Genomic DNA, 141,988 nt, shown 5'->3' on the forward strand with positions numbered 1-141,988 from the left:
CGGTGACCCCGAAACTGTCACAATTAGGAGGAACCTTCCTGCTCCTCTTACAAATCCTTCCCGTGATAGAGATGAAGAATGAGGGTCAAAGGATTTCTCAAGGTCACTGCGCTCCGTCGAGCAGACTGTTCTAGAGGCGCAGCTGGTGCGAGGCTCCTGACTGTTACTCTGTGGAGGTAACGACCTGGCCACTGAGCCTTCTACATCCCCGCCAGGAGCCTGAGAAGGAAGGGGAGCTGGAAGGGACTGTGTTCAAAGGGACAGGAGTCTGGGGGGCCCCGATACTCGAGGCATTTAATTCCCCAGCACATCCCACGGGTGGCGCCTTTCAGATCTATTACTCAGGAGGAAAGGAGTCTCGCAGAAAAGGGGCCTGGATCCTGCCCGTGGTGAATTCTTCCCTCTGCAGTTCACCCGGGAGGGCCTGGAACTGGACGGTGCTTCGGCTGGGAGAAGTGAGAATCCTCTGGCCGACTCCCAAGGCCGTCCCCTTTGTCACAGGAAGAACTCGTCCCCGAAGCACTACTGCAGTCGTTTCATTTAATGATTCACAAATTAAAATGACAGAGTTTTATGTACGCATATCCCTTCTCGAGTGAAATATTCCAGCTCAGGAAGGGCGTTTGTTAATGTCATAGGACTATCAGCTCAATGGTCCCTTTCCCTCACCGTCGCCGCTGACATTCTAAGAGGCAGGTGGTTTGTTACCCGCTGCTTTTCCTCGGCAGTAAGCCCAGCGTTTCTCAGCAGTAAAGCAAGGGGCGCCATTCAGTGGGACAGGGAAGCATGAACCCTGAGCCGAGATTTCAGCGGTTGTCTGTTACATGCACCTTTCTGGCTACTTCTCGGGGTGTGTTGGAGGGGGTCATCGTGAGGATGTGACCCTGGGGTGACCTGTGAGCTGGCCCTGGGCGATAGGGGGCTCCCTGCCCCTCCCGTCCTTGGCGCACACACTCTGCCTGCCGTTCCCACAGCGGGAGCTGTTTCCCGGGACGCGCCCGTGAGAGAGGAACTGGTGTTGAGACCCTCTGGGCGGTGGATGTGGCTGAGCCCCGGTAAGGCCGCTACATACATTTGGAAGATTCTGGAGGGCGGGTGCAGAGATCTACTCATCTTGCGACAGCCCAAGACTGGCCTCGGAGCTCCCTCACGTCCTAACCCTGCCGCCCGCCCATGTGGAGGGCCCTGCCTCTGTCTTTGATTTCCCCCTGCGTCTGCGTCTGGGGCCAGTTTCAGATTTCACCCAGGAAACTCCCGAGTTTGTGAACCAACCGAGTGGAAGCCACATGTGCAAACCCTGGGACCATGGCCTGCCTCCTTGTAGATTGGAGAAGTTCTATTTGCTACCCGTGCCTCAGTGTCCTCACCTGGGGAAAATCGGACGATAATAGCTCCCATCTTCTGGCGCAGTCCTGTGACGTGTGGGTGTGGTTTTGGGGTGATTATCTAGTGGTTTGGGAATGTGTGTCTCCACTTATATTACAGAATCGGCTACTCAGTGCTGTGTATACAGATAAACTCAGATCCAGTGGCATCAACGTGAATTTTTGGGCCCATCACTGGCTGCGGGGGGTTGGGCAGGTCCCACCATGAAGGCAACTTGGAGAGAAAGAAAGTAGAACCGATGAACACAACACCCCGCGCTCCTTTCCTATTTCTCCGACTCATCCCAACGTTCAAGAAACAACATTAGCTCCCACCTGTGGAGCCCTCACTCTGCATGAGACACAGTCCTGGGTTCTAATCCCTTTACATCCACGTCAGCTCTAATTCATGTCAACTTCACCACCAACCTATGGGATGTGGTTGATCATCAGCCCTGACACTGTACAGGCGGGACCCTGAGATACAGTTCAGTCACGGGGTTCCGAGGACGCAGAGAGGAGCAAGCCAGGCCTCAAGGCCAGGCACGCTGCCGGGGCTGCCTCCTATGGGCAGGAAGTGACGTCCTCTCTCGGGCACCTGGCTCCTCCCAGTTGTCCTAAAACAAAGGGGCCTCCCAGGGTCCGAGGGGAGGCTCTTTTTCCCTGTCCCCCTGGAGCTAAGCATTTCCTGACAGTTGCTCCTTGTTGCCACAGGATGTTACCATTGAAACCGGCCTTCTACAGGACGCAAGAAAACGCTGGGCCTCTCTGCCCACCCTGAGCAGAACCCCCTGCGGCCCAGAGCTAGACTCAGCCAGAAGGACCCCAGGCTTAGCTGTATTGCTCAGTGCTCAGCTCTTTAAAAGGGGGTGTCACCTTCCAGCCACCCCAGAACACTGTCCCAGCTGCTCACCTCTGAGCATGAAGGTAAGATGACGCCTGTTTATATAGACACCGCGATGGCTCTTGGCTCCTCTTGTGGGACCCCCGTGGTAGATGACTTTGCAAAAGCTATTTCCGCAGTGGAACTGGCAGAGGTGGCGTTTCATTGGATGAGTGGGGAGGAGGAGACAGGGACCAGGAAGCCTCGGATGACGGGTTTCTAACACGTGTGGTCCCTGGATGGCGCGTCATTTTCTGGGAAGACATGACCCTGGAGGGTTCTGTCTGTCTGCAGAGGCCGGGCCTTTACCTCCCGGACCCCCCACAACCCCCTTGGGGTTCAGAGCCGCACCCTGTGAGGCTGAGAATGTGCCAGTTCTGAGCAGGGCACTACGTGGAGCCTGTGCCCCAGGAGGGCATGGAGCGAGGTCATCTCTGGGCCTAGGGGACATCACTCCAGCTGTGTGACTGATGGGGGTCGTGTTGGCCACCATAGGGGGTGACTTGCCATGGGGAGGACCCTTGGGCCTTGACACAGAATCACGCCCCCACGGCTCCCTAGTGCTGCATGGGTGCTCCTGGACCCCGAGGCATAGCTCCTGTCTCTGTCCCTCTTTCTTGTCTCGTCACCCCCAGTCCCTGAGCAGCAGGGTCTGAAGAGGAAGACTTCCCAGTAATAAGTCATAATACTCTGTTGCCACATAGGCTTGGGCAGGGCTGGGCGGAGGAGGTCTTGGGAATGCTCCGGGGATGGCACGGGTTGCATGTGTCATGTGAGGTTCTCTCCAGGTTCATTAAGATTCTAGACACAGCTCAGCTGGCATGGCTCAGTGGTTGAGTGTCAACTTATGAACCAGGAGGTCATGATTCGATTCCTGATCAGGGCACAAGCCCAGGCTGGGGGCTGGATCCCCAGTAGAGGGCATGCAGGAGGCAGCTGATCAGTGATTCTCTCTCATCCTTTCCCTCTCCCTCCCCCTCCTCCTCCCACTCCCCCCTCTCCTTTCCTCTCTGAAATCAATAAAAATATATTTAAAAAAAGATTCTAGACACAGATGGCAGAACATTGTCCATATGTATGTGTATAATTTATTTTTGGTTCAAAAATAAAAGTTTCCTAAGAGTGGACATTGAAAGTCTCACTCCCACCCATTGAAAGTCTCACTTGCCCATCCAGCTCCGCGCGCCAACCCATCTGCGTGGCTAATCCCCACTTTGCAGGTGCCTCTCGCAGCCTGCCCGGCATATATTTATGCCGACGCGAGCAAATCCAAACGCACAGCTGCCTCCCGCCTTCGTTCATGAGAGTCGCCTTCTTGTAAATACTGTTCTGCACTTTGCTTTTCCACTGAACAATATATTCTGGAGGCCTCTGATCCGGGCCATTGAAACACATCCCAATACAAGGGAGCCCTGTGCATCCGGCACCTCTCTGTCCTGCCAGGGGCCAGCAAATGCAGAGGACGATGCTGGGCATTTGCACAGACTCTCAAAAATACGGTCGCAAGGAAATGCACTGGTGACAGCAAAATCGACGCCATGTGATTTTGATCACAGTTTAAGGACAAAAATTGTGGAAGAAAGGCGTCCGTCCATTTTCTCGCTGGAGAAATACGTATTCGTTTACTTGCTATTCCCCAAGCATTTGCTGAGCACGTGTGTGGTCCAAGGCTTGGCTGGGTGCTGCAGGGAGGGGAGGCCCGACAGACAGGGACTGCAGCACCCCTTCTTCCCCGCCAATGACGCCAGGTCTCATAGCCTCCATACCCAGCCTGCCCCCTTGCCTGTCCCTGCCTCCCCTTCCAGGCGTCTTCCCTGATTCCCTGCCTCCCCCTCCCCAGGTAGATCAGCGGCTGGTCAGGCTGATTGCGATTGCTTGCTTACAGCCTGCGTCTCTTCCTGGGCTGTGAGTTAGTGCAGCCCCGTCTACTGGACGGAGCTCTGGTCCCCGGTCCCCTCTCCCAGGCTGTTTTCTCATCTAGCTGTCCTAACAGTGATGGCGAGAACAGAACTCTCCACCTGCAATGCCTGGGGAAGATGCTCAGTAGATGTTTGCTGCTTCAACCCCCGCCCCCATTCTCCTCTCCACTCTGGACCCCAAAGCCCAGATGAAGTCGGTTACCAGCAAATGATGGGTTCCTTGCTTGGTGGAAGAGGCGCAGCTGCCTGTATTGGAGGCAGAGATTGCTCATGGCTTTCCCCCTTACTCAGGCATCAACTGGGTTTAACACCCTCTTCAAAGTGTAACACCCTCCCCAGCCACGTGATGTGTGTGTGGGTTCATTTCCCTTCCCCCAGGGGTCTGGGCAGGACCTTTGACATTCGGCATCCCAGGCTTCCAGTTCACAAGGGCAACGCCAGGCTCTGCGGAGACTGAGCATGCTCCAGGCCAGGAGGCCTACAAGGCTGGGGGGCTTGGGTCTGGCCGCGGCGCCCCGCACAGGCCAGGCAGGCGAGCGGGCGGGGCCAGGCTGGGAGGGGGCCACGCCTCCGGCACCGGCGCAGCGCAGGCGGCGCGGGCTGCGGGGAGCGCGCACAGAGCGGGCGGGCGGGCGGCGCGCTCTCCGGGCTGCGAGGGCGCGCTGTGCGCCTCTGTGCCGGGTCTGGCGCGTCCCGGCGGGGGAAGGAGAGCAGCAAGGGCGCCGAGGTGAGCCGAGCCCGCAGGCGGGCGCCCGCGCAGCCACCGGTCGCTTTTCCGTGTCGGCAGCGAATCCCCTTCCTTCGCTGCGTCAGCTGCGCGGCTTGCTTCAGGGCCGGTTGGCCGGGGCTGCCCGGAGGCCGCGGCCGGGCAGCTGTTGCGCCAAGGGGGACAGCTGCGGAGTTCCATAACCATAGCAACCGCATCAGCACCGCGGCGGCCGCGAGGAGGGCAGCATCATCTCCTCTTGCTCCTCCAGGTAGCCCTGCTGCCCGCGGGGACCAGGGTCGGAGACCAGCTCACAGGTGCCGGACTCGCAGGTCCGCCCACCGCTGCTGCAAGTGTTGGCGCTGGAGAAGGTGACAGAGGAGCTAGGGACCTCGGAGTGGTGCCCAGAGGCGGCGGCAGAGGGGAGCCCTGCGGTGGAGACAGGTAGGAGAGAGCACTCGCGGTCCAAGGCAGCAACTCTCTGTCTGTGGCTGTGACGTTTCTGGAAGCCTGGTTGCTAGTTGGATGGTTTCTCTTACTTAGGGATTCCGCCTGGAAATGTGGTTTCTCTCCGTCTACCTCCCCCAGCCTCCCTGTCCTCTCGTCTCGGGCACATCTGGGCAGGTCTGGAGAGAGCAGAGGGGGACAGCCAATGGGGAGATGTGGGGTGAATGGGGGGGCCCCTCCAAAGTCCCGGATGGAGGCTGAGGGAGGGAGCACATCTGGACCCCGAGCAGCAGGTCCCCTGAGCCCCTGAAGCTGGGGCAGGTTGGGGCGAAGACCCCGTTGGGGTGAAGGGGCAGTGGTAGCCGTTCCCTGTAATCCAGGAGGACCCCGAGGCCAGTCTGGCTGTGGCTGGGCTGGGGACAGGGTGTGTGTGTGTGGTGTCACTGCAGCTCAGCTGTGACATGCACAGGGACCAGTGCACCCCAGCCCTTGGTCTGGGAAGTCAGCTTCAAAGCCAGCAACTGGAGGGGATATGTAGGTGAGGGAAGTGGTAACTGTGGCGGTTTGGGGGCCCAGGTGTGTCCCTGAGTTTATCCTGTTACTGCCTTTGGCCACTGGGGCTGGGTGGGAATAGAAAGATTATAAACTAGCAGTCAAGACGCCCCCTCCCTTTCTCCTCGCCTCTTTTCTAGCCATCCCGCACCCCCATTATTGCCAGCAACACACACAACAGAGGATATAGGGACACCCCTTCTCTCCTCGGCCACCCCCGGGGCTCCAGCCATTGGCAGACTCTCCCATGTTCAAATGCTGCAGGATCTGCCTCAGCTCTGTATGAACCAGGGAGGCACCTCCCACCAGGCTTCATGCTCTGAGTGTTAACAGATGTGTCAGTGGAGAGGCACTGGACTGCCCACCGCAGCGATGGGCTGTTAGCTTCATCCGCAGGCCAGATGCAGGGGCAGAGGTCGGGCCAGTGGGGGCCAGGGCCCCGGACGCCTGCGGGGAGGGAGATCAGGTCAGGTGAAGCAGCTGGGTCTAGAGCAGCGGTTCTCGACCTTCCTAATGCCGCGACCCTTTAATACAGTTCCTCATGTTGTGGTGACCCCCAATTTCATTGTTACAAATTGAACATAATTAAAGCATAGTGATTAATCACAAAACAATATGTAATTATATATGTGTTTTCCAATGGTCTTAGGCAACCCTTGTGAAAGGGTCGTTCGACCCCCAAAGGGGCCGTGACCCACAGGTTGAGAACCGCTGGTCTAGAGGCTATTGCTTATGTGTAAGTGGGCCTCTGGGCAGTTTCCGGGATGGGCAGTCATTGATTCTTCTAAGGCCCGCTCTTTATACTCCGGCCTCCGGGGGCAGTGATAAGTCCCAGGTAAGAGGCCCTGCTCATGAATTGGCCTTTTAATTTATGCTGTAGTTCTGTTGCCTGAGGGGATGGGGTGTGGCCTGCATGTCACAAGTCATGGGACTTGTTTGTAATGAGGATGATATGCCTGTGTCCCAGGCAGATGGTGAGGTGGAGAGAAAGGATGGGTTTGAGTTCTGACCTCATCCTGTACCTGCCGTGTGACCTTGATTGTCCCCACCTGAGACTCCTCCTCATCTGGAGAATGGGGACACTAACCCTCCCTGCAGCTGACCTGCTCTGGTGACAGTTGAGTGGGATGGTGGAGAGGACGCATGGGGACGGGCTTCTGAGAACCTCACGTGCCACGAAGTTAAAAGCAGTTACCGTTCTTTTAAAAAGGAACCCCTTTCCTCCACCAGCAAATCATCAAACAGACGTCAGCTCTGAGAAGGGAGTAAGATGATGGTCGGTGACTCACAGTGGAGACACTGTGTTCTGGTCCGAGACACACTCGGGGAATAGGAAGAGGCCTTTATCGGGGGACACGGCATGTCATCTCCTTGCTCACAAGTGGTGAAGGTCAAGGGCTTTGGCCTCAAAGGCAGGACTCTTTGTCTCTTTGGGAACATTGGGGTCTGCTCAGCACAGGGCTCGGCTAAGCACTTAATAGTGTCAACAGATCTGCACACGGTGGGGGGTTCACTTCCATGTGGGTTAGGTGGGTGCGTTGGACACACAGGGGCTCCTTGTGGGCAAGGTTCCCTTTCATTCACCTGTGCTCTGTCATGCCTGGCACTTACCAGCTGTTTGCCCGCTGTGACAGAGTGCCCACAGCTGGACACAATGGCCAAGAGGACCACAGTTCTTGGAGGAGCCGGGACTTGATTACAGTGTGTCCTGCTCCTTGAGACCCCCACTCTTGCTCATGCTGATCTCTGTCCAGAATGACTGACTCTCCCTTCCGTCTTTCCTTCAGGACCCAATTCAATGCCTCGTGCTCCAGGAAGCCTTCCTGGCTCTCCCCTCTCTCCCATAGCTCTTTGGACCCTCTCCGGGTCGGCCTGTGCTGTCATGCGTGCACACATGCCTGTCCCTGCTCTCGAGTTCATGCTTCCTAAGCCCATGATCTCCTATGGTCATGGCCCAGCAGCTGGTGCAGCGGCGGCCATGGTGATGGCTGCTGAACGAGTGAGCGAGCCTCACCGGCCACATGACCCCCTGCTGCGGGGGCGGCTGGCACAAAGGAGGTCCCAGCGCTGTCCCCATCCCGCGTGTCCGCAGGCCGGGAGGGCGCTCGCTGGGCTGGCTACAGGACTAGGGCCGGCCCCCTGACGCGGAGGGAAGGAAAACAAATGCCTCGTTTGCCTTGAAATGCTCATTGTTTGTCAGGTGGGCACTTTCGGGTAACTGCGGTGTGGAATGGCCTTCACCGAAAACATCTGATGGAAGATTTTAAACTTAAAATGTATTTCCCTCCCTTTCACTCCTTGACCTCAGCTCCAGTCCAGTGGAAAGGCACGTGGGTTGGATTGAGAAAACCTAGATTTGAATCCTGGCTCTGAGGGGACTCGGACTTAGGACACTGACTTCATTGTGCCTCAGTTTCCTCACTTGGGAACTGTGGGTGCTTCTGCCCATCTCACAGAGGGCGAGGGCGTGGAGTGGCCAAAGAGCTGTGCAGTCTTGGCAGTTTCACAAACTGCAAAATACTCCCGCCAAAGCATCATTTATTTTCCTTATTATTTTTTTGTCCTGAAAAAATGAGCCAAATCTCTGTCTAATGAACACAGCCTCGGCAGATGGGCGGGAATCCCGGCTCCCGCACCTGCAAGCTCCCAGTGACCTTTAGCACTCATCCCCCCCGCCCCCACCCCGCCACTGGCCTTATCTGATGCCACAGTAATGACCTTTCGGGGGGTGGGGGGGCCTTGGGAGATGCACGTGAGGACAAGAGCCATGACCGGCACTTCCTGCATGAAGTGATAGAAATTTCCAGAACTTTTTGAAATGGCCCAAATGCATTTTCTACTTTTGTTATCTACCTGTCAGAGAGGGGATGGGCCGGGGGGGGGGGGGGGGAGAGAAAGAGAGAGAGAGAGAGATCTGAGAAGATAGCGATAGAGCCCATGGCCCACAGCCCCTTCCCCTGCGAGGGGCCCAGGGCATGGAGTAAGCTGAAGGTTCAGGTTCAGAACCACGTCCTCACTCCAGCTCTGAAACCAACCGCTGGCAGGTCTGTTGCCCTGGTCTCCTCACCTCTCTGGGCCCCATTTCTTCTTCTCTAACTGCCCTGGCTGATGACCCCGCTGGCTCTTTTTCCCGTGTCCACACTGACCACAGGGCCTGTGCCACTGCCTGTCCAGAAGTGAAAACAGAAGGCACACACTGTCTGGCCTGCGCATACCTTAAAGACTTCTCGCTTCCTTCCTGCACCCTCGGCCTGGAGGGGTTGTCCCGCTGCTTCCCTGGCCCCCTCCCGCCCCTCGTTCAGTCCTTTCTCTTCAGAGGCCTCTGTGGACCACATGCTCCAGACTCCCTCCCTCCCTCCCCCTTCCTTCCTGCTCCCTCCCTCCCTCCCTCCCTCCCCCTTCCTTCCTGCTCCCTCCCTCCCTCCCTCCCCCTTCCTTCCTGCTCCCTCCCTCCCTCCCTCCCCCTTCCTTCCTGCTCCCTCCCTCCCTCCCCCTTCCTTCCTGCTCCCTCCCTCCCTCCCCCTTCCTTCCTGCTCCCTCCCTCCCTCCCCCTTCCTTCCTGCTCCCTCCCTCCCTCCCTCCCCCCTTCCTTCCTGTTCCCTCCATCCCTCCCTCCCTTCCCTCTCTTTTTTCTTTTTTGCTCTTATTCTTCTTATTCTTCCTCCTCCTCCCCTCCCCCTTCCTCCTCCCCTCCTCCCCTCTTCCTTCTCTTCAGTCTCTTCCTTCCCCCCCACACCCTCCTCCTCCTCCTCCTCCTCCTCAGCCTTCCTCACTCTTAGTGGTTCCACTGCCAGGACAGAAGTGCCTGTGACTCTGTTGTGACCACCTGCAGGTCTGTGGGTTCCTCCTGGGGGACGTGGCCTGTTTGTAGCTGCAGGGCATTTAGCACAGCTCCCCGCGCGCATTCGGGAGCAGCGAGCAGTGCTTCTGATGCTCATGGAGAACTGGGGTGGGAAAGCTTCCATCGTGGGATCCCCGGCTTCAGTTCAAACCACAGCCACAGCCCGTGCGAGCACCTCGGAGCTCCGGTCAGAGGGAGGGTCCAGGTCAGGGAGTCAGGCGGCCTTGGCCACAGCCACCTTCTCCCCGGAACTGCCCGTCCTGCCTCCTCAGCCACCCCTGACAAGTGCCTTTCAGTTAAACGAAGAGATACTTCCCTGCCAGGACTTCCTCCGGCTGGGCTGGCGGTGTTCAGCGCCCCGCTTGCTCTGGGTGCAGATGGTGTGGGTCATGGCTGGGCAACATCTCTGCTGGAGCCAGTAGCGCCACAGGTAGTGCAGGGCCAGGCTCTGCTGAACGCAGGGAGAAGAGCAGCGCCTGTGGGGCGGTTCGTAACCTTAATTGTTTCAAGGATCGCTTTGTGCATCTAAGGAAATCTGGAGTCATTCTTTTCAGAATAAAGCAAAACAACCAGATGTGTCATTGGGAACATGTCCTCTGGTGGCCCCCCTAAGGGTGCCTGTCCCCTGGGAGGGGGGAGCCTGCAGCCAGTGTCCGCTCCCCACCCCCCACCCCCCCGCGCTGATTCTCTGGGGAAGCTCGAGACAGCGGGTTACACACCAGGCGCCTCTCTCGGAGAAATGGAAGAACTCTTGTCTAGACTGAGACACCCTTTACAGTGAGGCGGGCGTGGGTTCAAATCCCAGCTCCCCCTGCAGCCAACAATTTGTCTCTTTTTGGGGGGATGCTCCAGCTTGAAACCTGAGAGTCTTGCATCCAGGGAACTCCCGCCCCTGGACACCCCAGCGTGGCTCAATGGTTGAGCTTCGACCTATGAACCAGGAGGTCATGGTTCTATTCCCAGTCAGGGCACACGCCTGGTTGTGGGCTCGATCCCCGGTGTGGAGCGTGCAGGAGGCAGCCCATCAATGATTCCTTCTCATCATTGATGTTTCTCTTGCATGCGCTCTCCCTTCCTCTCTGAAATCAATAAAAAAATATTTTTAAAAGCTTTCAGGAGAACAGAGCAAAGTGGTTATCAGCCAACACAGCGGCGAGTGACAGGCACCCAGCCTAGCACAGGGGACCCGTGTCCACTGCATTGCAGTTGGCATTCCCATTGGAGCCCCCACGCCTTCCCGTGAGTGTTTCAGCCGGTGTCCCTCCATAAAAGTTACATCGTGCAGCACCTGACTCCTTAGTGAGGGGCGCCGACCTCTCTTCGCTTAGGCTGTCAAATTTAAAAATGATAACAGCCAACACAACAATAGCTGTCTGGCGTGAATGAATCAAAATTACACCTATCTTATTTTTTGTCGCATCAGCAAAAAAATAGTATTTTTTTGGTGTGCCGCAGAATTTTAGTAACCAGTTTTTGTGTGCCATGAGATGAAAAAGGTTGAAAATCACTGCTTTTAGATAAATTCCCCCACAGCCACTTCCTTGGGGCTCCTGCCATACAGACATACCTTCCTCTGAATGTCTGTGCCCAAGGGACTCAGTAGAACATGCTATCACCCCCCTTTGTCAACCTGGGAACCCATGCAGTGCTACCGCAGGCCCCATCTCGATTTGGCCACACCTGCTGTCTCTAGAAGCGTCCTTGGTCAGGTTGCAGTGGGTGCCAGCCACACTGGTTCCGGCCAGCCTGGCCAGTCACCGAGGCACACACTGTCCTGGCCACTGACCATCGGCCCCTGGTTCTTGGTCTTCCTCCCCGGCCCAAGCCCTGCCATCGCCTTGAGGCCTTCGAGGTTAGCCCTGTGGCACCTGGGCTGACCCTTCTCTCGGGCAGCTTTCCTCTACTCCACTCAGCTGAATGTATGTTCCCATCATGAGTGATGTATGTTCACTCGTACATCACGCTTGTGTATGTAATCCGTTGAACACAGCCTCCTCGCCTGGCTCATTGCTATACCTTCTATGGTTGTCATTCTTTGCTTTCATGGAAGCCTCTGGCCAATGGTCTTTCCTCTTCCTCTCAGTTCATCAGCTCCTGACTCCCCCTCTGCGACATTCTTCCCCAAAGCTAGGCGTCGCCCATTTCTCTCCAGGAAATTGGATGTTGCTCTACCTGTATTGACCTTCATTTCTTTAACTCTGAAACATGGTAACAGGCAACCCATTAAGAAGTTTGAACAAAAATTCAATGAAAAAAAATAAAATTTCAAGAGTCCATTGTAGTACTTGGCCCCAAATAGGTGATTAATCAGTGCTGCTTTTTTTTTTTTTTTAAGAAAATTTTATTGATTTTGAGGGAGAGAGAGAAACATTGATGTGAGAGTGGAACCTTGATCAGCTGCCTCCTGCACACCCCTACCAGGCATGGAGCCAGCAACCAGGGCATGTGCGCTGACTGGGAATTGAACCAGCAACCTTGTGGTGCAGGGGATGATGCCCAACCCACTGGGACACACCAGCCAGGGCGAGTGTTTATTCTGATTAAAGACTAACCTGCAGACTTCAGTATCAACTAAGAGGATGGTGAGGTTGACATTCCACTGTGGACCCCGAGGTACTTGGAGGTGACTCTTCCTCAAAGGGAACCTCTGTGGGGTGGAACAAGGGGTTTTCCTAGGTTTCATAGGTCGGACGTTGGGGTTGTGAGTGGAGGAACTTGGAGATCTCCATGCCCTGGGAGTCTCGGGGCAGCAGGCCTGCGGCACTCAGCAGTAAGTCACGGTCACTAGTGACAGTGAGTCACCAAGGGAAGGCGAAATGACAGTTGGAAAGGCTGCTGAAATAAGGCAGGGAGTAAACTCCTGCAATAAGTCCCATCAGGAGTCACTGCAATTAAATGTGGAAGTATTTGCTGTTCTGAGGATTTGGTATACGTTTTCTGAGAAGCTGATTTCTGGGTACATCACCACAGCTGAGCTCTGACTGCAGAGTGGGGGACGGGCCTGGGGTGTGGTGAAACTGTGTTGGTTTTACATCAGCATATAAAATGCACTGGAGAATAAATTGCCTTTTTTTAGTCTGTTTAAAGGAAATATTTAAAGATCAGATTATCCTTGGAATCTTGTGCCCAGGCTAGAATAGCAAGCTCTGGATTTAATGTGCCAGCCGTTCTGCAGAATAAAATGAATAGTAATATAATTGTTTCTGAATAATAGGATGAGATTTCCTTGTGCGTTGTTTCCCCTCTTCTTTTCAAAAGCTGGTGGATACTGGAAACAACAACAAAAAAGGTCAGAAATCCTCTTTCAGTGATAGCTTGGGGTTGAAATCTGTGGTGTAGCGCAGGTGAGGGGGGAAGCTCGAAGCACCTACTACGTGCTAGTGACTAGTCAGTACTTTCCCTGGAGCTAAATTTATTCATTTTCCGTGCAGAGTTCTTGCTAGCCCTCTTTAATGCTGAGGGGACAGAGGCACAGGGAGGGGAGATGATTGGCTTACAGTCCCACAGCCAGCAAGAGTGAAAGCCTTGTCCTTGCTGGTTTGGCTCAGTGGCTAGAGCGTCAGCCTGTGGACTGAAGGGCCCAGATTCTATTCCGGTCAAGGGCACATGCCCAGATTGTGGTTAAAGACTAACCAGTTGGCGGGGGTGGGGGGGGGGAGTGGGGGTGGGTGGGGGGGGGCGGGCGTGCAGGAGGCAGCCGATCAATGCTTCTCTCTCATCATTGGTGTTTCTATCTCTAGCTCCCTCTCCCTTCCTCTCTGAAATCAGTAAAAATATATTTTTTTAAAAAAGAGTGGAAGCCTGAACCTGACCCCAAATTGGTGTGATCCCCACGTGTCTTCCTTCTCAGCCGCCGCCCTATAGATGCCCCTTGTGAAGGGCATTTAAACCTCATCTATTGCTCAAAAAAACAGAAACACCCATATTCAAAACCATTCCATCAAAGCATGTGGCTTTTCACCACTCAGTTATGTGGATCTGGGGAATGAGCCGGCAACCCAGGCATGTGCCCTGACCGGGAATTGGACTGTGACCTCTTGGTTCATAGGCCGACGCTCCACCATGGAGCCACGCTGGCCTTTGTGGAATGTGCAGAACACGTCTCTCCCAAGGCTGTGGCGATGCCATCGCCGGGGCTGGGTCCTGGCTGCCCACGCTCATTCTGTCCATAGCTTTATGCACGTTGAATTGACATAGTGTTCTCTCTCTCTCTCTCTCTCTTTCTCTCTCTCATCTCCTCCCCCCCACCCCCCAGATATTGGTAGGTAATAAAAGGAATAACACAAAACTAACTACCAGTTGGTCAAGGACAGTCTCCCTGTGTTTGCTTTCACTGCTGTTTGTTGATTGCGCTGACCTCCGGCTGTGTGCTCCCATAGCTGCCTTCAGTACCCAGAGTCTTTAGGAAACTGCTTTAAAAGACATCAGGCTGAATCTGGCTCAAGCCACGGCTTTGATTCTTTGGAGTATTGTTCCCATTTTGGGAAGCGTTTAGAAAGGAAATGGTCCTAGGGTTTGGAATGCTCTGGTACATATGTTTCCATGTGGAATAGGGGATCTGTAGGGGCAAGAGCAGGGGCTTCACCCTAGGGGGGTGTAAGGCGTCCCGAGGATTCTGTGTGTCACCCTTTAGGCACCATGGATCCTTAAATGAGCTTTAAGCATGTAAATAAAACAGTGTTAGAGGAATGGAAATCTCCCATCACCAGGACTGCAAAAAGAGCCTCACCTGCAGACTGCCTTGGAGTGTTGACACATACCAGGTTCTGTGCGTCCTGTAGGGATGTTGTTGGAACAGAAATTCTGTTATGAAAATGTTCACTCACCCAGAAGAGTTGGGAAAAAAGGCATGACACATACCTACAATTCCTACACCTAGATTCAGCCGCCGTTAGCATTTTGGAACATTTGCCTTCTCTGCATATGAATGCATATTTTCCTAAATCGCTGGAAAATGCATTGCAGAGTTCAGACAATCCATTCCAAATGTTTCATCACACTCCGCCAGGAGAAGGTAGTCTTCAGTGTGACTCTAGTGAGGAAAATGAAAATATATTCCATAGCACCTCTGCTCTTTGTCAGAAATAAGTTAGTCTATTTGTGTGAGTTTATTTCTGGGTTTTAGGTTTTATTCCATTGATCCATTTGTCTGTTTTCCCCCCACCAATACCACACTCTCTTTAGCTTTATAGTAACTATTGAGTTCTCCAACTCTGTTTTTCTATAATACCATGTGGGCTAGTCTGTATTTTTTGCCTAGCCATGTAAACATTAGGATCCGCTTGTAAATATCCATAAAATAACTTGATAGGATTTTGATTGGGATTGAATCTGTAGATCAAGTTGGGAAGAATTGATATCTTGACAATGTTGAGTCTTTCTATCCATGAACATGGAATATCTCTCCATGTAGTTAGTTCTTTGATTTCTTTCATCGCAGTTTTGTGCTTTTTTGTATAAAGATCTTGCATACATTTTGTTAGATTGGTGCCTCTGTGTTTCATTTCTTGAGTGCTGTTGTTTTATGGAAAATGAACAAATGGCCTGGTAGAGAGGAATGGGGATGTTTGATATTCAGTTGCTGGATGAAAGTCTAAATTTGAAATGAGCAAAGTGTTTTAAGGGTAACAGAATAAAAGTTGAGGTCCCTTAGGATACACAGATGTGAGCTAGAAATAGCCTGCCTGGCTGTTTTGGGTAAAGAGTAAAGACTTACATAGCCTGGCTATTGAAAAAGAAGAATTGCACACACACAGAGACCACACACACACACACCAGCTGCTTCCCCCCCCCCCCATAGTTTGCCCCTGAAATTTACAGAGCTGTGGGACATGTCCTAGCCCAGGCCCTCAAATTCCCCTTCCCAATCCTCCACCCACAATACTGACTATTTGAGAATATAGGTCCGTTGGCGGATAAAAATTCCCACATGCTGGAGTTTTCTGGTTGATTTCTCATAATGCCACTTCCCTTGGTGCTCTGCCCCCTGTATTTCAGAAACTCAAAACGTCCGGTCTAAGGCAGTAGTGTCCCATGGAACTTTCCATGGTGAGCATGTCCTGTATCCATTGTCCAATGCGGTCACCATTGACACAGGTGGTTGCTGAGCCCTTGAAAGGTGGCTGGTGCAATGAAGGAAGCGAGCTCCCCTTTTCTTTAAGAACTTACACGTGAGGAGCCACATGTGCTTCATGGCTCTGCTGTTGGCCCAGATCTAAGGCTCAAATCAATCAGCTTTAGTGTTTTAGGAGAACGCCTGGGGATGTTTACCTGTGTTGTGCAGCTTTAAAGGTCTGGGCTCTCCGGGCTGCAGGCGAACACGAGGGTTCCCTGGATGCGCCCTCGGACACGGCAGCATCTATCTAACGCCCCGCCAGCCACGTTTGCAGGGTCGTGTGCAGGCGAACAGCATGGCCCGTGGAGGCTTCTGATAAATGTGACTGTTGGGGGAGGCGAGGATGACAGAACTTGGATGGCCGAGGACTGATCCTGGACTGCTCCTGAGCGAGGAGATGGATCCTGGAAAACCACCAGGAGAAACACTTTGTCACCACATTTCGTCTGGCGTCCGCCTCTCCTCCCCACTTTATCACACCTCCTGAACAACACCTCTCACTCCAGTGAGAATAGACGGCGTCTCGCCGGGGGACACATGGCCTGCTCCTGAGTCATCAGAGCCAGGGTATGTGACTGTGCCACACCGTCTCTCTAAGGGAAGAAACACACTTAGCTAAGCGATGGGTGCAGGGCCATGTTCTCCCGTCCCCTGAGCTAGCCACAAACTAACAGAACACCCAGCCCTCCGTCCAGGTGCCGAGGAGCTTTCAACCCAGAAAGATTTCCTTCTTCTTTTTTCAGTCCTTACTCAGGGATACCTTTGTACTGATTTGAGAGGGGGAGAGAGAGGAATAGAGAAAGAGAGAGAGAGAGAGAGAGAGACATCGATGTGAGAGAGAAGCATCAATTGGTTGCCTCTCGTTTGCACCCTGAACAGGGATCAAAGCCACAAGCTGGGTATGTGCCCTGACCAGGAATCGAACCTGCAACCCTTTGGAGCACGGGATGATGCTCCAACCAGCTTAGCCACTGGCCAGGTCGCAAAGATTTTTTATAAGCCCGTCTTGGCATAGATACATTCATCAGGGTTACCTCCCAAGATGAAAGACAAGGTCACTGTTGTTTTAGATTTTTAATTCAGCTGCTGAGCCGTTCCTTTCTCCAGCAAACATCGGTGGGCAGAGCATATCATCCAGTGGGCGTTCTGGGGGCTCCGTCCCCTCTGTGCGCCCCACCTGAACCCGACACTCCCGCCCACAGGGTCACTCTGCCTTTCCTGTGCGATATTCCTACTCACAGGTCTTTTCTAACTGCACTTCAGGCTCGCCCCACATTCAGCCCGAACCTGACCTATTTCTCTCTCCTGACCGAGATTCTGACCCGCTCTCTCTAACTGGGTCACAGTGCAGCTGTCTCGCTCCCGGGACCTGTGTTGGTGTGTTGGTTTCAGTGCCAGAGGAGAGGTGTGGAGAGCAGGGGCCAGTCTTCCCCTTGACTCGCAGGGCTTTGCTCCTGGGGGTCCGGGAGCAAGGGCTGTGCAGGGGCCAGCGGCCAGGCCCGGCTCCTGGGGGAGAGCGGAGAGCCTGGGGGTTTGCAGAGCTGGGCCCTCGGCTCTGCGTGCGGCTGTGTTAAGGGGAGAGCGCGGGCGGAGGTACAGGGCTCCACAGAGTGAATGAAGATTTCCCGCGCTGGTGGGCAGAGGGGACCCATGAGGGGGAGAGAGTTGTTCAGAGAGGCAGCTCGGCAGAGCGGACGAGCAAGGTATCTGTGGACGTGGGCGGCCCCGAGTTGCCCTGGCAGCCTGTCCCTCACCTTGTCATCTTCTGGCAGCCATTGCCCCGTGGAGCCCCCTTACTTCACCTGTGGATTGGGGTAGGCTTGACCCCTCCGGGAAGGTGAAGTTCACAGGAGATGTGTGTCTGAAGGAGCCCAGAACACCCACCAGGAAGGGGGCTGAAGGGGAAGCCCCACGGATATTTGTGGCATCGGATTCTGACAGAGACACCCAGTGCATGCCCCTCTCTCCCCCACCCCACATCACTCCCCACATCTGCCTGATGCGGGTGAGCTGCTGGGTTTGCGGATCCTTCTCCTCCCCTCCTCCTCTCTTCCCCTTCTCCTCTCCCCCCCTCCTCCCAGTGCACAACCTGACAGCGTCTCCCACCGCAGCCTCTAATTGTCTTAATTGCATAATTGCCCTCGAGCCTGGGATTCCAGCTTGTTGCTGCTTCTCATTAATTGTTCTTTAGTTTAAACAGTGAGAACAGCCATCATTTCCCCGGCTTCTGAATGTAGCCTGCTCTGGCTGGAATGTTATGCTCTGGCCAGGTAATTCCACGGCCAGGGCACAGGGAGAGGCGGCCTCTGTCCCTTTAAGGGCCTCGGTCCAGGCCCACAGCGGGTGCGATGCAGTCAGGGCACTTCATGGAAGTTACAGCGCCTCGGGTGCCTTTTCTCTGACACTTGTTTTTCTAGAGTCTGGGCAGCAGGCCCGCTGCGTCCCGCCTGAGGACAGGACGGGTGGCCAGGATGGCAGAGCACCCTGAGTCCTCCGCTCGGGTTTTTTCCATCTCCTGCCGCACTGCAGCTTCGGGAGCCCCCCACCCCTGAATTCCAAGGCCAAGTCTCATGGATCGGGGTGTCCCCCCAAAATGTATACACACACTTTAAATGATGGTAGAGTCAGTGTTTATTCACATACAGTTCATTTTTCAAAATTTAAAGGAATCTAGAGAAATGAATCATTTTTTCGGTTGGCGCCTGTTTTCAAACTGATGCCTGTTCTGGGCCAGGCACTGCTGATAGCGCGAAGCAGTGGACCCACAAACATCAAGAGTCATTTCGAGCTGTATCTGTGCACCCCCGATTCATCGACTGTTGCTGGTTTTGTACCGTAAATTTTATCTTTTATGCATCTCCATAAAAAAGTCTAGTGGATAAATTTTCATTGTCCAAAGCTTAGTCTGGCTTCACCCATTATTTCAAGTCAGTCAGACCTGAAAAGGAGTGAGAATTGAGTGAGTGAGCTGTTAGAGGGTGTGCATTTTGGTTGGACACCCTGTGTCCTAAAAAGATGTATGCCACTGTGAGTGACTATAAAGGCCGTGTGTGTGCTTCCACTGCGTTTTTAAACTTCCAGCAGCATTTTAGGATGAATTTCCTCTGTTCAAAGCTTCGTCTGGCTGATTGAGCTATCTGCTGTGAAAGTGTGTGTACATGTTTTGGGGACACCCTGTATTTAGGGGACACTGGAAGCACCTGGTCTGTGGGTGTCCCTGAGGCCAGAGAGCTCAGAGGTGCCCCTGGACTTCTTGCTCCGAAGGGCCCAGGGCTTCTCCGGTCTTGGCCTTGCATGCCCGACGGACAGGCCTTGAGAAGTCCTTCTCTGGAGTCTGGATCTGAGAGGGGGGCTCTTTAACGAGACCCACCCTGGGAACTGGACATGGCAGACGGGAGATGGCCCCCCACCTCAGGAGAAGGCAGGTTAAACTCCCAGCTCTAGTGCTTTCCCAACTCTCCCTGCAGAGATGTGCTCAGCAGGAAACGGCATCCTGCAGTTGGCGTGGCTCTAGCAGAACCCCGGGGCCTGGTCCCCACCTCGCCAAGCCTTGCAAGAACTTGGATGTCGCTTTCTCTGCCAAACAGGGAAGCCTTCTGCAAAGCTGCACAGCCTCAGAGAAACGCCAAGAGCCACAGAGCAATATGTGTTGTCCCCAAACCAACTTTGGTCCATGCGAAAGGGGAGATCCGTGGAAAGGAAAAGAAAATCATTGAATTATTGCGTGTACATTGTTTCTTTGTTTCTGGAAGTGTCTATGTTGGATGGGGCTATTATTATTATTATTAGATTTTGTATCTTCCGAGCCAGCCTTGGCTAACTGGCTCAGCTGGCCGTGACCCCGACTTGGGTTCTGAGAGGAGACCAGGCGCTCGGTGCTGGTGTGTAGCGTTGGGACAGGGTGACGGCCCAGGAGGCACGCTGCGCCGGGGGGTGGTGACCAGCCGCAGTCTCCCCGCCGGTGGTGGAACACAGCGGGGAGCAGGTCGTCCTTGCTGAGTGTGAGCTGGCTTTGAGCAGAGCCAGGGACCGTGGGGTTGTGACCACGGCTCACAGAGGGTCAGGCTGGGCGCGGTGGGCCCGCAGGGGCCGAGGCTTTCGCTGTCTGGGTGTTACCTTTTGTTAAGCAGAGTCATCCACTCATTCCGTGGGGCTCTTGCGAGGGTTCCAGGAGACATGTGTAACGGACCTCGCAAGGGTCCTCAGTCTGCAGAAATGGGGTACTTGTTAACATGCCGTTTGCATGCCTTGACATGCACTCAGAAACCAAGCGCGAGTCCCATCTGTGCCTGATGTTCCTGGCGATTTCCTGTGTGTATACTCTGCCTTTACCATGTCACGCTGCTGCTCCGTTCCCTGCATTAGTGCTCCCTGCGGAGCGTCAGAGCAGCTCTTCATTGCATGTCAGAGCGTCCCCTCACTGAGCAGAGAGCCACCCTTCCTGGAATCTGGGTGCACTTCCCTTGTCTGTCCCCTTACAACAACAACAACAAATCATTCCAGAAGCTTCCTAGAATATTTGCCCTTAATCTCCTTGGCGATTTTCACTAGAGGGAATGCTGGGAGGTGACTATCTGTCTTTTTCTCCAGCCTTTATGGTCAGAGGCAAGTGTGGGAGGAGGAGACTGGGAACGAGGAGTCCTCGGGTCGCAGCCAGTGCACCTGCCAAACTTGGGTTGACACCGTGTCGGTGTGAACTCCTTCCACGGCTTTTACCGGGACCCTCTCTCCTCTTCTCCCCACCCTTCCAGGGTGTGTGTGTGTCATGCTCTAGGCTCCTGTTTTGGAAGGAAGATGCCCGCTCCCGGGACTGTGGGCACCTGGGCAGCGCAGTATGGCACTGGCTTGCATCTCATGGCTCAGAGCCCAGCAGCCATGGAATCGCCCAGGCCTGGCTCCCCCACTCACTCTCTCTGCCTCTGAGCTAACCCTGATCCGTGCCTCAGGGCCCCCGCCTGCAGGACTGAGGGGAGGCCTCCGCCCCCCGCGCAGGTGGCTGTGAGGACAGGGTGATGCAGAGTGGCCTGCGCTTGGCTCAGTGTGGCTCCCACAGCCAGCGCCTCCGCTGCAGGGGAGGCGGAGAAAAAACAGTCATAGGGAGAGATGCTCGCAGGAGCCCAGCTCAGATCCGAGCTGCTTCTGCATGAATCAAACCAGGTCCTCTCCGCAGGGGAGGCGGGAGGGGCCCTATTACTACATGCACCTCTCAGCGGCGGGTCCAGAGGAACTCCCTCGGGGTCTGGGTCCAGCCGGGCTGGTGGCACCCGGGTCTGCGTGTTCAAGCGACTCTCGGAGACGTGCAGAGGGAGCCTGGTGTTTCTCCAGTTCCCTTTCCCTGTGCAGTGTACGTCCCGGGCGAAAGCTTCCTGTTAGTCCTTTCATTTTTCTTTTCACATCTTCATTGTGTTGTGTTCTCCCCGAAGCTTCCCGAGATGATTTCCCTGACCCTTCGTTCCCTTCATCTTTCCACGGCAGAGAGGCGAGAAGGCAGGATCAGGGACGGGAGCGGCTCAGGTCTCCCCCATCCCGTCTCCCTTCATCTGAGGCGGCGGATCGAGGGCGAGCGTGACGCCCGGGCCTTGGCTTTCGCTCTGACAGCATGGGATCCTTTTCATCTTCTCTCTGAAGCGGGAACCTGGGCTTCTGAGGGTTTCGGGGGAAGATGGGAAGCGCCTTTTGGTGTCTATTCTAGTGAAGATGAAGGCTGGGCACACGGATGATCTTGTTTTCCTCGCGAATGCCCGATCTTCCCCAGGAGCCGGTGGGTGGGCTCAGGAGACGCAGAGAAACCCACTCCGACCTTGAGGACGGGCTGCCCACGTGGGAGCTAGAGAATGCCTTCTCCCTGGGCTGGCGCTGGGGTTCAGTGACAGCCGCCAACCAGACAGCGAACCCCTCGTCCTCCCGGGTGCCTTTCTCCAGACTCCTTGGACCCACGTCAGAAACGCACTTGGTTTTGGCACAGTGTAAGCCTGCAGCTCTGATGCAGAGGCTCAGGGCCAGGACCTGGCTTTCGGGATCGCGATTTGCACTCGGTTCCTTTTGATGGCGTGAGTGTGGGCACAATCAGAGCATTTCAGCTACGTGCCCGGCGATACCCATGAGGGTCCACAGTACAAATCTGGAGATTTTCATGGTTTTGTGGCTTTGGGTGGATTTTGTAGCTCAAACCAAAACATAAGGGAGACCCACTGAATCCCGGCTTTCATTCAGATCCCTTTTATGTGTGAGATGACATGATGGTTAACTCATTGATTCATTCTTTCAGCATGTGTTTACTGAGCACCTACTATGCGCCTGCATAATGTTTGGTCCTCACACACTCTTCTGAGTAGATCATTCATTTTCTTCATGTTCTAGAGATAGACATGGAGGCTCGGAGATGTCACTCTCAAGGCCACACAGCCTGTCACGTTGTGGAGTCGGCAGATGGATGGGCGTTTCTCACTCTGGAGTCTACCCATAGTGCCCCCTTCTTGGCCTCCCCAGCCCGATGCAGCCCACACCAGTTATTCCCATCATGAATTATGGATTCAGCTGGATACTCAGAGACTATATCTGCAGCAGCGACACCCCCTTAATTATTTCCTGTCTCTTTCCATTCTTTCGTTCATCAATCCAGCCATTCACCCACCCATCCACCCACCCACCCACCCACCCACCTCCACATCCATTCACAAAGAGAACCATGCCAGGCAGGGAGAAGCAGAGTCCAAAGTTAGAAGTAGTTGATCTATTGGACTTGCATGCTTTTGTCTTCTTCAGTTCCTCATCTGTGAAATGGGAATTATTACAGCAACAGTGATAGCCTCCTGGTTAGGCTCTTGTGACGGTTAAATGAGGTGATACGTTTAAAGCTGTTAGGCCGTGCAAAGCTCTGGCCCTTGGCGATGATCATGATATCGTTACTATGTATTATTATTATAATTCACATGTGTGGCTGGAACTTAGGAAGAGAGGTCATCAGGCCAAGAACATGGAATTTATAGACAGGAGACCTGGTTAGTTTTGGACGTGGGTGACAGTTGTGCGGAATGCGGGTCAAATGTAGCTTTCATTTCTCTAGTCCTGGTCAGAGATTGTGCTGAGCCAACAAGGCAGAAACCGAATCGCTTCTCAGGGACACATTTAACCTCCAAAGCCCTGGGGAGGGGCCGTGTAGTAACAGCATCGTGCTTGTCGGATAGAAGCAATCTTACTTCTGCATTAAAATAGGTCTCCTGGGACTTCCTTCTCCCGAAGGTCACACAGTCGCTCCTCGCTCCCTCACTCCCCCCCCCCCGCCCCCGCCCTGAGCGGATGGCACAGATGGTTCAATGAAGCTGAGCCTCAGTTCGTTCTCTCAGACATCAGCACTCAGTGCTCATTTGGTTTCTTAGGGTCACAGGGAGATCATTCCTTTACTCGGCTCGTTCATAGAATGCCTACCACCTGCCAAGCCCTGGGCTGCGGGCCGCGAGGCAAAGCTGAACAGCAGTGGGCAGAGTCCTTGTCCTCGTGAAATCGAAGCCTTGTGAGGAACACGGGATGTGCATGGGAACTGTGGCAGGGAGCCTGGCACATAGTAGGTCCCCAGGAGTGCGCCATTCCCCTCTCCACTGCTTGCCAGTTCAGCGGTGCTGTCTGTCTGTAAGCCACGCCAGCATTTGCCAGAGCCTTCTCCATGACCCTCCACTAAATCTGTGGCTGTGCAGGGTTTTGTTGGGTGGGTTGGTTGGTTGGTTACATGTTGAGCAAAAGAGGAAGGAAGGGGCCAAGGTCCCCCTCATACTTGTGGCTCTGTGCTGTTGCTCGGCAATGTTGAGGCAGTAGACTTCTCTCGTTTCCATGTTTGTCGCTGTTCCAGTGATTGTCGCCGATTCTCTCCCCAAACAGAGGGTTTCAGCTCCACTGCCCTGTCCCCGAGTCCCGGTGGAGTAAACATGTAATGAATCACTTTGGTGGCAGTTTTGAAAATAAACATGCCTTGGGGTGACTAATTCGCCGCTTTATCTGTGTGCGTCCAGCCTCCCAGGTGCGATGGAGAAGTTCAGAAGGTCACTTCTTTTGGTTTGGTTTTAATTTCCTCATCTTGATCCTTGTAGTAAGAGGTGCTGACACTTGAGTGCTCCCCCCCCCCCCCCTGCAGCACTGAATTCACACACAAACTCACATTTCCTAGCTCCTTGGAGAACTGTTTTTTGGAACCAGTATGAGTAAAAAAATTTATAAAGATTATTTGAGTCAGAGAGACTAAATCCCAGATGCTTTCTCAGGCACCAGCTCTGGAGCAGCTGCTTCCAGGCCCATGACTCGGGGTTGACCAGATGTCTGTCACTCAGAGGCGACGAGAGGCGCAGCTCTTACTGCCTGGTGAATGGTAGACCATGAGCCGTATTCCCACCTCACACAGCTCCACACACACTGCTGTCTGCAGGGAGGGCCTGATGGGGTCGTTCTGTTTCCCTAAATGCAAGACTCAGGCAGCATCCGACTCCCACGGGAAGCTCCTCTCCGGTGGTAACCCACCCTCAGGTTAAACCATGAGATGACACAGGCATGTCCTCCTGGAACCATCGCCTGGCCCTCTCGGACTGGTCAGTGGCAGTGCATTAACATCGATCCGTTTCCAAAACTCCATTGCCGTCCTTCCCTTACCGAATCCCAGAGCCCACGACAGCGATCAGCCCGTCCCCCGGGAGCGGGGACTCCGCTGCACGGCGAGGCCTTGGACACAAGACGGTTTGCTGGGGATTCATTACTCAGGGGAGCTGGAGAATTGAAGAGCTATTACTTTTTACGTTCTGCTGTCGGCGGAGTGCCGGGCATAATGTCCTGGCTACCCTCCAGAATCACTTCATTTCGATTGTTTCTCTCCCCTCATTTTATTTTGTTCTGTCTTTGATGGCAGAGGTTAGGGGAAGATAACATAGTGGATAAATATATTGATTCTCTATCTGAAAAGTAGAATCTGAGTCCCAGCTACACACAGTCACTTGGCATTTCAAAACCTGTTGAAAGGGGATGGCCAATAGCATCTCCATGAGAATGTGGAATGCACCTGCACATAATAGGTGCTCAATAAATAGGTGTTATGAAAATGAAATATTAAACATAGAAACACACGTGCACATGCACACAGTGTCGTACGAAGAGAGGTCCCAGGACAGTGTCCGGCATGCAGCAGAGGGTGCGTGCGTTCCTAGTTTCAGGAGAGGCCCTGCCGTCCGATGGCTGGTGTGCATTGTGGCCACGCCGTTCCTCGGGAGGCGTGTAGCTGGAGCACACGATGCGCACCCAGCAGAGGAGTTAGGGTTAAATTAGAGAGAGTAGCTGCGAAGCACCTAGGAGAGTCTCGGCACAGAGAGAGCCTGAACCAAAGCAAGTCCTTCCCCTTTTGTTAAAATACAGCGCCCCATGCCCAGGGTCGGGGATCTCTTGATGACGTCCAGTCAGAGGGAAGCCCCATGCGCTCCCTTTGCCAATACGATGTCCCCTTCTAACGTCGTATGGCTTTTCCTTTAGGGCTGAAGGTGAGCCTGGTGCATGGGGCCATACCGCGCGGTGGGACTGGAGTGGGATTCGGGATTGGGAAAGCCTCGCGAGGCTCGCCCCCGGTGGCACCATCCGTGACTGGCTACTTACCCCTCCAGCCTCCTTTATTGTCCTCTGTGCTGTGGGCTTCCCGCATGCAGACCACACGGGGCCACTGTGACATGACAGTGGACCATCCATGGGACGGGGCTGTGTAACCTGGAAGAATAGCATCTGTGCTGGCCCTCAACAGCGATTTCCATGGATACGCACTCTGGACACGCTGCCTGGTAGAGCTCCCCGTGGACAGATGAAAGCCTTCCAAGGCGCATGACATCATCTCATTTCCATGAAAGCTAATTGAGGTCTGTGTTTTGTAAGGCTAATGGTCGGGGAGAGGCGGCCCGAGTCAAGCGAATATGAAGCCACTTGTTTTCTCAGGTACCAATGACTGAACAGAAGTCCCCTCTGTTGCTGGTGACCTGTTTGCACGGTGACCTCTCCCGCCCACCCACGAAGTCTTTGTGGCTGGGACGGGGGAAGAATCTCACTGCATTGGAAGAGATGAGATGCTCATGAGTCAGATGCCGCTCTCAGGAAGCTTGGTGTTAGTCATCGCCATTTCATCAAGAGCCGGACCAGGATGTGCTTTGGGCCGCTGTGTGCCAGGCACTGGGGAGGCACAGGCTCAAGGGAAAGAAGGTGGCCCCCTGGTTAGTGGGGGCGTGGGGAGAAGATCTGAAACAAAATTGTCAATGTTACTAGAGTACCCACAATTCCACATAAAGTATATATGGGGTGAGGAAGGGGTGGCGGGGGGGAGGTGAGGGAAGAGAGAGAGAGAGAGAAATACAATTTTGAACTATGTTTGTGTGTGTTGCCAGTATACATCTCTGATACCTAGATTAGCTTTGGGGTGAAAAGATGAGGACAGGATGCATGAAATAAGGTTTAAGACCCAAATAAAATAGTTTCAATGGTCAATTACTTAATGTAAACTAATTATCTCTCACAAAGCAAGGATAATCTATGGTGAATGTGTAACAGAAGGTCCAAAAAAGCTGGTAACTTGTTTAGGTCGATTTTTGAACCATGCCTGGAATCCAGTATGTAATTACCTATTGAGTTAGTTAATGAATTAATTAGTGGTTATATTGCATTCTCAGTCTCTTATAGCTGGTCTATTAAATATTTTGTCTACAGAAAAATGTGAACTTTCCCAAAACTACTGTCTTTATGAGATAAAAACTTTCCAACCCTATGTGAATCTTCATTTAATTTCCATTTGAAATCCAAGGGATATGCAAGATTTATAGCTAATTTTCAGTCATTACAAGCATATTTTTCATTATGTCGTCGAGCCTAGTTATAACTTGGGCTAATCACAATAGCTGGATATCTGGATCATCCGTTATCTTTTCTTTTAAGAATGGGTCATGTTTTCATATTTCCTCTCACTTTGAACAGTTTTCGACTCTGTCTTAATTATTGTGAATGTTGTGTTGTAGAGACTCTGGATTCTATAACATTCTTCTAATGAGTGTGTTTTGTTGTTACTTGTTGGTTTGCTGTCGTGGACAATTAACTTGATTGAATTCAAACAGCAACCTCTGCCCTTTGGGCAGCACTTCGAATGTGAGTTCAGTTATTTTATCCTAAGTCCAGCTCTTGGGGTCTGCCTGCCCCACCCACTCGTGGTTGGGGCTCAGCCAGAGGTTTGGACAGAAGGCGGATGTGGAATGGGTGGCTTCCCTCTCAGCTTCTTTCCTCTCTTGGTTTCTCCCTCACTTTGCAGAGGTTGAAGTGGCCCTGAATTCTGTCCTCTTGTCTTTTGGGCCCAAAATACTCTAGTCTTATATGGGCAGGTTTCCCTGTCCTAATGCTAAAGCCGTAGAAACAGGGGCCAGGGGTGCAACTTAAACTAGAGTTAAGAGGAATCAGCATTTAGCTGGTACTTGAAAGCACCCAAAATGCTTCTTCCTTTTACTATATTTCCAACCATTGTCCACAGTTTTGCCAGGGAAGCAGAGTTCCAAGACTCCCGGGGAATCCGCAGGATCCTGGCCCCGAGTAGACGCCACGGCGCTTCTGTCTCTGAGATGAGAGGTGTGGGATTGGAGGAGCTCATGACTTGAGAGCCCTTGAGTAATACCCCTAAAAGGCTGTGATAAATAGAACTGCGCTTCTGAATTGCCTCTTATTCTTAGGATGTCAAAGTGCTTTACAAGCATGAATTGCTCGAAGCCTTTGGGTTAATGAATGTGAGCAGATTTCCCAGGAAGAGAAGGTGCCTATTTCTGTACTTTCGGTGCTTTTCACAGGTGAGCGCACGGAGCCACCAATAAGCTCTTTACCTGTTAGCCGACTCTGGCATGGGCACAGCACCTGCCTTGCCGGACTGTGACCGGCTCGCTGTGACCGGCTCTTCAGTCAGAACGAGCACATCAGTGACTCAGGGATCCTGGGGTTCATGTGGGTGGGGGTGTTAGCATGTCCATGTATCGGAGGAAGGCCAGATGTGTGCCTGGCACGTGCTCTGTGGTGATGACGTGTTTCCTCCCAGCGCCTCCATCAGCAGGCCCCCCTCCGCTCTGTGCTGCTGGGAGGTGGGTCTGACCTCCATCTGACAGCTCAGGACACTGAGGCTCCAAGCGGCTAAGCGACTTGCCTTGGGTCTCCCGGCTAGGAAGTAGCCGAGCTGGGATGGTAACTCCTTCATCTGACCCCGATGCCTCTCTTCTTCTCCGCCAATGTCATTACCCAACATGACTGCGTTCCCCCCATTCCTGAATTCCTGAGGAATGTAGCACCTTCATCAGCGGTAGAGCTCATCACAGACCCGCTGCCTTGCAGTAGGAGCTCAGTGTTGGCGGTTAGTGGACATGAAGGTAGACTGTTGGGAGTCAGAATGTGGGGGCCCTGCCAAACAAGCCCTGCGCGTGGACTTCACCCTGCCTCCCGTCCCGTCCCGTCTGCCGGCGGTAATCTTCAGCACGCAACGGCCCAGGGGGCAAGGGGAAGGGTCCCCCATCCTCCCCGCACACCCCTTGGGCAGACGCTGTGGCAAACAGCAAAAAAATGGTCGGTCACACGTTACTGTCCCCAAATCCCTCTGAGGTGGTTGTCCTCTTCCTTCTACAGAACCGGAAATCGGCACTTAGGAGCATTAAAAGATGTCCCCCAGGTGGCACAGCCCTTAAAAACGTCACCGGCGTGTTTAACTCCACGTCAGGTCCCTGCGCTCTCACACGGGTTAGAAAGCCACGTCGAGTGGGACCGAAGCCAGCCCTGTCTGGACGGAGCAGCCCTGAGTGGACACGCTGCGCAAGGCTTTCCTGTGCCAGGTGGACACATGGCTGCTGAGCTGGCGGTGGAGGCTATTGTGCCTCTCCATCCGGGTCGTGTCAGCAGAATACAGGGTGCCCTTCCCCCTGCGCCACCCTGGCCTCTGCAGGCCTGGCGGGTACGGACGGCCTTGCCCGGAGACAAGCCCGGAGGTGCCCCTTGCGGTTCTGACTTCCATGTTGATCCTAGTTTTTCATGAAGCCGAGATCCCCTCCTGGGTCTCAGCCTTTGATTTCCCACGGTTGGTGTGAAGGGGACACAGACCACACTGCCGTGTGCATTTCACTGAAGGCCACTCTCCCGGCACGGGGTCCCCGGCGAGGCAGCAGACACGTTGATCCCCGCTGTCCCCCTCAAATGCATGCGCCCCCACACACGATTCTGTGGGTGGGCCGCATCTCCGGTGGCATTGCCGTCACCCCTCACATCCCAGGAACAAGGCGCATCACGGAGGAGACAGTGTGGGCTTGTCCTCCTGAGAAATGGCGGGAGGGGGGACCACACCCGAGTGATTTTTCCACCAGGTCAGGTGCGTTGGCCTCCCCGGATACTGTCCAGGGACCCTGTCTTCTTGTGAACCCAAGCTCCACCCATCACCAAGGGCACTGCTCGTGCTGTTTGCCCTCCCCAGGCCCAGTCGTCACCTCTAAGACAAGCTTTAAGCTCAGTGCTCCCTCTCCATCACACTGGGCGAAGGCGAAGGGCCCCAGCCCATCTCTTTGACAACATGGTTATTACAAAGTGGGACTCTGGCAGCCCCACCCCCTTGTACGGCGGGGCACGTGGGTGGTCTCGGATGGTGTCCTCCAAGGGTCAGGAAATGCAGGGCGTTAGCAGCGACTAGCCCTGGCCACCACGCAATGTGTACGGGTGCCTGGAAGTATGTGAGCACTCCAGCCCCCTCCTCCCCGCCCCCGCCCCTTCAGCCAGATGGCTGGAGCCGCTGCCTGGAATTGCAAGGGGGAATCAGATTGGAGATCCCCCCCCCCCCCACCAATCTTCAAGCAAAAGGCTCACTGTGACTTCATAAGGTCACCTTGAGAGCGGACCATGAGGCAATGTGTGATCTTCATCCACCTGTTTCGATGCCCCTGTGTGGGTTTATGCAGAAACGTTTGCCGTGGCCTTAATTCTCATGGAGAGACCAAGGCCTGGTGAGATAGGGCAGCTGAAGATCCCCGAAACCTCCCAGACGCTCCACATAAGCTGCTGCTGCTGCTGTTGCATTGATACACAGTGTTTGATATTGTGATGTCATTATTGCATTTTAATAAGGGATGCAGCCATGTTATCACTGTTTGGATACAGTAGTGATACTGCAGAGCTAAGCAGCACTCCTACGCGAGGATAACACTCTAAGCATCCCACGGGGTGGTCCTCCACCCTAGGAACCAGACTCAGGCCCTAACGGTTTGACTCAGTGAATAGAGCATTGGCCTGTGGACTGAAGGGTCCCAGGTTCGATTCTGGTCTAGGGCACATGCCCGGGTTGCCGGGTGTGTAGGAGGCAGCGATCAATGATTCTCTCTCATTGTTGATATTTCTCTCTCTCTCTCCCTTCCTCTCTGAAATCAATAAAATATATATATTTAAAAAAAGAACCAGGCTTAGGTGGTAATTATATACAGTGAACAGGTTCAGAGATGATGGGCTTCCCAGCTGCTAGTGCAGTGTCCTAAGAGGATAATAGCTGTGTGCTTCTGGGCCAGTGAATGGCGTCTATAAGCTTCCGGTTGCTTATCTATCAAATGGGAATGATTGCAGCGACCTTGACCAGGGAAAGGGTAGAGCAGATCATGGACAGGGCAGATGCTCAATAGGTGTCACCTTTAAAAATGTTTTATTTTTAGCTTTTCTGGTTATTCTCGCGCCCAAAGAAAAGGCAGGCTCAGAACTGAATAAGTCCAAGCGCTTGAGAAACCACATTAGATTCCTATTTAGGCAGCAATTTATTTCTTTTCTTGGGGGAAGAAAAATTATACACTTGCTTCTAAAATATGAGGAGGGTGGTTATGATTCACGCACACATGATTCAGAGAGGAAGTGGGAGCTAGCACACAGCTCAGCTAAGCTCACCTAATAATACTCCGTCCTTGGAACTGACGCCGGTCAGAGCAAAGACCCCCGAGGGCAGGCCGGGGCCCCAGCAGGAGAGGCGGCTGTCCCCTGCAGCCCCCCTGGCCAGGGCGGGTGCCTCCCAGCCGTCCACAGCTCTGCCTTCCCTCCACCCACTTGGTTTCCAAGTTTGATTGATTTCTGGAAGTGGTGCCTGGAGCCAGGCTTCCTCTCTGCCAGGGGTTCTTGCAGCAGCTCCTAATGGTGTCCCAGCCCATAACATCTCCCCTCTCCAGCACGCCTGTTCTCCGTCCTTACGGAAGAGGCTTCTTCAGGTCACCCACGCGTGCAGCTGAGAAGAAAGGCCATAGACTTGGGCAGTTGACGTTTTTCACCACGAGACCCTCAGCCACCTGGCCTTGCTGAGCTGGCTTTGACTTACGTTTCTTTTATGAGGACTAAGTGCTGTGCACCAGCTAACACAGGTCCTGGAGCACAGTAGGTCATCCGTACGTGTTGTTTGCTCTCCAGTGGCTCTCCGTTGCTGGAAGAATCAGACCTCAGTGCATTATCACGTTCTGGGCCTTCCACATCTGTCCTCCTTGCACATCTGTCCGCCGCCTTCGACCATCTGTGCACAGCCCGCTGCCTCCCCGCCTCCTGCCTCAGTGTCTGTCTGACTTTGAACGTTGCCCTCAGAGTTCCTAACACTGGTGCTTGGATGGATACTGTTCCATGGTCTTTCCATCCCACGTCCCTTTTGATTGGGTACCTGGACGTTGCAAGAAAATCAAGGTCTTCTGGGATCCTGTCACCCCCATGAAATCGAAGCAACTGATGCCATAGCCTAGACTACTGTATCTGATTTGAGGGACATCCATCGGAAACTGTGAGTGCTCACACTGTTGGATCCTCTCACGGTGGCTGCGGATCTGAGCCAGGTGTGGTCGCTGACCTTAAGGGGTTCACACCCTAATGGGAGATGAGGATCCACACCTCAGTCTATGCCACGGAGAACGAGAGAGGTACCCAGACTGGGTGGGGAAGGGTGGAATAAGGAGGAGAGCACACCTGGCTTGGAGGTCATGGTCAAAGACCTCAAGAAAGAAGTGATAGGAGAGACTGTCGCTGGAGAATAGGTGCCCCTTTGGCGGGGACACCTGGAGCCACCTGCCAGCCCCACCTGCAAGCTCCCCGGCTGGGTATAGAGACGCCCACTGAGTTCTGCTTGAAGTCCTGACCCCCTGAATTGGGAGCAACAAGATCCTCATTGCTTTCCTCCTGGGGTCTCAGGGTGGAATGTCATGCATCACTGTTTCGTTATCACTTCTGAGGCTCATGCTGAATGGGACCCCCCCCCCCCCGCCGTGTTCTGAGCCTTAGACCTGGTGGTGTGTGCCGAGTGACTCACAGCAGGGCACTGCCAGGGGGTTGCCATCGGCATAACCCTTCCTCCAGAAACGCTGCCGTGGCTGGAATGGGACGCTTTTCGGTGCAGTGGGCGCAAGGTTTCAGTGATAGAAGGTGAGCGCGTGCTGGAGGGTGCCGGGAACATCGTGCCTGCAGGCAGCAGTACTGAGCTGTGCCGGAAACACTGGGTCAGAGGAGGCTTCCCGTGCTCACTGTTCTCACCACAAAGAAGAAGGAAAGTACGCAATACGTCCACGAAGTACCAGGAGGAAAGCAAAGCGTGGGCACAGAGGGAGCATCGACCTCTGAACCAGGAGGTCACGGTTCGATTCCCGGTCAGGGCACAGGCCCGGGTGGCGGGCTCCATCCCCAGTGGGGCGTGCAGGAGGCAGCCGTCCATGATTCTCTCTCATCACTGATGTTCCTGTCTCTCCTTCTCCCTTCCTCTCTGGCATCAATAAGGACATTTAAGAAAAGGATGTGCACAGACGCCAAACCAGAGCAGCCCCGTGTGCCGTGTGCGGAGCTGGCAGCCAGTGTCCAGCCGGGCAGCCAGTGGAGGGGCTGGCGAGGGAGAGGGAGCCCTGGTGGGCCTGCTGCGGAGGCGGCCCTCAGGAGCAGCGGGACGAGAGTCAGCCCGGTGGCAGCTCAGTGGCTCCTGCTGTCACGCACGCCTGGACGCTGGAGAGTCATCGGCTTCCCGGGGTCGTGTCCTCTTCATTACCTCTTTGCACTAATTAGAGGCTCTGTCCTTCTGTCCCGGCACTTAAGTCCCCGAGGATCGAGCATCTGCAAAGGCTGCTCTGGCTCCCCCTCGGGGCCTGCGGGGAGAGGCGAGAGGGCTGCTGTGGCCTGAGACCTGGTCCCGTCCTGGCTGTGCTGCCCCGGCAGTGTCCTGGGTGACCCCTCGCCCTTTAGGGTGTTTGTTCCCTAACTGGACTGAGGGAGCTGGCCTGGCAGGCTCCGACCAGGGGCTCTCTACGACTGTGTCCTTTGTCGCCGTCACCGCAGGCGGCTACAGGAGGGCCTGTGGGGCATGAGGAAGGGCCTGGCCGAAGCGCATCCTGGGGCCCTTTGCTCTGAGCCGGGTGTCCTGCGAGGCCCTTTGCTCATGGCCACAGAGCTCCCCAACGCAGCTCCAGGTCCATAAGAAATGTGGGTGTTTCTCTGCAGTCGAACCCCTTCAACGGGACACCTGCCTCCTCGGGGGAAGGTGAGCTAAGGTCGGATCACTGGCCACAGCGTCTGGCCCAGGACAGGTCCTCTGCGCCTGTCACTCACCAGGATTGTTTGAGGACGGGGTTGTGACACAGTGGAGGGTCGTCCTGAGAGGAGGATGGGAGAACAGAGGCTGCCAGTCCCTTCATCCCTGGGCTCGCGTGTCCAGTGCCAGCACAGAACCGGACATGAATGAGAGATCTTCCCTGTCCTCCCCCCCTTCCCTCCCTCCCTCTGACACACACACACACAGACACACACACAGACATACACACACACACACACACACACACACACACACACCAGGCCCAGACACTAGAAGGCACTCAGTAACCATGTGTAACGCGCTACCTGGTGCGTGAGCAGCGTGGGTGTCCGTGGTGCCCGCGCTTACCCAGCTCGAGCGGCCTGAGTTCCCGGAATGGGGAGGCTTCCTGTGAGGACCCAGAAGTGATGGGCGAGTTTGCTCTCATAGCTTCACGTCCAAGTGTATCCCCCGGAGCTGAGGTTTCCTGCTCTTAGTCCATTTGTCACCAGGCTCTCGAGGAAGGAGATGCCCGGTCCTTATCTCTTTAGTAAGATGCTGCCTTCGATGGAGCGGCTGGCGTCCTTGCCCGTCCCAGGCCCCGCTGCTGCGTCAGCCGGGGTGAAAGCGCGTTTCTCTCTCTTTGCTGAAGGCTGGGAAATGGATGTGCACACGCCCCCGGGGCCACTGTTTGGCTGAGAGCCCGGGCTGCTAAACAGATGGGCTCCTTTCAAGCCCGCGGCTGTCACTGACGGGGAAGAAGGCAGTGAGTGCCATGTGCCTCCTGTGGGCTCGCTCATGATTTTCAAGGTTCTGCCGCGGCGGGCTCCCCTCAGGTGGGCCTTGCTGAGGAGGCAGCCGAGGCTCAGAGGGTTGCCATCAGGGCGGGCAGAAGCGTTCCCTCCTAGACACGTGGAGGAGGAATCGTCACGTCAAAGGCTCTGAGAAGTTGTGCGGTCCTGGCAGCTGCGGATCCCAGTTCCCCCCATGTTCTGGTGCACATGGAAACTTTTGACATGACACCAGCTAATACTCATATAAACGCGTGTCCAGGCTCGTCATGTCATATAGTGCTCCATCCTGTGAGTCAGGAGGACTCTTCTTTTGGGCCCCAGACATTTTGTGAGTTTTTGGAATGTCCACGTGGCTCGCAGAGCACACTGCGCCGTGCAGTCCCATTGGAGGTGTGGGCATGCTCGGTGGTTTAGTTTCTGAGACCGTTAACCGCAGATAGTCTGCCCGTGTTTCCCCTTCATCAGAGACGGTTCCTCATACACCCCAGGTCCGGAGCCCGGCCCCGGGGGCAGGGCGTGTGAGGGTCCGGGATTGGGAGTTGTCTGAAGGTAGGGAGGTTCCCGCCCCGAAGTGCGGAGTGAGCCCTGGGAAGCCCAAGGGAACAACAGGGACACACGGCCTTGGGAGGTAGTGAGCTCCCTGCCTGGGACGGGGCTCCGCCAGGCTGAGCAACAACGTGCTGAGGAGGTGAAGGGGATTCCTCTGGTAGCTTCTTCCACGTCGGGGGTTCTGCCGGAGAGTAGGCGGCTGACCTAGTTTGCCTGACTCATCTCTCCTTTTCCTCCTCCTCCCCTCCCTCCTCCTCCTCTCATTCTCCCTTCCTCCCACTCCCATCCGAAGGCAGTGGGTAGAGGGTGAGCCTGGGATAAAGTACGGGAAACACTGGGCCCTTAGCCTATGGCAGTGGTCGGCAAACTGTGGCTCGTGAGCCACATGTGGCTCTTTGGCCCCTTCAGTGTGGCTCTTCCACAAAATACCGACTTCTGTGCATGGAGTTTCAATCGCACTGTACGTGCGCACCCGCACGTGGTATTTTGTGGAAGAGCCACACTGAAGGGGCCAAAGAGCCGCAGGTGGCTGGCGAGCTGCGGTTTGCTGACCACTGGACTATGGGAATGACTGGGCTTCTGGTCTACCACCCAGTCCCGGTCCCTGGAACTGCCTCCACTCCCCCGATATTCCAGAACGGAGAGTGGGTGGCCTGCCAATCCACGCAGGGTCCAGGTGCGTGTCACTGATTTGCCTTATGTCGGCAGCATTATTCCCCAAATCAGGCTGTCGGGTCTGCAGGCAAATGCACAGAGCCCTCCCTCTGGGGTCCCTGAACAGGCTGATTTCTATGAACACTATGGCTCCCCTTGCCTCACACCGTGAACCGCTGTTCCAGGTCACCCGAGGCCTGGAGGGGCGGGAAGGAGGTAGTAGGATGTGACATGTAAGGTGAGCAGATTTAATGTGAAATCATCCAGAGAAGGACTGCTATTTTTAGCAGCATCCTTCTGGCTAGAAGTGAACCCGCATACCCTTGAAAACCCAGTCGGGGCCTCCTCCCTCCTCGGGGCCTTTCCTCTGTGCAGACCCGAGGAGACCCCAGCTTGGGAGGGGGAGGGCCACGCCTTGACCCTTCTGGGCCCGGCAGGTGCTGCCCCGTGGCATCTTCCCATGTTGCAGCAGCTCCCTTCCCATCACGCAGTCCTGGAGAGCCAGCTGCAGAACCTGGTCTCCCTCTGGGTCTGAGTCTGGGAGCCGAGGGAGGGGCGCAGCCGGGTTCATGTGCAGGAGAGCCCCCTCCCGGCCAAGGCTATGGAGGCGCTGGAGGCCGGGGTGCACCTCCTTAGGCTGTGAGCACAGATGCAGGGCCCAGAGGGGCAGGAGGCCTTCCTGCCAGGCACATAGGGGCTGCCATGGGCAGGGGTGGCAGTGCCAGGCTCTCTGAGGCCGGAAGACCCCGGCGGGTGGGGTCTTCAGAGCAGAAGATTCCAGGGATGTGAGCTCCAGGCTACTCCTGGAGGTGCCCTGTATGAGGTGCAGACTTGATGTGTAGAGTTTAAACCAGGGGTGGGGAACGTCTGGCTCTCGGGCCGAATAAGGCCAGCGAAACCATTTGGTCTGGCCCTGCCAAGGCATTAGGGGTGAGGTAGTGAAATGTTTGACCCAATACTGCAGGCTAATGTTTAAGCCGCTAGTTTTGTATGGCCTGTGAATGGTGTTATAAATATCCACATGGCCCTGGGCAGGAAGAGTGTCCCCTCCCCTGGTAAACCAAGAATGGAGCCCCAGGAGGGGCGGGGCGGGCGGCCTGGAAGTCAGAGCGAAGACAATCAAACCGCACAGCCCATGTGTGACATCCTTTGCGTTGCTTTCGCTGGCAGTTGTCTGTGAGGAGCAGCATTAACGCCTGCGTGGTGCCGGAGACTGCATGGTTTTGATTGAGGAGAAGCTCACATACCGTCACATTTGAATGGCGTGATTGTGACATTTAGCACATTCGCCATGTTGTGCCACCACCACCTCTGCCTAGTGCCAACATTTCGTCTCTCCGAAGGACGCCCCGGGCTGTTAGCTGTCACTCACAGGGACCTCTCCCCACGGGCCCTGGAAGCCACAAGTGCCTGTCTTATTTTTTTTTTAAAAAAGTATATATATTACTAATTTCAGAGAGGAAGGGAGAGGGAGAGACAGAAACATCCATGATGAGAGAGAATCATGGATCGGCTGCCTCCTGCACGTCCCACACTGGGGTCAAGCCCGCAACCCGGACATGTGCCCTGACCAGGAATCGGACCGTGACCTCCTGGTTCAGAGGTCGATGCTCAACCACTGAGCCACACCAGCCGGGCCCACAGGCGCTTATCTGTAGGGACTCACCTGGTCTGGATATTTCATAAGAATGGACTCCCACCCACAACGCATGTCCTTTGTGTCTGGCTACTTCCGTGTAGCATCATGTTTTCCAGATTCATCTGTGTTGCGGGATGGATTTTGCACGCGGACCTTCTGGCCAGAGTTCTGGGAAACGTGTCATCAGTCACAGAGCCAGGCCGTGGGGGGTCACGGCTGCCTGTGGAATCTGAGTGCACGCACTGCGCATTCAGCTCCCGGGCAGCTCAGGGCGGGCTGGGGAGGTGGCTCACTCACCACCGTGCTCTGCAACAAGCGGACTGCGCGCCGGCTCGGGCACAGGTTAGCTAGGGCCTGGGACCCGGGACCCGTTAGCCAAGGAACCTCTGTTTCGCATGTTTAGTTTGTTTGCCTGGAGCCCCTACTTATGCCACTGAAGGAGCCATATGGGACCCAGGGATGAGAGAGGGGCTGCCTGGGGATGGAGCGAGGGGCGAGGCAGCACCCTTGTTTCAGGCGAGGGGGCCATGCTCTGCTAGTGCGTCTGCCCCTGCGGCTGGAAGCTGAGTCTCGGGGAGTAAGTTCCCTCTTCACAGGAGATACTGTTCCTGCGCACAGCACAGCACAGCACAGCACAGGGTGGCCCTAAAATGCAGGCCTGGGACTGCGTGAGTGTCTAGAGCAATGATGGCGAACCTATGACAACTCATTTTTTTGGTTGATTTTTCTTTGTTAAATGGCATTTAAATATATAAAATAAATATCAAAAATATAATCTTTTGTTTTACTATGGTTGCAAATATCAAAAAATTTCTGTATGTGACACAGCACCAGAGTTAAGTTAGGGTTTTTCAAAATGCTGACACGCTGAGTTCTAAAGGTTCGCCATCAGTGGTTTAGAGAGCTCTCCCGCCTGGAGAGTCACACCAAGTGCCCGCACGTGAAGGGCTCTGAGAAGTCCTGCAGGAGTGAGAAATGACATTTATTTAAATGAGATGGTTACATTCCAAACCTTATTTGAATGCGTGACATTCAGTATGAGAGGTGTTTCTCATCTATCATCTATCTATATACTCTGTCTATTCATCTATCTGTTTAACTATCATCTCTCCATCCATCTACCTACCATCTGTTTATCCATTTATCTATTCACATTTCTAACTATCATTTATCTATCAATCAATCATTTATTGCGTGATTCCCAAACTCACATGCCAAGAGGTTCTCTGGGGGAGAGACACCTGTTAAAGAACCTGTTCACCCAGCCGGCATGGCTCAGTGGTGGAGCGGCAACCTCTGAACCAGGAGATCATAGGCAGGAGGCAGTCATTCAATGATTCTCTCTCATCATTGATATTTCTATCTCTTTCCCTCTCCCTTCCTCTCTGAAATCATTAAAAAATATATTTATTTAAAAAAAGGACCTGTTCAGCATGCAATCTGGGAGGCCATTTCCGATTCCCTCCCAGGGGACTGGAGGGGGAAAAAGAGGGGAGAGACGCTGGTGGGGGGGTAGGGGGGTGGACCAGCACTCGGCACCTGTTCCCTGCTTGTGCCAGGACTGTGTTGAGCTCATCGCACCCCCACCTACGAGGCCCATTGTACCTGGAAGCTGGGAAGGTGTTAAGGGGCTTGCCCAAGGTCACAGGGCGGAAGGTGGCAGGATTCACACACACGTCTGTCCAAAGCAGGGTCCTGGCCCCAGATGGCTCAGAAAACTCACATGTGAGTGGACAACAGGGCCGCTTGGCTCTGGGACTTCACGGAGAAGGTGAGGGAGGTGGACAGGCTTACTGGGAGTGTTGGTGGCAGCCTTGAGTTTCACAAGGCCTGGGCACAGGCAGCAAACACAGGATGTATTCAGTGCCTGCTTTAAAATGCAGCCCCTCCCTGCTCCCCTCCAACTGTTGGCTTCATTCACACTCTAGTGTGAATTACTCTAATTAGCTAATGTCTTCACACATAGCAAAGTGCTGCTTAGGCTTCTGGCCTAGACAACTCCCTGAAGCAGGCCTGGAGGTACAAGTTGGGAGGAGAAGCTAGCGTTGGGTGGGAGGGCCTCCTGGGCCAGGGCCAGAGGAGGAGAGAACAGTTTGCAGAGACAGTTGCAAAGACAGGAAAGGCAAACATTTATTTAAATGAGATGGTTACATTCCAAACCTTATTTGAATGCGTGACATTCAGTATGAGAGGCGTTTCTCATCTATCATCTATCTGTATACTCTGTCTATCCATCTATCATCTATCTGTTTAACTATCATCTCTCTCTCTCTATCATCCATCTACCTACCATCTGTCTATCCATTTATCATCTATTCACATTTCTATCTATCATCTATCAATCATTTATCCATCCATCCATCCATCATCTCTTTATCTATCTATCTATCTATCTATCTTTCTATTCATCTATCATCTACCTGTCTATCTATCCATCCTTTGTTGTCCTTGACCACAGAGTACAGGGCCTGAGCCTCCTGGGTGTGAATGCTGGGAGTTGGGGGCTGGGAGGCTAGAGGGAGGGACAGAGAAACAGACCCTGTGAGGCCTGGCCCAGCTCAGGTGGGGCCCCTCAGAAAGCCTGGTTGTGCTCTCCACTCCCCCCTCCCCCTGCCAGCCCCCTGCTGTCTGCGCAGCTGTCTGTGACCTGTCCCCACTCCCATTCCAGAGTGTCACTCAGCACTGTGCCTGCTTCTATGTGCCCGGCTGGTGTTTACCTGGTGCTTGCACTTCCCAGTGCTCGGCCTGCGAGGGTGTGGGCCTGCGGGGCGGTCTCCATCGCCCGCTCCCACTCACAGGTGGGGAGCACGTGGGCCACCTCGTGGTCCTGTGACAGGCCTCCTGCCGAGTCCCCTGTGGTCCTTACCGTCCTCTAACAATTATGTGTTGTCGTGTTTCCCTTTCTCCAACTCCTGTCTTGCTCATTCATGTCTCCCCGATTCATTCATGTCTCCCTACTGCCCAGTGTGGCTGCTGACACGGTCCGGCCTCCAGTTAATATTAATATTTGCTGAGTGACCGCAGCCAGTGGTCTCATTATGCTCACGGAGCTCTCTGGGCAGCCTTTGCTGAGACAGTCGTAGAGGGAAGAGTGTTTTTAAAAATTGAAAAGCATGAACTCATGATTAATTCATGCCCCCAACTAGGTTGTTCATTGTCATTTCACAAAGATTAAGATTTGAAGGTTTCTTCTTCAGGTTTGCTGTATGTTACACTTGCAGGGACCACTGATCCTTCGCCCTGCCAGGCCCTGCGTGGTCCTGTCCCTCCGGGGCCCTCCTGTAACTGGACGATCAATGGGTCCGGCTGCCTGTCACTACTTGAGCCAACGAAGCAGAGACAGGGTTGAATCATACATGAGCGTTTATTCCAGTCCTGCCGGCAACGTGGGAGCAGCAGGTCATCCGCAGAAATCTGCTCCCCACCCCCATAAGCCAGCTGCTTATGTTGCGTACAAGGATGAAGATTACCTGGGAAGTAGGCAAAGGGCGTGCCAAATGGGCAGTTAACAGGTCTGCAGATTTGCAAAGGCCTGCGGGTGTGCAAAGGCTGGGGGTCTTCAAAGGGCTGGCGGCTCTGGTTTCTGCAACAAGGTTGTTCATCTGTCCATGATCACAGGCAGCTCCCGATGGGGAGGGGGGACCTCACTTCCAGGTGAGCTCCCAGGTCCCGCGTGCAACTCCCAGCCAGGTTAGGCTGCGCCTTCTTTACTCAGAACAAAACAGTCACGGTGAACAGAGCATGATTATTATTTCCTACAATTCTAGCTGGCCCCCACCATTCTGTTCCTGCCCCTGTCACTCCCTCTGAGCCGTGCATCCCCAGGTCCCCAGCACGGCCCTGGCTCCCCCTCTCCCCCTCCTCGCTGGCCGAGGACCCATGCGGTCCCTGCAGTTGCGGATCGGCCGCGTCATTTACTAGCCGTGTGGCCATGAGCATCCGCTTCCTCCCACAGAAGCACGGACGTGTTTACAACCCTCGGTGAGGCTGGGTTTGAAGATGGAGTGAAATGAAACGATGAGGTACCAGTCTGATAGCTGTCCCAAACGGTTGTCCCCTCCTGCAGGCCTCCCTGTCCCCTTCACACAGGTCAGCCCTCCCCTCCTTTCTCCAGGAGGGGACAACCTGTCCTTTCTCCAGGACTCCGCTCAGTGGTCTCCGCCAGTTTATTCAGCAGTCACGTGTGGGGCTCTGTCTGGGGGCCAGGCGTCGGCTGCCCCAGGGACACGGCAGCCCAGGTGCTTGGAGCCTGTCCTCCTGGCGGTGACTGGGGAGGGAGACAGAAATTAAGCCATAATCCCAGGGGGTGGCTTACAGTCCAGAAATAATAAAGAGGGTGATGTGCTGGAAAGGAACTGAGGAAGGTGAGAGGCTTGCTGTGGAAATGACCTTGAGCTGAGACCAGGAGGGACAGTCAGGACCAGCTCTGGGGCATCTATGGAGAGAGCTGCGGAGGCACCCGCGAGACCCGGGCCCAGGCCCACGCAGGCCTGGGGGTGAGGAGCAGTGAGGAGCCCGCAGCCGCATCCCCTGAAACAGCTCAGGGTGCATGCTTTCCTCTGGGCTCCCGGCCCCAGACGGGCTGCTGCAGGTCCTGGTCCCACCTCCCTCTCTGCCCTACTTGGCTTCCCATTCTGGTGGGAGGGCACTGGGAGGTGGGTGGCCCACGCTGGGGGAGAAGCTGGCAGCGCCGACTCAGAGTCCCGTGTGGGTGGTCCCTGTGGGACAGCAGACGCAGGCTGAGTCACGTGGCACTTGGGGAGGTAATGACAGATGCATGCGAGCGAGATCGCCAGAAAGCGGCTTGGCCCGGGCACCAGCAGATAGCACGTGGCTGATGCCAGCCTGACTCACTGGGTGGCGACCTGGCGGCTTCCTCTCACCTCCTCTCCTGTTAAGGCCTGTGCTCGGCTCCTCGAGGATAAATAGAGCCTTCCTGCCCGCGGCCCAGCAGCTCCCGCGGCCCCTGCGGGATCCGGGGGAGGCGTGATGGATGGCGCCACCTTCCCCCGCCTTCCCTCCGCACACAGAGGACGGCGGAGCCGCTGGTGTGGAACTGAGGGCCGCGTGGTTATTTCAGTCTCACAGCCCGAACGGGGCCAGGCCCAGAGCTGGGGCCGGCTGTGCATTTGCTGGGATAGAGGAGTAACAGTCACTCCTGCCCGCGGGCCTTGCTCTGCGTTGTTTCTGCTCCACCCTTCCTCTGCTCCTCCCACGGGTGTGATGCAGGCGCCGGGCCTGCTTTTGTCCAACTCAGCGGCTGCCCTCCTTTCGGGACCCGGCCTCCTACCCTGCTTCCGGGACGCCATGTGGTCAGGGCTGTTGGCGGTGCACCCGAGGGGGGGCCTGTGCAGGGGGCTGCGACCGCGCCCGTGAGGAAGGGCTTCCTGTGTAGCTGCCTTGCACCCATGAGCCTGGGGACTCCTCTGTGGGGAGGTGACAGGTGGGCCGTCCAGGCGGGTGTGTTAGCTCCGCGCCCTCTTCCTAAAGTGAGTGCTGATGGGTGTGAGGATCGACACACTGGTTTTCGTTTTATCTTTTGAAGGCCACACACTCTGAAGGCTGATGCTCTAACACAGTGGTTCTCAACCTTGGCTGCACATTAGAATCACCTGGGAATCTTTTTAAAATCCTGATTTCTGGGCCTCATCCTCCGGAAATTCTGTTTCTTTGTTATGGGGTGAGGCCACAACATTAGTAACAAAGAAACAGAATTTCCGGAGGATGAGGCCCAGAAATCAGGATTTTAAAAAGATTCCCAGGTGATTCTAATGTGCAGCCGAGGTTGAGAACCACTGCTCTAAGAGAAAAACGACATTTTAAACTTTAAAAGAGAACATGCTCGTCAGAGGACTGGATGCCAAGCAGTATCTCAGGAAGGGTTGGGATCGTGGTATTTCTCCAAAATAGTCCTTAATATTTTTAACAACTTTCCTCCGAGGCAACGGAAAATGTTCTAAAACATGTTAGGAAGCGTGAATAACGGATTGAACAGTTTAGAAATATTGCAAGGAAAAGCACCCATAATTCTTCAATGCTAATGGACGTGGAGTCCAGGCCTCCAGAATCCTAGGACGCCACAGTGAGGAAGGGAAGCCTGATGCGTTGGGTCCCGCTTTAGAATTAGGGTGTCTGAGCCCCAGTCCTGGCCCTCCCAGGGTGAGCTGTGTGGCAGCAAGCAGCTCACTCCATCTCACCGTCTCCCTAGAAAAGGAGTGGGAGCGATGACGTCCAGCGGACTCCCGAGGCCCGTTCGTGGGCCACGCTCACCCACCCGCATGAGCGCTGCTGGGCTTCCTGTTCTGGAAGCTCGGGCTCAGTGTGGCGGGTGGGAGCTCACTCTATACATTTCTCTCTTGCCTTTCAGGTAATGAACCAAGAAGATCATGTCTGAAGTACAAGGGACGGTAGAGTTTTCTGTGGAGCTCCATAAGTTCTATAACGTGGATCTGTTCCACAGAGGGTGAGTGTTTCTCTGCCTGGAGTGTGTGTATGGGGGGTGTTTCATTCTCCTGGCGGGGGTGGGGGGTGCAGGTAGGGAGGACAGGTTCCAAGACATTCTGGATTAATGAAGAAAGGATTTTCATCATTTTCCCTGCCAACTGGGAAGCCCAAGCCTTTAGTGTTCTTAAAGATAAACCATATACTGAGAGACTGGACAATGATACTTTCTCCCACCCCCTCTCTCCATAGTCGATCTGTCCATGGAAGCTGCCAGTCCGTGTTAAAGGAAAGTGAACTCATGGGAAATGAAGCGTGTGCAGTTCTCATAAAAAGGTGTTTGTGGGCTCAATGCTGATAGGGTGTCTTTCCAAACCACGCGTCATAAAACCTGGGCCCAGCTCTCTCAAAAGTGGAGAATTTACACCATCCTTCTTAAAGACATAATGAAAATATAGTTGCTCTCAGTGTTTGAGGGGGTACTCTGAATTTGGCATTTTCCATGCAAGATCTCAATACATCTTCATCGTAGACTTATACCTCTCAAGGTTATTGCACATAATAGCAAGGACGCAGCGTGGTTAGGGGACCCGTCTGTGTCCTCACAGGCCTGCATTCCTTCCCCATGACACGGGCCAGGAAGCGTTCGTTTACAGACACCGAACGTGTGAGGTGGGCACGTTAACAGCAGAACAGTAGCACCTGTCGGTTTGTTGCTGCTGTGTCACAAATGACTAAACCTGGCGGCCAAGACACTAGCTTTGGGTTGAGCTCAGGATCCCGAGCGTAGGCGAATTGAGCTGCTAGGGCGTAGCAGGACGTTCTGGTGACTTGTCCCAAACACCGGGAGACTGCAGTGCCATCGGCAAAGGAGGTCGAAAGGAGAGGACAGAAATAGAACTTAGTAAGCCTGGGTGCTGTTCTTCCAGATCTATGCGGACTGGGGAGGCATCTCGTGTAGCCAGGCTCAGGCCTGGAATCTACTATCGAATTAGGCTCAATTAAAGCCAGAATCACACACAACATATTCATAACTCACTTATGCCTGTTTATGGCATGGTGAGCCGTCATTGCTGGTATGTTCGCTGAATGGGAACTAAGATCTGTCCTTGAAAATGAATTCGCATTTCATGTTCTATCTTAACTCCCGCAAGGCTCTCCATGGAACCGATTTCCCCTCTGAGTGAAGTTTTTCAGCCGAGGTTCAGATCCGTCTTCTGTCTCTACAGTGTCACTGAGAGGACTGTCCGTTCAGCGGTGTTGGATGGTTTGGGGATAAACTGGGCCCTGTCCACAGAGCACTGTGCAGAGGCCCTCCGGTCCATGTGGTCAGATCTGATGCTAAAGGCCAGATGCTCAGAAATGCGAGGATCGAACCCTCGTTGAAGCAACGCCCCTGCCTTGCCCACCAGAGGGAAGAGGGTTGAGTTAGGTCAGGTGGTTCCCGGAAGAAGCTGCCATCGTGTGTATGCCCCGACGTTTGCCATCGCTGGCGGGACAGCCAGCTCCCTGTGAAATTCGCTAAGCAGCCCTGACCGGCCTTAATAGACTCTGAAATACGATTACCTTGGCTTGCCAGAGATCAATTAATTGATTCGTCTGCTGTCAGAATGATCTTTTTATTCTTCCACTTCTTTTAGTGAAGTCTGCTGGTCCTTTGTGCCCTCCCCACTTGGGAGAGGGAGTGGGGGTTAGACGTGGTTGAGGGCCACGCCGGGTGGTCAGCTTGCAGAGGGGGAGGATGGGGCGGTCAGTGAGCAGGTGGACTAAAGGCCAGCAGTGCCAGGGCCTTGACAGGGACCTGTTTGCAAAGACAGTGCCCCCCTCCCCCATGGATAGCCAGTGGGTAGCACTTTCACACCGGAAGCCATTGGTCTAACACTCGATTTCAGTCACATGACTTCCCACTGGTGCAAACCAAGCCGTTCTCTCTTTATTTTTGCTGAAATCAGTGTGACAGGACTGTTACCACCCGCCTTTCCATCCAGCACGAGGGGTAGAGGTCGGCTCCGTGATTTCTAAGAGGCATTCTTTCTCTCTGATTCCATAATTCTTATTTTCATAAAAACGTGCTCTTCCCTCCCCCTGGCAGCGTTCCCATCCTGCCTCTGGCCAGCGAGTAGGGGTGGGCCACCCGGTGCCTCTGGAGATGGGCTCTCGGGAGGATGTTCTAGCGAATCCACATTCCTGTTCATAGTGACCCTGTCCCTGTGGAGTCTGGGACTCCGTGAGCCCACACTGCCTTAGGCCTTTGGTCCTCGATTGAGTCCCGGCTGTGGATGACTCAGCAGGTCTGCAAGGACAGGAGCCTGCAGGGGCTGACTATTCCTGCAGAGATTAAATGCTGAGCCCAGAACCACCCACAGGCCGGATTACCTCATGGCTGAGTCAATGCAGAGCGAATGCCCGGGTGGTGTGGGCCCCTCCAGCTCACAATCCCAGTGGCCCTCCCTCGGGCCTCCCGCGGACACTGATGGCCTGCATGGGGCAGCCCGTAGATCTGTCCCCAAGGGACAGAGATCTTGGTTCGGGTTCCACTTCTCTGTCACTGGCCAGGTGCCCGGGGCAAGTGATTCACCTCCTCAGGTCTCAGCTTCTTCGCTTGCTTTGCAGGGACCTTCTTAGAAGTCACATGGTCGCTCAGTAGCTGAGCATCGACCTATGAACCAGGAGGTCACAGTTCGATTCTCGGTCAGGGCACATGCCCAGGTTACAGGTTTGATCCCCAGTGGGGGGCATGTGGGAGGCAGCCAATCAATGATTCTCATCATTGATGTTTCTATCTCTCTCTTCCTCTCTGAAATAAAATTTAAAAAATATTTTACAAAAGAAGTCCTGGGGTAAATTGGAGTCCGGGATTTCACTGCTGCCCAGGTGCCCTGAGCCCGCGACAGCCTGTCTGTCCTCCGACCACCTCTAGGACTCTGGGCTAAACAGTCTGGCTGCTGAGAGCCGGGCGGGCGGGATGGCTGTTCCTTCCTGGATTTAGCAGGTGCTTCCACTCAGCACGCTGACCCGGACCTCATGGACACATGCTCCTGCCCCTGGCCTCCTGGGGAGTTCTGCTTTCTGCTTTTCTTTCCGAGCTTCATGAGATATGTGACATGTGACTGTGGGGTGTAAGGTGTACAGTGTGATGATCTGATGGGCATCTGTATTGTGAAAGGATGGTGCTGAGGTTGCTTATCTCACCCACTGCCTCACCTGGTCACCAAGGCTGTCGGTGTGGTGGGCGCATTTACGGTCTGTTCTCTTCGCTGCGTGACAGCCTTCTCGCTGCAGTTCAATCCGACAGACTCGTCGTGTGTGGGGCCTGTGGACAGCTCAGGCCCACCGCCGCTGTCCCCGTCCCCGTGGCGCAGCGGGCGGTCGAGCCGTGAGAAGCGGTGTGACGTAGAGGCGGTGTGCCGGGTTTATAGCCAGGAAAGAAGGAGCCCAATGCTGTCTTCACGCCCGGTGCTGAGAAAACAGATTGAACCCTGAGGATCAGGCATAGGCATGGAGGCCAAGACGGGATTCCTGCCGGCCTCTCGCAGCCCCAGCTGAGATCAGTCTTTAATCTCAGGTGCTTAGAGGCAGCGCGAGGGGGAGCGGGAGGGGGAGATGGATGGAGCCCTGGTCCACGGGCTGCGCTGTGCTTACTGAACACGAGGCGTGTGCAGCTAGGAGCCTGGGCGTGGTTCTGGATGTTTAAGGCAGAGTAACCCTGCCTTTGATTAAAATGCATCCCATTCAGCATCTCAGGTTATAACCAACCAGATTGGCAATGCCCCTCTATCTACACTCACTTCCTGGTCCCCTGGTTCCATGGGGGTAAATACTGTCCCGGTGCCACTGGCGTCCTGGTTTATGTCATCAGCTCAGGCTCCTCAGGACTTTGGGACTTGCCAGGTAGGCATTCGGCTGCATGTGGCCATCTTGCTGTCCAAAAGGCCTCGCCTCTACTCAGTATATCCACTCTGACCATCTGTCTGCCCCCCCCTCCCCCCAAACCTCTCCGTCACAACCCATCTCAATTCCTGGCAACTCCATCCGGTTGTCGAGGACATCTCGACAAGGGTCCTCGACAAGAACGGAGCATCTTAGGGCGACTCTTGACCTCTCTGTCTCACACTTCATATCCGAGTCAGCTGGGAACCCTAGCAAACCTCTGCCTATGATGTGCCTCACCTGCTAACGCCTCGTGTGAGCACCACCGCGCCCGCCTGGATTTGCACAGGACCTTCCCCTCGATCCCCCGACGCTGCCCGAGCTCACCCTGGTCCCCTCACACCACAGAAGCCAAACGGTGCTCCGAGTCCTCTCCAGTGTCTCCTGGTGGGACCAGAGTTGAGGCTTCATTTGCTGAGAGTGTTCAGGTGTGTCACAACTGTCGGCTGTCCTAGGTTTGACACCTGGAGGGGATTCAGAGCCCCAGACTGCAGCAGAGAGGGGCAGACGTGCCCAGCCTCCCTCAGCACCAGGACTGGTCACTGCAGCCAAGAAGTTCGAGTTGGGCAGGTCCTACTCAAGCTCCCTGTGGACTAACACCCTCGTCCAATCATGTTTCCTCGGGAAGCGCTGTGGGAACCCCCTCCGTTCTTGGTGAGGTTGTCAGCAGTTTGGGGGAGGGGCCCAGGTGGGGGTCTTGGAAAGGAAGTTGCCTGGCCGGATTCAAGGTCAGCTTGTAAGAACTGGTGACCTTTATTCTTACTCAATGTTGCCATTGGTGTTGTTAATGACGACAAAGGACCTGAGAGTAACAGTAAGATAACTTATCCACCTATTGGTAGGAGGTGTTTTCTCATCACTTAATATCAATACATATTCAATAATTAAGTTGTACCCCAATGTATTGGTGCAGTGGATTGGACGATGAGCCCAAAGTAGCCGTCTTGGGTCCTGGCAGGGGCTGTGCAAACGATCTGGGTGGCCTTGGGGTCTTCCCCGCCCTTTCTGTGTCCACTACGCCCCTCAGCAACACCTGGGTGAGCCAACACGCTGATAAAAAACACACGCAGCTTTTGGTGGTTTCTGTTAATCCTCACTTGAGGATATTCTTCCATTGCTTTTCAGAGAGAGTGGAAAGAAGAGAGGGAAGGAGGGAGGGGGAGAGAGAGAAACATGGATGTGAGAAAGACACGACTGGTTGCCTCCTGCACCTGCCCCAACCAGGGGAGGGTAGCGAACACGCAACCCAGGTAGGTTCCCTTGACTGGGAATCTAACCCACGACCCTTTGGTGCGATATTCAACCACTGAGCCCCCGACCAGAGCACAAAAGTAGCTTTAAAAGGACCTGGTGCTTACACGATCTCGTGCCCTGCACCGGGGCTTCCATGTGCCAATCCCCATCTGTCCATCATATACAATCAGTGATTGATTTTCCAGGTGAGAAAGTCTGTGCTCAGAGGCTATGATTGCTCCGGGACATGCTCCCCCGTACCTGGCGATCCGGTGTCCTACCTGGGCCTGTGGGGGTGAACGCCGCAGCGCGGGTGCCACCGCGTCCTCACACCCTGCCTTCGTCCCTCTGCGGGAAGACCCCTCTCTTCTTTCCACTCTCTCTGAAAAGCAATGGAAGAATATCTTCAAGTGAGGATTAACAGAAACCACCAAAAGCTGCGTGTGTTTTTTATCAGCGTGTTGGCTCACCCAGGTGTTGCTAAGGGGCGTAGTGGACACAGAAAGAGCCGGGTTGCTTCCCAGCTTGTCCTGCGCTGACTGCTGGGGCGGCGGGGGCGGTCTTGCCAATCAGAAATGTTCTCTCTGCCGAGACCCCGGCGGTGGGGCGACGCGCAGCAGATTTTCTGGTCTGAGGTTCCCATCTGCCCGTGTCCCCTCCAGCTTTGCAGAAGCAGGACTAATCAAGCTAATCAAGCCATGCGCAGGCGAGGAAAGTCAACGTTCCCTCAAATCAAAGGGGATGCACTGCCACCTGTGGGCATCGCCGGTGCCAGGGGCTTGGGTGGAGTCCCGCTGGGTATCGGCTCTCGGAAGGAGCCTTTCTTTCACTGGCAAACGGAGCTTCCCCGGGCGACGGAGCCTGGCAGCCGCACCTTTCCGAGAGCAGCGTGGCCACCTGGCCACCCACGGGGATCAGAAAGCCCAGCTGGGCTGCCTCATTGGGCAGGAACCACCAGATAATGCGACCAATGGCAGCCGAGTGAGACACGACAAAATATTTTGTTGTTTGCTAGCAAGGCCAATAATTTAACAAAATGCCGTGCGGTCTTGACATGGTGGCTGGATACTGTGAGAACAGACGGCTCGGTGGATGAGCGTAGAGTAAAAATATAGCGGCCACTTCCTGGGTCTGCCTTTTTTGGTTCCTTTTGAACACAAGGCCTCCCTTACTTGTCAGGACGTCCCCGGCTCCCCTACCAGGCCTGAGAGTTTCACCCAGGATCAGCTGCTCTTCCACCAGCAAGCTGGTCACATGCCAGCTGCAGAGTCCACACCCCTGACCACTGTGCAGTACTGCCTCAGGAGACTCAAAGAAAGAGAATTTTCCCCACCAGGGGGCGCCCCATATCAGAGAGCAGCGATCGCCAACCCCTGGCCTGCGGCCCACTGGTGGTCTGTGAGGTCCGGAAGGTTGGCGGCCACTGTCATAGACTGTAGAGAGCCTTAGTGCTGGGTCTGCCATTCTGTCTCGTCAGGTACGGTGTGCTGCAGGCATCTCTGCATCTCGTCCACCCAGACCCTCGTCCCGTCCCAGCTTCCCCCCTGGGAGGCCGGAGGAAAGATCGGGATCGTGGGTGGGGGACGATGTCTGGGTCCCACATGTCCTAGGAAATAATAACGATATTTTATTTCTAATGAGATATGGGGGTTGAGCATCACGCCAGTGGCACTGCCCCGTCTGCCTGTCCGCCTGTCCGCCTGTCCTGACAGCTCTGTGAGCTGACACAGGAATTGTCACCCGTGGAGAAGGGGCTCAGTCAAGGAACCCTGTTAGGTTTGCCGACTTGGCTCCCGGACTTCAGAGTCTTGGTTTTGACCTTTTCACAAACACAGTGATGAGTACCTGAGGCCCTGGCCAGTGTCCCTGGGTCAGACTGGCTGTTTCATAATAGACTGGATGGGCAAGTGATTACCACTAAATGTCACAGAGCCCTGTTCCCATCAGAATACATTCCTGCTTCTGTTGCATGTGGATCCCCAGGCGCTCACAGAGGGGCCATGTGGGGGTTGGAAGGCATAACCTGGGGTTTGTTGAGGGAGCCGCTGTTCCTGGGGCATGTTCATTCATTCATTCATAAATTCACTCATTCATTCCTCTGGCACGGGGTGAGTGCCAGCCATGCGCCAGCTCCGTGTTAGTTGCTGGAAACAGAGGTGAACAGGGCACGGCTGTCTCCTCCAGCAGCTGTCATGATGGAGATTTCCAGAATCAACTGAGAGCACGTGTTTGTTAGATTTTTTTTCTTTTCTCTCCATGTGGTGGTAAGAGCTGTAAGGGACACAAAGGAAGGAAAGGGTAGCATTTGTATTCTCTGTGGTTTTGAACGTATTTCTTCCAACATATTTCTGTAGACACATCTGAAGTTCCAAATGATGAGTCACTCCCTGAAGGAAGGCTCCTTGGCCTCCAGTGTTTTAAGGAGGAAGAATTGAGATGGTGCTTTGGAATTGGTTGGAAAAGGGTTTGATATCTGTCACCAAATGGGACTCCAGAAGGTGTGGCAACAAGACTCCTCTCTGGAGTGAGTGCCCGGTGCCCTTGGCCGCCTCCCTGCTGTGGATAAGTGGTTTCATAGCAACCACGGCCCGCCCGACCGGCGTGGCTCAGTGGTTGAGCGTCGACCTATGAGCCAGGAGGTCACGGTTCAATTCCCGGGCAGGGCACATGCCTGGGTTGTGGGCTCAACCCCGGGTGTGAGGTGTGCAGGAGGCAGCCGATCAATGCTTCTCTCTCAACATTGATGTTTCTCTCTCTCCCTCTCCCTTCCTCTCGAAATCAATGAGAAACAAAATTGAAAAACAACAATGGCCGATGTTTTGCTCGGTTGGCACTTCAGATGCTGGCTTTCACAGGGGGTTACGGAGGACCGAACGAGACCGCATCCGCGAGTCCTGATACAGGCCTGGGCGCAGTGGCGCTTCATAAATCTCGAGCGTGGCTGTAACTGCACCGAGGCCTGTCGGACAGGAGGGGGTGCAGGCCTCTGGCCACGGGCGCCCCCTTTCTGTCCCGAGAAGACGCCGTTGGGAGGTCACAGCTGGTGGCAATGTGGGGTCGGGGCAGTGGTGGGATCCCCGTCTCTTTCTGTCACGATGCAGCTGTGGCCATGCATCGGTCTTTTACTAAAGAAATACTGCACGTGTCGTTCTGCATTTGTAGAAACGAGGGTTTGACGGGTATTGGCCCCGGAATTCCACCCGTGTGTCTCTCATTCTGTGGGCCCAGTGCTCCAGGGTTCGCGCCGTGGCCACAGTGGCCACTGCTCATTGTCTTGCGAGGGCTGTTACTGCTCCTGTGTGGTCACTGATTTAGGGTCCAATGTGTAAAATGCTGAAGTGGGCCTGGCCCCTGTGACTGAGGGGTTGAGCGTCGACCTATGAACCAGGAGGTCACGGTTCGATTCCCGGTCAGGGCACATGGCCGGTTGCGAGCTCACTCCCCAGTAGGGGGTGTGGAGGAGGCGGCTGATGCATGATTCTCTCTCAGGACCCTCCAGTCCGCAGGCTGACGCTCTGTCCACTGAGCCAAACTGGCTCGGGCCAGACAACAAGTTTTTAATTCTCAGGTGAACTCAGCTTCCTGTCTCCAGTTGCCCCGCCCCATCCCTTTCCCACTGTTCATGCTACGAAGCGAGCCTCCCTGGGGCCGGGTGACAACGCGTGTCTGGAAACATCCCCGGTTCCCTAGGCCCTTAGGATTGAGCCTAGGTGTTTCTAGAAGAAGCCAGCAATAAGTAGTGTGATCTTCTGCTCTTTCTTAGGTATTACCAGATCCGCGTGGCCTTGAAGGTGTCCTCAAGGATCCCCCACAGACTGAGCGCCTCCGTCGTTGGGCAGACAGGTGAGCAGGGGGTGGAGGGGGGTTCGTCCCCACCGGCAGGCCTTCGTGGGTCACTGCGGGCACGGTGTGCCCTCAGGGGTCTGCAGCCCCCGTCGCGGTTGCCTGTGCTGTGCCCCCTCCCATTCTGTTTCTGCCAGAAGGAGGTCGGTGATCTTTACTGAGAGGAGGGGTGTGAGCCCTGCTTCCTGCTGAGATCTCGGCGGAGGAGGGAGCCTCGGAGATGTGTCCACTGACACCTCTGATGCCAGCATGGGCCCTGCCCCCCTTCGTGGGCCCCTCTGTGCGTTCAGCCATGGGAGGACTCTTGGCCAGTCACCCTGGCCTGTGATCATCCAGACTGATGTTCTGCTACCTGCATGCATTTCCGAGTTAAAAGAAAGAAAAATACAGACAACTAGACAGGTGTGATGGATTGACAAAGAGCCAGGAAGAACCCAAACACGCGGGGTCCGCTGACGTCTGTGACGCTCATTCGTGCAGCGGTCTTGTTGGGACATAGGAAGCGCGGGCTGTGGTGTCTAGAGAGGCAGAGTCCAGCGTGGCTGTGGTGGCTCAGTGGTTGAGCATCGACCCATGAGCCAGGAGGTCGCCCATTTGATTCCCTGTTGGGGCACATGCCCGGGTTGTGGGCTCCATCCCCAGTAGGGGGCGTGCAGAAGGCAGCCGATCGATGTTTCTCTCTCATCAGTGTTTCTGTCTATCCCTGTCCCTTTCTTGCTCAAAAATCAATAAAAACATATTTTAAAAAGAGAGAAGCAGAATTCAGTGGTGTGAGGGCCCCAGGCTCCGGGCTTTCCAGGTTCTTGCTGTTCCTTCCGTGTCGAATGCCTAGCCCTTCCTTCCTCACCTTTCGCCCCTCGAGTCCCCTGGACCAGCAGAAGGGATGTACGCAGGTTCTGCAGGGCAGTCCCAGCCCTGTCCAGTGGCTACTTCTGACTAATTATGAGCTCCTCCTCACTACCTGTTTGCACCCAGCACCGCCCTCCCAGGCCACCCACCTCAGTGCCACTGTGGGTCACGGGCACCTGGGCCCACTGGGGAGGATCACTCCGGGGAGCACTTTGCCCAAGGCAGGAGCTTGTTCCTGTCCCTGCCTGCACCCCCAACTCCCGCGTGACCCAGTGATGGTTCTACAGGAATATGGGAGCCCAGGGGGCCCAGTGCCCGGCCTGGCTGAGAGCAGGGGTGCCTCTGCTCTAGGCCTGCATCCCAGGGGCTCTGAGATCCGTGGGCTGCACCCGCTCCCTCTGCGAGCCCTGCGTGGAGCCTGCTTTTCTCATTGGTCTGCAGGGTCTGCTGCGGCCCCTGCCAAGCTTCAATGTTAATAACCTGTAGGAACGGTTGTTGTCACCTCCAGACCAGCAGCTGACACCCCCACCCCCCAAGTTAAGGCACCATATTTCCGTTTCCTTCGGTTTTTCTTTTTCTTTTATATATATTTACTGATTGATTGATTTCAGAGAGGAAAGGAGAGGGAGAGAGAAATAGAAACATCAGAGATGAGAGAGAGTCATTGATCAGCTGCCTACTGCATGCCCCACACAGGGGATGGAGCCCACAACCCAGGCATGTGCCCTGACCGGGAATCGAACCTAGGACCCTTTAGTCAGTCTACAGGCTGATGCTCTGTTGACTGAGCCACACCAGCTAGGGCCAGTTTTTATTTTTGTAGCATTTATGACATCACAAGGAATGACTACTTGAGGGTTTCTTTTTTCCCCTCTTACTTTTGTATAAATTCTATGAGGAAAGAAACTCTATAGCTCAACCGCATGGTATCCCGCCTTCGCCCTCAGGGCTGATGTGCTGAGGCAGTGGCAGATGGAGGCATGAGTGACAGGAACTTCACTTCCTGACCTCATTAAAGGACCCTCTGCCTTCCCCCAAAATCCCACCCGAAGGCTGCTCGTGAGCACACGTCCAGGATTGATCATTTCAGTCTAGAGGAGAAGGTCAGGTCGATATTGTTCAAGTTTCACGCACAATAGAAGTCGCGAGTCCTGAAAATGAATGTTCTTGTTTTTCTTCCCTGGAGTAAATGTGCTTTTCCGCCGCCTGCGATAGGTGCTATTGGCTGGCCCGTATTTCCCCGATCGGCAGCCATGGCACTAATGAATGGCCATTGATCGGGCAGGGGAGTGAGTGCACCTGGCCCAGGGCTGGGAGGAGGCGTCTGGTTTTATTTTCCATCTCAGAGAGTTTATAAATGAGGAGAGAGACAGAGGGGGGTGTTTGGGGGCCACTGCTGCAGCTTGGTGGCTAATTTTGGTTCATCAAGTGTGCACAACTCGCCTTCTCTACAGTGTTTATGATTTTTTTGTAATGGTCAAGTAACAAGGAAATTATTATTATTTTTAAAATATATTTTTATTGATCTCAGAGAGGAAGGGAGAGAGAGATAGAAACATCAATGATGAGAGAGTATCATTGATGGGTTGCCTCCTACACACCCTACACGGGATCAAGCCCGCAACCTGGGCATATGCCCCGACTGGGAATCGAACCGTGACCTCCTGGTTCATAGTTCAATGCTCAACCACGAAGCTATGCCAGCCAGGCAAAAGGAAATTATTTTTTTAAGTATTTTAATAATCTATTTTTCAATCCTCACCAGAGGATATATTTTCCATTGATTTTTAGAAAGAATGGGAGGGAGGGAGGGGACAGAGAGAGAGAAACCACTGCCCTGACCTTTCCTTGCCCCTCCCCCCCCCAACACTGGCCAGTTAGCCTGGCCCTGCCCCCAGGGCCTCACACTCCCTACAGTCCCTTCCTGGAACCAAGGACTGAGGCTGGCCCAGCAGGTGGCCTACAGGGTGCTGCTCTCTGATTGGTTCCTGGGCTAACCAATTTGGATGGTCCTGCCCCCTTTCTTGACCCAGGTAATGGACCAGGTCAGGGAGTTGATAGGGGAAGGTGAGGCATAGAGGAGAGGGTACAGGGAGAACACCCTGTGAATGGGGAGCGCCACTCAGTCATAGCTGTGGGGCGGGGGGGCAGCTGAGTTGGGGCTGAGGCTGCTGACCTCTCTGGGCTGGTCAGGTGTGGCTCAGCCCCGGGCAGTGGGACTGGCCCTCGGAGGGACCTTCTGTCCCTGCAGAGACGGGCGTAGAGTGATCACGGGCTCGCCCGCTCAGCAGTGACTCTCAGGGCTCCGTACTAGTTCTGTAGCAGTCCCCGCTGGCCCCGCCTTCCATGGTCTCCATGGGCTGGAGAGCGGCTCTGTGCTCCTTGGACCCACAGGGGACACAGCTGGGAGGGGTGCTGCCGCACTTACAAACACCAGGTGAGTGCTGGCGGCTCCGGGCAGCAGATGGCCCAGCAGATGGTGCAGGAACGCAGTCACATAGCAGGGTCTCCTGATGGCCTGAGAACAGAGTGGGTTTCAGGAGAGAAGATGGAGCCTGGGTTCTGCTCTTTGCAGAAAGTCCACCCTGCGTTCAGGTGGGTTCAGTGCAGGCTGTCGGCACAGGACCGGGGAGGGAGTGGGGCTGGTCCCCGCAGGGACACAGGGGAAACAGAGGCAGCCGCAGCGGGCTGGCTTCCCAAGCCCAGATCCAGCTCCCTCCCACTGTGCTCATCCAACGCCTCTGCCAAATCCTCGGGCCTGGGTGCGTTCTGTAAACATTGCCCGGCCTGGCACTGTGGGGGCCGGGTCTGTGGTAAGCCCTCACCTGGGCTGGGGCTTCTCCACGGTCACGTAGGGCCAGCTCAACCACCCTCACAGTCACATACCTTGTATTACAGTGTATTGTTCTGGTTGTTCTGTTTCACTCTCCGCTTGCTGTGCCTGGCTGATGAGGGCACATTTGCATAGGTGTGTACACACAGGAGAAGCGGTATATACAGGCGTGGACAGCAGGGGCTTGGCAGGTGCAGGGTGATGTGCTTTTCAGTCAGTAAAGCCGTTGTCATCATCACAGCCTGCGTGTCTTTTTCCACGCGGACAACTGCGGACCCACTTGTGCCCACCCCTGTGTAGGACCAGGTGCTATCTGAGGTTACAGCATCATGGGATGGGTCATACTCCCCACAGATGGGGGGGATGTACTCTCCATGGCGAATTCCTTGCTGGGCCACGTGTATGCACGGCCTCGAGGGCCCACACCTTGGACCCCAGGTCATAACCCCTTAGTGACACTCACATATCCATCGTCGTCTTCAGATCTCAGCCTGTGCCTGGTGAGCTGGCCCAGGTCACAGTGTGGCCCAGCTGGCCTCTGACTCATGACCCCGTGGGCCTGTGTGAGCCCCCAGAGTCATCCCCGGGGCCCCAGCTTTTGTGGCGGCACCCTTATTCCTGGGAATAGGTGTCCTTGCCGGATAGGCCCACTCCTTACGGGGAGGAGTCTGTCCAGTCCCACAGGGACCCCCACCTTCCACACTCCAGACAAAGTCACCAGGCTCCTGGGCCCTTCTCCCCCGGGAGCCCCCTCCCTCCTGTGCAGGGTCCCTGCTGGTGGTGACAGGGTCTCCCGGGAGCGTGGCAGCCTCCATGGCCTCATAGAAGGTCAGTCTCGGTACCCGCAATGAGTGCCCCGGCCCGACTTCAGAAAACACAGGCGCTAGGAAAAGTCACGCCGCTCATTTCCTGGAAAAACCCAGTGAGCGTCTCCTGCAAGTGGCTTTCTCTTCTGCCCATTCCCCGGAAACCTAACCAGCTGGGCCCCCAGGTAGCCCTGTGGTTCCTGATTCTAGAAATGCCCAGGAGGTGATCGTCCTGGGACCACGTTCGGCTCGCCAGGGAGTCTGCTCGGTGGGGAGACTTGCACAGTTCAACACACACTCCTACCCTCATCTCAAGGAGCCGCATGCCCATCACGAGAAGTGGGCGGCCAGGACTCTCCCTCATTTACGCTCCGATTCCGGGGCCTGACCAAGGCCACACGGCAGGAAGGGGAACAGGGTGGGGCCTTGCTCTCGTGCCGGACCGACACCAAGGAGGCTGCGGTCTGAGGGTCTGGGGGCTCACGGCCCCTCGCCCTCCTGTTTTGCAGAGGCCGGCAGCCTGCACGCGGCCTGCGTCCACGAGAGCACCGTGCACAGCCGCGTCTTCCAGATCCTGTACAGGAACGAGGAGGTGCCCATAGGCGACGCCGCCGTCTTCCGGGCTCACCTGCTGCTGGACGGTGAACGGGTGAGTCGTGGATCCGCCAGCGGCGCGGTTCCTGCCAGGGCCTGCTGTGTCCGCCAAGGGGTGAGTGGTCCAGGGAGCGGGAGGTCTGCTCTGGCATCTCCCAGATGTGAGATTTTCCGACCTCCCTGCTCGTACTAACTTAGGTGCTCGTTCTTTCACTCCTACACTCGCTCGTTTCCCAGCCCAAGATGCTGCCATTGACGGACGTGTGGACTGTCATCCACCTTTCCGTTGACCATTTGTCCTGTTAGGCCACCTGTGGGTGAGCCCATGGGAGTCTGTGAGCATCCGCTTCGTGCAGGGCTCTGGGCCCAGCCCCTGGATGAGGGGCGACCCCGACGAAGGCCGCAGGTCCTCTGCCCTCAAGTGACTGATAGCTCATCAGAGAAATGGTCTGTGTACCAGCACCCGATTGACGAGTCCACTGTACTAGCTGTGTGTGCAAGTGAGCACCAGTGAGCCAGGATGGGGAGCTGGGCTCTGGGGGACGCCAGTGGTTCTCAGGGGAGCCGGCTTTGGGGTGCACACGCCGAGCGTTCCTCAGGCTGATAGGAAGAGGAAGGGCGTCTCTGTGGGGGAACGGCACGAGTAAACGCCCAGAGGCCCGGGAGCCTCGTTTTATTTGCCGGAATCTTGGTTGCAGATGCCGTTCAGCCCTGGCCGGACTGGCTCAGTGGATAGAGCATCAGCCCGTGGACTGAAGGGTTCTGGGTTCGAGTGTGTTCAAGGGCATGTACCTCGATTGCAAGCTGGTGTGCAGGAGACAACCAGTTGATGTGTCCCTCTCACATCAATGTTTCTCTCTCTGTCTCTACCCCTCCCTTCCACTCTCTCTAAAAATCAATGGAAAAACATCCTCGGGTGAGGATGGACAACAACAGCACAATCACACGGCTGCCCTGTGCGTCAGACTAGCGCACATCAGAGGAGTATGTGGAGTAGAACCCACTGCTGCCACTCCCCAGGCCCCTCAGTCCCCATCGCTGCATTCCTGTGGAGCACTTCCTGTTGGGCGTCCTTGAATGAGGGGCGTGTACTCCCAGCCAAATGCAGCCCCAGAGGCCTGCCTGCTACTCACAGTCCCAGGTGCTGTGCCTGAGGCCACCTGGCATCCCCCCCTTCCCGTGGCTCTGTCCCCACCCTTCATGGTCCAGGTGGTGACCACATTCCCCTGCGCGGCTAGAAGTGAAACGCTCCCACTCATTCCTTGCTCATGAATCCACCTCCCATCCGGGATGTATGCCCCGTTAAGCACACCCATGCCGGGCCCAGGATAAAATGGCAAGGGAGAGACCATCCCTGGTGCTTTGGGGCTTGTATTTTCATGTTTGATCCATACGCCCCAATGTAATCAAATAAATAAACTAGGTAAGTTCATCCCTGAGCTTTCCCACGCGTGTGCTCTGCTCGCCCGGCTGTGACATGCATTTGTAAGGGTGTCAACAGGAGGCGTTTGCTCCTGGTGGATCCTGTGAGCTCCACGGGACCCACCCAAAGTGGGAGCGAGCGCCTGGCGGCCACTGGGAAAGGTTCACTGCTGCCTTGGGAGAGACCCTCCGATGATGGACCGTGGGACGGCCCAGAGCTCAGCTCAGTACAAGTTCCCGCAGGACAAGTGACAGGCTCGGGGGGCGGGGCAGCTCCCTGGGAGCCAGCACCCTAGCAGACACCCCAGTGCTGAGGCGGAGCCTGGGCACCCAGAGCTCTGGGGGACAGGCCCTGCGGGCGGGAGGAGGGTGGGGTTCCAGGAAGAGCGGCAGGGCCACGGTGACCTGCACAGTGAGTGCGGGAAAGCGAGCAGGAGGTGGTGTTGGAGAGGCCAGTGGGCCAGACGTCCTGTGCTCTGAAGGCCACGGGGAGGGAGGCAGTGGCGGCCTCCGCTCTTGCCAGAGGGCGCAGTGGCGTGTTTTTAGCTTGTCTGTGCCCATGGGCTGTGCATATGTGCATCTAAGTTCCCTGGTTAGTCGCCCCCCCTCCCCCCGCCGGCCTCTGTCAGTCTGTGCCCATGGGCTGTGCATATGTGCATCTAAGTTCTCTGGTTAGTCTCCCCCCTCCCCCCGCCGGCCTCTGTCAGTCTGTGCCTTGCATCCGTGTCTCTGGACCTGTTTTGCTCGCCAGTTGATTTTGTTCATTAGATTCCACCTGTGAGGGAGATCCTGTGATACTGGTCGTTCCCTGACTGGCTTGTTCTGCTTAGCACAATGGTTTGCCCACGTTAGATAAGACCGTATGTGGAGGCTGGGAGCTCCCTGCCTGCTTGGGAGTGAGTCTGCAGTAAGTACTAGCTGCTGCGCTTTCACTACCATGGACAAAAGTGCTTCCTGGTGCAGGAAAGAAAGAAGGAAAGAACCGAAGGGAAGGAAGGAGGGAGGAAAGGACCCTTGAAGGGAGGTGATAGCATTAACCAAGAAAAGGCGGAGCCATGAAAGGACCCAGTAAATGTGCATGTGAATGTGTGTGCGTGTACGAGCGTGTGTATGCGTGTGTGCAAGTGTGAGTGTGTGTGTGTGTGTGTGTGTGTGTGTGACCCTCCGATGATGGACCGTGGGACGGCCCAGAGCTCAGCTCAGCAGGCAGAGATGAAATGAATGGTGAGAGAGGGCAGTGACTTCATCCCGGAACACCTTGCAATGAAATATTTTGGAGACATCGGTGAAGTCATAACTGGGCTCAGTCCAGCCCCGCTCGTCCCGGCCCGGCTTCCCTCCAAGTCCCAGAGGAGCTGCCGCGAGCCTGGATCTGGAGCACTCCGTGCATCTTCGCTCCGGGCAAAAGCTCCCCCACAAGGTGGTTGGGGGGGCTCCCGTGCCAGGCTCACTTCCTGGGGCTGTGCTGGAGGTTGCAACGCTTGGGCTGTGTGTACACAGCAAGTTTCCTGATTATGCAAAACAGAGCGCGGAGATGAAGTTATTCATAGCCCTTGGACCCAGCAAAATGTTAACTTTTAAAGGCTTTTTTTTTTTTTTTTTTACAACAAATTTTAAAACACTGGGGGCCTAAAGATAAATTCCACCCATATGTCTCAGCCTGAGTTAAGCTTCCAGGAATATATTTCCAAAGAGGTGAGACAGTGCCATCCCTGCAGGATGAGAACATTCTGGCAAAGGAACGAAGCCCAAAGCGGTGGGGGGAGATGAGCTTTATTTATTCCTCAAGATGCATTCGTGTTTCCTGTGGCAGCTCTGTTCCTGCACCAGGGCCAGAGGAATCTAAGTGACACTCTCCCTTAATGATGCCAGACGACGGGGTGCTGGGCAAGAAATGGGGGGGGCGGGTAGCTGCCAGGGCTCAGCCACAGGCACAGGCAGTCAGAGCCTCAGGGAGCCTGAGCCAAGCGGAGCTTCCAACTGCATGGCCTGATCAGGGGTCCCTCCCTCCCTCCCTCCCTCCCTTCCTTCCTTTTTTCTTTCCTGAGCTGAAATCTATAATAGAAACGTGCAATTGCCTGATTTTGAAATGTTTGCAATTTTCTGAGGACGAAGCCAAATGTGTCTTCAGATGGAATTTGGCTCACAAGCTTCCGGGCTGTAAACCTGAAACAAACAAATGTACTAGTAATGGGAAGCCTTGACTGCGAAGATCGAGACCGGCAGGGTGTTGTGGGTTACGGGGGAGCAGGGCTCCACGTGTCCTGAACGGGGGTCCCCGCTGAGTAGGGCCGGTGGTGAGGTCTGGTATTGAGCAAGCAGCTCCCCTTTGCGAGGAGGGAGGCGGTGCTTCCTGTGGGGAAGGAAGGGTGGGTGCATCCTTAGACGTGTGTGAGCATCAGCAGGTAGGACAGGTAGACGCCAGTGCGAATGAACGCAAACAGCTTTGGCAAGCTCAGAAGGGGTGCAGCCATGGCGAGGCCATAAAATGCCGAAGTGTCTTAAAGCATAAATGGTGACGTGGAACGGGCCTCGCGGCAAAGGATGGGCTTCCTCAGGATGCTGAGCCACCTCGGGAAATGACGCCACTGCCCCAGCATCGGGCTCCCTGTACACCTGGACATGGTGCCCGCCGGGCGAGGGTGCCCCCGGGCAGAAGTGACAATACCTCCAGTGTTACCCACCGCTAGCCAGGTGGCTTTCCCCGCTCCCCCGGCAGACACTGGCCTGGGACACAGTTCTCCTGCTTGGAATAACTCCACATCAGCCCAGCCGGCGTGGCTCAGTTGTTGAACTTCCATCTATGAACCAGGAGGTCACAGTTCAATTCCTGGTCTGGGCACAAGCCCGGGTTGCAGGCTCAATCCCCAGTAGGGGGTGTATAGGAGGCAGCAGATCAAAGATTCTCTCTCATCATTGATGTTTCTCCCTCCCTCTCCTTTCCTCTCTGAAATCAATAAAATAATAATAATAATTTCATGTCAAATCTGTTTGGGGAACGAGGTTCTTGAGGTCCTGCAATGTAGAAACATTGTTTAACTAGCATTTCTTTGGCCAGTGGGATTCTCCCCAAATTTGACTGCATCAGTCCCTCCCGTTTCCCATGGAATGCTCACAGACACCCTGTCCCACCAGAGTTCCGGGCACATGCATGGACCAGTGTGATCTCACGTCACTGCTTCCTGGTGAGATTGCTCTTCTAGACGTTGGACAGACCGGCCGGAGTTGTCAGATTCAGCCTCCCCACTCACAGTTCCCAGACCTGACCCCGAACTCCCGCGAGCTCTGTTTCTCCCGCAGGTGGAAGAGGCCCTGAGTGAAGTCGACTTTGAGCTCAAGGTGGACCTGCACTTCACGGACAGCGAGCAGCAGTGAGTGCCCTTGAACTTGTGAATCCTGGCACCACCTTCCCTCCCCCAGCCCTTCCCCACCTGGGGCAGCCTCATGGCCATGAACCTCAGAACATCTTCAGAAATGCCTTTCTCTGACTGACTTATTCACTTAGCATAACACCTCCTAGGTCCACCCATGCTGTCACAAAGGGTAAGATTTTGCTCTTTTTAATTTTTAAAAAATGTTCTAAAAAGTATGTTTTATGATTTCAGAAAGGGAGGGGTAGGAAGGGAGAGAGCGGAACATCAATGATGAGAGAGAATCAATCATTGATCGGCTGCCTCTTGCACGCCCCACACTGGGGATGGAGCCCTCATCCTGGGCATGATCCCTGACTGGGACTTGAACAGTGATCTCCTGGTTCATAGGTCGATGCTCAACCACTGAGCCATGCTGGCTGGGCAGATTTTGCTCTTTCTTATGGCCGAGTAATGTTCCACTATATATGTGCACCACAGCTTTTTAATCCTCTCACCTACTGACTTGAGTGGCTTTCATACCTTGGCTATTGTAAACGAAGGCTGCAGTGAGCGTAGGGGTGCATACATTCTTTTATTTGCTCCTTTTAATAATCCAACATTTGGTCAACTCCTGAAGTTTGCCATGGACTGTGCTAGGTGTTGGGGTATGAAGTTGAATTTGTCACATCCCCTGGTCTTAAGAGGTGGGGTCTGGTGGACAATGCAGACTCGCAGAGGCAGCTCAGTGCTGGCATCTGTCGGGAAATAAAGTGAGTGTGGATGGGGGGCCAGGCGGGGTCCCCCCTGAGACGAGCCTCGGACAGAGTCTGGCTGTCCTTCCATCCTTGGCGGTGGGCTTGGAGGCAGTGACAGCGGAGCGCACATCCCAGACCTGCCAGGAAACAGCGGGGCGTCTCTCCCCTCCTCCCAGCCTCCGTTTCCCCATCTGCCCGTCACGGGAAAGAGCGTCCGCCGGACGGCCTTCGCAGGGGTGGATGACTGAGGCATGGCGGTGGGTGGCCGGGGTGAGGCTGTCTCCCAGACCTGCCTGGACGGAGGCAGCAATGACGCCGTCGCTCACCGAGCCACTCGCTTGCCTTGCAGGCTGCGGGACGCGGCGGGGGCCCCTGTGATCAGCAGCCGGACGCTCGGCTTACACTTCCACCCCCGCCGAGGCCTGCACCACCAGGTGCCCGTCATGTTCGACTATTTCCACCTGTCGGTGATCTCGGTGACCGTCCACGCCGCCCTGGTGGCCCTGCAGCAGCCCCTGATCAGGTACGGCGCCGGGAGCCCGAGGGCACCTGCTGGTCACACCACCATGGAGGGGCCTGAGGGACACGGAGGTGGCAGCGTCGGTCAGCACTGACCAGAGGTGCTCCTCCCAGGCTGCGGGTGGGGCGCAGAGCCGCACTGCCGGGCAGGGAGAGGTGGGCGGGGCAGCTGAGGGCACCAGGAGCCCAGGGGGCACAGACCCAACCCGAAGACTTGGCTGCTACACCTGGCTCGGCTGTGCCTCAGTGGGCCTGTTTGAGAAGTCACGCGACGGCCCTGAGACCCCTGCTCTTCCTCTCTAACAGGAACGGGTCCTGTCCATCGAGGTTTCGTGATTCTCAGGGCGGGCAGTGGCCGGGCAGGCAGGGCAGGGCTCTGGTGCCTCCCCACTCGCAGGAGAGGAGCTCGATGGAAACACTGGCTCGGGCTCCTCCTCGGGGGTAAAAATAGACTGGCTCCCGCCCTCTCATCTGCAGGAAGGGTTCTGTTTGTTCGCTCACAGTGTCTGGGAACAAAGACAGCCCTTGAATGTCATAGGAAATGCCTGTCAAATAGGGCAAGCCCTGGCTTTTCTAGAAAAGCCATTTCCAAGGCGTCGGGTAAATCCAGTCAGAAGAAAGCAGGTGTGAAATGAAAACTTGGCCTAGAAAGACCCGTCCCTTCCTGAGGCCGACAGAGGAAAGACCCAGTTTCACCCTCTCGGGGACCATCGGGTGTCAGTTGAGGGATTCAGATCCACTGAATGGATCAAGACCATGCTTTCATCAGGTAATGAGGCATTTTATAAAAATTTATTTCTATTGCTTTCAGAGAGGAAGGGAGAGGGAGAGAGAGAGAAGCATCAATGATGAGAGAGAATCATTGATCAGATACCTCCTGCATGACCCCCATGCAGGGGATCGAGCCTGCACCCGGGGCATGTGCCCTGACCAGGAATCGAACTCTGACCTCCTGGTTCATTGGTCGATGCTCAACCACTGAGTCATGCCACCCAGGCCATGAGTTATTTTATTAATTTATAGTTTGTCCCCCGAATGTGCCACACGTCTCCTTGCTCAAATATATGCTATATTTCTTCTGGAATGTTCCTTCCCAGCAAGCTGGACACTTGCTTCACATCTCAGTTAGCAAATCAGCCTGAAGAGTCTATTACCCTTGATTGGATTTGTGGTGTCATCAGCAATAGCTATAGAACCACAATAATGACCACGTTAGATTTTATTTCCTTTGTGGTGTGACCGGCAATAGCTACCAGCCTTTATGGAGTCATCTCTATTCATCAGCCACAGCACTTAAAGCTGCACTCGTCTGGCCCCATGAAACCCTCATAATAACCCCCAGAAACAGAGGCCCTGGGATGTTTAAAAACAATTCCCAGCCCTGGCCGGTGTGGCTCAGTGGTTAGAGTGTCAGCCTGTGCTTTTTGGAATCAAAAGGTCGCACGTTCAATTCCTGGTCAAGGGCACATGCCTTGGTTGCAGGTTCCCTCCCAGCCCCGGTCAGGGTGCGAGCAGGAGACAACCAATCAATGTGTGTGTCTCACACATGTCTCTCTCTCTCTCTACCTCCCCCGCTCTCCCTCTCCCGCTCTCTGAAAAAACAATGGAAAAAATATCCTCAGGTGAGGATTAACAAAAAAATAAAAATAACCTACTCCCATGTCACAGAGCTGATAGGCGCTGCTGCTGGGCTCGAACCCTGGCCGCCTGGGCACACTGGCTGCCTCTTAATACCTGTCCACACTCTACTGCGGCGACATCCCTCACTCCTCATCCTTCCACCCAGTTTGGCTTATAAACTGCTACACACTCACTGGCCTGAGTTCGCCTCTCGTGTTCCGCCTGCCTCTCTCTAGCCCAGTGGTTCCCAGCGTGGGGCACACTCCCCACGGGGGGGGGGGGGGGGAGCAATTTGATTTTTAAGGGGGTAATTTGAGAATGAGTTATTAACTGAATTTTTTGCATTTCTTATGGTTCTAGGGGCCTCATATACAGCATATAAACATATGTTGTGACATATTTATGCATCTCAGGTCTCTATTATATTTTTGAAACTTTATTTGCTGTTTTTTCATATCACTTCATATTATTATTATTTTTTAACAATTTCTTAGTGATTTCTTCCTCAGTACTTCACCTGTCATTTTGTTCTTTTATTTTTCTCTTTCACGGATGCCATGTTCGTTGGAAGCTTGTTTAGACCAAGTTAATGGCCTTTTCAGCTTCCTCCACGTGACTAGGAGTCACTTTTTGAATAATAAGAATTATATGTCACTGGGGGGTAGGGCATCAGGATTTTAAAGATGCTTAGGTGGGGCACGGCCAACAAAAGGTTAGAGACCACTGCTCTAGACCAAAGTGTGTTTACCCTGAGGGCTGTGCCGTAATCACATTGCTACCTTAACCCCGACTCAGCCCAGCACATGGCAGGCGCCCACTGAATACCTGACTACATGAATGAAGCAGAAATACAGTGCTCGCTTCGTCTCCCCGCCAGCGTTCTAAGCAGACACGGGGTCTCCCTCCCTTGCAGGGTCCCTCCTGGGCACCTGTGCTTCATGATGTCATCTGAGGGTATTTATCCTCAGGGCCTCTTTGCCATCAGAGGCTTGGAATCTCCCTGCAGGAAGAAGAATGCCCATAAAATAGTCTTGACAATGGAAGACAATTGACATGAGGGTAATTAATAAAAGAGATGGAGAGAAAGAGGCCATGAGAACACGGAGACTTTGTCACTCTCAATGGAGGAAAATCACAAAGGTGAAGGAGGTGGTCATGAACCCAAATATGAGAAATCCAGGTGATTGCGTCGGCTTCCGAATCCCCTTTCATCTGCCTGTGACCATCGCCTTCATGCCCATCAGCTGGTCTTCCTGTTGACTTGCTGAGCTGGGCGGGGCCTGTACAGTTGTCCATGGAACAGATTACAGCATCTCCAACCGGCATCGACCTCGTGGGCTTCCTCGTCACAGCAGACTGACAAGCCATGATCCTACTAGGACCGCCCCTTCTATGGGACTTGTCTTGTGGGCTCCCCAGCCATTTCCCCAAGGACCTGACTTGGTGGAATCATCTTTCTCAACCTGTGGGTCGCGACCCCTTCGGGGGTCGAACGACCCTTTCACAGGGGTCGCCTAAGACCATCAGAAAACACATATATAATTACATATTGTTTTTGTGATTAATCACTATGCTTTAATTATGTTCAATTTGTAACAATGAAAATACATCCTGCCTATCATATAGTTACATTACGATTCATAACAGTAGCAACATTACAGTTATGAAGTAGCAACAAAAGTAATTTTATGGTTGGGGGTCACCACAACATGAGGAACTGTATTAAAGGGTCGTGGCATTAGGAAGGTTGAGAACCACTGCTCTACATTCTCTTTCTCCGTCTTCACTTCTCTCCTCTTCAGTTTTACTCGCCCAGGAAGAGGCTCCTGGCTTGGAAAGGGCAGCCCGGACGCGGGCCCGGAGCAGTCCAGCCTTTCTCTGGAGAACCTGGTCTTCGGAGCTGGATACTGCAAGCCGACTTCTTCCGAGGTACGTCAGCGTGGGGCTGGGCAGTGGCTCCGAGACCAGCAAACGTCGCTTTGAGTGTGTGTGGGGGGGGTGGGCGGTGTTCAATCAAGCTCCAGCTGCTTCAAACGTCCCACGTAGAGTCGTTGCACTGGGTAACGTCTGTCCCTCCCTGTCACCTGTCCCTCCGGCCCTTGTTTTAATTGCTGCTACTTTCCTCAGACATATTCCAGCTGCCAGGCCGGGGGCAGACACTGAGGATCTGGTCTGCATGTGGCACCCCTTTGACCTGGTTCCTCGAAGGATGTGGTTCTCTGGGGGCCACGGGGCATGTTGTGTGGGGCTCCCCGAGGTGGCATGGGAGTGCCAGGGGGGCTGCCCTGGGGGACTTCAGAAACCTTAGGCCTGTGTGGGTGGCAGCTGGGGTCCCTGTGGCTCACCCAGCCCATCTGATTCTTTTGCATCTACAGAGGTCAAGGGTGACCGGCCACATCTCTCCCTCTGAGCTGTGGTGATGGGAGAGAGAAAAGTCTGGTCTCAGACACCTGCCATGCTAAGTACGAGGTGACTTGGGGGGGGGGGGTTCCTTCACCTCAGGTTCCTCAGCTCTAACATGGGGTGACTGTGTTTTAGAGAGGGTTTCAGGAGTTCATATGTGTCAAAACAGGACCGAAGTAGGCTCCTAGCAGGCATGTGACACGCATCCTTTTTAAACGTTCTTCTTGGCTATTTGGGGGGATGTGTGTCAGAGAAGACACCCTCGTTTCCCCCAGAGTCAGATAGAATGCGCGTTTGTGGGTGCAGCTGTGAGCTTGCTCTTGGGGCGCAGCTCCATGGGTGGCTTTCGGGACCCGATTCTCTTCTGTGTGTCGTCCATCTGGGCCCATCCAAACCTTCAGGCTCAGCGCTGCACCCACTGCTGCCTGCCCACCTGGCAGGGGCTGCAGGCAAAGAATGAAGCCCCCCCCCACTACTTCCCTGGGGCTGAGCCTCCACATCCCTAAGAAGCAGGTGCCTTAGGGGATCGCACTGCAGCCTCACAGACTGCAGCCCCAGCAGGATCAGGGAGCAGGAGCTCCTCCCACACCGGCTCCTGTGAGAGGCTGGTGGTGAGACCAAGCACTGGAGGGAGGGTTGCTGTGACGTGTGTGGTGTGTCCCTTTGTCCTCAGCCCCTCCCACCCTCAGCCCCTTCTGACAGCTTCAGATTTAGGGCCTGAGGGAGGCTCGCTCTTCTCCCCATTGCAAGCCCGCAGCTTTGCCTGGGGAATTATTTCCCCTCCAACTCCCGGCTTATCTGTCAAAAGGGGTTGGAATGCCTGCCTCTCGGGGTTGCTAAGATTAAATGAATAAGCTTATAAAAGCCTTGAGCTTCCAGCCTGGCATAGCAGTGATCTGGAAATCCCTGGGCTGGCATTATATTCCTTTTAGTTGATCCACATCATTAAACTGGATGATAATTAAATCGGATGTGACTCCAGGAGCCCCAGTGTGGTCTCCTGGGTAGGACACTCGATGAAGGGACTTCGATAATGTAGTTCTGTTCTTGGCTTCAGCACTAACCTGCTGTGTGACCCTGAGTCCAATGCTTGCCCTCTCTGGGTCTCAGTGTCCCATGGAAGGGAGATTGGGTGAGGTTGCCCTGGAGGCGTCTGTGCTGTTTGCATGAGAGACAGAGCACCCTCACAGTCGCTGGGCTCTGTGTGCGATCCAGTCAGCAGAGTAGTGGACGGGGTGCACCTGGGCCCGAGGCCCCTCCCTGCCTCTCTGCCCTGGGTCTCAGATTTGCGCTGGCCCCGGGAGAGCAGAGCGGCAGGCGGGGGGCAGGAGGGAGGCCTGTGTTCCACCACCAGCCTCCCACACTGCCATGCCCTGTGCATCCCCGCCTCCCCCGCCCTGCGCCTCGTACAGGATGTTTCTTCCTCTGACATACAGCAGGAACGCTCCCTGCGTCCTCTGGGCTCATAACTGCTCCGACTGAGCAAATACAAGCCATAACGTGGGCACAGCTGTTCACCGAGCAGTTCAGACTTGACAGGGGTTCCTGCAAAGAACAGTGGTACTCTGGGCCCTGGCCTTGCAGTAAAGAAATCCACATTTAAAGGGACTGTGCACTTCCTTGCCTTGGTCCTCGAGTCTAAGTCAGTGAGCCATCTGGGACTCACTCTCCTTCCCCGCCCCCCCCCGTCAGTAAAGTAACAGCAATACTTTGGGGTGTCGACAAGCAGGACAGTGCACACCCCGGTGACGAAAGCTGCCGGGAGTAGGTTCCAGGCTTAGCGATTCTAGAAGCCAACGGAGAACTGGCTATTGTCATCCTCCCCTCAAAAATATCAGCCTGTCCTCCCGATCCGCGTCCTGTTTTCCCTGAAAAATGAGCAGGGCCCATGGAATCTTCCCAGCCCCACGCTGGCTGCCTCCAGTCTTCTGCGTAATTGAATGTATTTGATAGTTCCGATCATCCTGAGAAATCACTTTACAAATATTGAAATAATAAGAGATCCATCAGAGCACCAGCGGTGTAACATTACCTTTGGTTCCCATGGCAACCAGGGCGCTCGTGTTCGGCGGGGTGGTTATTGATGTCATTTGTCCCAGCCGCGTGTTGGGTTGGCTCAGTAAGCACGCACCCGGGGTGTTTGTCATCACCTGCCATGCGTGCAGCTCATTTCGACTTGTGTCTATTGTGGGGATTTTAGAAATGGTTTTTCATTTGCTGGTTTGACTCTATTTGATTTTTCAGAAGGTATGTGGCCAGCGTCTGGTAAGCAGCTTCTTGGCTGTGTTGCTTCGTCTGTCCTCTGTGTGTGTGTTTTGGGAAGGCAGGTCACTGAACGGGCTCAAGGGGATCTCTGGGGTGTAGACTCGGTGGCTGTAAGACACCTCAGGAAGCAAGAAATCCAGCACCCAGAAAGCAGAAAGGAGGAGGGATACTCACTGAGCAACGACTGTGCTGCCCACAGTGCTCACTTTTTGCAAGCCCAGTGATCTCCTCCGAGACTTCTAACGTCCACGAACCTTTTTAAGTAGGAGACCCGTTCTACAGGTGAGCAAACTAAGAATCTGAGAGTCCAGGCATCCTTCCTAATGGTAGTTGTTTGAACCAGAATTCGAACCCAGCTCTAGATAACTCTAGAGTGAGTGTTCTCTTGCGTGTATTTGCACTAATGTGAGCTCGGCCCACACTTGTTCTCATGGTTGATGTATTTAGAGTGGTTGGCGCGTGGCCAATACGGAATTAATTTTCCTGCTCCTGTTTTTACTGGTCTCATTTCCTTTAGTACAGTTAAAATTAGAAGTAATAGAAGTAGAATGATTCCTCGTTTTGCTCATGTGCACACAAAAATTGCAATTTGCAAAGCAGTGTTAGAATCCAGGGTGACACACAATCCCTCATGTTTTTAAAATGTCTACATGGTGACTTTTATAAAACACATACACCTGATCGAATTGGAGAATAGAACTGGTTTTCCTTAAATCAGAGCCTTCCTTCAAATTAGATCATAAAAACAAAGACATTCGTCAGGAAAGTGTGGGGTTCTGTGATGCTCTGAAAACTAGATTTGCCTGTTCGGTGTGAGTAGTGGAATGTTCTTAATTAAATATGAAGAATGCCATGTGCCTACGGCTCACGGAATTGCTGAACATTGCACACCGTTTGGGGGGTAACTTTAACAAAAAAATACATGGAAATGAAATAGGAGCAATGAAAGTGCTGACAATGAATGTCTGAACAGATGGGTTCAGCATTTTCACACGCGAAATGTTCAGGAATTTCTACCCGACGGTGGTCACCTTGGCTGAGGACCTGTCTGCAGACCTGTGTGACCAGGCACAGCTGTACACTGGCCTGTGCATGTCATCCGAAGGCTCTGCAGCATCACCTCTTCCAGGGAGCCTGCCCTGCCCATCCCACCACACATTCCTAGCTTCCTACGGCTTCTCCTAATGGGACTCCACATTTCACAACTGCGTATTTGTGTCCCAGGTTCCTTCAACTGAAGAATTGTTTTCCTGCCCTAGCCGGTATGACTCAGTGGATAGAGCATTGGCCTGAGGACCAAAAGGTCCTGGATTTGATTCCAGTCAGGAGCATGTACCTCAGTTGCAGGCTCCTCCTCAGCCCGGGCCCTGGTTGGGCATGTGCAGGAGGCAACCAGATCAATGTGTTTCTCTCACATCAATATTTTTCTGTCTTTCCCTCTCCTTTCCACTCTCTCTAAAGATCAATGGAAAAATATCCTTGGGTGAGGATTTTAAAAGAAAAAAAAAGAGTTGTTTCCCCTAGGGCCGTGGTTGGCAAACTGCAGCTCACGAGCCACATGCGGCTCTTTGGCCCCTTGAGTGTGGCTCTTCCTAAGCCTTAGGAGTACCCTAATTAAGTTAATAACAATGTACCTACCTATATAGTTTAAGTTTAAAAAATTTGGCTCTCAAAAGAAATTTCAATCGTACTGTTGATATTTGGCTCTGTTGACTAATGAGTTTGCTGACCACTGCCCTAGCGGGTAGGGTGTGAGGGGGAGGAGGGCACTAAGTTTAGAGCAGTTAGGATCATGATGATGATTGGAATGGAACTGGCCCTGTGCCTTGCTGGAGAATAGAGAAAAACCCAGTGGGACTCCCAATCATACTTGTAGTCAACGGATGCATTTACCCAAGATGCATCATTCATTGGCACTAAGGTAACTCACAGGAGGGTTTTGAATTATTCAGGGTTAATATGTCAACTTATCTAATTACTAGCGAGTTCTTGCTTTTAAAGGTTTAAATCGGCCCGGCTCTCTCGGGGATGTAGGAATTGAGTGATTCACTAAAGAAAACGCCATCACATATGGAAGAGTTCATATGGAATTCCTACTGATAATAACCCTAAGACTAATGGACCATGCCTTTGTCCTGCTTATGGGAAGTTTTCTTCTCTCTCTCTTGCCCAAAGAGGGCAGCGAAGGCCCTGTCCAAGGTTCTGAAGCTGGTGAGAGTTGGGAGGAGGTGAACTTGACCCTCTGACCCCAGGCTATTCCTGTAATTCCAAGCCCACTGAATTTTTAGGGCACTCTGTTGCTTTGCTTCATAAAATGGAAGTCAATAAAACTGGCCTTGCAGTGACTTGGAGTCACAACAGTATATTTTTAAAATGGCTGCTTAAAACAGGCTCATACACAGAGAGGAAAGGAAAGCACGTTGAGGAATCGGGAAGGAAAACAATGAGCAACAAGGATCGTCAGGCCTGATGCTCAGCCACACAGTGTGTGCTTGTCCTCTGACCGGATAGAGCGCTGAGCTCTCAAAGGGTGGTGAGGACGAACACCGATGAGGGAGGACTTGCTCCTGAGGAGCCCTAAGAAAGTGCCCTTATGAGCAGGGAGCAGGGCCAGAAACGGGGGGCTTGGGGCTCCTCGAAGCAGGCAGACTAGGGACCCATCCCCCCTGGAGCTGACGGCTTTATGAACCCGCTGTCGGCTTTTATTTCTGCTGAGTCACCACTGATGGAGGCACTGCGGGACTAAATGATGCCTCCGTCGGTGCACACAGACCCGGCCGGGCACCCGGAGGCCCAGGCAGATCCGAGAAAGGCCTTTCCCCACTTGCACTCTGCTCGGGGAGTTTTTCCCCTGCGGCAGAGCTGCGTATAAGTCATTAGGCTCTTTGAGCCACAGTCTTTTGATCTGGGAAGTGGAAATAGGAGTTTGTATTATTTACTTATTTTTTATTTTATTTTAATTCTCACCTGAGGATATTTTTCCATTGATTTTCTTTTAGAGAGAGGGAAAGACAGAGAGAAACATCAGTGTGAGAGAAACACATCGATTGGTTGCCTCCTGTACATGCCCTTGACCAGAATCGAACCCAGGACTTTTCAATCCATAGACTGATGCTGTATCCACTGAACCTAACGGGCTAGGGCTGGATTCTTTATTATTTGGTCTGATAAGAAAGAACTCCAAGGCATGAGATATGTGGTCACAGCAAGGAACAGAGAAATGTCCAGAGCATTCGCCAAATTGTGGGTACATATGTGTGTGCTTTCAGGACACGCCTGCATATATGAAGTGCACATGCAGCCATGTATGCACATAGGCGTGTGGACGTATTCTGGAAGGATCCATCAGGAATGATGTGGTTCTGGGGAACGAGGCACTCTATGTTGTGTTTCCTCGGTAATACGGAGATGTTTACATATTTCTGTTCATTTTGAAAATCAGAATTGACGATCCAATGAGGTGAAGCAGATGGTAGGACTCTTCAGATGCCTCGTCAGCAGTGGGTTCCTCTTGCTCCAGAGACCTGGGGAGTCCAACGCACACCTGCTTACACGCTCTGTTAGCTTTTCCACAGCCGTGCTGGCGTCCAGTCCGAACACACTGGGGGAGGGGGATGGGAGGGCGTGGGCCACCGAGTGCCTGTGAGCACAGACGTCTGAGAGATGGAATTTTGCTTATGAAATGGGAAAGTCTTTTGACTCCAGTCCCTGTGTGTGGAATGTGTCGCTTAGGTTCAAACCAGAAGGGACCTCAGAACGGGAAACCAGGTTTGTCCACGGCCCTGTGTGCCACACTCAGAGCCTCGCACAGATGCTCGCCCAGCACCGATGAAGTCACCTCCCACCTTCTTCCTAGTGCGCGTTTGTCCTTCTCAGCAGGGGCACTGCTCCCCCTTGCCTCAGGGCCTTGCTGAATTCCTCATCTCCCTGGGAAAGGGAGCCTCCCGATGTCTGTCCCCATGGCCCAGCGGTTCTCAACCTGTGGGTCGCGACCCCTTTGGGGGTCAAACGACCCTTTCACAGGGGTCACCTAAGGCCATCAGAAAACACATATATAATTACATATTGTTTTTGTGATGAATCACTATGCTTTGATTATGTTCAATTTGTAACAATGAAAATACATCCTGACTATCAGATATTTGCATTACGATTCATAACAGTAGCAAAATTACAGTTATGAAGTAGCAACAAAAATAATTTTATGGTTGGGGGTCACCACGACATGAGGAACTGTGTTAAAAGGTCGTGGCGTTAGGAAGGTTGAGAACCACTAGGGGCCGGGGGAGAGGCCGTGTTGGGTGCATTCAGTTATCACAGCCTGTGAGGCCGGTCACCTCCGTCCCCCTTCTGCTGTTAGTGTGACTGTCACTGTCACCGTCTTCCTGTGAAGGTGGGGAGCCAGAGGCTCGGCCCACGGCGGTGTTTGTCCCGCACACAGGGCACTTTCCTCAGGCCCAGGCCGTGCAGCGGCCCACAGCTTTGGTTTCTGTCCCAGCAGGGCAGCTTCTACGTGCCCTCGGAGAACTGCATACAGCGCGCTCACAAGTGGCACCGGGGGCTGTGCCTGCTGCTCCTGCACGCCTACCGGGGGCTCCGCGCCTACTTCCTGCTCATCATGAGGGATGTCCCGGAGCTGCCACACATGGAGCTGGGTAAGGGCTGGCCCAGGGGACACGCATCTCACAGCCCTTTCTCTGTCTGCTGGGGTGCGAGCAAGTCCGCACGCTTCAGTAAACCTCCGAGTAACCAGGTTACTCAGGTCGGTATTTCTGTTCTGTGCATCATTCTAGGAGAGAATCTTAGATGTGCAGATGCAGGAAGAAAAGACGCAAGCAACTCAAGCATGCATGCATTCATTCACTCATTCATTCACTCACCCACCGAGCATTTATTGATCACCTACTGTATACCTGACACTGTTGGAACATAATGGTAGTTTATAGCCTTGTCTTAATTAGGTGATAATTATGGCATTGCAAATTACAAGAGTGCACAAGAAATAAATACATATATAAAGAAATAATAAGAAATAAATACAAATATACCCTTTAACATGGATGACCACAGAGACCTCGGTGGCCTCACAATGGTTTTCTGGGGATGAATTGCTTCCTGCCCATCACCAGACTTTGTGGAGACCATTGGACCTCTTGATTGACAGATGGTGGAACTGAAGCTCAGAGAGGTCAGACGACGGCTCAGGGTCACACAGCAGCGTGTGGCCGCACCATGTCAGGAGTGCAGGGTCCTGCAGTGACTCCCAGGGTAGGGTCCTGGCTTCATGCTACTCACTCCCGTTCAAAGTCCTCTAACGAGGCCCCTGTGCCCCTAGACCAGAAGCCAGGTCCTTAGCCTGGGATTCAAGGTCAACAAGAGAAACCCGCCGGGTCCCTCAGCTTCTCTCGGCTCTGCGGCTCCACCTCATCATCAGTGCAATGGAGATGCAAACCTGTGTCCCACGTGTGTGAAGCATATGTGTGTGAGTGTGAGCGTGTGTGCACACACACATACCTGCAAAGGCACCAGAGAAGGTGGAGTCACTTTGAACTTGCACCAGGAGCCCTTGTTGGCCTTGTGGAGGGTGACATCACAGGCTCCAAGTCAGGTTCATCCCCTTTGCCACCCGGAGCCAGAAGGCAGTAGGGACGGACAGAAAGAGTCCTCGGGCAGTGGCTGCGTGCCAGGGCGTGTCCGTCTTATTGTGCGCTGTCCTTTCTTTTCCCAGAGTCCCTTGCTGTTGAAGAAACGCTGAATCGGCTGTGCTTGGAGCTACAGGTAATGGGAGAACCGTCCCCTCCAGTCTGAACAGCAGGGGTTATGCCAGGCAGACATGGTTGCTCACTTGGTAAAGAAATCAGAGCTGAGCCCAGCCGGTGTGGCTCAATGATTGAGCGTTGACCTATAAACCAGGTGGTCACAGTTTGATTCCCCGTCAGGGCACATGCCCAGGTTGCAGGCTCCATCCCCAGTGTGGCGTGTACAGGAGGCAGCTGATCCATGGTTCTCATCATTGATGCTTCTATCTCTCTCTCCTTCCTTCCCCTCTGAAAACGATAAAGACACACACACACACACACACACACACACACAATGGGGAAGTCGGTGAAGACGCCAGGGAGGAGACTGCAGTCACTTCCTGGAGGAGGGGTCTTACTGCCGCCGCTCTGCCCCCTCAGATGCTGAACAACCCGGAGAAGATAGCCGAGCAGATAAGCAAGGACCTCGCCTGGCTGGCCGCCCACCTGACGGCCCTGTGGACCCAGTTCCTAGACACGGTGACGCTGCACTCCCACGTGACCGCCTTCCTCACGCAGGAGCATCACACCCTGCGGGTGAGGGGCCAGCAGAGGGTCTGCTGGGCAGAGTGGGAACTGGAGTTGACTCTGCAGATGGCGGATGGGGCAGGGGTAGACCACCCCCTGCACAGGCATGAGGTGTCTTTGAACTTAGCCTCTCACACCTTGGCTCTGCCTTCATGACACACCTCCCTCGGCTGCCAGATGAGAGCAGAGTCCGTCGCAGGGGTATCACACATGTTTTGAAAAGTATTTAATAATGTAGACATCCTTCTTGGCGTATTTTTGTGCTGCGAGCTTGGGTGCGCCATCTCCTCGCGCACAGCGGGAGGACCCCGTGGCTGGGTCTGCAGAGGCCTGGGGACACCGTGCGTGCTGGCTTTGCACATTCTGTTTCGTCTGCATGCGTTTATGGTCTCCATGTTCACATGTCTTATACTCTCGTCGGAGAAATAAGCCCCAAGTAGAAAAAAGACAGAAAGCGATGTAAGACCGCTTCCTAAACATGCGTTGAACTCTGTCCATCAGCCGTGCTGAGGCGAGAGCTGTGAGTGACAGAGGCCCCTACGGGGGAAGAGAAAGATTGTTCCAGAACTTGGGGTGTGGGCTCAGAGCCTCCCTTTAGGGCTGACCTCTGGGACCTCGATGTCCTTATAAACACCAGGGGACACCTGCCCGTGAGGGGAGCGGTGCATGTGACTCTCGCCCTCAGGTGCGGAGGTTCTCCGAGGCCTTCTTCTACATGGAGCACCACAAGCTCGCCGTCCTGACCTTCCAGGAGAACCTGTGAGTAGCCCTCCCGCCCGCGCCGCACCCTAGGAGTCTGCACTCGAGACGGCGTTGTTCAACACACCGCCGCCCTTCGCCCTTGGCCTCCAGCCGTGTGGGAGCAGGGTCTTCCTACCTCTGCCCACCGGGCTGCGTGCTCTGTGCAGGGGGGAGGTAGGCGGACCGCAGAGGCAAGGCTGGCGGGGCAGGGTCCCAGCCCTGCCTCCTCGTGCCGAGTGTCATTGCGGTTCTATAGACAGAACAGGGCTCCCAGGTCCCTGACGGCGCCGCGGCGAGTCCCCTGCAAAAAGCAGTTAGAAGCAGATGGTGTGGCTGTGACCATGAGTATTTGAGACAAGACCCAGGGACTTCGCCATGGCTGTGAAATGCCTTTAGCTTAAGATTTAAGACGGAACTCCCTCATGGAGGGGACTGATGAATGTTTAAGTTCCCCTTCCAAAATTAAAGAAAAAATTAAAACCTACTCAGAAAAGTCAGAGGGTTGACAGATGGGGTCCTCCCCTCTCCAGATTCCCTGGTGAGCAGAACAGCGTCCCCCAGACGTGTTGGCCTTCGCCACACAAGTCCCACGAGGGCCATGGGGGCGGGGAGGAAAGGGCGGCGGACAGGCAGTGAGGTCAGGTCCCAGAGTGCTGAACGTTCCTGAAGGTTTTCCTGGGAGAAGGGGGCAGGCGGCATGTTGAAAGCCTGTAACTCTTCGGATACTCCCCGGGCCGTGCCCTCAGGGTGCAGTCGCACAGCCAGCTGTCCCTGGACCTGCGGAACTCGGAGTACCTGAGCACCATGCCCCCGCTGCCCGCCGAGTGCCTGGACATAGATGGCGACGGCAGCACCCTGCCCGTCATCTTCGAGGACAGATACGTGGACTGCCCCACGCCAGGTGTGTCTTGGTTTTGGAGACTTAAGAACAGCGCTTACCAGGGGCCCCCGTCCATTGCTCTGTTCACGTCCCAGCGGCAGTGGGACCGGGTGAGGGAAAGGGTTTCTTAAGCCCCAGTAGGTTTGGCTCAGTGGACAGCAAGTCAGCCCGCGGACTGAAGGGTCCCGGTTCCATTTCAGTCAAGGGCATGTTGCAGACTCGATCCCTGGCCTGGTCAGGGTGCGTGCAGGTGTCAGCCAGCCCCTGGGTCGCTTGCTTATCAGTGTTTCAGGGCTGCTGCAAGCTGAGATTTGTAGCCTGTTTGAAAGGTCAGGTGACTTCCAGGGCAGCACAGCCTCAGGAGGAGGATGCATTTGGCTCTCAGGTGAACCCTGCCACCTAGTGGCCACACCATGTATGACGGCTGCAATGCGGCTCTCAGGTGACCCACTCTCCGTCCACTCTGCGTGAGACCCTCTGCTCCTCTCCTCGTTCCTCAGTCAGAGAGGTGAAAGCAGCGTGTTGCTCTCGGGCAGCATCGGGCTTCCTCACTGGCCTCCCTACGACCTGTCTCAACCGTCCCGGATAAATCTGATCAGTCTGTTACATCTGCTCCAAGGACCCACCAATCACCTGCTGCCTGTCCTAGGAGGCCCAGACTCCACATTTACACAGGGCGTTCAAGGGCATCCATCTAACCGTCTAACCTCACCCCCGTTCCCTCTGGTCACTCTTGCTCCATCCACATGGGATACGTGAGGCCTGACCAGACTGTGCGCCCAGATGCCGGGGCCTGTGCCCACGCCGCCCCCTTCCTGGCACGACTCATCTCCTTCCTGCAAGACGGTGGATTCACAATCTGCAGGGTACAGCCCACGTTTCCTTTGGCAGGAGACCCAGCCACCGTTCTGCATGTTTCTCAATATTTTTTTAAAATACATTTTAGTTGATTGCAGAGAGGAAGGCAGAGGGAGAGAGAGAAACATCAGTGATGAGAGAGAATCACTGATCCACTGCCTCCTGCATGCCTCCTCCTGGGGGTCGAGCTCGCAACCTGTGCATGTGCCCTGACTGGGAATCCAACCGTGACCTCCTGGTTCATAGGTTAATGCTCAACCACTGAGCCACGCCACCCAGGCCTTACTATTTCTTAAAACCCTTAAAAGCAGAGACTGGCTCAGGACTATAACGCATCCTCACTTCCCTCTCCCTAAGCCATGGCCGAGTACAGGGCTTGCCTGTAGGACATGTGAGTGCACCGTGTGTGGGACCAAATGAGGGCGAAGGTGCATTTTTTCCAAACCAATGCAGCCAGTTCCGGAGGCTCATTGCCTCGGTTCAGCGGCATCTCGGTTTTCTTCAAGGCGTTTTATGAACGTGATTCTATGACCACATGGCAGCCCCGGTGCTGGCCTTGGGATGCAGATATTCCCAAAACACAGGCTCTTCTCTCCAGTGGGAACAAGAAATGCACCATGGGTTACAGTATGGTGGTAGGCGTGTTACTGTACATGTGGGTTATAGCATGGGGGTAGGTGTGTGTGTTACTGTACATGTGGGTTACAGTATGGTGGTAGGCATGCTACATTTCATGTGGGTTACAGTATGGTGGTAGGCATGTTACATTTCATGTGGGTCGGCATGTTACAGCATTACATGGTTAGAACATGGGGGTAGGCGTGTTACATTACATGTGGGTCATAGCATGGGGGTAGGCGTGTTACTGTACATGTGGGTCACAGCATGGTGGTAGGTGTGTTACATTACATGTGTGTTATAGCATGGGAGTAGGCATGTTACATTACATGTGGGTTATAGCATGGGGTAGGCGTGTTACTGTACATGTGGGTTATCGCATGGGGTAGGCGTGTTACTGTACATGTGAGTTGTAACATGGGGTAGGCATGTTACATTACATGTGGGTTATAGCATGGGGTAGGCATGTTACATTACATGTGGGTTATAGCATGGGGTAGGCATGTTACATCGCATGTGGGTTATAACGGGGTAGGCGTGTTACTGCACATGTGAGTTATAGTATGGGGTAGGCATGTTACATTACATGTGGGTTATAGCATGGGGGTAGGCGTGTTACATTACATGTGGGTTATAGCAGGGGGTAGGCGTGTTACTGTACATGTGGGTTATAGCATGGGGTAGGCGTGTTACTGTACATGTGGGTTATCGCATAGGGGTAGGCGTGTTACATTACATGTGGGTTATAGCATGGGGTAGGCGTGCACTGTAATGTGTGCAGAGAGGATGCCAGGACATGCATTGAGGACGTCTAACTTGCTGTGGCCTGTGGGACGGCTCCCGGAGGAAGGGAAATTAGCTCAGCCTCTCGAGATGCAAAGAATATGTCCAGAGAAGCAAGAGACCCATTTCCCTACGATCTTCGTCCCAGTCCTTGACCCAACCATGCGTTTCACATGAGCGGGTGCGATGAGGATCTCGCAGAGTCCCATGCGTTTTTATGGGAGTGTCTCAGTGGCTTACTCCATGTTAATGTTCTATGGGGATTATAATCCTCAACATCTATTAAAACCGTAAGGAGGATTTAAGCTTTTAAAGGAAAATAGAAGACCAGCCCTGCTCAGCCCACCTTCCCCCATCAGAGGCTGGCGTGGTGTCTCCTGGCACAAAGCCCCGCCCACCTAACCTCAGGGTTGGCTTTCCTGGCACTGCCAGCCCCGGCCAAAGCCGTCCCTTTGGCATAAACTGTCAGAGGACTCACCACCAGCACCTGGTTGCATGGGTATCAGGGCCCATGAAACAGACATTCCATTGCTTGGGAAATGCTGCGGGTTCAGATTACCTCCCAGGAACCAGGCCTAAGTCCAGCCTCATTTCTCCTGGTACAGTCAGGCGTTTGGACACGCTGTGAGCACAGATTCCTAAGTTATGGTGCTGCTGCTGCTGCTGTTTCTTTTTTTTTTTTGGAGGGCAGAGCTTGAGTGTTTACCCTGATTTCAATGTTCCAGCCACAAGTCCCAAAAAAATGAGTTTAGAAGACAGAGAAGAGGACCCTCTTGTAAACAGAAAGTCGTCTTTTCGGGAAAACCTCACCCTGCCCACCCTGGAACCACCCCAAATTGGCTGCGATGAAGAGGTGCTTCGTGGGCCGGCGTCAGAGGAAGAGGTGGGCACCCCAAGTCCTGCGGACGTGCTTTCCGAGTCTCAGGTGTATCTGACGATTGGGGAGTCCCCGGACGCAGCAGCTATGCCTGCAGGTGAAGGTCGCACTGGCCAGAGGGCTGATGTTGGGGTGGATTCACTGGCAGATGACGACCCGCCCAGAGGGAGTCCAGGCCCAGAGGATGGCTGGGGCCTGACGCTGGCCTACCTCGAGGTCAAGTCCAGCAATAAGCACCCAGGCCGAGCTGAACCCACAGTGGCCACGAGTGACCAGCACGGGGGTGGGCGCGTCCGTGAGAACCGTGAACTGGACAGCACTCTGCCAAGCACAGCGCTGGCTGGCGGGAGTCGTCAGCCTGCCGTCTCGTGGGAGAAAACCCCGCTCCTGGAGTCAAAAGCTCCTGGGAAGGGAGCCGACCAGGAGGCCAAGACGCTGCTGCTAAGTCTGAAGTCCTTCCCCAAGGAGCCTTGCGGGCCACTGAGCTCTGCTCTGAGGGATCCCCCGGAGGCCAGGGCTGCCCCGAGGGACCCTCCCCCAGAGGAGCAGGAGGAAGGGTCCGTGCTGTCCGGGGTCATCAAGAGATCATTCTCCTTCATCTCGGATTCAGGCATTGAGAGTGAGCCGAGCTCTGTGGCCTGGTCCGAGGCCCGGGGCCGGGCCCTGGAGGTGCCCAGTGACCGGGAAGTGTCACACCCGCTGCTTCGCAGACACACCCCGCACAGGAACTCCCTGGAGGGCGGGCACACGGAGAGCAGCCTGAGCTTGCCCAGCGGGATCCACGCGTCCCTCACCTCCATCAGCTCCCTGCCTTTCGAGGAGGAGGAGCGGGAGCTGGCGCTGCTCACCAAGCTGACCAAGTCGGCATCGGCGCCCCAGATCAGTAGCCCAGAGGAGGGCGCTGAAGACGCGGGCGCCCTGCGGCCAGGCGCAGGTCCTGCTGAAACTCTGGGCCAGCTGGCCAGCAGCATAGAAGCTTCAGGACAGGGCCGTCCACCCAGCGATGGGGGATCCAGCATCCAGGACACAGGGGTTGGCCCTCCCCTCGTGGAGGTGGCTCTAGACGCTGACCAGCAGGGTGCGGGTTACCTCGACATCCCCCAGGATCAAGGGGCTCGCGCTGACCCTCCAGGGCCCCGCAGACTTGATGGCAGGACTGAGAACCCTCCAGGAGCTGGAACCAAAGGTGTTCACTTAGAAATACCACGAGGCACAGCATGGGCAAGCCCGAGGGACAGAGCTTTTCCTGGAGTGCAGACGGAGGCCCCAGAGCGCATGCCTGCAGACGCGGGTGTGGGGAGTAGCCCGCGGTCCCACAGCGGCAGGTCGGACATGGCGAGCCTCCCTGACCATGCGGTGCCCGCACTGAGTCGCCCGCCAGCTGTGGATGCCACCAACCTGGGGTCAACAGGCCAGCGGAGGGGCTCCCCTCGCATCATTGAGGAGGCGGCGTTTGGGAGAGGAGCTCATACCATGGACCGGGGACACCAGGCAGGCGCCCCATGCCCCGCTGTGACTCACTCCATTCACTCCCAAATCCTGGGACCCCAGGAGCCTAGGGCGGGCACTTCTGCCATGGGGTCCCCCCTCGCCCCCGCAGAAGCCTTCTCTCCCGACAGCCTGAAAGCTGTGGAGGTCGTCAACTTGTCTGTGTCCTGCACTGCCACGTGTCTCCCATTCTCGTCGGTGCCCAAGGAGACCCCTGCCAGGGCTGGCTTCTCTTCCAGACAGACCCCCCTCCCCATCACGCACCAGCCTCTGGGGTCCTTCGGGGCTGTTTCTACCCATCCGAGCACGCTGGAGGAAGGCGTTGGCGAGAGGATGTTCAGGTAAGCCGGCCGGCGTCCCACCTGTCCTCACACCGTCTCGCAGACGCTCCCATCTCCTTCTCAGTGTCCTGCGTACTCTTCCCAAATTGAGATCTGTCATTTCCTCATTTAAATAAAGTCATATATTCATATCCTGCACGTCAGAAATGCGGAATAGTATAAAGAAGTACAGACTATCCATTGCTCACATATAGCCCCTCGGTAAGTTCTCCCACACGTTTTTCTATCTGCATCTATATCTACATATTATTTTTATGCAAAAAAACAGGATAATTCAGTACAAACTAAGGTTTTTCAGCCCAACATGCTGGAAACAATCTGTTGATACATCTATTTTTGCGTGAGCATTTAGTGTTTAAACAACACTCCGTTGTATGGATATACTGTGATTTATTCACAAAATCCTTGAGAGATGGGCATCTGAGTGTCCTTTTCAGTGTTTGTTATGGCAGTCCCCTCTCTCATGGCACCTCTACATTTGCATATTTTGAACGGGCGGTCCTTTAACCCTTCAGGCAGTGGGATGACTTTATCAGCTTGGCCTCCCGAGCCCCTTTTGTGCAGTTCCTAAGTTAATCATTTGTGTTGCAACGTCCAAATCCATCCCTCATCCGTGTGTGGGGTTTGTATCCCGTGACTGCCTCATCTACAAACTCTGTGTTTGATTAAGTACCAAGACATCTTTCTTTTACGAAATGCTGAGGAGTTACCTACTCATGATATTTCAAAAAAAAATTGCACAGGCAGGTAGACTTTGGGTCTACATTTCATAAAGATTATTAAATGTCTACTATGTGCCCATGTCATCAATTTAACAAACACACGGCAGGCGCTCTCTCCAGTGCGTGGCCAGGGTAGCCCTGACTACGATTGATTGTGCTCGCAGTGTCACAGGGAGGTGGGGAGGTGAGAGAAGGAACTGAGGGCAGGTGGGTAAATGGACGGTGTGTGTGTGCATCACTGAGCCGGGCTGGGGATGCTGAGTGTGACTAGAGAAGGTGGCCAGGAGAAGCTTTTCGAAGGTGACACCTATGCTGCTGCTGATGGTGGTGGTGATGATGATGATATGGCTAGTAATAGAGACATTTATTCTTCTTAATACGTTTCAGGTGTGTTCTAAGCATTTTGCATAGATCATATCACGTCAGACACAAGCCAACTTTACTAATTAGATAGTGATGTCATTCCCTTTGGACACATGAAGAACTGGAATGCAAAGGAGTTAAGTCAGCGGTTCTCAACCTGTGGGTCGCGACCCCTTTGGCAGTCGAACGACCCTTTCACAGGGGTCGCCTAAGACCATCCTGCATATCAGATATTTACATTACAACTCACCACAGCAGCAACATTACAGTTATGAAGTAGCAACGAAAATAATTTTATGGTTGGGTCACAACATGAGGAACTGTATTTAAAGGGCCAGAAGGTTGAGAACCACTGGGTTAAGTGATTGGCCCACAGCCAGTAAACATCAAAGCCGGGACCTTGTCAGTGTGGCTCCTGAGTCCTTGCTTCTAACCACCACCTTGTCACATGACCACGCAAAGGACCCAGTAACCGGGGGGAGGGGCACTGCAGGCAGACAGACCCGAGTGCGCAAAGGCACAGAGACCAGGCACCATCACTCCTGCAGGGACTGTAAGAAATGTGTTCGTTTTGGAGGCTGGGCGATGGTGCTGGAGAAGCAGGCGGAAGCCCAGCCATGGAGGCTTGTGGGCAAGGCCAGGAAGCGTCCACTCTGGGAGGTCTCTGTAAAACTTGTGCGGCTCTTTGGAGCAGGCGGAGCCTCACCCATCCTGCTCAGTGCAGGGACCGCGTAGAAATGTGCAGAACCCACCAGAGTGGCCTTTGGTTTCCCGGGCCCTTTCCTGCCTCCTTGTTCAGAACAAAGCTCCCCTCAGCAGCATCCCCCTGCGGCCGCACATCCAGCCTCTGCCACTCGGCAAATTCTTCCTGTAGATGTCCATCACGCCTGCATCCCGTCAGCTCATCATCCCCCGCTCAACGTGCCGTGCAGGGCGGGGCGTGCGATTAATTAGTGTGTTCTCCAGTTTCTATCAGGCCAAAGAGAAATTTAAAAAAGAACTGAAGATTGATGGATTTCTGTACAGTGACTTATCGGTACTAGCTTCTGACATGCCGTATTTCCCACCAGAGGAAGAGGAGGAGAACTTGGAGGACGGGATTCACCTGGTAGTCTGTGTCCATGGCCTGGATGGTGAGTTCCAAAGAAAGCGGTCTGACATGCAGACTTGTTGAGAAAATAAAGTACAAGAATGAGTGAGTGAATGGAATGAAGGAATGAGTGGATAAATGGAATGAATGGAGTTAATGAATGGATAAATGGAATGAAGGAATGAATAAATGGAATGAGGGAAGTAATGGATAAATGGAATGAAGGAATGAATAGAGTAAACGAATGGATAAATGGGATGAAGGAAGGAATGGATACGTGGAAGGAGGGAGGAAAGGAAGGGAGGAAGGGATAACGGAGTGAAGGAAGGAATGGAGTGTGTCCTTTGCTCCTCCCTGATCAGCAGCGGCTCATTTCCTGCCCCCGACAGTCCCTATGGAGCAGGTGGCGTCCATGGCCCTTACACCTTCATGACTGTCTCCGAAGGCCACTGTTACTCTAGTGTAGACAACTACACCCAGCCTGGCCCACTTGGGGGCCTCACTGACTACCTGTCGGTGGCAGAACTAGACAAGCTTTGTGTTAAATAAGACACGTAAGAGGGGACTTGTAGATGGCACGTTGTGTCATGTCAACCGTTGAGTGGTGTCACTCGCAGAAAGCCCTGAGCGAACAGCACTGGCTGTGGAAGAAGGGGAGGCAGTCCGCCTCCAGCTGGTCCTGGTCCCGTGGGGAATGTCCACAGCCCTGTGTCTGTGGGGCAGGGAGTAATGCCATGGAGGGGGACTTCCGAAAGGCCCTGACCCTGTGGGGGAGGGGGTGGACTTGTTTCAGTTGTTTATAGCATCTGCTCGGCTAACACCGTGGTACATGTGGGAATGGGGGGAGGAGAGCCAAGTCCCTAGTGTGTCCGCTTTTGTGTTATTCACTTTGGGTGGGTTTGTCCATCGTTTTAGGGAACAGTGCGGACCTCCGGCTGGTAAAGACCTTCATAGAGCTGGGGCTCCCTGGAGGCAAACTGGACTTCCTGATGTCTGAGAAGAACCAGGTATGAGGACACAGACCTCAAAGCGGGGGATCCCCGAGTCAGGCCTCACATGAGCCCCTGAAAGTCACCAGACAGTTTGTGGATGCGCAGTAAGAGGGGGCTTTGCCGAAGAACACGGGCAGGTGCTTATGGTCCGAGAGAAAGGACTCGCTTCTCCTTCAAGAGGGCGAGGAGAGAGGAAGAAGTGGGGACATGGGAGCCGGGTGCCTGGGCCTTCTGACCCACTGGGCATCAGGGTGGGTGACAGCTCGGAGCACCCGTGCCTTGGACATCTGTGGGTCCACCCTGGGGGCTGTCCCTGTCCTTGGTGTCTGTGTGACTTCTCGGCATGTGTTTCCTCCTCTGTGACACGGGACAGCGATCCCAGGGGACTGCATGTGCATCTCCACCTTGTCCCTTCCTCCTTGTCCGTCACCCCCTGACTGAGGAGACTCTGGTGTCCCCAAGTCTCTTCACTGGGGTCCCAGTCTGTGAGCCCTCGATATGGAGTTCTAGTCCATGACCCCAGCATCAGGCCCGTTCCCAGCATGCACCACGGTGTGGATGGAGGAGCCCGGCCTTGCTGGCCCCACCCACCCATGTCCTCTCCTCTTCCAGATGGACACGTTTGCCGACTTTGACACCATGACGGACCGGCTACTGGATGAGATCATCCAGCACATCCAGCTGTACAGCCTCTCCATCGCCCGGATCAGGTGAGGGAGCCGCGGGGAGCGGGCTGGGGGAGGGGGTGCCTCTGAGTGTTTGCTCTGCACAAGATCCACAGATGCCTTCTGTACACCCCTGGGGTGAGCTGACGGTGACTTTAATGGCGTAGATGGCGCGGCCATGTGGCTCAGTGGTTGAGCGTCGACCTATGACCCAGGAGGTCACGGTTCGATTCCCGGTCAGGGCACATGCTCCAGTTGTAGGCTCGATCCCCAGTGTGGGTTGTGCAGGAGGCAGCCAATCGATGATTCTCTCTCATCGTTGTTTCTCTCTCTCCCTCTCCCTCCCTCTCTGAAATCAATAAAAATATATTTAAAAAACTCTAAAAGATAATAATGGTGTGGACGGCGTTGAGAGCGGAGGGGACGTGCCCACGCCCACCGTAGCGTGTGCGGGAGAAGAAGCGTTTGTAGCTCCCAAGGAAGAGACGTGGACTGGGTCAGATTCCTACGTCTGAATGTTGGTTCTCCCAACGCCCGGGAGTCCGACTCTGGGCTCCACCACGGAATCTCTCCACGGGTTTCTGTCCCTGCGCCTGTCTGTGGAGCGGGGCCGGCGTTGAGCTGAGGGGGCAGAGCTGGAAGGAAGGGGTGTCCTTCCCAGGGGTGTCCTGCCAGGAAGGGGTGTCCGCCGTGTGCTGCCTCCGTAGCAGATGACGTGCTCTACGCCTGACACCAGGGAGGGAGAGCTAACACCTGCCCTTGGGGCGTGGGGCAGCGTGGCGAGCCCTCGACGCGCATCCGCCCGTTTAGACCTCAGAGGTAAAGTCTCAGGCCCTCCTCCTCTCACAAGTGGGGGTGCAGAGGCCTCCAGGGGTCAGGGGCAACCACAGGGCATGCTGGGAAGAGGCCGGAGGTGTCCCTCTCAGGTGACAGGGTTTCCATAGTTGTTGTTGTTGTTGTTATTCCTCACCCGAGGAATTTTCCCATTGATCTTTGGAGAGAGTGGAAAAGAGAGGGAAAGACAGAGAAACACCAATGTGAGAGAAACACATTGATTGGCTGCTTCCTGCACGAACCCCAACTAGAGCCAAGGCCAGGGAGGAGTCTGCAGCTAAAGTACATGCCCTTGACCGGAATCGAACCCGGGACTCTGATCCACAAGCCAACGCTCTATCCACTGAGCCAACCTGCTAGAGCCATAGTAATTCTTTAAGTTGAAAATAATGCTGTTTTGGATCTGTGGTCTATGGGACCAGGACTGGAGCATGTAGGATGGGTGTCCACCCATGTGGGCAGGGAGCAGGCAGTGACGAGTGCCTAGCAGGCGAGTGAATGATGAGTGAATGACAGGGGAAAGGGATTTCATGGGAGATGGAATTGCATTCTATGGATGACCAGGGCGGTTCAGTGCTCAGAACGGACACCCAAGTGGACGAGAGAAGACATAGGGATGGGGCCGGGAGCTGGGCAAGATGCCCACATGTCTCTCCGGACCACAGTGGGCACAGGAGGGTCCACTCATGAAGACCCGGCTGGCGCTCACCCCGGCCAGAGCTTGGACACCTGGTGGGGATGGATTAGTGCCCCAAACCGGTGGGGGATCCAGGGCGCTGACCCCGGCGCTCCCTGCGCGGGACCCTCAGGCGGGGGGCCTGCAGTCGCACTCACTGACCCGAGTTCTCTCCCATCAGCTTCATCGGCCATTCTCTGGGCAACATCATCATCCGCTCGGTCCTCACGAGGCCCCGGTTCCGCTATTACCTCAGCAAGCTGCACACCTTCCTGTCGCTGTCCGGGCCGCACCTGGGGACCCTGTACAACAACAGCACCCTGGTCAGTACAGGTGAGACTCCCCCACGCCCGGCATTGCCCAGAGTTCATCCGGGGCAGAGGGGAGGGGAGGCTAGGGGCAGACACTGCTCTTTTTAAAAATATATATTTTTGTATTGATTTCAGAGAGGGAGGGAGAGGGAGGGAGAGATAGAAACATCAATGATGAGAGAGAATCACCGATCAGCTGCCTCCTTCACACCCCACACTGGGATGGAGCCCAAAACCTGGGCATGTGCCCTGACCGGAATCAAACCATGACCTCCTGGTTCATAGTCAATGCTTGACTACTGAGCCGTTCTGGTTGGTCCAGACGCTGTTCTTGACGGGACCCTGTGAGTTTGGAGCCTCCTCCAGCATGGACGGTGGAGAGAGGGCTGAGCTGAGAAAGGCGGCCTTTGGTTTGTGTTGAATGAGGTTGGACTGGATGGACCCAGGACCTCTTCTGCTTCCAGTTTCCTGGGAACAAGGAGGTGATGTCCCTGGGGTGCTAGCCGGAAAATGTTCAAGAAGCTGATCATGAAGAGGAGAGAGCATGGGAGTCTCAGTTCGTTGGGGCTGCTGTCGCAGTCACCATGGACGGCCACAGACCTAGAGGCCTGGAGTCGAGGCCTAGGCACCCCAGCTTCACTGTCTAGTGAGGGCCAGGCTCCTGGTTCATGGATGGCCCTTCTGTGTCCTCAGTGGCAGGGAGGGAGCTCTCTGAGTCTCTTCAGTTACGGCACTAACCCCATTCAGGAGGGCCCCACCCTCATGGCCCAAGCACCTCCCACAGGTCCCACCTCCAAATGCCATCACATTGAGGGGTTAGTTTTCAACATATGAACTTGGGGAATACAACATTCGGTTATGGCAGAGGGGAGGGGAGGCCAGAGGCAGACTCAGCCAAATGCCTGTGGGGGCGGAGTCTATAGTAAGGGCGTTCAATCACATCACTCCCATGACAAGCCTGCCGTCAAGTTCTAACCCGGACACTCAGTGAGGACTCTTGCCCAGACCTTTAGTCTCTGTGCTGCTGTGTTTCCTTAGTTTTAAAATGGACCGAATGTGTGTATATATGTATGGTTACATGTATGACATACATGTGTATGTGTATATATGTCTCTAAACACACACCATATATATGATATGCATATATGACACACATTTACATGGCAGTAATGATCACATATGTGCACATTGTATCTTGTTTATGTCCTTGCATTTTTATAAAAAAAATTGTGGTGGTGACATGATACTCATACTCATCCATGTCAGTGTCGGCATAGCCACGGGAAGTGGAGGGACTCTGAGATGTGAGGTTGACTTTCGCTTTTTAGACCCTAACTGGATCTGTAAGGAGCATTCTTTATGCGAGTTTGTATTCAGGGTTGGTTCCTTAGCCTGGATTTAGGGGCAGGGACAAGCAGATCGGAGAGTGTGGGTTTCAGGACTCCCGCAGCCTGCCGCCATGCTGTTTCACAGGGCGATTTTGTGTCTCTGTCCTCAGTGTGTTAGGGTACAGACATCCCCTCACTTCCCACGCGTTTGCTAAATGCCTGCTGCCCTCCTCTGTTTATGCTGATGAAAAGGCGCAGTTGACTGTTGCTCTCCCCAGTTATTTGCCCCCGTGTGTGTGTGTGTGTGTGTGTGTGTGTGTGTGTGTGTGTGTGTGAGAGTTTGGTTTGGTTTGGTTCCCAGGCTTGTGGCTCATGCAGAAGCTGAAGAAGTCAGGCTCCCTCCTGCAGCTCACCTTCAGGGATAACGCCGATCTGCGCAAGTGTTTCCTCTACCAGCTCAGCCAGAAGACAGGTGAGTGGCTCCCCCGCGCGGTGGGGCCTGAGTGTGAGCTGAGATCCAGTCCGACCCGCTGGCTTCCCCCACGCGAGGTGATTCACTCACAGGAGGGTTTGAGCGGAGGCACAGCCTCTGCACTCCCAGGAGGCCGAGAGCCACCCGAGAACTCAGTCTCCCTGCGGCGGGTGAAAGGCATCACCCCCCGGAGCCCAGGTGTGCGTGCGGGGATCTCTGCAGGATCCTTTCCGCGCCTAACCGCCAAGCTCGGGTCTGGGGGCCACTCACAGCCCCTCCACCAGGTGCAGGTCCACGACAAAGGGCAGACAAACACGGTCCCTTTATGTGGACAGCGGAGGCGGGTCCTTCCCGGGCAGCCCGAGGGCGCCTTCCCGCAGCCCCTCCGCAGTGAGGAAGGGCCGAGCGGTGCCGGAGGCCCCTCTGTCACGGGATCGGGCAGAGGAGGAGCAGAAGCTAGACAGTCTCCCCTGTCCGGGAGCTTGCTCTGTGCCTTCGCTTCCCCCCGATGAGCACCCCCCCCTTCCTGTGGCACTAAAGCCCCAGTGGCAGATGCTTTGGCCGGCCTCGCAGACCGGAAGGCCCTCATGCACCCACACAACCCGGTGTCAGTCTGCTCGCCCGCTCGCCCTCTCTCAGGGCAGGTGCACAGGCTGTGTGACTGGAGGACGCACCCTGAAATGCCAGGTAAAGAGCACCCCTGGCTCGTTGCAGGTCTGCAGTATTTTAAAAATGTCGTGCTGGTGGCTTCACCCCAAGATCGCTACGTGCCATTTCACTCCGCCAGGATCGAAATGTGCAAAACCGCCCTCAAGGACAGGCACACAGGTAAGCCCCGCCTCATTCGCACAATTGAAAAAACAAACACAAAGAAAAAAAAGAAAGGAAGAAAAGAAAAAGCAAACGCAGCCCCGGCTGGGTGGCTCAGTTGGTTCCCCTGCACCAAGGTGGCAGGTTCCATCCCAGGGCAGGGAACATATAAGAATTAACCAATGAATGCACAGGTAGTGCAACAACAAATCGATGTTTCTCTCTCCTCCTCTCTCTCTCTAAAGTCAATCGATCAATAAATAAAAAAATTAACAAGCAAACATTCAGCCCTGGCCAGGTAGCTAGTTGATTGGAGTGTGATCCCATACACCAAATGGCTGCGGGTTCAATCCCAATCAGGGCCCACACAAGGCAAGCCATCAATGTTTCTCACATTGGGGTCTCTCACATCGATGTTTCTCTCTTTCTAAAAAAATAATTAGAAACATATTCTCCGGTGAGGATTAAAAAAAGAATAATAAAGCCCTAGCCATGTGGCTCTATGAATAGTGTGGACGGAAGGGCCCCCAGTCAATTCCAGTCAGGGCACATGCCTGGGTGGTGGGCTCAATCCCCAGTGTGGGGCGTGCAGGAGGCAGCCGATCAATGATTCTCTCTCAGCATTGATATTTCTAGTTCTCCTCTCCCTTCCTCCCTGAAATAAAAGTATAGATTTTAAAAAATAATAAAAGCAGACGTGCATTCATGAAATTTAAACTCTGCCTAGTGGGGCCCATCAGACGTTCCGCCCAGGGATAGGAACCCGCCCGCACCCAGTGTCTCTCCAGGTTCCTCTGTGAGTTCCCCTAAATCTGCCTGACCTCTACATTCACCCAGTGAACATTGTCTCCCTAAGTTCAGCCTGCACCCCTGGCTTGCTCCCTCCCTGCAGGGCCTGTTTATGCAGAAATGATCAACAACCTCTTGCGCCCCCTGGTGGAAGCCAAGGACTGCACACTGATCCGGCACAACGTGTTCCATGCTCTGCCCAACACCGCCAACACCCTGATCGGGCGCGCGGCGCACATCGCAGTGCTGGACTCCGAGCTGTTCCTGGAGAAGTTCTTCCTGGTGGTGGGACTCAACTACTTCAAGTAGCGGCTGGAGCCGCCCGGCCCGCCCAAGGCCCACCCGCGGGAGCTTGGCCCTTCCAGCGCGGAGCCGAGAGGAGGCCTGAGGGACGCAGGAGGGCGGACCGGTATCCAAACTTCATTTGGGAGGTTTGGGAAAGCTCGGAACCACAGGGATCAAAACAGGCTTTGCCCCAACCTGTCTGGCCACCTGGAGGCTCCTCCATCCGAGATGCTCTCTAGAGAAAATGCGAGAAAATAAAGCCACAGAACTTGGACCTGGGGAGCCCGCCTTTGTAACCCACAGCGGTTGGCAGGGGGCAGGCGCACTCCACCTTCACCAGGCGTGTCCAGCGGGTGGCTAGCGCATAGCTTTATCATTTTTCAAATTAAAGTACCTGCAAACAAGCATTTCAGAACTCAGGTTAACCTCTGTGCGGAGTGAACATATTGGTGTAAATTGGACCCTCCATAGCCTACATGTGCCACCTTGTTCAAGAACATGCGAGGCCTCGCTCTCCTCTCCTGTGTTCTCAGCAAGGGGGAAGGAATGCTTTAGAAACCCCAAGTCCACGGCCTCCCGGCGGTGTGTGTGTGGGGGGTGGTGATTGCAGGTAGGGGGGTGGAAGTGATGCTTAGAGGAACCTAGAGAGAGCTGGCCCACTAGCTGCCTTCCTACTCCTCCAGACCTTGCTCCATGCATTATTGAGATGGCTCAGTCTGTCCATGGTCGGGAAGATGGACTTCGACTAAAGCTGGCAGAAGGGGGCGCCAAGACTGATGTTCACGTGCGTGGCGCTCGGGCGGGTGTACTTCCAAAGAAATCCTAGGTCAGCATTGAATGCAATTGCAGAAAATTAAACCCATGAACGTGGCCAGCGGCTCCTCCGTCCGTGGAGGGAGAAAGCATCTAAATGGAGGAAAGCTGGATTCCACAACCTCAGGGGAGCTCAGGGAAGGTGCTGGGTGTCTTTCAATAGCAATGTCGTCTTGCCTTAGGGAACTAAAGGGCTAGGGAAGGTCACCATGGATTAAAAACAACAAAAACCCTACAGGACAGCAGGAGCAATAGTGAGATCGGAGGGAAGGACCATGGTCGGGGAGGGTTCTGCATGCGTTATTGGTAAGTGGCCTAAGGGATAGTTTTGAAACTTACCAGAATGTTGAATCAGGTCCCCGAGACTGAGTGCACCCTACGGGCTAAAGGAAGCCCAGAGAACCATGACCGAGGACACAGGGATGACTAACACAGGCGTGAGAGCAGACAGAGAACGCTGAGCATGTCATCATCCCAGAACCCTCCTCCTGCTTCGGCAGCATTCTCTTAGAAAGTGTGGAAACTGGCCCCTGACCGCAGGCCGTGAAGCCAAGCAAACGCGGGCTCGCCCCTCCCGTGGCCACAGCGTGGCGTTGGCAACCCCGTGCAGAGGCTGGACATGTGTGCAGAGGCGACTTTGCAGGAGAGCAGAGTGGGCCTCCAGAAAGAACGAGAGGGGGGCAGGCGATGGATGATCTGCAAAGGCAGATCCCACCAAGGGGTGAGGGCTTCCCTCGGGGCCTCCGCTCTTTCATCTGTTCTTTCTATCTGGGGGGCAGGGGGTCCTTTGGGTATTAAGTTCCCGATGGGCATAGACTCCCCTAACCATGAGCAGTGCCAGCCTCCCCCAGGAGGGATTCGGTTCCTGCAGCGTAGCGCAGGCTGCTATACGCCCTGCCTGGACTAGCGCCCCAGCCAGGGAAGGACCCCAGGCTTGTAGCAACTTCTCCTTTTCCAGCCGGAGGGGGAGTCCGTGCATTTCACTGTGTGCTCCCACTTCCATCAGCACCGTGTCATTCCCTGGTCGTCGGAAGACCGACCGCATCGCCGCCGGTCAGGGTGACTCTGATGACTACTGTCCTTCCCCAAAACCAGATGCCATTTTTAACTACAATCTGCTGTCTGGACCTCGCGAGAACTCGTGGCAATAAACGTCCAGCCGCATGGGGCGCCTCTTTTTTTACAGGGGAGCTCCGCTGTCTTTGTAACCCTGCTCTGGCCTCTGAGCATCCATTCTAACTTTAGAAAGTCCATCTCTGTATGTAAATAAGAGTGCCAAGTGTCTTGCCTCATTTGAAAAGGGTTTTTTATGTCTCTTTCTATTGAAGTATAGATACCTAATATATATATACATGTGTATATGTATATATATACATATATATACACACATAATATATAAATATATAATGTAAAACAGTGACATTCTATTATTGATGATAAAAATTATAAACAAAATGCCTGCCAAGATAATGGTCTAGTCTGTTGTCATTCTCAGCATCTTTTTTTTCTTTTTTGTTGCTTGGTTGGTTTTATGATTTGGTACCTTTGCCAGAACTACTGAGACATAAAAATTACTGATACTGAAATAAAAATATGAGGAATGAATGAATGAATGAATGAATGACTCACAGCAGGTGCTAAATGGATCTCGACAAATCCCTAGGCTAGAAGCCTTTTCGCTGCATCAGGCTTTCTCCCTAGGGCGCCGTTAACCGCTCTGCCCAAGGACAGGCCCCCTCCACAGGGGACACAGGCAATGCAGCCTGTGGCTGAGGGAGAGAGCTTGGGGAACCCTCCCAGGGGAGACCCCGCCCTGGAGCAGTGCCTGTGGCAGAAATTCTCGTGGCCTCTAGAGGGCGCCCAAAGCCTGACAAATAGCAAAGTGCTAGCTCAAGCTGGTGGTTCCCTCCCTGCCTCTAAAAGTGTGCTAGGAATCTGAGCAGGAGAAAATAAAGATGGAATTGGGTTTTGGAAACAAGAAGAGAAACACTGAAGTCAAAAAGGTAGAATTAGGGAGAGGCGGCCTGACTTTTTAGGATTTCCAGCTGGGATGAACTGGAAGCATGAATTCATTCCCATTCAAGCCTCAAGCCCCCACTGAGTGTGCCTCGTGCAGAGCTCAGAGCTGGGAGAAGGAATTATGCAGAAGGAAGGCCGCTCTCCTTAACTGAGGCCACATGTTACTCAGTCCGCAGTGCGACGTTTGCTTTCTCAGGAAGGGCTGCCCAGACCCCCGTGGAGGCAGTACTCCCGAGTTTGTTTCCAAGGAACAGCGCAAAGAGAATCCTCGGAGGTGGGCAAGACCATTCTTTTTTTTAACAAGCATCTGTCACAGAGCTCACAGAAGGGCCACCAAGATGGGAGGCCGAGTGTCCTTTGCCTCCACTGTAGGGACTCCCTGACTCACCCAGCGCCTCACAGCGGGGGGGCCTCCTCTTACACGTGTAGGAGCTTCCCCCTGGGGCACAGCAGAGGTGCTGTTCCCATTTAATAGTTGGAGGAACTAAAATCCAGAGAGGCTGGGACTTGTCCAGGGCAGCACAGCTAGGTTTAGGTTCACTGTCGTCACCCACCACTGTTTCCGTCACAGTCCTTCTGAGCTGCTAGGAGCGCTTCTCCCAAAGCGAGGCCATGGCCCCCGGGGTTTCACCCCCCACAGATGGTTTCCTGTTTGTTTTTGTCATGCAAGTGTTATGCCCAGATTTCAGGATCCCCAATAGACCACCAGGGAGCCAGCTGAGTTCAATGCAAAAGCAAATAGAGTCTTTATTCGAGCTAGCTTGGCTCCCCGACCACACTCGGCGACGCAGCGGCAGGGGGCAGAGAGAGAGTGAGCTCTGTGGGGAGAGGGGTTTTATAGGGGGGTAGGAGTAAGGGGAGGAGAGAGGACTGTGGGCCCTGCTGATTGGCCAGGCGCAAGTCTGGGTCTTGTTACACAGGATGTGGTTATGTCTATGGCACGCACTTCCCTTGATTGTCATTGGTTAGTTTAAAGAAATCCTAGGTGTGGCTAGCAGAGGCTTGGGCTTCCGGGAAGAAGCTCCTTGCCGAGCACATGGCTAAGGCTGCTGCCCAAAAATGGAGGATCCGGGGCAAGATGTAGGGTGTAGCCCTCGCCGTTTCACAAGTGCCCACGCTGATCACGGAGGCACCCACTTTAAGATGCTGTGTATAAGCACATGTCAGCAGGACCCGGCAAAGAGCCAGGTTGCCCCCCACCCCCACCCCCACCCCCAGGTGCCTTTGTTTTGGAAATCTCGGTTGATTTCACTAACTATTTGGGCAACTTGATTTTTTCTCTTTCTGCATTTTAAAGTCCTGCTCTTAAGTTAAAAACAATACAGAGTGAGACCGAGATATCCAGGCCCCCATCCTCGCCCCAATAAAGGCAGAACCCAAGCCCATGTCCTCTCTCCCCCACTTTGCTGTGTGGCCCCAGGTGTGCCATGTATTTTCCAGGACCTGTGAGCAATACCCTCCTCCCCCTTTTTAAACATTATTTTTCAGTTTTCTGATGGTTATTGCTGAGGTGCCTCTTGCAATCAGAACCACAAGGGCCGGTCCAGCCTTACCCTGGTCATCTATAGGCTGAGGCGGCACACACACTCCCCTCCTTAACGGCCTCAAATGGCTTTCCGTTTTAGCTGGAATGAAGCCCCGCATGGCTTAGAATCACCACTCAGAGACGCCCCCTTGACCACTCACCCCAAAGTCAGCCTTGACCCCCTTAGATGACTCTCTGCCAGCACTGAATTACTGAGGTGTAATGGACTAAATCATAAGATATTTGAGGTGTGCACTGTGATGACTCGATATACACACACACTATGAAAGTATTGCCCCATCTAATTAATGATCTTATCACCTCGCATACTTATCTTTTTGATGGTGAGACCCTGGAAGTTCCACTCTCTGACAAACTGCAAGGACACAATAGTGTCGCCAACTTTAGCTACAGTGTTTACTTTCGATGCCTGGACCTTCTTTTCCTTTAACTGCAAGTTTGTTCACTTTTACCCACATCCCCCTGCTCCCCCCAACCCCCTGGCCCTGGCTGCCACTTTTGTGCTTTCTGTTTCTGAATTTGACTGTTTCTTCCTCTTCCTCCTCCTCCTTTTTCCACATATAAGTGATAACATGCAATATTTGTCTTGCTCTGTTTGGCGTATTTCACTTAGAATTTAGCTTAATAGCATAATACCCTTCAGGTTCACCCATGTTGTGGCAAATGACAGGATTTTCCTTTTTATAAAGGTTGAAAAATATTCCAATATATATGCAAATCAAAACTAAAAAGAGATATTGCCTCACATAAACATAGTCAAGTTTTCTTTATCCCTCCATCCCTCAGGGACATTGGGTTGCTGCCATACCTTAGCTCTTGGGAATAATGCTGCAGTGAAATGGGGAAGGCAGGTATCTCTCTGAGGTAATAATTTTGTTTCCTTTTTATGTATTCCCAGAGGTGGAATTGTTAGATCATATGGAAGTTGTATTTTTAATTTCTTAAGCTACATTTTACATTTTTTGAGGAAACTCCATACAGTTTTTCTCCCAATAGTGGCTGCACTAATTTACAATCTCAACCAAAGTGCATGAGTGTTCCTTTTCCTCCACATCATAACACTTTTATCTCTTTATTTTATTTTTATAACATCCATAAATAAATCCAAAAGGCGTTGAAAAGACAAAGGAGAGCCATTACTGAGGCAAACAGTTTGCAAACCCGAGAAAAGCAGCTTCTGGCAAAAATAAACACCGAAAGGAAGGGTGCTCCTCCCAAAGGGGAAGACTTCTTTTGCACAGAAGGGCCTTTTATGTAAACAAGGTGCCCCAATTCCCACGGTTCTGATTGGGCTGAATCACACAGCCCTGATTGGTCTGTACTACCACTTCCTGACTGGTTGTCAGGGAGCAATTCTGATTGGACGGGGCAGGTCGCAGCCGATTGGTTGAAAGGGTTCCGGAAATGCAGGGCAAGCATGCATGTGGGGAACCTAGAGTTCCGCCCCGAGGCGCAGGGAGTACCCGGGAGGCCTCGCAGCGGTGGCAGCGGCTGGGGTCTCACTGTTTCTAGAACCGGGAGCCTCGGTGGGCCGTGGGGAGCCCTCCCGGCAGGTAGGAAGCCCTTTCTGGGGTTCTCTCTTCTTTCTCAGGGTCCACGCAGCCGTTCTCGCAGCTGTGAGGCGAGCCCTCCTTTGCGTTTCCGTATGCATTTCCCGGGTGATGAGTGATGTCCGGCGCCTTTTCCTGAGCCTCTGGGCCATTTGTATGTCTTCTTGGGGAAAATGGTCTATGCTGGGTTTTGCCCGTTTTTTTATATGGATTTTTTAAAATTTTTGTTCACCGTCTTTCTCGTCCAACTAGAATATAAGTTTCCTGAGAGCCAGGGTCACGTCTGCTTGGTGCGTCTCTATCCAAGGCATGGAGGGCAGGACGCCGCCCAGAGCAGGCGCCCAGGGAGGCCTTGGAGCTGCCCTGAGCCCAGACAAGCCCTTTGCTCGTGTTCACATTGAAGGAGGCTATCTGAGATGTGGTGTGAGTTTCTGCAGCTGGAATTCGCTCCATTCGCGGGCAGAGTTCACGGCTTATTTTCATTTGTCCGCCTAAAGGCCTGCCACAATAGCCAGGCCAACCCACGGGCAGCTTTTGAGTCTGTAGGCGCCATTCCACAGAATAGATTATTTAACATAACCTGACGTCATGGTCATGCCCGCCTAAGTTGGAAATTAAAATGATTCAGTACAAAAAAAAAACCAACCCAAAATCTAACATACTCTGTTACATGATTTTTCTTCTTGCAAAATAGTGTCACAGCCAAGAAAATGTGCCAACCAAATAATCACATGGCTGCGCCCACATTTCCGTTACTAGCAGATCAATCACCCAAGACCCCGGAGACAGGCACTTAAAGGTGGTCAGCTTGGAGAGCACCAGGTTACTGGCCCGTCTGTAAAGGGTCAAGAGCATCTTCTTAGGCCAGCCACTGGCCCCTTCGTCCCCGCCAGGTGGGGCCACAGGCTCTTACCTCCCTGGACCCTCCTGCAAAATCAGGCCTATTGCCCTCCCCGGCCCAGTCCTATTCCGGGGGCAGGGGGCACTTAAGCAGCTGCCTCGCCTTTAGTACGGTGGTGCCCGAACTCGCTGGAGGAGAATCACCTGGTAGGATGTGAACACAGTCTCGGCCTCCGCGATAAGCCCACAGCTGCGTCTCCTCCACCCAGCAAGTGGCCCGTGAGACATGTCCTTTCCCCAGCCAAGTGGTTACAAACCCCAGTGTCCATTAGTATTACTTTGGACAGTGGTCGGCAAACCATGGCTCGCGAGCCACGTGCGGCTCTTTGGCCCCGTGGCATGGGCCACGAAGTTTCAATTGCGCTGTCCGTGCAGGCCCACATGTGGTATTTTGTAGAAGCGCCACACTCAAGGGGCCAGTTTGCCAACCACTGACTTAGGAGGTTTAAAAAAGCCCAGTGCCCTCCCTTCACCCCATCCCATCAGAATCTCAGGTGGAGCCCGTGCAGCCCGTTTTAAAATCTCCAATATGCAGCCTGTTTGGGAGTCACTGTGCCTGACCCTGACGCAATACACAAGGCCGAGAACTGGGCCTTTCCTATGTTCACTTCCTCAGTCACTGGCTCGTTCCCTCCATTATCCATTCCCGTGAGGTGCTTTGGGGTCAGGCAGTGTTGAAAATCCAGCTGTGAGGCCCCGCACTGGGGTGGAACCCCGGTCAGCGTTTGTTTTCTCAGGTTGTACTTTTGGAACAATGACACTCATGTTGCTAGATTTTTGTCAGCGTTGATTGAGATAATATGTGAAAAGCAGTTGGTAAGTATACGTGTTCAGTAAATGGTGAGCGTTCAGTTACTCATTTATTCTACAGGACGTGTGTCGTGTTGGGTTCTGTGCTCATGGCAGACCTGTCATTCCCAGGGAATAGGTCCCACAATCGCTGGAATCTCCAAATTGGAAAATATCAAGACAGCATATTATGTCCCCTCCAGAATGTTGGAAAGTACCACTGGCAGTGAGAAAGCTGTTCAAACCCTCTGGGGACCCTATTAATGGCACCTGGAGATTCCCTGCTAGGTGGGCAGGGTCTGCGTGGGGGCCGTGGTGGGATTTAATGGGACTAAGAGACTATTAAAAGAGTATGATTGAGGAAGCTGGACTTAAGGCAAGCGCAGAGCCCTCCCAAATCACCAGGGGGCAGCCAGAGTCCTCAAGACCCCCCAAAACTTCACGATGGAGGGGGAGAAGGAGTCTGTGAGAGGGGCACTCCGGCCAGCTGCGGCTATAAGGAAAAGATGGTCCCGTGTAGCCAACTCGTTAGGTTTTATTGAAATCATCAGTGAGGACACATTTCTATGAGAGTGCTGTGGTATTTGCTCCTCCTTGGAAAGCGATGCCATTTGTTGAGATGCGAGGCGTCTGGGCAGAGGGGTGGAGCCTTGGCCGAGACCCACGCCCTCGGCCTGTGTGAGGGGGAAGCATGTGAGTCCAGGCCTGTGTCTGGAACCTCGCCCTTCGTGCCTTTGGGTGGCATTTCACGGTGAAACAGGAAGTGCAGGAGCGGTGCAAAGTGGATCGTCTTTGCAGGCACCCCCCTGGGGCTTTCTGAGCTCACCCCCTCCGTGACGCTTTCAAAGATCCTTAAAAGCCACAGCAATCACCTGTCAGGAGGGCTTTCTCTCCACAAAGGGCAAATAGAGCCTCGGTCTGCGGGGCTGAGAAGGAGATGTCTGTAAATGGTGCGAAATGACTCACGGCTTTTACGTTTCCTTCAGGGCCGTGATTAGTTATTGATGGGGCTTTCTGTGGGGGCCTTTTGCTCCCTGCTCTCAGCGAATGCGGTCAGCTCAACTGTTCACTTACCATCTCTGACTCTCCGTTGGCGGCCCCCATGGTGTTCGTGTCCTTAGTCACCTGAGCAGATGGATGCAGTTGCAAGGGAGACCTCGCACGTTCAACCAGCCTCCCATGACCTCCCGAACTTGCTATTCCAGCTTGGAGCTTCCTTCCTCTGGGAACTGAGACGGAAGCCAGGCTGGGCAGGGAAGGCCACCCTGAGGTCTCTGATTAGGTCACAGACAATAGGCCCACAGGCAGGCTTCCCACCCTCAGCTGTGCCGACATGGGGGCGGGGTTCTCTGCTGTGCTGACTGCCCTGCTCATTGAAGGGAGTTTAGCAGAAGCAATGGCCTCTACCCACAAGGCAACATGCCCTTCGCGCGACAACCAGACCTGCCTGCAGACGGTGCTAAATGTCTCAGGAGGAGAGCTGGGAACCACCTTGGGTTGAGAACCACTGGATCCCTCCACGCGAGGTCAATTGTAACCAGGATAAGAAGACAGGCTTGGACTTGACCTAGAAAGCCACACGTTAGTCCCACGGGCACATCTGGATGGGGTCACATGCTGGGCACAGTCCTGGAGCACAGAGGAGGAGGACTCGTGTTGGGAGGGGTCCTGGAGGCTGGGGGGCGGTGTTTTCGTGGAGGAAATGTCTTGGGTCCGTGCAGACGTAGAAACACAAACATGATGAGGGCTCGAGATTCCATTCAGTCCTCAGAACTGGCCGGATAACAATTTTCATTTTATCCATTTTCTAGAAAAGTAAACAGGCCTGTAGCGGTGAAGTGGTTACCCCAAGGCCTTGTGGGTAGTTCTGGGCTTGACTCCCCATGCCGCCTCTATCAGGAGGAAAGCGCTGTATTTGACTGAAGCAGAAGCACGGAAGGGATCTGCAGGACAGACACTTGCCGAGTGGGAGAGGTTGCGGGGAGGCGCAGGACCCAGGACCCCTTTTTGCACAGCTCATTTTCCCAGCGTCTCCCTCGGACGCAGGTGCTGCCAGCCAGCTAATGAGGTACAGATTGAAAATGCTAAAGACGCTCACGGTGAAACCGGGTGCTGGGACCCAGAGGCGCCCTGAGGAAATCCCTCCGATTGCAGTGGATAGTTCCTGTCCCCGGCTCCCCAAATGTCAGCTGTGCCCACTTTTGCGCACCGCGCCGCCTCCAGGCCCTTTAGCAGATGAGGAGCCCCGGGCAGTGACTGGCGCAGGACCAAGGATGATACGCCTGTTTGCGTGTAGAACTTTGTTGTTCTTGAACATTCATACACGACCTTTAAGCGTTCTCTGTTTTATTAAATTGTCTTCTTCTGTTGGTCTTTCCTTTTGCTCCTTTTCTTTGGGTCTAACCCACTGTTCTTTTTACTGGATTCTGCAAACAGATGTTTAGATGATTGATTCTTCATATTTCTTCCCTCCTGGTGTCTGGACACATTTAACTGTGAATGTAATTCACCGATAAAGGGCTATTCAGCCCTCCAGTTCTTTCTGATGGAGCTTTTGTGCTTACATCCTGTAAGTAAATTGTCTGTTACACTAAGACTGTGTGATGTATGGGCATAACTTTGCCCCCACTTCTTCTCCTGCCATGCCCGGAGGCTCCATAGCCAGGTCCCCTGTCATTTGGTATTGGCAGTTTGTGTCTTCTCTCCATTGTCCTTATTCCATCTGGCTAGCGGTTTATCATTTTTATCGATCTTTTCAAAGAACCATTTTTTCCATTGATTTTCTTTTTTCTCCTCTGCAATTTCATTGATTTTTGCTTTTTATTTATTTTCTTTCTTTTGCTTGTTTTGGTTTCGTTTGCTTCTCCCCCCCCTCCCCGAGTTTCTTAAGGTGTAAACTTAGATCACTGGTATAATCACTTTCTTCCTTTGTAATATAAACATTTGATGTTATCTCTTTAGGCCCATCTGTATTTCATCTACATGGATTACTGTCATATTTTACTTTCCATTCCATTGAAAATCCTTCTGACTCTCTCTTTGAGCCTTGAATTATTTATAAGAGTGCTGTTTAATTTCCAAATATGTGAGGTGTTTTTTTTCTGTTATCAGTTTCTTGTTTAAATCCATGTGGCCAAAGCACATGCAGCTTAGATCTCCTCCAAACCTCCCATAGTACGATCTATTCTGGTGAATGCTTCCTGTACACTAGAAACAATTCCGTTTTTTTGTTTTGTTTGTTTTTTTCTGGGTGTTCTAGGAATCTCTAATACATCAAGTAGGTTGGTAATGTGTAGTGCCTCACTTTGTACTCAGGCACATTCCTTGTTCTCAAGTCTTCTGTGTAGGGTATTAATGCTGTCACTGATTGGCCTCCAGTTACAGAGAGACAAGCGTCATGGGGTGGGGGTGGGGGGGTGGGGGACAGATGACAGGTGAGGCCTGGAACATACTGAGGTAGACGTGGCCTCGTCTCGCCTTGTGGCGGTGCCCAGATTGCCATCACATCCCAGCTCTAAGGGGATAGAGTTAACAGCCACGTCCACTCCATGTCCACACAGCACCGCCCTCACCTGCTCCGGAGCTCCACGGGGGACAGGCCTGCCCGTGCCTCCCACCCCTCGCTTCACCGGTGAGGAGCGGTTCCATAGCCCAGCTCCCGAGGGAGGAAACGCACCGTCCTCAAACCGCAGCTGGAAATCCGCCCCGTTCACCGCTCAGACACTGTGTTTGCAATTCCGAAATCCACGCAGACAGGGCCACCTTTCAATTTAATTTGATTCAATCAATATTTACCAAAGGTTAGCCAGGTTAATGCAGTGAATACAGTAGGCTCCACAGAGGAGAACGTTGGAAATGAAAGGGTGAGCCTTCTGGCTTTCAGTAGCTTATAATCGAATTGGAGCCAAAAAATAGAGGCGACGTAGAGAATGTGTCTTTCCGTAGAGCGCGTTGACTGTCTAGGAAACGTTTAAAAGAACGCCGTGTTTGTGGCTTTAAGAGGTCCTGGCACGTTTTAGTAAAGTAGGTTAGCTTTGACCATGGATTTCCATTTTAAAAGGACAGACAGGTTCCCTGGGGGAGTTCTTGTTGGACGGGGTCATACACTCTCGGGGGGACGGACGTAGAGAGATGGTCTTTGCTTTGTCCTCCGCATCCAGCCTCCCCCAGGGAATCTTGGGAGTCTGCCCGATGGCACCAGGGGTGTGGCCCTCTGGAGGCTGCAGAAGCTGGAGATGTGGTCGCTGAGACCAGGGCGTGAGCACAGCTCTGAAGAACGGATGATTGTCATGAACATGGAGCTAAATGAAGCATCCCTTGCGGGTTGTTTTGTTTTGTTTCTGTCTGTGGTTTTATGGGTGCTCAGAGGAGAGGGCTCCCAGCTCGGTTCCGGGGGTCCAGGCAGGCCGGGCTCTGGCACACACGCGAGCTGCATCTTGGAGCCGAAAAGATGCTGTTTGCCAGGATGGGGTGGGGATCCAGCAGGTGGCCCAGCCTTTGCGGTGGCCCAGAGTTGACAAAGGCCTTGGGCTCATCAGAACATCTCTGCGGCGTTAGGGCGATGAGAAACCCTGGCGACCTTTGAGAAGAAAGAGAACAGACGGCCTCTGAGCGCTGACTGGCTCTGTGTGTATCTCAGATGCCAGTGGGACACTTGGTGATTCTTCATTCCTGTGTCTTCCCGCCCGAGGTACATGCCTTTTGCCCATTTGTGACAGTGTAGACAGTTACTCTCGCTAAAATCACCGCCCCCCCCCCCACCCCCCCAATGTCCGCTGTCATAAAGCAGAGCACACGCCAGGGGGAGGGAGAGGCCCTGCCTGGGGAGAGCCCATGCGTCCCCCCCAAGCCCCCCCTCCCCCCAGCCAGTGCGCTTTTTATGCGAATCTCTCCTCCTTCCCGCCATAGCGGCCCTTAAATGCCAGGAGGGTGTTTGCGGGAGGAAAGCGGTGCGGAGACGGCGGCGTCACGCGCCAGGTGCCTGTGCCGGCGGAGGCTTCTGGGCAGAGGCGTTCATGGCCGCGGCGAGCTCTGCGTCTCCGCAGACTTTCTGGCTGCGCCGGTGCCTGCGCAGCACCTGGTCCTTGCCCGCCGTGAGGCTGTCCAGATGTTGAAAATGAAAAGCCCGTTTGGGTGTGGGCCGCGGTTACCGGGCAGAGATAGACAGACATGCTGCTTAGCTGCGCAACATTAACTCCCGAGCAGGTGCCATCGACACCCCGCGTCCTCACCTGCTGCGAGCCCACACCGATAAATCATAACAGCCAGATGCAGGGCCGCACCCCGTGTCCCTCCAGCCAGCCGGGGAGAAGAGCGTTCCAGAAGCCCTGGTAGCCTGGGCTTTTCCTTCGGTTCCCTGGACACTCTCTCCTGTCCCCGACCTCCCCTCCAGACTCGACCTCCCCTCAGATGCGTGCTCTGCTGGAACTGGCCGCCTTTCCCCAGCCTCGGGCCTGGATTTCTTTCATTCCTGTGGCCCGCTGAGCCCGCCCACCTTCCCTCCAACAGGTCACGTTTCCTACCCGCCAGGGTCTGCGTGGAGACGGTGTGCTCCTCAAGCCCTCGGAAGTGGCCCCCCCTCCTCCGTCCCAGGGCGCTGTGTTCAGGATGCTGGCCGCTCACTCACCTGTCAGTCATCCACTGAACCCGCCCAGTGGACAGGCATCTGTTGGGACACTGGGAAGCAGTGGTTCTAGAAAAGGAAAGGAAATGCCCGGGAAGGTGGCTGATGACACGGGGCTCAGGTCTGCTACCAACCAGCCCCGTGAGTTCTCAGCCTCCGAGCCGCATCGCTCTAACCAGGGCCAGCCTTCAGCACCAAGTGCCCGGCGGGTGCGTCCACGCAGCATTCCTGGGAATTGCGCGGTCGCTGCATCTTCGTAAACAGACGGCCAGCAATGAGAGTGTTCCTGTCCCTTACCTGCGATTGCCACTTATGCAGCAGAAACTCACATTTAGCTTTAATTCAATTAGGCAGTAATGAGGTGAGGAGATGATGCTGGGACCCATCGCCCACTTCTGGCACTTCGGGCTGGGAAGCAATGGACAACGGTGTTTGTGTTCCATTAGAGCCTGTGTGGTGATTTAGAAGTCTTTTGTTAAAGTGCCCTCAACATATTCTGCTTATAATCGTCTATTAGACGCAGGGAAGTACTCAGAGAAAAATGCAAATGTGTATCTTAGTGAGTTGCCTTAATTACTTTTGAGCCCCTATTAACAGCAAGGTGAGGGAGAGAGAGGGAGAGAGGGAGGAGGTGGACAAGGGGGAGGAGGGCAGGGAGGAGGAAGAAGAAGAAGGAGGAGGAATAAGGGAGAAGGGGGAGGAGAAGGAGAAGGGGGAGGAGGAGGGCAGAGGAGGAGGAGGAGAAGGGGGAGGAGGAGGAAGGAGGAGGAGGAGGATGAAGGAGAAGGAGGAGGAGAAGAGGTGGAGGAGGAAAGGAGACAGGAGGAGAAACTAGCAGGAAGAGGGAGGGAGGGAGGAGAGGGAGGGGGAAGGCTCTATCTTACAGATGAAGATGGGGGAAGGGGAGAGAAAGGAGTGGCTTGTTTCCGGCCCGGTAATGATGGGTGGTTTTACTCCCCTGCTGGTTCAGGTGAGATACTGGGGTGTGAGGCAGGAAGCCTGCAGGTGAGGTGTACTTGCTTCCTTAGCTCAGGTCCCAGGCGGTGAGCGTCTGTGCGTGAAGGGAGCCTATTCTCACAGACCCTCCCTGGCCATGACCACTCCTGGCCTTCGCACACCGAGCTGGGCGGGGCACGCCTGGCTCTGGAAGGGAGCTGTCCCAGTGCCCACCTCCTCCCACCACTGGCAGCCAGGCTGGTGCCACCATGTGGACGCACTGGGTCTTGGAGTCCCCACTGTCCTGGACCTGCCCCTGGAAGATGGCTTGCTTCTGTGCTGCCATCCATCTTTCCTCACCTGAGTCATCTGAGGGCCAACGTTTGTGTTTTTCTATTTTTGTAAGTATATTTTTATTGATGTCAGAGAGGAAGGGAGACGGGGAGAGAGATGAAAACATCAATGATGAGCGAGAATCACTGATCGGCTGCCTCCTGCACACCCCACACTGGGGATCGAGCCCGCAACCCAGGCATGTGTCCTGACCAGGAATCGAACCAGGACCTCCTGGTTCATAGGTTGAGGCTCAACCACTGAGCCATGTCTGTCCAGAGTGCTTTTCTATTTTTTACTTTATTTTTGGCAGTGTGACACAACACTGTGATGAAAGCACGGTCTACACATGTACATGTGTTTAGCACATTAAACCAGCCTTGGTCCAGATCTGGGGACGCGGAGTGATCCAGGCAGCGGGGGCTCTAACCTCCCACCTCCCGCCTTCCTCACCCCATGGCGGGCCTTGGGAACGTCCTCTTTGTATGTAACATTGGACTTTTAAAAACGATCCGAGAGGCAGCTGGCTGCCTTGGGAAGTCCCCTTCATTAGCTCTTAGTCGCGCCATAGGTCAAGGCGTGAGGGTTGTTTGTGCAGGGTTGCTATTGAGTTTGCTGTCACAACAATGAATCACTATTGACCTTTTTACTTTTAAGAGTTTAATGAACTTAAGAATGGAAATTACCCATGGAAGTAACAAATGTAACCTTGGCTTCTGTAATGAAAAGCCATTGTCATTAATGTTCGCGCTTGGACGTGCCGGGGTCCCAGTGTTAATACCCATGAAACAGACCATGGTAGCAAAACTGGGGCAGACAATGTGAACGGCCTCAATTCACAGTCAAACAGGAAATTGTAAATGAGAATTCTAGGTAGAAGGAGGAATCTATATATATAAAAGCCTAAGTGACTGTTTGACCGTTTGGTAGCTATGATGCACACTGACCACCAGGGAGCAGGCGCTCAACGCACAGGCATGGAAACATGGAACAGACTGATGAATCTCAGAGGAAAGGGGGGAGGAGGGAGTGTGGGGAGAGATTAACCAAAGATCTTACATGCATACTAGAGGCTTGGTGCTCAGATTCATGCACCGGTGGGGTCCCTCGCCCTGGCCTGTGGAAATTGGGCCAAAACCAGCTCTCTGACATCCTCCGAGGAGTCCCGGATTGTGAGAGGGTGCAGGCCAGGCCGAGGGACCCCACCAGTGCATGGATCCTAGTAGTAAGAATAAGAGGTAAAGCTATAAGAGAGAAAATCAGGACAGAAAGAAAAGAACCCAAAAGAAAGCAATTTAAAAATAAGGACATGACAGAAGTAATGATAGCATGCACCTTATAGCACTCTTGGGAGGACTAAATAATTTACCATATGTAGAGCATTTAGCACGGCGCCTGCAGATGGTGAATATTCCACAAATGTTCGCTATTTTTATAATAAATGGATGGGTGGTTGAATTAATAATCCTGGCAAGGGCCGGGAACGTGTAGCAAAGCGTCCCTGCTGTAGAATGTTGTGAGAAGCCTGGGGAGAGTCAGGGGGGTGAGTCGAGGTAGAGCCATCTGCCCCTGGGGGACGTGGCTGTGATGGAGGAGAGCATCTGAGCAGCGATGACTCAGGGGCCTCGGTGATGTTGGACATGAGCATGCGCACACACACCTGCACTGGGAGGGGCTGCGTCCGGATGGGACGGTGCAGCTCACTAGGTCTTCAGGCTGAGACACTGGAGGGACCTTGTCTGTGCATTTTGCCCCTTTCTGGGTCCTTCCTTCAGGAAAGTAGGGGGCGTGTCTAGGGTCCGAAGAAGCCGGCTGTAGGGGTTCAGCGAGCTGACATATGGTGACAGCTCGGAGTTTTGTTATGCATATAAGTTCTTCAGTTAATCTCTTCCTGCCCTCCCCCCACCCCTGCCTTTCCCTCTGTAAAACATCAGTGTGTTGCATGCTTCAATGTCTCAATGTCTACAGCAGCCTTTCTTTCCCTGAATAAGAAAGAAGGGAAGGGAATGGAAAGAAAATGAGAAAAGAAAGAATTAAACTTATTCACATACTAGGGGCTCAGTGCATGACATTCGTGCACTGGGGGGAGAGGGGGCGTCCCTAAGCCCGGCCTGCACCCTCTCGCAGTCTGGGACCCCTCGGGGGATGTCCGACTGCCGGCTTAGGGGGAGCGGGCCTTAGCACTGCCGCAGAGGCGGGAGAGGCTCCCACCACCACCGCTGTGCTCACCAGCCGTGAGCCTGGCTCTGGTTGAGCGGTGGGAGCACACTGACTACCAGGGAACAGCTCCTGCATTGAGCATCTGCCCCCTGGTGGTCAGTGTGTGTCATACCGACCAGTCGTTCCGCAGTTCGGTCGATTTGCATATTAGCCTTTTATTATATAGGATTCCAACACCAATACTCTGCCTTCCTTCAGTCTTGGGTGGTGCTCATTAATCGTATGTGTTTCTGGGCAAATGATGTATCTTCTTTGGGCCCTACACTCCTTGTCTATAAAATGATGAGAGAAATAACGTCTTAATAATTTTACTGCGACAATTCTGTTAGACAGTGTATGTCGATGACCAGCTTAGGGCCAGGTGCTCAATAGGATAGCTGCTCCATGCATGTTAGTTTCCCTCTTTTCCCTCTTATTCCATCACCCACCCACCCCACAAAGGAGTGACCATGTTTTCCCGTGACCACCCTGTGGGGTGAGGAAAGCATTCTTCATCATCAGCAGCCAGTGGCGTTCAGACGTGGAGGGCGGCTCATTGATTCCTCACCCCGGCATCCCTGTATTCACTTAGCACTCAGTGAACGCTGTGGGATGTGCAGGGTCTGCAGCACAGGGCTCTTCCCCCTGAGGACTTCGCAAAGGGGTTGGGTGCTGGGGCTGGTAAAATATCTAAATGACTTCTCCCCCTCAACAGTTCATGGGATTCAATAAAAATATTCTTAAAAGTATAAACAGTAAGCACATCACATTAAAAAAAGCTATCAGAACTGCATAAAATTGTGTCTCGTTCACTAAGGGTACTGTAGGTTTTTAAAGCTTCTTAAGAAAATGACATATTATTTAGAACTAGGAGACTTGCTGCTGCAGAATGGAAACGAGTATAATGAACAAATGTCAAAGTGCCTAGTGATTTACTGTCTGTAGACCTTAACTTGTAGACATGATGGTCTCTTTCCGTGTTCATTTACACAAGGGCAGTGGTGTAGCTCAATGCTGGTGGGATCCCATTCATTCTACCACAGAACTGAGAAATGGTGCCCCGGCTGGTTTGGCTCAGTGGATAGAGAGCGTTGGCTTGTGGACGGAAGGGTCCCAGGTTCGATTCCGGTCAGGGGCACGTGCCTGGGTTGCGGGCTTGATCCCCAGTGAGGGTGTGTGTGTGTGCAGGAGGCAGCCGATCAATGATTCTCTCTCATCATTGACGTTTCTGTCTCTCTCTTTCTCTCCCTTCCTCTCTGAAATCAATAAAAATATTACACACACACACACACACACACACACACAAAACTGAGAAGTGGTAAAATGAAGAGACAGGCAGTTTCTAGAGGTGATGGGCCTGTTGGCTGCCTTGATTGTGGCGACGGTTCCGCAGGTGTATGCATTCGTTCAAACTCGCCAAATTGAATAGATGACACACATGCAGTTTTTGTGAATCCGTCACACCTCAGCGAATCTGTGTGTGTTTCTAATTGAATGTGTGCGCATTTTCCCGGGGGAGCGACAGGGTTTGTGCTTGTCATATTTGTCGAAGGGTCTGTGGTTCAATGGCAAACATTGCCCGCGCCTATCCATGCGAAGGGAGGGAAATAGAGTTACGTAGGAATGGAGGTGAGGGAGCCATCATGTCCCTGGGACCCGCTGCCTCTGGGACTGAGTCTTCCCGGCCTGCCTTCTTTGAGCTCCCACTGGGTCCTAAGCACCCTGGTGGCACATTGTAACGCACAGTCACTCGGCAGTTAGGATTTCCTCCTCCTCTTTAGATATTATACCCACACACGCCCATCATGGGCCCGTGAACAGAGAGTGAGGATAAGTGGGGGGAGCTGGGCAGGGGAGGGGGCAGGCCGTTCCCGTTGCTCAGGAATGGCCTCTGTCTCCCCCGCTATCTGTATGGCATGGATTTCCGTCTCCACCTCCTTTGGAGAGAGAGTCCGCACCAGAAAGCGATAAGGGGAACGTGTGGTGAACAGCTGACCCCTAGGCTGCATGACCCTTGGGCTCACTTTTCAGCCCCTTGGGGAATGCAGAGCTCATTTGTGAAACTCAGAATATCTGGTATAGCCGAAACCGGTTTGGCTCAGTGGATAGAGCGTCGGCCTGCGGACTGAAAGGTCCCAGGTTTGATTCCGGTCAAGGGCATGTACCTGGGTTGCGGGCACATCCCCAGTAGGAGATGTGCAGGAGGCAGCTGATCGATGTTTCTCTCTCATCAATGTTTCTAGTTCTATCTCTCTCCCTTCCTCTCTGTAAAAAATCAATAAAATATATATAAAAAAAATTAAAAAAAAAAATCTGGTATTGTTCTTACAGCACCTATTGCCATCAGCCATCTCCAGCAAGAAGTTGTAGAGCTCCCAATAAATCAATATCATTGTAAGTCATTCCTTTTAGACACAAAATGGGTTTGACAGCTCTTGTCCTTTCTCAACACTTTTTCAATTTGGTAGATTCTTTATGGAGGAAAATCTGATATTTGGTTGCTGACCCTTTACCTGTTAATTCATTTCCCCCCTCATTCATTCATTCATTCATTCAGTCAGTCAGTATTCGTTGGATTCTGTATGAGGCACTCTCTCTATCTCCCTTGCACTCAGGAGGTCGATGTCTGACTCTGGGTGTCATCAGATGCCAGCAAAACAAAGGGCAAGACAAGGGCTAGGGCCAAGGACAGACAGCAGGGGCCACAGGGGGTGGTCAGGCCACAGGCCCCACATTCAAGGTTAAGAATCAGGAGTCTTTGACTTTTCTTCACGTTTCTTCCCCGTGGAGAAATGACACAGCTCTCAGATGCCCATGGGGACGTGGAGTCATAATGCACGAGAAATCACATAGCAATCATGTCCCTTTCCTTTCTCCAGCTCCACCAGCCGCCTTCTTCTCTTGAAATACGTTGGGCCTCGTTTTTGAGAAAAGGAAGCACTCCAACCCAATGGGTAGGAGACGAGTTTTTGTCTAACCCTTTTACCTATTTTAGTCAGTGACACCCACACAGGAAGTTAGAAACCCCAAGGCATAGCACGTGGGCACTCTGGCCCACACTCTGCATTTGTCCTTAGATGAAGATGGATAGAGCGTCCCCATTCGGCAGTTAAGGAGTTTCTTTCCATCTCTAGAGAACATACCCACTTCCCTTCATCACGGGCTCGTGAAAACAAGGAGGGTGCAAGCTCAGGGCCAGAGCCTTCATTGTTTTGTTTAACACTGAGCTCCCAGTACCCGGCACACCGTAGGTGTTCAGTTCTTTTTATATATAGACGGATTGACCAGTGAGATCCTCTTCCTCTTTGACATTTGTTCTATCTTCCCCATTCCATTCTATTCCATTCCATTCCATTCCATTCCATTCCATTCCATCCCATCCCATCCCATCCCATCCCATCCCATCCCATCCCATCCCATTCCTTTCCCTACATAAGTCCCGCCTTCATTTCCACGCGGCTCCTGAAACTTCAGGAAGCTGCCCACTTGTCCCCACTGAGCTAAAAGCCCAGGCTCAGCTTTTCCCACCCCGGGCCAAGGCTGGATGGCCCTGTGACCTCTGCCACCTCGATAGTGACATCACCTCCTCGGTACTCGGTATTCGCCTGTCACAGGATTGCTTTGAACATCTGGCCAATAACATGTTAAGTGTTTTATTTGAGAGAGATTTATTCTGTGCATGGCCATGGAAATCCAGGCTCCACGCAGGGCCTTCTGCTGAGCCCGTCACGAGTCTCCCCCAGCCGAGGGGCTCGGAGTCTGGCTGAGCATCGCCATGCTGTGAAGAGGAAATGGTGTTTCCTGAGACTCAGAACCACAACATGTCCTTGTATTTCAGTGCTTCTGGGAAAGTCCCAGTGCTTCTGGGTAAGTTTCAGGACAGTGCGTCATGGCCGGGTTCCCAGAAACGGCAGGCCCGGTGCCATAAACAATGTTCCTCTGTGAAACGGGGTGGCTGTCCCCCGACCTTTTTCAGACGTCCAGGTGCGAAATGAAAATGTCAGTTACAACTGTGGGCGCAGATCCCAAGAAATAAGACGCTGACATGCAGAGTGAAACCAGAAGTCCTTTTTTTCCCAAGATGGAGCCGGCTGTGCAGCCGAGCCGGGCAGCGACCAGCGAGCCGGGATGCGGACATGAGGGCCGCGCCTTCCTCAGATCCCCATTGTGCACCCACAGAGGCGTAGGGTGGGAGCCCCAGTTGTTCCGAATTGAAGCTCGGTGATCATGGCCACGCAGTTGAGTGCCTGCTCTCATATGTGTGTGTGTCTGGTTTTCCTTGTTTAACAACCCTCACTTAAAACCAGAACACGGAGTCTCAGGGACTGGACACGGAGAGGAATGCCTGTCCTGCTGTTATCTGATGGTTTCTGCGTTTAGCAGAAAATGCGTTAGTGGAGGCGCCTGCGGGTGCGGGCTCTGTGGCGGTCGTGGAGGAGGAGGAGGAGGAGGAGCGCAGAGCTAGAATGCAGTTCTTGTCCGCATTTGTTGCGCCGTTACAGCCTTCGTGCTCGGACAGTTGATTTCCTGGAGTAGATCAGCAAGCAAACGCGATGCCCGTCCTCTCTCCCTCCATCTCTCCACGGAGGCGGGAGCTCCTTGGGCTGAAGGCACCTGAGACATTGAAGGGAGACGTCAAGCGAGAATCTGCACCTGGATCCTCCCGGCTTGTCAGCATTGAGCGTCCGTGGCTCTCACGCCCCTGTGCTTTGCTCCAGGGCCCTGCCGTGCTCCGCCCTCCTCCTGGGATGGTGTGGACTGTGCTCGCCCGAGGGAAACCTCCCGACCTGGCGGCCTGCGCCCGCGTCAGGTTGCCCTGCGAATTCTTGCTGACATGGCCTTGCAGACCCGAGCCACCCCGTTCCACGCCACCGCCTGCTCGTGGCTGTCTCCCTACAGGACCAGGTCTCCGCGGCGAGGGCTCTGCCTTGTTCTGTCATGTGATGGGGCGGGGAGCACGCTCAGCAGACGCCCCGAATGAGTGGGCGCGGACGACCTTTTTCTCCTTCAGAGTCTGCGTCCCGCAATCACACCCTTGCCCGGTGCTCTCCGGCCTCCGACCCGCGTGGCCGACGAGAACGTAATGAATCCCCCTGCTCCTCTCTGCTGTGCTGTCCTTCCTCTCCTGGTCGCGGGCAGGCCTGGGAGGGAGGGCGAGCCATGAAGAGCGCGTGTGACTTCAAGTCAGAAAACCTCAGGTCCGGCTCTGTGCGCCTTCCCCGCGCTTCTCTTGCCCAAACGCTCCCCTCTGCTCCTCCCCATCACATGACCTTCTGCACCGCACAGCCAACACCAGCTACATATATTTGTGTCACTTACCGGATTATAATTAAGATAAAAAAATAGAATCAACCAGGTCATATTTTTATTTCCTGATTTTAAAGTTTACTGGGTTTTTTTTGTTGTTGTTGTTAACATTTAAGTTTCTTTCCTAAATGACCGTAAGTGGAATGTTTCATTCTTGATGGAAATAGCGAGGATACATCTTTAAGACTGAGAACTCCTGACGGTTCCTCCCCGTCTCCATGGGTCCTGCACGTGCGTCTCTGCCGCATGATCTTCCTAAGCGCCGTCTCACAATCCAAGTCCACGTGCCTTCGGGAGCGTGGCCAGTGCCCACCATGTTAGGTGTCCCTAGGCGAGCCCGCGAGATACTGTGCTAGAGAGAGTAACAGTGGCAACACTCGCGTTTGCTGTGCACATGGAAGCGAACGGGCTTACTCCTCCATGACGTGGGGACTGTTGTCACTTCCATATTACAGACGGACAGCTGAGGCCCAGAGCGGAAATGACTCGCCCAGGTCACACAGCGAGGAAGTGGCAGAGCTAGCAGCACACCCTGCGGTCCCGCGGAGTCTGTGCTCACCCTGCGATGCTCTGCCCCTCCTGGAATGCTGTCAGTGCCCGGGAATGATGCAGCCTTGAGGACTCCGGGAAAGGGTTTCATGGAGTGAGGGGTTACCTAAGCCCTACAGGATGAGAAGAAACCATCGAGCCTGGCCGGTGTGGCTCAGTGGTTGAGCGTTGACCTGTGAACTGGGAGGTCACGGTTCAATTCCCAGTCAGGACACATGCTCAGGTTGTAGGCTCGGTCCCCAGTGGGGGGCGTGCAGGAGGCAGCAGATCAGTGAGTCTCTCTCATCACTGATGCTTCTGTCTCTCTCTCCCTGTCCATTCCTCTCTGAAATCAATAAAAATAAAGAAACGTTTTGTATAAATTAGTGATGGCTTTGTGGCCTGGAACCCACTTTCCAGCTCCCCTCATCGGGTCCGTTCTTCCTGCGGTCCGGCCCCTGGGACAGCAGCCTTGGCTTTTTGCTCCAGTCTCCGTCTGAGCTGTCGTTCCAGGCTGATTAGCCAGGCCTTTGTCTGTGAAACACGGCACATGTCTCCCGTCAGTGCCATTTGTCGCCAAGAAGAACAGCAGAGAAGAAAGCAATTCACTTATGTCTGAGGATCTGCTGCGGCTGATGGGCTCCGAGTCCCATTTGCATAGAATTTGAGGCTCAGCTGGGGGTGCGCCAACGCCAGGCTCCCAGATCAGCAGTGATGCAGCCGAGGAGCCAGCCATCTGCCCAGAGCGCCTTGTTTCTTCCCTTCCCTCTGATTTATTTCATGTAAAAGAGGCGATGTTGCCATTTGGATGGGTGTGGGGTGGGGGGCGAGGGAACCCCGCTGGGAACGGCAGGTATACAAATCACAGGCAAACTGCCCTTCCCTCATGTGAGTGCAGGCGGCCTCCCGCCCTGAGCAGGAAGGTGAGGCGGATGCTGTCTCCTACCATCTTCTGCGGCGCCTCCCCTGAGTGGGACATTAGGGATCAGTCCTACAGCCATGAGCAGGAGCTCTGCCCACCCGAAGCCTGCAGCTACGGAGTGAGGGAGACACAGTGGTCACCACATGACCTGAGTGTGGCAGCACCTGTCAGCAGGATCCACATCATTTTTTGAATGAATGAATGAGTGAGTGAATGAATGAATGGGCATATGGAAAAGGTTTGTGAGACCAGTGTCTGATGCAGGAAGGAATTATAACCCCGAAGCAATGCTCAGAGCAGGAAATCAAATCGAGGTGTGATCTCCGAGCTGGTGTCGGGAAGGGGGTCCTGGGGCTGGTGAGGCAGGAGGAGCAGTGCGCAGAGGGCCAAGATCTAGTTAGAAAGAGAGTTTTGTGTAATATAAAGAGGCAGAAAGACCGCAGAGGGAAATGTATTGGGGTACTGGCAACCGGGGAAGTTGAGGGACACGGGCTAGGGCCTGGGATGGTGCCCGGGAGCCAGCACCTGCGTCCATAGCGCCCACTGTGAGTGCCAGCCCTGAGGATGGGGGAGGGGTTTCTGAGTCGCAGCTTCGAACAGCTGCAGTGAGCCACACAGGTGGAGAATGTGTCGTTTAGCTGAGATATATATGGTTCCATTCTTCCACAAAGGACATAAAACACACCTTTAAGTTACTTTCTAAATCGTTTTTGTCTTTGGGGTACAGATTGCCACTTGGATACCAAAGAGGCTTCTCAGCTCCATTTGGTGTGGGCGTGGCTTAGGAACTCTTCGGGGAGGCATGCAGAAGTCCTCAGAACATGCCTGTTGCATACTGGGGCCGGATGTACTTGGTGTCTTCTCTTGCACCCGCTCTCCCCACTGAAAACAAAGTTGTATGTGCAAGGCGGGTGCCAAAGAATTATGATGGCGACGGGGATCTGATGGCGTCCTGTCACATCTTCATTACTCACCCCTTGGGCATGGACTTGGGGGCCCTGGACACAGTTTTGTTTCTATTTGAGGCTCTCCTGGACCAGGACTCCCAGGGCTAAGTCCAGCCAGCAGCAGCCTCATTAGCATATTGAGCACCACATGCCAATATCCACAGCCTCCATGGGGGGGGACTCCAGTGAGAATTCCTATGACAGGGATGAGCTCCATGGAGGGCGGAGATCTTTTCAGTGTCATTAGGGTAAATGAGGTGGTAATGGAAATGCAGATTAGAGCAACTTCCATCATTTATCCCCCACTCCCCCACCAGGGCAGCTTTTACAAACAGCCAGGGTCCTTAATTGAAATGTAAATGAATGATAAATTATGAAAAAGGGTATTAGCAAAAGTAAAACATGACCCAAATAAAAGATCAGAAATGAGGGCTTTTATGAAGTTGAGAGAATGAGTCTGAAATGTTAATTGCTTGGCCAGGAGTGGCTCCCATGCCAGGGCGCCAGCGGAGTGAAGGAAGAAAGTCATTCCCCCCAGGGTCCTCGGGATGGTCCATGCCCTCGGTCCTCTTCCTGGAGGAAGTAGTGTGTGCGGGTGCCTGCGACTTCCTCTCTTGGAGACAGAATTCAAAGGAAAGAAAGAAAAATTACAATGAGAGCCCGACACTGTAGGAGCTGGCGGGAGTACTGTGAAGGTGATCGGACATGTGTTCTCTCTATCGGTCCTTCGGATGAACTAAAAGAATCCCAACAGGACAAGGGCAGTAGTGAGCAGCGCTGACCTGTGGTGTTATCTGTCATCACTGAAAGCAGGCATGGTCTTTTCCCAAACTCGAGTTAGACAGACAGGAGCTCACCATATTTACTTAAAAAAATATGTTTAGTGATTTCAGACAGGAAGGGAGATGGAGTGGGGGAGAGAGAGAGAGAGAAGGAAACATCAGTGATGAGAATCATTGATCAATTGATCAGCTGCCTCCTGCACGTGGGATTGAACCTGCAGCTGGGTCATGTGCCTGGCCCTGGAATCAAACCATGACCTCCTGGTTCACAGGTCCTTGCTCAACCATTGAGTCCATGCCCGCGGGGCAGAGCTCACAATATTTTACCACAGACAGTGGACTGAGGCACATGCACCGGGTCCTGACTCCCTGGGGCAGGGAGGGTTCTAGTGAGGTCATGGATGAGGGGCGGATTCTCAGGTTTGGCTCATCTGAGTCATTTCAACTCCTGATTAGCAATAGTAGATGCAAAGTTATTGATAATTTCTTATATAAACGGCCCATGGCCATCACACTGTAACGCCGTCACAACCAAAGGAGCAGCGTCTGGCAGGGCGCGAGCTGCTAGCAACGGAGAGCTATGAGCGGCGGCGGGCAGGGCGCCCGCTGAAGCAAGCAGAAGCGAGCTACTTGCGCAGGATTTCGCGCGCAGGGCCTCTAGTATTACATACGAAGTGAAGAGATGAGTCAGAATGCCTCTCCTTCCAGAAGCTTCATGTTACGTGAAGATAAAGATTAAATGTTTTCAGCTGGGTTGGCGTGACTCAGTGGTTGAGTGTTGACCTATGAACCAGGAGGTTGTGGTTCAGTTCCAGGTCAGGGCACATGCCCGGGTTGTGGCCTCAATCCCCAGTGTGGGACTTGCAGGAGGCAGCCAATCAATGGTTCTCTCTTTCTCTTTTTCTTTCTGTCTCTCTCTGAAATCAATAAAAGCATATACAAAATATAAAAAAAACAAATGCTTTCAGTGCTAAAAGGACAAGTGCTAATAAAAGAAAGACCTGGGTCAAGGGGAGGGAGGCTGGCGGGGGGGGGGGGGGGGGGAGAAAAGGCTCCGTCAGATGCTTTCGGCTGGAGGGTGGGTGGGCGCTTGCCAGGAAGGATGGGTGGAGGAGTGGCCGTTCCATCCCAGCAGGGAGCGCAGGGCCTGCGAGCCAGCAGTGGAGGGGAGAGTGTTGAAAATTATATGCTGTCTCCTCTAAGCGTTTTGCAAACATTTCCAAGAACACACATCTCATTGGGTCTCGCTGAGCCTCCACCTGAAGGAAACTGGTGACACCCATTAGCCAGAGGCCGAGGGGAGAGCGGTGGTCTGGCCTGGGCCCTGCTGCGCGTCTGCGGTGTTGATCCCGCAGGAGACGCACGGACACCACCCCCGGTCCAGCTCTGTGCTGCTCACCCAGGAAAGGAAGGCTCCTTCCTCATCTGTCTGCTCAGAGCTTGGTCGTTTGATTTCTGCTGAGGTTGCTGCCGACGGACAGGACGTGCTGGGACCCTGGAAGCAGGACCGTCGGGGAGGCCGACGATTCTTGTCGGGGTGTGGACTTCGTTGCTTCCTGACCATAGGCTCCTGTGCCTATAGGACTTCCCAGTTGTGAAATGGGATTGTGCCGTGGAGACCATCGTGCTGTCAGCAGAAACGCTGGTTTCACAGACCAAACGGCCAAGCACCAGCTACCGTCAGTGTGTTGTTCTTACAGTGAACATGTGCTCTGATGAGAAAGCAAAACAAGCAACACTGACTGGGAGCAGGTTAGAGCCTGGAGGGGGCCAGCCAGGAGCGCGGGGCAGCAAACCTGGAAGGAGCTGGTGTGATCTGTGCCTGGGAGGGAGGGAGGACCGGGGGAGGGAGGACTCCAGGAGGGAGAAGGACCCGGGGACGGAGGCCATGTGACCTGCTCACGTACTTACCCAGCCTCTTGTGGATTGCACTATCCACTGAATTTAAGACGCTAGACGGGGTTTCTGTTTCCCATAACCAAAGGGTTTTGACTAATGCCCCCCTACCCTCTAAGAACTTGGGGCTCTGTTGGAGGGTTTGATGTGGTCTTTTCCGTAGCACAGTGCGGGCATCGCAGTGGCGACTTAGTCCTGGAACTCATGGCTGGAACTCATGACCTGTTCACTCCAGGCTGTCTCAGCCCCCGCAGGTCCCGGGACAGAAATGCTGTTGTCATCCTTGTCCCACCATCAGCCACCTGCCTGCATACCTGCTCCCTACCCGGCGAAGGCTGTGACGGACACTTCACAAGGTGTTTTGCCTATACTTGACCACATAAAAGGTGGGGAATATGCCTGGCCGGTGTGGCTCAGTGGTTGAGCGTTGACCTATGAACCAGGAGGTCACAGTTTGATTCCCAGTCAGGGCACCTGCCCGGGTTGTGGGCTTGATCCCTAGTAGGAGGTGTGCAGGAGGCAGCTGATCAGTGATTCTCACCATTGATGTTTTTCTCGCTCTTTCCCTCTCCCTTCCTCTCTGAAATCAAGAAAAACAATTTTTTTAAAGGTGGGGAATAATGTTATTTTCTATTTAAATGAGCAAGGGTAAGGGACTAACGGATATTAATAGTGTCTGGCAAAGAGCAGGGCCTATGTCATTTGTTGTTACTTTTAATCAATCTAAGTTAACACAGCTAAAAAGTGGCAGAGATCTAATTTAAATCAAGGTAGTTTGATTCCAGAGCCCCCATGTTTGCAAAGAAAAAACAGCAACCTGACACTTGAGTGCCTATTTATATGAAATCAGCAAATCCTCAAAGCGGCGCTGGGACCGCAGGGACTGCTCCTGATTCCCAGGAAACAGCTGGGAAGGGCCCGCCCAGGCCACGTGGTTGAAAGCGCTGGGTGAGCCGCTGGCTCCCCACTGTTCTGACCCCGAGGCTGCACTCTCCTCTGTTCAGATCAGCGTGTTACTGCCTCCCCGGGGGAGGGGAAGGTGGTGTGGGGACAGGAGCAGAGGCCTGGGGACCAGATCCCCTCCCTTCCGCTCTGGATGGTGCCGAGAGGCAGGTCCGGCTAAGGCCCCACAGCGGCCTCTTCCCCACAGAGCCACCAGCCACGGCCGCACCCACTCTGCCTTCTTGCATGAATGTCACTTATCTTTGTCACTTTCTCTGGAGTAATTATTGATCATTTGTCTTCTCAAAAAAAAAAAAGCGATTCCTGTTAATCTGTAGCAAAAAATAATTAAATAGAAACATTTCAAAAAATGTCACAACTGATTATAGTTCTAATCGTGCATATTCCCCAGGGGAGGGCGACACGGCACATTACTGGGGAGAAACAGACCCTCAGTTATTGTATTTATGACATGCACGGCAGCACAGAATGCATGCCAAATTCTTATGACAGGCGTAAAGGCGTTACTCTCAAATACTGCTCGGTTTGGTGCCAAATTCAGTGACAACTGATCGCTGCCTCGATGCCCACACCTGCTGCAAATTCCCTCCTGCCCTCCGTTCTACTGGTTCCTCGGTGATGGAAACTGCAGAGCAATATCTGTCTTTTAGTTTCTATTTATTGATTTGAGGGAGATAGAGAGAGGGAGGGAGAGAGAGAGGAGAGAAACTTTGACTTCTTTTTCTATTTATTTATGCATTCACTGGTTGATTCTTCTCTCTGCCCTCGTGGGTGATTGCACCCATGACTCTAGAAATCTAGGATCTCAGCCCCTTGCCAAGCCGTGACTATGGCCGTCGGAAGGCGCAGCCCGTGTTCGCGCACTCTAGAAGGTGGCTAGGGTGTCCGGAAGACGGCCCGCCTTCTCCCTCTGTTCTGGGGAAGGCGATGGAAAGAAGGCTGAGCATGTGTGCAGTGAGCAGAGGGGGATTCCGTGCTAACTAGCCGGCATCAAAGGGGAGTGAGGTGCGGGGGTGTGGGGACGAGTGTGGAAGGCCAGACAGGTGTGGCACAGAGAGAGCAGATCTTTGCCCTTCATACCGGTGCCCACAGGGGGGACATGCCAGCCAGCATCTTCGACGCAGCACCAGCACATGTTCAAGGACACAACACTCAAAACCTAGTTTACCATCCAGAAAATGAGCAGAATAGCAACATTCAGGTTCAGAAAATCAACAGTCCAAAGAGCAGGATTGGTAGCGCGTTCACAGTCAAGCTCAGAATCGGTGCCCTTACATCCCTGTCCCTGCAGTGACGTCGTAAGTTACTATACGCTCACACCCGGAGTGGCATGAGGAGGTAAGCCGGTGCCCTTGGAGAGTGAACACACCACACGGGGAGGGTTTGCACGCGCTCTCGCCGGCTGAGCCGCTAGAGGGCAGCAGAGGGCCGTGTTCCTGGCCAGAGCTGCTCATCACAGCAGGTCTGAGCTGGGTCCTCGCCTGCCTGAGCCCCTCTGAAGTCCGGAGGGTTTGTGATCTGAGACCGCCCCGTGGGGCCTGGAATTCCTGTTTGTATCTTCAGTTTGTTCATTTTCCCAGGGGTTTATCCGTTTGACTGATTTGTTCATTCGTTCGCTCATTCATTCAGTTATTCATTCTTCATGCCAGGCCCTCTGCGCTCCTGCACAGTCAGTCCCAGCACCGGCTCCATAACACACATCCCACCGGCTCCTTTCCCTTGAGTCCCTGCCAGTCCAGCGTGGGAGGCAGGCCGACCTCGGAGGAAGGGCACATGCTAAGGCCCAAGACCACCTGGGCCAGGCTTGCCTTAAGGCGCATTTATTTAGCTGCTCAATGGTGAGACATTCACACCCCCCCCCCCCCCCCCCCCCCCGCCCCCCGCCAGACTCTTAAAGCGCCTGGACACAGCCCACAGCGGGTCCTCACATTCCCTCCCATCCCCCCTGCGTCTCCTTGGTCCTTACAGTTACGGGCTCGTGTTTCTCAAAGATCTAAGAAATGATCAGCAATCACTTCAAAAGTTCCATGTGTTGTTCCACGTTCTGTTTCTAAGTCGGTGATTAGATAGAAGCTTTTCCTAAACACTCAGGCCCTCTTTAATGTCCTTTCACTCTCTTCCGCTTCCCGTGCCCTCACGTCAGCACTCAGCGTCCGTCCCTGAGAGTCCCCAGGCCACACCCGCTGGCTGAAAACAGCCGACAGCAGAAGACTGTTGTTAACAGTTTAAACTAAAACTAGGTCGGATGTATTTTTGCATGAGGTTTGAAGGAGGAAGTGAGGTGGGGCCTGGTCTTTGCTGCCTCAGAGGATCAGGGGAACATTGCGTTGTCCCTCCTCCAGCTCCTGCGGCTGCCTCTGGGTGCAGTGGTGGGACCAGCCCCCACAGGGGCCTGGGTTGGTCCTTGGGGGATGGCTGTGTGCTTCCTCCCCAGGCATGGCCTTCCTTCAGACCACGTCTCACACAGTCTGTTCTCTCTTTCCTGCCTTTGGCCTCCAATGGCCCACAGCTTTGTTTTGAAAGTCAAAATAGAGCCAAGGGACCAATAATGACTTCTTTCAAGGGAACTGCGCTTCACATGGGGTGTCCCTCTCTCATTCCCCCCAGGAAACATCCACATCTGCGGCCCTCATTCCTTCAGACGGGGACGAAGATCCGAGTTGTGCTCCCAGAGGCCCCCGGCGCACCGAGTGCAGCCCACTCCCCAAGGTAGGGCCGCGCTTCCTCCTTCCCACTGGACTCAGCGGCTGAGGCCCTGGTTGTCCCCAACCTGCTTTCAAAGGAAAACAATTGTCTTTATTTAGAAATCATTCGTGACTTTGAAAGTGTGTCGTGGTGACCCGTATGACGCCGGCTGCTTTCTGTCTAATGGTGCTTCCTTCTCACTCCACTGAGTTGGAGAGGCTGTGGCTGGAGACGTGGTTATGGTGTTTGTAATGGACTTCGGAAAGGTAGACCGTGGTTGAAATGACCCCAGGGAGGGGTTGATCTTGTAAAGAAAACCAAACCATGCCAGGGCAAGAGGCATGAGGAGAATGACAGGAACCAAAGGGTAGTGAGAAAGGTTTGCTGATACTGACGTGCTGTCTGAATAGAAAATGCATCTATTTCACAAAATGTCTTTGGGTGAAATTTGGGGAACAGACATGTATTCATCAAAAGTACACACAGCCTGCCCAGCTTGGCTCAGTGGCTGAGCGTCCACCTAGGAACCAGGAGGTCACGATTGGATTCCCGGTCGGGGCACAGGCCTGGGTTGCGGGCTTGGTCCCCAGTGTGGGGTGTGTAGGAGGCAGCTGATCAGTGATTCTCTCTCATTGATGTTTCTATCTCTCCATCCTGCTCCCTTCCTCTCTGAAATCAATAAAAATATAAAATAAAATAAAATGAATCTTTGTGTCTAAGGTCAGCTGGGTAGCGGGTGCTTTCTCATCTCAGTCAGTGTTTCTTCTAGTACACATACTGCGCAATGGTTCGCGAATTGAATTCTGAGAGAGAGCCTGGGTGTGAAAACACCGCTGTCTTATCTGACAACGTTCCCGGCCTCTGCCCCAAACCCCAGTCCCACCGCCTCTCTTTCCACCTCCGATAGCCATTGTGTTGGCTCTGTTCATCAAATTTTCATTTGTTCGAACAAGGTACAGCTGGTTCGGGGGGAAACGTTTGGAGAAAGTAGCTTGCCTAGAAATCCATTTGCTTCACAGTAATTAATTTGAACAAACTCCAAAAATATGCTTTCATAACGTCTCAGATCCCAATTAGGGCCAAGGAAATGGCTTCCGCGTATGGCAGCCCATCTGAGGAGGGCTCCTGCTCCGTGTGCTGTAAGCATGCAGACACCGCCCCCAGGCCCCGCGAGGGCCACGTCCTCCCATGCACTCCGCCACGTATGCATATTTATAAATTGCAGCAGACTTCTCTAATTAATTTTGCATCGTGCTAATGATTTTTCTTTGTAACTACTGATCATATCAGGAGGAATCGCAGCCAAATGGCGGCCGTGGTGTCGCTGTTAGTTTGGGGAGAAATGAAAGGAAACAATAAAGAAAACAGCTTTCAGGGACGTGGCCCCTGAGAGGTGATTACTGATCTCACCACGTCCGCCGAAGCGTCCAATCAGTAACCATCGGCTAGAAGGCCCCCCGGCATTGGCCATCTAACAGCCAGGGTCACGTGCAACTGAAAGGTTTTCTGTGGATGAAAATGGTCACCTCTGGGTCAAGGCTGGATAGATGTCAAAGCAGATGAAACAGCTCTTGGTCGTGAGAAAGAAAAGATACGAGGAAGGATGATCAGGCTGATTCAGATGTCATGGACAGGACCCTGGCTTATGAGGGAGGGGACCTGGGTCTTGGTTCATTTCTGCTTCTCACCAGGAGTGATTCTGATTGGCCAACTGGAGGCATGCACATTGTCTAAGAGAAGGGGGTGGAGCTGGCTTGAGAGAAGAGAGTGTGTGGGATGAAGGAAGTGCTGCTCATCCCCGGGAAAGGGAGGCATGAGGAGTCAGAGAGTGAAGTGAGCCCTGGCCTGTGTGGCTCCGTTGAGCATGGCCACTTGTACCTAAAGGTCGCCTGTTCAGTTCCCAGTTGCAGCTCAATCTCCAGTAGAGGGCGTGCAGGAGGCAGCCTATTGATGTTTCGCTCTCACATTGATGTTTCTCTCTCTCTGCCTCTTTCACTAAAAATCAATAAAAATACTTAAAAAAAAAGAGTTGAATCAAAACAGAATGGGTCCTACTGAAGACAGGTGGTAGAGATGTGAATGGGGGCGGTAGATGCAGTTTGGAGTGTCCCGTTAGAATCTGCTAGAAAAAAGTCACAATTTTATGTTTGAAAGGAAGCTTCCAGAAGCTCCCGGAAAGCCTGAATTCAGTTGAATTAAGGAGGTGAATAAGTAGAGCCTACAGTGTTTCTGATGGAAACTCTGCCCATGGCTTCATGTATCCATAGCTAAGACAGTGCTGGGAGGAGAGGCGGAGGGGGACACATGAAGAGAATGTTAAATTCTTGGACCGATATTCCTCACAGTTGATGTAGAAGCGTTCTAGCAGTGACACTTATGTTCTTCTGTTGTTCTACAAAAACACGTCCTACATCTCCAGGTAGTAAGAATGACGTGGGTCAGTAAGAGTAAAAGACATGGGCTCCCAGCTGTGCTTTCAAATGCTCCTCTAGCCAAATGCCAGCCCCGGGCAGATGCTGGGACACCAGGAAGTTCAGGGCCATGGCTGCCTTGCCTGGACCCAAAGCAGGCCCAACCCTCCGCTCACCTGGTGGAGGGTGCCTCGCTCTCCAGTCAGCACCCAGCCCACCCCAGGGGCGACCTTGGATCCTTTTTTTAAATCTTTACTGTTGAACGTATACATATGTCCCCTCTTTTCCTCCATGGACCCCTTCTCACCCACCCCCGCCCCTGGTCCCCCACCCCAGGCCTTGTCAAAGGAGCTGGCCCGTCTGGTCGTAAGGTTCACGTTCATTTCTTAGCTGCATCCCCACCACTAAATTCCTTCTCGGGCTAAATGTATTGTTTCTGCATCCGGTTTTGCTGGGTCAGATCGATGCAGCGCACAGCACATCCGTCCTTTTGCAATAACCATCTGGTGGTTCCAAGAACGGCTGCGACTACCCGCGCTGCTTGCTTATTTATGCTTATATTTCCCGCTTCATGTGTTTTTACCTCGGTCAGCATCCCTGGATCCCTAGAAGGACATGAATCGGTAGGAACCATTCTGATGGCCACACGTCCTACCAGATACCGAGGGGGCGGGACTAGGGGAGGGGAGACAGAGTGGAGGTAATTGATGTGAAATTTTCCACGACCCCTTTTGTTCTGAATCTCAGCCGTTCCTTGATTCATGGTCGAGATGGCACTTTTCTCTTGCAAGCCATTTCAAGCATTTCATGAACGTCCCTTTTTAAAAACCAACGCATGTTTTTATTGATTTCAGAGGGAGGAAGGAAGAGGGGGAGTGAGATAGAAACATCATTGATGAGAGAGAATCATCGATCGGCTGCCTCCTGCACGCCCCCCACTGAGGATGGAGCCCACAACCTGGGCCTGGGCCCTGACCTGGAGTCGAACTGTGACCTCCTGGTTCATAGGTTGACGCTCACCCACTGGGGCCACACCTGCCGGGCATGAAAGTCTCTTGAGGACCTAGCGGATACCAGCCACCATCTGTTGTCATGTGACATTAATCTTGGGGGCCCGGAGGCTGAGAACATTATCTTCTCTCGGCAGATGAACAAGTGCAGACACAGGCTCAGTACTCCGTTTAAGATGCCGAGCGAATGCAAGGGCGTGCTCTCTCCCTAAGTGGTGAGAGCTGATGTTGAGCTCCATCTCCCTGCTGTGGGCCAGCGCCCGGACTGAGTACACCCTCCCACCAAGCGAGTCCAGAGCTAAGCTTATCCTAGAACCTTCTACGGGTTCCTTCCCCTTCTTGCTCTAACTGTAACCTGGTTCTCAGAATTGAATTCTTTGTGTCATCATTTCAAGTATTGGGTTTCTTCTTTTATACTCTGTACCCACCCAGGCGTGGAGGGCTGTTGGTGCCTGCCTTCCTCCCCATGGCTGCTTTTCATGACTTCTTTTTCTCTATTCCTAAAACAGAACAGAACAGCCTGGCCAGCGTGGCTCAGTGGCTGAGCATCAAACCTCTGAACCGGAGGTCTCAGTTCAATTCCCGGTCAGGGCGCGTGCTCCCACTGTGGGCTCGAACCCCGGTAGTGGGTGTGCAGGAGGCAGCCGATCAATGATTCTCTCTCATTAGTGATGTTTCTGTCTCTCTCTCCCTCTCCTTTCCTCTCTGAAATCAATAATAATAATAATAAAGAACAAAACAATCACACAAACAATAAAAAGTGACACTCTTTTACATAGATCATTATGGAACCGGTCTCATTAATTAGTTTATTAAATTAGTGGATATGAGTTAAGTGCTTACTAGGGATTACCACAGTATTAGCTATTATTAATAATATTAGAATTATTTTTAATCAACTATGTATCTTAAAAGTAACACAGCGTATAAGTGCGATCATTTCAAAGAGCCCCAGTGCTTTGGGGAGGTAAGCGGAGTTGCTACAATGCGCCGCACACGTTTAGAGCCGTTCTCATTCAGGCAAGCTGGTTTCATATTCATGACAAGCGTTTTCGGCTTTAATGTGTTTGCTGACATGAGATGCAGACTGTAATTTAATGGCAGGCTGTTTAATTATGCCTTCATTTGTATAAATTGTAATGTGGCTCCTGAATAAATGAAATAAAAATCTCTTTAATTTCCTCCTCAATATTTAATTTAAATCCATGATAAACAGCGGCCATCACTTTGAAACAGTGTTAATTAATATTCAGAAGACTGAATTTGTTTTTGGCCGTATGGTATGTGTGGCATTTTGGTTTCATAATTGAACTGGAAATAAGATTGATAGAGTTAAATAATCACTAAAGAGAGGAAAGAAATACTATACTATTTGACTCAATTCATTTCCACCCATAGAAAAATGTATAATTTGGGCTTTATACTTTCAAATGGTTCCTGTCGGTGTTACTCAACATATAATTGCGGGTTTGGCTTTAGAAATATTTTACACCCGTGCCATGTAATTATTCAAATCGTTGAAGCATTTTTTCCAAGTTGATCAGGCCCATTTTTATATCGTGCTAGAGGCCCAGTGCACGAAATTCGTGCAGCGGGCAGAGAGGGCCTCGACCCAGCTTGCACCCTCTCGCAATGCAGGAACACTGGCTCCTAACCGCTCACCTGCCTGCTTGCCTGATCACCCCTAACCATTCTGCCTGCCTGTCTGATCACCCCTAACTCCTCTGCCTGCCTGCCTGATCACCCTTAACCGCCTCTGTCTCGGCCCCTGCCACTGGGGCTTTGTCCGGAAGGATGTCCAGAATAATGTCCAGAAGGTCGTTTGGCTGTCTGGTCTAATTAGCATATTATGTTTTTATTATTATAGATTAAAGAATTAATAAAGTCAAGAAAGGGTGAGGGCAGCCATTTTGCTGGGACTCTGTCCCAGACTCTATATCTAGTACCAGGGATGTAAAAATGAACAAAACACAATGCTATGAAGGGAAGGAGGGTCGGGGGGAGGGAGAGGGCGGTTGGAGAGCCGTGCAGGGGAGCAGACAGGTGAGATCTGCTCACGGAGCAGAACTGATACAGGACCAAGCTTCTGAAGCCCATCAGTGTCTCCGCTGCCCGCATGCCTGCCGGGGCCAGGTGATCCTCAGTGTTGGCCTTGGTCCCCTCCCCAGGCATTTGCAGGACCTGGAGGGTGAGGTGCCCTGGGTTGTAAATGGCTCAGCGCAGAGCAAGTGGCATCTGGGGTTCAGTCCTCGTCCTGCTTCTTAGTGGAAAACTTCAAAACTCCAGATTGCTGGAGCTTCATGATCCTATTAGTGTCTGACTTGAAGTGTAAGTTGGACACATCCATGTTCCCACAATTGGAAGCAGAAGAGCTAAGACTGACTTTGGGCCTGGCTGACGTGGCTCAGTGGTTGAGCACTGACCTATGAACCAGGTGGTCACGGTTTGATTCTTGGTCGGGACACATGTAGGGGGCGTGCAGGAGGCAGCCAATCAGTGATTCTCTCTCATTATTGATGTTCCTGGCTCTCTCTCCCTCTCTCTTCCTCTCTGAAATCAATACAAACATATTAAAAAAAAAAAAAAAAAAAAAAAAAAGACTGACTTTGGTCCGACACCAGGACTATTTCGCTTGGCTTTGTCATTTCCTGTTGTTCTCTTTAGCAAGAGGATGGGAGGGGAATAGGCATAAGAGTTATGAACTTAAAATGAGGCAGAAAGAGGCTGTTAACCGCGGAATGATGGTCTTCGGTCCCACTGGACTCTGATGGGATCTTGGGCACGTTCTCAAATCCAAGTTGGGTCCAAGTCTCTGGCACGTGGGATGTGGTCCCGGAACAGGTGCTCGTGAGCCCCTTTCGGGTTCTGATGTCCTGGGATTGGAAGGTGGGCGCCCAGCTGCTCCTGAAAAGTGCATATGGGCAGCGTGTGACCTGCTGGCACGGGCGTGGCCTCCTCAGGTTCTGGGCACAACAGGCTCGCACCCAGGACTTCAGAGATGTCTTGGGGCCTCATTAGGTGAACCGTTGGGATCACAATTTCTTAAAAGCTTTGCGAAATGTTTTCTGCGCCGTCTGTCCTCGGATTCTTCCCGTGTCCGTGGTAGAGGGAACCCTGGGTGGGAAAGAAGAAATCGACCAGCATGCTCTCAAGGAAACGGTTCCGTAGCTTCTCCGGGAAGCCTCAGCTCAGATAAAGACCCTGTAGGACTGTCCGCTGTGCGGCCAGCTCCACGCCAGAAGCTGGGTGACACAGGTTACTAACACATGGGTTTCATCTTCCGGAGCTTAGGGTTGCCATGGAAGAGGGTCACCAACAGAGTGCAGCCTGAGACGGTGTGAAGACAGGAAAACGAGACTCTGCGGGGATGGCCGGCGCTCTCACAGGCACCTGATGACCGCGAGGAAGGAGGGAGGAGGGTCGGAAGGGAAGTCCAAAGCCGGCAACGGAGAAAACAAGGCGTGGGGCTTGGCGCGTGTGCCCTGAGCGTTTCCCGTGGAGTGTCGAGCTCTGGTAAAGTCACAGGCACAGGGCGCTCTGAGTGTCATGGGAAACACGTCTCCCTTCATTGCTACAACAGCAGGTTTTGCAAATTTCTTTTTCAAAAATTATTTTGTTTATTTTAATATGTTTTTATTTATTGCAGAGAGGAAGGGAGAGGGAGAGAGAGAGATAGAAACATCAGTGATGAGAGAGAATCATTGATCGGCTGCCTCCTATATGCCCCCTACTGGGGATGGAGCCCGCATCCAGGAATGGAATCCTGACCTCCTGGTTCATAGGTCCACGTTCCACCACTGAGCACACCAGCTGGGCTCTTGTCCCTTTTCATAAGGCCACACATTTCATCCTGAGGGCCCCACCCTCACGTTCTCACCTAAATGTAAGTACTTCTAAAGTTTCACCCCTGAATACCACCGCATTGGGGGTTAGGGCTTTGACAAATGAATTTGGGGGGACACAGACATTCAGTTCATAGCAGCTCCCACTCCTCCTTGCTCAGGTCCACCCTTTGGGATGTTACTCTCCTGCCTCTCCAGCAGGCATGTCGATAAGCTCCCCGTGGACTCCTGTGACTTCGGGAGTTAAGGGGAAAGCCCAGGAGAGAAGTGAGACTGGCAGGGGTCGGAGGCGGGGCTCCGGCAGGATGCACCCGGCAGGACAGGCCACCGCAGGGGTGGCTGGAATAGGGACAGGCAATGTGGGGAGAATTTGAAGTGTTAAACCAGGTGGAGTGTGGGGGGCTGTTTCTCTCTTTTCCATGTCCCGCATGGAAAAGGAAGCAGTCCATTTGCTGAGTGGAGGAGCTGGGGATTAAGAAATTAAAGAAAGACCAAGACTCAGAAATAGGTTTTAAGCTGGGGCCAGGTGGGCGCCATCCTCTCTGATGGAGAGGCGGCAAAAAGCGGGCTGAGCCACACCGCAGGTTTATTTTAAAGGCCTAGATTTACATATCTAGTTCCGCCCCTGCCTGATTAACATGTCCAGCCTTATTGGGGAAGCATGTTCCCAGGGCGTGGCTCTGCCTATGCTCTGAGTTCAGCTGACAATAATATAAGAAAATGCCTAGGTGCCTCCCAGGCGGCCCTCTACAGTGGAGTCCATGCAAGCACCTCTTTGCAGGTTTATTCTGAGTAGTAATGTTCAAAAACAAAGGTAGCTCCCTTCTCTCATCTCTGAGGACATTTTCCATTTTGTACAATTAAGCTCAAACTCCATCTGAAGAGGAGCATTTAGCCTGGCTGGTGTGGTTCAGTGGTTGAGCGTCCACATATGAACCAGGAGGTCATGGTTTTATTCCCAGTCAGGGCACATGCCCGGGTTATAGGCTAGATCCCTAATGTGGGGCGTGCAGAAGGCAGCTGATCAGTGATTCTCTCTCATCATTGATGTTTCTGTTTCTCTCCCTCTCCCTTCCTCTCTGAAATCAATAAAAATATATTTTTAAAAAAGAGGAGGAGCACTTAGAACCAATCTTGAACTTTTTATTTCTGGAGCCCAAGAGTCCCATGACTGACAAGACCTATGTATTTCATCTTTCTACAAAAGGGTTTGTAATCATCGAGACATTTGCTAAATCTTAATAACTTTTCAATAGCTGTCACCCTGGGCGCCAGTGTTAAAGTCCTGTCACCGTGAGCTCATCCCCGAGGATGCTTTCCGCCTCAGTGGAGTGCCTCCTATCTGGCCAGTCTGTGCAATTTAATTTGTTCAGAGCAAGTCACTGGGGCCTAATTGAATTCAGTTAGACACAGATCAATAGAAATCAATTCCAAGTGATTAGCCTCCACATGCATCAATACAATTAAATGAAAATGAATTTAGGGAAGATTTACCTGAATGGATGACATGTTTCTAAAATGCACTGCAAATGACTGTGGCATCACGTTGTTGGTGGGAGTTATGGAGATTAAGTACTGACTCCTAATGGGCAGGTGTTACCGCTGATGGCGGGAAGTGCCCATGGAAATAAATATGGAATAGGCTCTGTGTCTTTAAAGAACTTCACAAATAGATGGTTCATCTTCCCAACACCTGGAAAAAGGAGGTCACACCAAGTGATCTTCAAAAGTAAGGGCGATTCTGCATTATGTTGCGTGACGTTCCTTTCCATCCCAAGAAGGCTGGGCCATAGGTGCCCATCTGATGACGTGTTGATGTCTCTACTTCCTGTGACCCCTCACCCTTCACCTGCACCAGTGGGAAGTATTTGTCACCCATCTCCCTCCTTCCGCTGTCGTTCTTCGGCTGTCTTTCCACTGTAGGACGCCTGAGCGCTCTTTTCTGCAACATAACTGCAATAACTGGTTTTATAGATTACATGCAGTGGGCAGTGTGATACAGCGACCAACAGACCCGATATCAAGGAATTTGGACCAATCTTCCACTCACTGTGAGGATTCCCTCTAGATCATTTCTCATTGGAGTCTAGGAACTCAACTTCTTTGTTTTTTTAAATATATATTTTTATTGATTTCAGAGAGGAAGGAAGAAGGGGAGAGAGAGAGAAGAAACATCAATGATGAGAGAGAATCATTGATCGACTGCCTCCTGTATGCCCTACAGTGGGGATCGGGCCCACAACCGGGCATGTGCCCTGACCGGGAATTGAACAGTGACCTCCTGGTTCATAGGTCAGTGCTCAACCACTGAGGCTCAACTTCTTCAACTGATATCAAGTTAACTGTCTTATGTCTTTGACATCTGCAGCCTTGAATGGTGTGGCACTGACTTGGTGCACAAACTCTGAAATTTCATGTATTTTTAGTCCATGATTCTGCTGCCTTGAAGCTAAAAGCATTCCTACCTGATTTATTTTGAGATTTCTATTGGGGTCACGATGGGGATGTAAAATAGGGAATGGGCACCCGGGTGCGGAGGAATGGATGAACACATGGGTCCTGAGAACCCGCTCAGCGTGAGGGACTGAGAGGTAGGTGCCAAGGGTCATGCTTGTGAGCGCAGCCTGTCTTCAGTTGGAGAAGGTGTGAGTTTTGAAAGGTCTTCCTCATTAACAAGCGTGTTCATTTCAGGAGACAGTGAGATATCAGGCTTTATCAAGACCAGGTAGTGCGGATTGAAATTAGATTTCCTGGAACATACAGCTGCTATTCTCATTTAGCTCCAGCGCTATACACATATACAGCCCCAAAAATAGCTCCACGCACTGAATAATTATTAATTCCAATGGTTAAATCTGAACAGAAAGCAACATCAATTGAACTATCAGAAAAAATGTGCGTACACGTTTTGGGATATCCTGTGTTATTTCCCTCTGAATTTTATTCAAACAACGTTTCTTTCATCTTTCTGTAAAATTGTCAAACAGCAACAGATGAGTATGTACAGATGATTTTGCAATTTATAGAGATTTTCTTATGTGGTTCATTTATCAGAGCAGCTCAGAGATATTCCTATTTATTTCCTCACTTTTGAAATGGAGTAACCAAGGCCAAGAGAAAGCAGATGACACGCTTAAGGATACACAGGTCACAGCCGCATAGAGAGTTCATCTTTCGTGTGCCCTCTCCCCCAAGAACTAACTAAGGGTATAGATACATGTGATGGACATGGGATACAGATGTGGATATGGATGCTGCCTACCCCTCCTGTCCACTGTGGGCATTTTCCACACTCAGACGCCCAGTGCCCACACTGGGTGTCTCCCCGGACACTCAGCCACAGGGCACGGCATGGGGTTCCACAGGGGAATTTAAGTGAGGTTCAATACAATCCACTTTCAGATGGAAAAAATGGGAGGGCTTTTTCCCTCAAGGTCACTCAGTATGACCCTGACTTCCTTTCTCAGAATCAACCGTTATTTCTTCATATTTTCGTGAGGGCCTCACGCCTCGTTCATCGGAATTGCTGTCCTGATGTTCACTGTATCCTGCCCCAGTTCTTAGAGGGCCGCCTACACTTAGAAACAAATACATTTCTTTATGCTGCATAAGCAAGAAGCGGCATCCCCGTCACTGAGCCCCCCAGTGCCCTGCCTTTCACCGACTTTAGCTCATGAATAGTAACCACCGGGCCGCCGTCTCCCATCCCCGCTCCGGAGCTAATGAGAGCAGAAGGCAGGTTGAAGCGGCCGAGCTTCATGTTGCATTTGTCCTCTCGTTTGTCTGCGTCTGCATTTCACACACATCATGGAGACCTGCCTACCCCGGACCCGGGACCGTCCTGGCAATGTGGCCGCCGCGGTAAACAAGCCAGACAGCATCGCTGTTCTCATCCGTCTTAGATGCGGGGCGAGGAGACGGCAGACACACAAACGAGAATTCCAGGTGACACTCAGTTTTAAGAAGGAAATAGACGGGCGTGTGCCTGTGTGTTCCTGTTACTCTATTCACAGACAGTGGCCGGTCAAGGTGACGTGTGAGTTGATATTTGAAAAATGAGAAAGACAGCCATTTGATGAGCCAACAGGAGGACCGCAGGCCTGGGGGACAGCCACAGTGTCCCAGACAGAGGAATTACCGTGGTGTCTTCACGGAGCAGGAAGGAAGCGAGGGGTCTGGGCCGTCCCGGGAGAGGGGGCTGTCCTTAGGGGCTTCAGGGCTGGTCCCGATGGGGCCTTATGGGCGTGGTGAGGAGTCTGGGTTTTATTCTAAACGTAAAAGAAAGCCATTGGGGAGTTCTAATCAGAACAACACCACAACGCACATGTTGTTTACGGAAGACCCCTCTGGGCGGCGGGCGCCGTGGGCGGCGGGCGCCGTGGGCGGCGGGCGCTGTGGGCAGTGGGCGCCGTGGGCAGTAGGGTTGGAGCCAGAAAGGCCAGCCGGGACGCCACTGACTCCTCCGGGAGAGAAGGCAGCAGACACAACACGTTTGGGTTTAGAGCGTCACGCTGGCCCAGGGCTGTGCTCTGTGTGATCAGCGGGGCAGCAGGCTTGTTACAGCGCCCCCCCCCTCCCCCCCCGCCACACACGGACGACGGGGGGTGAAGACAGACCTGGTCACTAGGGCTAGGACTCTTCAGCTCCATCGAATCTCCTGTGATCTGTTGACCAAAATGTCATTGTGCGACACATGGCCTTACAGCCTCCGCGTTGATGGGGAAAATCTTCATGGAATAATTGCTTATGATGGGAGCCGATGATTTATAGAAACACAAACGGCAGACACTTGATGGGAGAAAATGCACCAGAGATCAAGGATATATAAATGAAAACGCTATCATTTTTTTAACTCATTAGATGAGGAATTGAAAAAATAAATAAAAATCTGAACACAGTTACTTTCGGGTGGTGAAACAGGTTCATTAGTGCGTGAAGAGAGGCATACCGTTTTCAGAAGTGCTTTTAGAAAACAATGGAGCAGCATTTTTTAAGTTCAAAATATGCTTATCGTTTCACCCTTAAACTTATTTCCATAATAATCGCCACACCTGACACCATTCGGATGCCTGTCTCCTCTCTGCACCCCCTCCCCCTTGTTCTTACTGGGAGGAAGAGCTGAGAAAAAGAGAAGGAAAAGATTGAAAGGGTTTCTGGTTTTCTCGGAAGGGAAAGAGAGAATTCCTGTTAAAAATGACGGCGATGATGCCCAGACTGTAGTCCGCGCTCTGAAGTAAAGGGAAGCGCTTCGAGGTCTCCCTCAGCCCTTTCTGGTTAGCCCATGAGTCTGAGGTGGGCCGAGTCACGGGTCATAGAAGCTGGCTGCTGCCTTGGCGGGACCCCTCGCTGGCACACACAGTGCCACCTCTTAAACAAATCAGCTGGGCTGCTTTGGTAAAATTAATAAGCAGTAACCGCCCTGTTGTGTGTGCTGAACTTTTAATGTCCTCTTGTTACCTGCCTCACCTGAGTACTGAAGAACGCAATGGTTCCACGGAGTCATAAAGGAGCCGGACCCTTTTCAGCTTTATGGTTATTGCCAGCTCTTGTCTGGTTGTGACTGTGGCATGAAACCATCTCAGATAATTGAGATAGTTACCGGCCCCGGGTAAGGAATGGTTACAACACGAATGTGGATACGGGGTGATTACATTGACTGCTCGTGTCTTTACAATGAGAATGGGAAATTGAGGGTGAGGGATTGTCTGTCGTTCAAACATTCCCGGCTGTTCACAAAGCTAATTCAGTGCCCAGAAGGCTCCACAGAGTAGTTTTGGTATTTGTTAGTCCACAGCTAAGGCGAGGGCCCCTGCCAGGTAGCTGGCCCCTGTGGTCCGGGATTGAACAGGTCTGATCGCGCATTGTGTTTCCTCCCCGAGTCCCCACAGCGGGCCGGGCCGGGCGCAGCCTGGAGACCTGGGGTCGTGGTCTCCTCCTTCTCAGGGCTTCCGGATGGAATCAGAGATCCTCGGAGTCAGAGCTGACACGGAGGGCATCTAGTTAACTCTTCGGATGCTGTGCTCAGAGGCAGCGCCCAGTGAAGAGCGCCCAGCCCGCGCTCGGCCATCTCGGCTGGCGATCTCCTTGTCTCCGTCTGCCCTTCCTTGTTGCTCAGCGTGGATCATTCAACATGTTTTATAAGCTGCGCTTTAGCTTAGCGCATATTTTGGAAGGTGTTATAAGAAGCCGGCCACTCTTTCAAGGGGAAAGTCAGTTACGATGCCAACGTGATTTCCACTTGCCTCTCTGTTCTCTTTCTTATGCACTATGGGTAGGACGTCCTTCAAGACTCTTTCTGTTTGAGTCTTCGTATTCTGTGGGTCTGTATGGCTCCTAGAGTCTAACGCCTCAAATGGAATTCAGCTGATGTGGCAGGAACTTACCCATAGAGTGAGGATCCCCTCCCTCCCTCCCTCCCTCCCTCTCTCCCTCTCTCCCTTCCTTCCTTCTTCCCTTCTTTCTTTCTTTCCTTCCTCCCTCCCTCCCTCCTGCCCTTCCTTTCTAATATTTTATTATTAGGAAGGGAATAAAGATATTGTATGCACTTGTGCTTAAATGAATATATTTTCTCAATTTGCATGACTCGTAGTGATTGCATAGGACCCTGCCTCTGGGACTGAGGGCTTTTAGGTTTGAGCGCAGTGATTCTCCAAGGCGAGGCCCGCGGATTTAGGGGTGACCAGGCATCCATGATGATGTGCCCCAGGGCACAGGACCTCTAGCTTCTCAGAAGCAGCTTAGAGAGCTCCCTGTTGACACCTGCCTGGGGTTGGTACTGTCTAGATTGCAGGGCGATGCAGCTCTGGGCCTGGAGGTCAAGGGCAGGTACTAACCTGCACTGAGCCCGGGTGGTGGACCAGCCACGTGCCACTGTGGTGCAAAGAGCAGGAGCACCGTGACCCATCTCTCAGGGACGAAGCACAGGCCAGTTCAGAGGAACGCGTAAGTGTACAGCTCATATCATGGTCTCTTGGGCTGGAATCTTGTAGAGACACAGGATTTGTTTACTGCAGTGGGGGAGGGGGTTCCTTTTGTCTTTTGTGTGGACAGCTGGATTGTGAAATAGTATTTTTCTTTGTATACAGTGGAAAAGCCATTCATAATTTTATTTTCTTCACTGTATCTGTGTGTGGAAGGAAACCAGGGAGTCACTCCAACCAGCCCAGTATGTACCTGATCGCATTCAATCCCTTTGAAAATAGCCCCCACGTGTTCTCTTAGCCCTGCTTCTTATTTCCCTGTTCCTTGAACCCCAGCAGCCATCATCGTGTCAGGACATGCGTTACTGATTGCTTAGGAGAAACGTCCCCGTGACATCACGCACGTGCTTACTGACAGCCGTGACTGCTGTAGGTTCCCATTTATCCTATGGTTACTGACTGTCTTCCTGCCGGCTGCCCTCTCTGTCACTGTGGGGCTTTCACGAGGGCTGGGGGGACCGATTTTTGTTCATTTCCCCTAAGTACCTAGTAATCTTGGTTTTAAGAACAAATAATTGGTAAAACAAGGTGCCATTTTAGAGCTAAGGCAGCAGGTGTGATGCGATCACACCATATGCGCCCTGTCACCCCATTTATAAATAGCAGAGCTGAGTTAGAACCTGTGGTTGGCGTGACTCCGAGTCCCTGTTTTTAACCCCTCCCCCCCATATACCCGTGTGTTCCCTCAATGTTCAGAAAGAACAAACACAGCCCAGTCTGTGTGGCTCAGTGGTTGAGCGTCAACCTGTGAACCAAAAGGTCACGGGTTCCATTCCTGGTCAAGGGCACATGCCCAGTGTTGGGGGCTCCATCCCCAGTAGGGGGCGTGCAGGAGGCAGCCAATCAGTGATGTTTCTCTCTCATCGATGTTTCTATCTCTCTATCCCATTCCCTTCCTGTCTCTAAAAATCAGTTTAAAAATTTTTTTTTTAAAAAAGAACAGACTCAACCTCCATCAGGACCTGTGAGCCAGATCAGGATGGAAAGAGACTCTACGTGGTGTTTCTAATGTAGAGACACCCCGAGTCTTTGCCGTCGGCTTGTGGTCTGCATGGGAGGCTGCTGTCCGGCTGGTGTGAAGTGGACAGTCCCCCGCGCCTTGCAGCGAGGCTGCGGCCAGGAGAGCAAGTGATGTCCAGTGGCGGTCAGTGCCGGTGGAGGTCATGGCCTTCGCTGCTCGGCCGGCCTCTAGCCTGTCCTCACCATCTCTCCCATCCTCCCTGTGTCGATGGTACTGCTGCCAGGGCTGGCAGAGGGCAGTGTTCCTGAGGGGCACAGGTCAGATTCCTCGGTCACTCAGAGGTGCAGCCACAGAGAGGCTTTCACCGTTCTATTCAGAAACCACGTGGCGCCGAGTCTACCGCGTGGAGAAGACTTACCCGCCGTTAGCACGCGCTCACAAAGTCTCGCCCTGGCTTGGGTTCCTTATCTGCAAACTGGAGAGGCACGTGACTACCTTACCCGGGTAGTCCAGTGAGCAGTGCGTGCGCGCAGAGACCGTCACAGCAGCGGACCCAGCAGCTCCGACCTAGGTCGCCTGGTGTCACAGTACCGGAGCCGGGCCTCCCTTACACCTTTCGCTTCCCCTTAGAGCTACTGTATTGTGGATGCGGAAATGATGACTTTGAGTTTCTCTTCGGGCAGCGTGGGTGGATTGGGGTTTAACTGGAGGCCAGCGTGACTTTCAAGTGTCCACAGCTGGGCAGTGGAGCGGCCCCTGGTGGTGTGGGCGGCGGCGGGTGGGAATGCCAGGGAGAGCTCCTCGTTCACTGGCTGTCCTCAGAGGTGGGGGGTGAGGAGCTGGAGACCAGGTTCTGTCTGGAGGAGGTTTCATAGGTCATCTCTGCTTCCTTTTCCGAGTTACTAATCTGATGAAATGCTAACGAAGCACTTGACATTTCTGGCCATGAACTTGAAAGAGGGAATCTCATTTTCAAAAGTGCTTTGAATGTCTCGGGGAGCCCCTAACCTCTGGTAAAGCCCCGCATCTTTCTGTAAGAAGCTCGCAAGAGTCCTTAGGAAAGGAATAGAATTCCCCATTCTCACCGACATAAACGCACCTGAGGGAGTGCTGGCAAGCAGCACGGCTGTGTCAGTTGCTGCTGGAGGTCCGCTCTGTTGGTGAGTTCTGTATGCTGTGTGTTGCCAGGTAACTCACACCTGAGTTTCAAAGGCAGCACAGGAAAGAGTTTTGGGGAGAAAGATGACCCCCCCCCCCTCCAGATGTCTTATTTTGGAGAGAGTCTTCCTTATAACACACAGAGGCTATGTTGCTTCTTGAGTAAATGACGCCTTTGGTTTTCCTTTTGCTTGTGTGTGTTTTCTATCTATTTTTTTACTTTCATTTATTTATTTTAAATTAAATGTATTGGGGTGACATTGGTTAATAAGCTTACATGGGTTTCAAGTGTACACATCTATGATACATCAACTATATATTACATTGTGTGCCCAGCACCCAGAGTCAGGTCTCCTTCTGTCACCACATACTTGACCCCTTACGCTTCCCTCCCTCACCCCCTCCCCTCTGGTAACCACCGTACTGTTGTCTGTGTCTGTGAATTCCAGTTTACTTGTTTTTCTTTTCTTTTTAAATATATTTTATTGATTTTTCACAGAGAGGAAGGGAGAGGGATAGAGAGTTAGAAACATCAATGAGAGAAACATCGATCAGCTGTCTCCTGCACACCCCCACTGGGGATGTGCCTGCAACCGAGGCACATGCCCTTGACCAGAATTGAACCTGGGACCTTTCAGTCTGCAGGCCGACGCTCTATCCACTGAGCCAAACTGGCCAGGGCGTTGTTTTTCTTGTTCATCTGTTGCTTTTGGTTTTATATCCCCGCATGTGTGAAGTCACGTGGTTCTTGACTTTTTCTGACTGGTTTTGCTTAGCGTGATATTCTCAAGACCCGTATTTTCTCTCTAAGTGGAAATTGATGTGCATGGAATAAATAGGGACCTGTGGCTTGTAAGCAGCTGTTCCACAGCAGTGCATGGCATGCAGAGTTGGAGCACAGGCATGTACTTCACATGTGTAGCACCCACACCATGCCCCAGGGGAGCTTCCACCTCCCTTAGGTTGTCAGGGAGCTCCTGTGGCCGCAGAGGGAGTGGGTGGGGACTGAGGAGCCCCCTCCCGGGGGGCCCTAACGGAATGGGCTCAGCCCCTGGTCCCTCTCCAGGAAGGGCGGAGCTCAGCCAGCTGAGCCAGAGGCCTGGGCGGGCGGTTTTCTGGTTTTCCTCCCAGCGACTCCCGCTGCCCTTGCCGGGACAATCTGATAACCTTCCCTCTCCGCAGCTGGAGCCGGAGGAGGGGCCGCCATCAGATAGGAGCGAATGGGCTGACAGGCCTTTCGGGGCGTCCAGAGGCAGGTCTTCTCCGGCCTGATGTTTCCTCCGGTTATAATCTCCCCATCACCAGACAATCAGAGAGGTCGTTGGGAGAGGTTTTATCTCCCTCGGCTTCCGAGCCGCCGGATGAAACATTCATGAGCCTCTGACAATATCAAACCGAGCGCCCCTCCCAGTTCTCTCTCCGCACTCAGCGCAGTGCCCTTCAGAGGCGCCTGGCCAGGCCCCATGGCTATCGGGAGCTCACTGCCGTCCCTGGAGGTTAAGCCATTAATGACTGCAAACCTCCCCGGGTATGCGAAACCCCACCTTCTGAAAGAACAACTCCCCACCTTCTGAAGGAAGCGCGCTAACTTAGTCACAGGCAGGGGCCGAACTTGGGGTGACTCTCTTCTCTGAGGCAGCGTGCACGCACTGGAGTATGGACCGAGTTCCGAATGACATTCCGTTTCTTACTCGTTGGGTCCTCTAGACCAGGTCGCACCTCCCTCGATCGCAGTTGCTTCATTTGTCCACTCCGGGTAGAATTGGAGCCCACAGGCCTGAGCAGCAACATGGAGATAAAATGCTACTGAGTAGTTTGTCGGTACTTAAGAGCTGTTCAAACGCCGATAACTTCATTTTTTAAGCTTTCATCATTTATCGCACATCAAGCCCCTTGCATCCGTCACGCTCCGGTTACCAATACACACAAGGTCTCGGGTAGGAAATGTAGGAAGAACATGCTGAATAGTGAAGCAGGTCAGAGGAGGACAGGTCCATGGAAAGCTATCTACCAGCGGGCGTGGCAGGAAGAAGCAGTTCAGAGGCGAATGGAGCAGCTGAATGTGCAGGGAGTTAAAATACCCTTCATTTCACATCACCGCCCAGTCCAGCAGGTCTCGTTATTTCCGTTTCACGGGGAAGAGAAAGTTAAACGCCTGCCTGCCATGTCCCAGCCCATAGGTGCAGGAATAGAATTTCATTCATAGCGAACTCCAAAGCGACTTTTCCCAGCACCCTGTGCATCCTGGTGCGTGTGCCTATTTCAGATAACGTGACACAATAGGAAAGCACACTTTTCCTCCCTCTTTTGATTTTACACCAGAATCTTAGTGTGGATCTAATTCTAAGAGATTTTTACTCTTGCAAAGTCAAGGGAGCCAACTCTTGTCTTCCGCTCGTTCTGTGCAGGCCAGTGCTGTGTATTGTATGTGCCACGTTTTACGTGAAAATAAAAGACTTCCCTCTCAAGGACACAGAGCTTCCTGAAGGAAATTATGCTTGTTCAATAATGTATTTATAGTTAGCTGTTAATTAATGCCGGGGCCTGTTGGAATACACACACTCACACATTCACATTATGCCTCACAATGACCCTATAGACTAGAGTGATTCGATTATTTGAGTATTTCGCTGGTGAGAAATAGGAAGCAGTGACGGGGACAGTCTAAGGATTCTAAGGATAGAACCCAAGTGCTCTGGCTTCAAATGGGGGTGGGAAAGGGCAGGAGAGGAAACGGAGAAAGT

The 141,988-nt window shown here is 53.4% G+C and overlaps 1 protein-coding gene across 1 annotated transcript; it reads left to right on the forward strand.

The window, feature by feature from the left end:
• The first annotated feature begins 4,792 nt into the window (after positions 1 to 4,792).
• Positions 4,793 to 94,139, forward strand: FAM135B (family with sequence similarity 135 member B). The gene is made up of 20 exons (XM_081111458.1): positions 4,793 to 5,316; positions 43,397 to 43,492; positions 52,397 to 52,476; positions 57,474 to 57,613; positions 62,281 to 62,351; positions 63,438 to 63,611; positions 67,030 to 67,156; positions 74,397 to 74,550; positions 75,624 to 75,673; positions 76,075 to 76,230; positions 76,907 to 76,980; positions 77,709 to 77,863; positions 80,827 to 82,807; positions 84,859 to 85,025; positions 85,898 to 85,989; positions 86,587 to 86,684; positions 88,331 to 88,482; positions 90,150 to 90,260; positions 90,975 to 91,088; positions 91,963 to 94,139. Exons 2-20 carry the CDS (start codon positions 43,416 to 43,418, stop codon positions 92,166 to 92,168), a joined length of 4,179 nt encoding a protein of 1,392 aa, XP_080967584.1. The 5' UTR covers positions 4,793 to 5,316; positions 43,397 to 43,415; the 3' UTR covers positions 92,169 to 94,139.
• The last annotated feature ends 47,849 nt before the right edge of the window (positions 94,140 to 141,988 follow it).

The sequence above is a fragment of the Myotis nattereri genome (assembly GCF_964212035.1).
Source record: "Myotis nattereri genome assembly, chromosome: 17".
In the NCBI taxonomy this organism is placed as follows: Eukaryota; Metazoa; Chordata; class Mammalia; order Chiroptera; family Vespertilionidae; genus Myotis; species Myotis nattereri.

Excerpts from the sequence above, each read along its gene's own strand:
- FAM135B (XM_081111458.1), top strand. The coding sequence starts at position 43,416 with ATGTCTGAAGTACAAGGGACGGTAGAGTTTTCTGTGGAGCTCCATAAG. Across the intron at positions 52,477-57,473 it reads CTCCGTCGTTGGGCAGACAG|AGGCCGGCAGCCTGCACGCG; the intron begins GTGAGCAGGGGG and ends CCTGTTTTGCAG. Across the intron at positions 77,864-80,826 it reads CGTGGACTGCCCCACGCCAG|CCACAAGTCCCAAAAAAATG; the intron begins GTGTGTCTTGGT and ends TCAATGTTCCAG.